The following is a 140,819-nucleotide window of genomic DNA, read 5'->3' on the forward strand; positions in this document are numbered from 1 at the left end:
ATGGAAATTGGGGCAAGGATGGAGAACTGGGGCCAGTTTTGTGATCATTCTGCCACAGAAGGAAAGTCCTGACTCAGGTCCAGCAATAAGCCCAGGTGACTGGTAAATGCTTGTTGTGTTACGCCAACTACTGAATTTGGGAGATGGTTTGTTACAGAGCAAAATCTGACCAATACACCTTCTCCGTCACATGGGGTCTATTTGGGGAGTGGCAGGAAGTTCCCTGTGGCTGCAGCATGGTAGGCTGTCAAGAGATGGGGAGAGACATAAGAATGGCTGGGTCTACACGCTTTCTCGTCTCCTGGACTGGCAGGATGGGGACAACAGGAGAGGGACCATTATTCCTTCATACAGGTGAGAAAGACTGGGGCCGAGAGAAGGCAGACATGCACCCAAAGCCACACAGCCAGTTTACCCAGGCAGGGATTGGAACCAGGGCTTTCCCTGCTGGGCCCAGAAAAGCCAGGGGAGGATGGGGAGCTCAAAGGTACTTTCTCCATCTCTTAAAAGCCAAAGGCCATGGGGCGCCTGGGTGGCTCAGTCGTTAAACGTCTGCTTTCAGCTCAGGTCATGATCCCGGGGTCCTGGGATCAAGCCCCACATCGGGCTCCCTGCTCGGCGGGAAGCCTGCTTCTCCCTCTCTCACTCCCCCCTGCTTGTGTTCCCTCTTTTGCTGTGTCTCTCTCTGTCAAATAAATAAAAAATAAAATCTTTAAAAAAAAAAAAAACCCAAAGGCCATCACATATCCATAAAAGAATGCTGGACACGAGTGGGTGCTGAAATCACCGAAACTCCCCTTGGCACCTACACTCCTGCAGGACTACACGTATTTATTCTTCCAATTTGAATGATTATTTTCTTTCCTCCAAAAATTCCCTGGGGCTCCCTCTATATCATTAGCAGCAAATGGATTTGCAGGTGTTTAATTAGGCTAGAAAATTATAGACAGCCAGGAGCCTTGACCAGGACTCTCGCCTCCTGGGGAGGCCCTCAGCCCAGGAAATCAGGCCAGTTCCAGGGAAAGGGCCTCCCTGTATGGGTCCCTGTAAAGCCACTCAGCTGCCACTGACCTTGTGGCTTTGGACTAACTGCTCCGCTCTCTGGGCCTCGAGCTCCTGGTCTGCACCCTGAAGGGCGGACAAGGTGAGAAGTGGTGTGGTGGGATCTGAGACAGCAAGGAGACAGTGTGAACAAACTGGCATTGCCCGTGGGCGGACCCACCATGGCTGTGCCGAGTGCATTACAGCCCCGGAGGTTGGGAGGTGGCCGTGAGGAGCAGGCAGGACCCACGCAGCAGGGCGGACATGGGAGGGGCTCTATCCTCTCTTAGAAAGGGCAGATGATCTGGTTGACCAGCAATCCTACTCGTGCCCGATGGCCCATAGTCAGCACTGACTCACTTCTGCTTCTCGGCACTCCTGGGGGGAACGTCTGCTAGCCCCCCTTCCCCCATTCACAGCAGGTGTGAGGCATGGGCAGTCGGACCCAGGCCTCCAGGCTCTTTCCACAAACCTGCTGAATGTTGGTGGCAGGCCTCCCACCTACAACCACCCAGGACTGGACGTTCTGCATTTGCCCCTGCTCTCTGCTCCAGCCGCCGCATCCCTGGGGTGCCCTCGCCCTCTGGCTTTTGGCTGGTTCCTTGGGTGGGAAGCCGCAGCAGTTGCTGGGAGGGTGGGAGGAGAGAGAGACTGGGGATTTATTGCTGGGTTCCCTTCCTGTTGGACCAGCTTGCTTCCTCCAGCAAAGCTGGCTGATCAAACTGGTTCCCGGCAAAGCCGTTTCCCACCCATCGGTCTCTGCAAATCTCTAGAGCCAGCATCTAGCATTTTCCTTTAATTTTCTGTAAAACCTTGCTTTAAAAAAAATTGAATTTGGCTTTTTAAAAATAAAATTTTTATTTTAGAACAGTTTTAGATTTACAGAAATCTTGTGAAGGTACATCAGAGATCAACTCACTTCTTAAACTTCATTTTAAAGGGAAACTTTTCATTATTCCTGCAAACGGAAAACCAGCACGACTTGCCTCACATTGACTTTAATCTTAAAAATGAACACTGAAAACAAAACAATGTTATTAAATTTTAAAAATTGAAATAAAAAATTAACAGCGCCAGAGGAGTACTAATAAATCTGATTGATTTATTAAAATGCGTTCTGTGCAGAATTGGCCGGGATCTCTGCGCGTGTGTAGACAAAAGAGGAAGCAGGCTATGAAGCCCTTCACAGTGCAAGACCATGGCCAGGCGTCAGGTGGTTTTCCACCCTGACCCACATCAACGGCCCTGCTGAGAGTTCTGGGAGGAATGAGCCAGCCATAGCACAGCCAGCATTGATGAAGCACCTGCCTCTGGGGCGGACGGGTGGGGGGGTGGGGGGGGGGGGGGGGGGGGGGGCGGTGGTGGGGCTAACGCTCTGAGGACTTGCATCTATCAGCTCATCAGAGCCTCAAGACAACCTGATGAGGCGTTAGGTACTACTATTATCCCACTTTTTAGATGGAGAGATTAAGGCTGGTCGAAGAGCTGGTTCAAGGCCACAGGCAGAAGCCATGCTGTGGCAGGGGTGGGGGGTGGGGGAGAGGCAAGCTCGCACTTGCAACCCCTGTGCTCTGTTCCTGAGAGCAGAAAAAGCAGGGACTGTCTTTAAAAGGGGATTCCAGGAGGATCTCCTCAGTTTTATTTCCACCCCACCAACTTTGTACTCTGAAATTCCTCGATTACATAGAAAAGGTGAAAGCCTAGAAATGAACATCCTATATCCTTCTCCAAGATTCAACAATTATTAACATTCTCTGTATCCATGTATGTATTTTTCCATTTTGAATTGAAAGAAACAAAGCTTCTCCGCCATGTGTCCTTGGCAATAATACCAGGTTTGATGTGCTTGTTGTTTTTTTTCTAAGTACATTCAAGAATAAATACATTACTGTGAAAATGAGGAGATATTTGCCCATGCATCTCCTAAAGGCATCCTGCACTCCTACAGGTATGACTGCCATATCCTGGGAAAATTGGGCCTTGAAATAGGAGGGATCTCCATGGATCTCCGTGGTTATTTTCAACAAGGATGCCACCCAAGCCCACCCACTCCCTCCAGTGACGGTGCTGGGGACTGCGTGGGGAGGGTAGTGTGGGGTCTGGGCGGGAAAGGCGGGGGGCTGGGGATGTGAGCAGTGCAGACGTTCCCTGTGCGTGCACACTCTTCCTGTGTATGTGCAGACGCCCTCCCTCCCTTTAATCGGGAGCCTGCCCGCTTGTCCCTCTCAGAGAGGCCAGCCACAGTGCCCTCACCCTGCCTCACCTGCTTCAAACCGTGACACTATTTTCTATGCTAGGCTGACAGCTCCACACAGGCAGGGACACGTGCCTCTTTACTCAGCACTGCACGGCCGTGCCTGGCGCAGACCTGACACCAGCATGGGTTAAATAAACGATTGCTGGAGGAACAGACGAATGAAGGAATCCATAGCCTGGGGTTCAGATTCAGACTCGAGGCCTGGTGCCAACCCCAGGGGCCATTTAGCCCTTGTCTGCAGAACCTCTGCGTTGGGGAGCTCAGTCCCTACATTCCTGAAAGGTGACCACATTTGAGGGTTTCTTTCTAGACTTTTTTCCATAGATATGATTTTTTATGCCCCTTCAAAAGCTGAGACTTAGGTTTGTTTCACACAGGAATGAAATTCCCTGAGGAAAAGAGAGGGAGCTTTTGCCCAGCACAGGGAGCCTGCCAGGGACTCGGGGAGGGCAAGGACCCTCTGCTTTCTCCTGACCCCCATTAGGCATATTTCTGAGCAGCAGTCCAGTTTCCCAGCAGGCTCGAGGTCCGAGGGCTCCTCATGCCCCCCACAGTTTGCTCTTCCTCACCACATTTCTCTACTGGTGAGGAGATGGGAACATCCTTCTCGGCTTGGGAGGCCTTGTTGACAAAATCACGAGCTGGATGAGGCAGTGGAAAGTGCTCCAGCTGAGACACAGCCGTCCCGGGTTCTCTGCCGCTGGGATTCACTGTGTAACCTTGGGCCTTGCCTTCCATATCTGTAAAATGGGGACAGTGAGCTTGTTCTGAGCCCAGGGATAAGGAAACATTCTAGGTCAGATTTCCAAGCCCCAGGGGCTGTCTGCAAATAGCAGCTGAACCACCCCATCCCCAAAGGCCTCAGGCACAGATCCGCAACAGAGAAACACCACAGCCTATTTCGCCTGAGCACGGACAGAATTCTGGCAGAGGAGCCAGGCGAGGGGCCCCACAGCAGCCTAATTCTGAGCCATCGATGTGATGCATAGAATAAATTAAGTTCATAAAGTCAGAGTGGGCTGTGGCAACTTGGCCGCAAACCACTCTCCTTGGCCACCTTAGCTGGGGGCTAGCAGGGCTGCCCCTTGAGAGGCCCAACCCAGTGTCCGCCATGTCCACCTGACCTTCCCACGGGCCACGCAGAGTCTGGGCACCAGGCTTTTGCTTAGGCTGTTCTCCTGCCTGACATTCTTTCCCTGAGTGGTTCAGCCCCACAGTTTCTAATCCAGGAGAATGGGGTCTGGGTGGGAGTGGAGGCATTCTTGGGGGTGAGGTGCCCAAGCCAGTCATCTGGATTCAAGGCCCAAACTTGGGGTGAGAGCTGTCCCTGACATCCAAAAGGTCAGGAGAGAATTAATTCCCAGGCTCCATCAAGAATCTCTCCTGTTGGAACCCTCACAACTGCATAATAACCACCCATCCTTCAAGGTCAGTATCAGGACACGTCTTCCAGGAAGCCCTGCTGGAATGGCCGAGATTCAGCCACCTGATTCCCCCAAGATCTTCAGTGGTCACCCTGTGTGAAATTCTGGCATCCCGCTTGCCTCAGCACTTTTGTTTTGGAGCACAGTCCTTATTGCCATCTGCTGTGCTTTAGGTTTGCTTATTTGTTTATTTTCTGGCTCTCCTGCAAATGCAAGCTCTGTGAGGGGAGGGGCTTTGTCCCTTTTGTTTGCTTTTGTATCTCTGTGCCTAAACAGCACCTAGGAGCAGTAGCCTCAAATATTAAACAAAGAATGGATTGAAGGAAGGCACATGGCATACACAAAGCCTTGGAGGTGTGAAGGGGCGGGGAAGAAAGAAGGTGCTCCGGAGTGGAGTGTAAGATTGCAAAAGTGAGATCCTCAAGAGGCAAGGGGGGGCACGGTTGTAAGACCTGAACTGAGAAGGGTCCTGAATGCCAGACCCACGGTTGGGGTGGGGGCATGGCAGGGTGTTAGCTGGGAGGGCAACAGGTCCTCTCCGGGTTTGGAAAGACTTTTCTGGCTGGGTGGGAGGAAAGACTATGGGGGAGAAGAGTGGAAGTGGACAGAACAGTGAGGAGGCCGTGGAATTAGCCAGGTGAAGGAAGGTGGGCACCTAGCCCAGAGTGGGCAACATGGGGGGAGAGTCGTGGTGGAATCAGGAGAGTGAAGAGGAGGCTCAGACCAGGCTGGGGACTGATCAGCGGACAGTCTGTCAGACTGGGCTTTGCCTGGCAAGCCTCACCCCAAAGGGCTGCCCCACGGGACACAGGGAGCTGAAGGCTCCAGCCTGGACTCCAGGGATGCACAGCACCTTCTGTTAATGGCAAGAAACAGGACCCACCGTTGCCTACCTAGTGTCTGCCATGTTGAGCGTGGAATGGGCAAGTTAAACCAGTGAGGGGAGCTTGGCTGACACAGCAGGCCATGCGAGGGACAAATGAGACCATGGAAGAACCTTACTCTGCACAGGGCCGGGCGCCTGGTCAGTGCTGCATACACTTACTGTTGTTATTATTACTCCCAGAACCTTAAAGTTTGTTTTATTATTTTTTTAAGATTTATTTATTTGAGAGAGAGAGCGTGCGAGCAAAGAGAGGGGCAGAGGGAGAGAATCCGAGTGAGGAGCGGATGCGAGGCTCCATCCCAGGACTCTGAGATCATGACCTGAGCCGAAATCAGGAGTCGGCCGCTCACCCGACGACGGGGCCACCCAGGCGCCCCCCAGAACTCAAAGTTTACAAAATATTAAGCCCCTCCTCATGCTCCTCACAGGGCCCTATGAGGTGGGGCCTCTTCTGTCCTGGGGAGGAGGGGTTACAGGAAACCGTAAGCCACTTACAGGGCTGGTGGGAGGATTAACTGAAAGCAGGTAACGTGCTGGAAAAGAGCCTGGCGCCCAGCAGGTGCTCGGTAAGTGCTAGTGATCAACACACAAGTCAGACACTTTTACCAGCAATGAGCTCCTGCGGTGAAAAATGAGCCCACCGAAGCCTGGAGAGATTGAGACTTGCCCAAGGTCACAGGGCAATTGGCTTGCAGAGGATTCTTGAGATGGGAAACAGGTGACTTCCCGTGGCCGGGGCAATGCCAGAAAGTAGGTTCTGATGAGGGGGCTGGCTTCAGGAGAGGGTCTCTGGGGAGGGGCAGCGAGACAGCAAGACAGAGGGCTGGGGCCACAGTTTGGGCTTTGGCACTTTGGGCTTCCTCCACTCCTTCCCAGCTTTGCAGCCTGAACCCAGTGCCCTCCATCCGTGCTTACCCACCCAGCGGGCCCTCCCAGTCCAGCTCCTTGCCTTACAGACGGGGAAACCAAGGCCGGACAGGGTGGCAGGGTGGAGGTGCCTGGGTTCTAGTCAGACCCACCACGTTCTCATCCCAGCCCTGCCACTTACTAGCTCTGTGACCCTGGCCAAGCCTCTTACCTACTCTGATTCTCTCTTTCCTCATCTTCTATGATCCGTCAAAAGTGTTTACCCTGCACCAGGCACTGAGCTAAAGGCTTTGCATGTACCATTCCATCTATTCTTGACAACAGTCCCATTTCATGGGCTCCTAACACATAGCAACACGCTCAGAAACACGCAGCCACACAGAAATATACCACAGCTCTCTTCTCATGGGTATACTCAGGTACTAAACCCCAATTACCAAAGGCACATATGACCCCCTAACCAAGGCGTCTGTGTTCGCACTTACATTCAAGCAAGCAGCAAGATAACATCTGAGAACGGACACACACTCATGCACACCCACACGTACACACTCACAGCCTATGTCCAAGTGCATAGGGGTGCAGCTCCCCTCCCAGGATCGCGTATTTGCAGAAATCTCCTCTACGTTCTGCACTCTACACCCAAGCACACACGGCCATATACAGTCGTGCAGAAACACGCACCGCCACCCAGCAGTGGGATCACACACGGACGTGCCGAATCGCACACGTGCTGCAGTCATTCCCTGGGGTGGGCTGGTCGGCTCTGGCCTGAGGCTGGGAGGACATCTCCTCAGAGACAGGCTGGAGGCCCCCAGCAGGGCCTGGGAAAGCAGGCCACCACCTCCTGCTGGAGCTCAGGCCTAGAGGGGAAGAGAAATGATGTGTCTACTGGGCTCCTGGGTGGAGGGTCCTGGGTGGGAGAAGTCCTCTTAGGCTGATCCCCGGCTCCCATTTTCTTCTTGCCGCTATGCTTTCAGACCACCTGGCCCCCTGGGCCCCCCGGGCCAGGCCCCAGCCGTTGCTCCAGCTGCCCTTGGCAATCTTGTCCTTAAATACTAAGAACAAGCATTGACCAGCATCTGCTGAGCACGAGGCCAAACAGGGAGAACTCCAGGTCAGGGGCCTCCCCGGCTCTGGGAAGCCACCTCCTTGGCACGCCAGGATAAGGCCTCCAGTTCTGAAAGCTGTAGACATCAGTGGAATAGCTCGTCTCCCAGCCCCACTTCCAGGTCCTAACAGGCTGTGGCCCTGTTTCCATGTGGTCCAGGTGGAGGCGGCATCCCTGGCAGGTTCCTGGGGAACCCCAGGCTCCTAAAACCCCGGATCTGAAGGAGTCAAGTATCTCAGGCTATCCCAGGTCCCGCAAGACAATGGTTGGAACTGGTGCCAAGGGTTTAAGAGATTACAGCAGAAAAAACTTTAAAAACTCAGAAACCTCCACACCAGGCCGATTGTCTTTAAGAATTCAGCACAACAGCCAAGAGCAGATAGAACACAGGTTGAAAAGTATGAAACTGTGCCAGGCCTGGGCCCTGGGGTGTCCCCTCAGGGCTCCGGGACCACTTCTCCTGGGACTCTCAGAGGAGGTTGGACAAATCCTGCTCATCTCTGGGCCTCAGCCTCCCCGGCTGCTGGACACGAGTGGAGATTTTCAGACTATGTTCCCCATTTTGGGAGGGGGCTTGGGTGGAGGAATGCCAGCTACGTGGAGCCCTAGGATTCCTCTTCGCCCTGCAACAGAAGCCCTCAGGGTGACCACGGGCTGGCCAGCCTTATTTCTTCTTCGGGGGCGCACAGGAAGACTGAATTTCTTACCTAACTTGCCACCGTGACAAAAGCCGGTAAGTGGGATTTTTGGAAGGGGTGTTGGCAGAAGGAGCGTACGCTGCTCCCAGGCCCAACTTTAAGGCCCCTGGTGTGACACTCTGCTCTTTCCCCGGCCCCCCCACAGCAGCAGTGGTGAGGTTACATTATAGACAGTGGCATTCTAAGATGGAAGGAACTTGGGTCCCTGAGTCGTCACGTGGAAAAGAGATGCTCAGGAGAGCCACTGACCCACATTGTATTTGTGTAAGCAAGAAATAAACTTTTATGGTGTTACCCCTCAGAGATTTCGGGGTTTGTTACCTTAGCAGAGCCCAGACTGGCATGACTAACATATTCCTCTTGGAGAGATTTCACATCTCGAGGCTTCACGCAGATTTTTATTTTTTAATTTTTATCTTATTTTGTTTTTTTTCTAAGTAGGCTCTATGCCCAACGTGGGGCTCAAACTCACCACCCCGCGATCAAGAGTTGCATGCTTTACCGACTGAGCCATCCAGGCACCCCCAGATTTTTACTGAGGAGAGAACTCTGTGACTAAAACCCCACATCCAAGATGTCCCCTCTCAAGGTCTCCCAGCTCTGATGTTTTGAGAGTCTATATTCAGAGAGCTGTGCGGCAGTGGGAGCCAGGAGTCTTGAGCTTGGTCATGTATCCTGGCTGTGTGGCCTTGGGCAGGTGTCATACTTCTCTGAGCCTCAGTGTCCTCATCTGTAAATTACAGTAGAGGCGGTGATACTTCACCCACAGGGGTGTGGTGAGGATCCAAAAGGAACTGTAAACTGTAAAGGTGGGAGATGGTGCTTCCGGGGATGCACTTTACCTCATTATGCACATTCCATCCCCCAGCCCCCACTCAAGGCTAGGACAGAGAGAGACTGTAGGGCTTTATTTCTAAGTGGCGTACCTGGGAGTCCTGAAATTTCCTTCATCTGGTCACCGAATGAGTCACTGCTCTAGCTGCAGAGTCCAGCAGCAACACACGGAAGTCCTTGCATCTGGGTGTGTACACCGGCAGGAACACATCCTGCTCTGTGCTGAGCCCTGGGCCACAGGCTAGTGTCTGCTCCCATTCCCCTGCCTTCCCTACAGAAGTAACTACCATCTAGAATTTTGTGTGAATTATTTCCTCAGTTAAGGAAAAAAACAAACTTGTATTACAGATCACATGTGTATGAAAACCTAAACAATATAGTTCATTTTTGCTTGTTTTGGGGCCTTGCAAATGTTGGATCATGTTGTATGCAGTCTTCTGCAACAAGCTTTTCTCACTCAGTATTATGTTTCTAAGATTCCTTCACATAGTTGGCTGCGGCCATGCTTGATTCATTTCCATGGCTGTGTAGGATTTCATTATATGGACATGGCATATAATTTATTAATTTATTAATTCACTTTCCTGCTAAGGATATTAGCTTGGTTGCTAAGTTTTTGCCATTCTAAGCAGCACTACTGCGAATGTCCCTGTGCCGTTCTCCTGGTGCTCAGGTGCATGAGTTTCTCTAGGGTTTACACTCCGTAATGAAATCACAGGTTCCAAAATGGTTGCAGTTTTCACTGCATTAGGAGCATAGACGAATCCCTGTTGCTTCACACCTTCACCAATACTTGTCACTGTGACTACTTACTCTTCTGTAGAAAATCTCATTGCAGTATTAATTTGCATTTTCCCGAGGATTACAATGTTGAACATCTTTCCTTCAGGCTTATGTTCCATTCATATTTCCTGTTGTGAAATGCTTGTATGTATCTTTTTCGTTAAAAAAAAAAAAATTGAGCTGTTTCAGGACACCTGGGTGGCTCAGTCGGTTAAGTGTCTGCCTTCGGCTCAGGTCATGATCCCACGGTCCTGGTATTGAGCCTGCTTGTCCCTCTCCTTCTGCTGCTCCCCCTGCTTGTGCTCTCTCTCTCTCAAATAAATAAATTAAATCTTTTTTAAAAATTGAGTTGTTTGTCTTCTCTTATTAAATTATAAGAATTCTTTATGTATTCTGAGTAGTAATGCTTTGTTTGTTATGTGTGCTGCCATATATCCTCCCAATTTCTAACTAGTCTTTTCAATATTCAGAAAAAAGTTAAGTTGGAGGAAGCAGAGACTATGCATGGTGATAAACACCTTAACCAAAACAATAACAACAAACACTGTTAATATTAACATCCTCAAAGAAATAAGAAAAAATATTGCATCCAAAAAAAAAAACACAAACCCAACAAGATACTATAAAGAAGGAGTGGTCAGAGAACAAATAAGGAGCTCTTGGAATTATAAGGAAAAAAAAGCTACTCTGTAGGGGGTTGAAGAAATTTTTTCAGAATGGAGAACAAAAAGAGGTGGAAAAAATATAAAGAATGTAGAGGGGCTCCTGGCTGGCTCAGTCAGCAGAGCCTGCAACTCTTGATCTCAGGGTTGTGAGTTCAAGTCCCACATTGGGCGTAGAGATCACTTAAAAAATAAAAAATAAAAAATAAAGAATGCAGAAGACCAGTCCAAGAGGACCAATATTGAAATAATTTAGGAGAGTCAGAAAGAGAAGAGAAACCAACAACAATAACAGAGAAAATGGAGCTGAGGAGATCATTATAGAGGTAGTTCCAGGAAATTATCTCCAAATTGAAGATGAGTTTTCAGAATGAGAAGGCCCACTGCATGCCCAGCACAATGGATGGAAATGGATTTACTCCAAGACGTTTTGAGGATACAGGAGGCTAAAAGCTCCCAGAGAGAAAGAACAGGGTTCCTATAAAAGATTAGGAAACAGAATGACATTGATGGGCGCCTGGGTGGCTCGGTTGGTTAAGCAACTGCCTTTGGCTCAGGTCACGATCCTGGAGCGCCAGGATCAAGTCCCGTGTCAGGGTCCCTGCTCAGCGGGGAGTCTGCTTCTCCCTCTCACCCTTCCCCCTCTCATGCTCTCTCTCTCTCTCTCTCAAATAAATAAATACAATCTTAAAAAAAACAGTAAAAATATTTAAAAACATAGGAAACAGAATGACATTGAAATTTTCAACAGACACTAGAAGACAATAGAGCAAGTCTTCAAAATTCAGAAGGAAAATTATTTCCAACTTAGAATTCTATACCTAGTCAAACTATCAATTAAATGTGAGGCACTGTTAGAAATGCAAGGTCTCCAAAAATATACCTCAAATACTTCCTTCTAGAAGCTATGATGTTCCTCCAAATCTAATGGTGAGTATAAAAAGAGGAACACGTGGGATCTGGGAAGCAAGAGATTTGACATAAGAGAAAAGTGCAGGGAATCCTCTAGGTGACAATGAAGGGACAGTCCAGGATGAGAGCTGAGCAGCTGGCCTTGCCATCCACCTGTCCGGGCAGAGCAGTCAGAGATCTGCAGGGATTTCTTCCACACGAGTAAGTCAGTAAATAGTTAATGTGGGTGATCGTATTTAGAGAAGATTTACAAAAACTGAAGGAGAGTTTGGGGACAAATAGGGATGAATACATAGAAAATGAAGCAAAGAATAAAACAATAAAACAAAAAAAAAATCTATTAATTCCAGGAAAGACACAAAGTTGTGCAGGAAAAAAATTCATCACGGAACACTGGGAATAGCATTTGTTCTGTTATGATCACATCAAAATCCTTCCAGGCTATGCCACCAAAAGCACAGGCAACAAAGAAAACATGGAGAAATTGGGCTATATCAAAAATAAAAACTCAACAGAGTGAATAAGCTACCCATGGAAGGGGAGAAAATATTCACAAGTCATATATACAATAAGGGGCTAATATCCAGAGTATATACACAAACAACTTGATTTAAAAAATGGGCAAAGGACTTGAATAGACATTTTTCCTAAGAAAATATACAAATAGCTAATAAGCACATAAAATGATGTTCAACATCACTAATCATCAAGGAAATGCAAATCAGAACCACAATGAGATACCACTGCTTACCCATCAGAATGGCTACTATCAAAAAAAGTAGGGGCACCTGGGTGGCTCAGTCGTTAAGCGCCTTCGGCTCAGGTCATGATCCCAGGGTCCTGGGATTGAGCCCTGCATCAGGCTCCCTGCTCCACGGGGAGCCTGCTTCTCCCTCTCCCACTCCCCCTGCTTGTGTTCCCTCTATCGCTGTGTCTCTCTCCGTCAAATAAATAAAATCTTTAAAAAAAAAAAAGTAAAAACAAAAGCAGAAAAGAGCAAGTGTTGGGGAGGATGTGGAGAAATCGGAACCCCCGTGCACTGTTGGTGAGAATATAAAATAGTGCAGTCACTGTGAAAAACAGCGTGGCAGTTCCTTAAAAAAATTAAAAGTAGAATCATTATATGATCCAGCAAGTCCACTTTTGGGTATATACCCTAAATTAACTGAAAAACGGGGACTGGAAGAGATACTTGTACACCCATGTTCATAGCAGAATTATTCACCAGAGCCAAGAAATGGAAGCCACCCAAGTGTCCATCAGTGGATGAATAGATAAACAAAATATGGAATACGCACACAGTGGAATATTATTCAGCCTTATAAAGGAAGGAAATTCTGCAATATGCTACAACACGGATGAACACTGAAGACATTATGCCAAGTGAAATAAGCCAATCGTAAAAGAGCAAATACTAGGGGCCCCTGGCTGGCTCATTGGGTGGAGCGGGAGACTCTTGATCTCAGGGTCGTGAGTTTGAGCCCCATGGTGGGTGTAGAGATTATTAAAATAATAATAATTATAGTAATAAACTTTAAAAAAAGAACAAATATTGTATAATTCCGCTTACATGAGGTACCTGGAGTTGTCAAATTCGTAGAGACAGAAAGTAGAGTGTGGTTGTCAGGGGCTGGAGAGAAAGGGGGATGGGGAGCCACTGTTTCATGGGTACAGAGCTTCAGTTTTGCAAGATGCAAAGAGCTCTGGATGGACGGTGATGATGGTGCACAACAGTGTGAGTGTACTTCATGCCACTTAATGAACTGTACACTTAAAAACAGTTAAGAGTACACATTTTGCATTATGTATATTTTACCACAATTAGAAGTAATTTACAAATTAAAAAAATTTTAAATCACATAATCACAATGATATTGGAAGGATGAGTGGGGGTTGACTCAGTGAGTGCGTGGGTGTCTGTATGGCTATGTGTTTGGGGGTGCTGGTGTGTGTGAGAGAGCTAAATCCTCACCTCCATGGTGGGGAAGTCAAAGAGAATGCCTCAAGCTGAAAGATCAAGGCATAGAAATGAGTGAGTTATTTAAAGATAGGAGGTAAATAGCAAACAAATCAGCTGGAAGAGCTGTGTTTGCCCCTGGGGAGAAGGAAAAGGAGGTGGGGAGTGAACGACATAAGTCTTTGCACAGTAAGTCTTGCAAAACTATTTGATTCTTGAAACTATGGGAAGTAAAACTTTGATAAGAAAAAATGAAGTAAAGACAAAACCCAAACAAAAGCACATGGAAAATTGCTGAGCCTCCCCTAGAAAGCCCTTTGACTCAGGCAGTGGGCACCCAGGTCCTGGGAGGCCTCCAGGTCACCTTGAGGAACTCATTGTCATGGATGGAGCTGTCAGGGCTCCTGCCCTCCATCCTTTTCCCCCACATTAAATGAAGGACACAGAGCTGGGGACCCTTAGAGAAGCAAGACCCATCTGGATGGATGGACAGAAGAGCACTATTTATTGGAGTAGCCATGAGGTTCTTTAATGTGTATTGGAAAAATACAATTAGTATCTCAAACCTGTGATTTCGTGGAGATTATTGCTTAGGATGAAGCTAAGTTTATTAAGTGAAAGGATTTAAAGGAAAATCAAGGCTGACAGGAGAGGAAGTAAGTAAAAAGGGAGGAAGTCATTCAGGGAGGGTGAGAAGAACTGGTCATGGACAATACTGACCTAGTCCAACCCCTCATGAGAGGGACAGGGACACCAAGCCCAGAGAGGGAAAGGTAACGTCTCAGTGTCCAACAGCAAGGCAGTGAAAGAGGGAGATGTGACTCCAACTCTCCTGAGAGCACATGGCCAAGAGGCAAGAAACCCAGGCTGGACTGGTCCTGCACTGCCTGTGGTCTGCTGTGAAACCCTGGAACGCCTTCATCCTCTCCGGTCCTGGGTGTCTTCATCTGCGTAATGAAGGGGTTCTGCAGCTAGGAGCAATGATGTTCCTGGTAATTGTAGATAATCATTATGCAGTGCGTACTCCGTACTCTTACAGAAACAAAAACAACAATAGCAAAGACTCATACAGGGTGTGCTATGTACTGAAAATTCTTCCAAGAACTTTATATATGCTTAGTTCATCCTCACTAATTCTGTGAGATAGTGTGGCAACCCGTCTCCAAGAGTCCCACGGTGATTTTTGTCTTCTGGCTGTCATGCTCCTGTATGGACCTTTTCCACATGGATGAGAGCTCACCTGGGTAACCAGTAGGATATTGCAGAAATGATGTAGTGCAACTTCCATAGTTAGATCATAAAAAGACATTGTGACTTCCTCCTTGCTTTCTCTGTCTCTCTCTTGAATCAGTAACTATGGGGGAAGCCAGCAGCCATGCTGTAAGAACACTCAAGCAGCCCCATGGACAAATTTGAGTGGTGAAAAACGGAGTCATCCTGCCAACAGCCAACATGAACTTGCCAACCATGTGAGTGAGACAACCCAGACCCTCCAGCCTCAGTTAAACCTTCAGAAGACCACAGTCCTGCTAACATTGTGACCCAACTGAGCTCCTCCCAGATATCTGACCCACAGACACTGTGAGAGATAATAAATATCTATTGTTGTTTTAAGTTGCTAATTTTTGGTGTATTTTGTTATGTAGTCATAGATAATTAATACTGTTAGGTAACATTGTCATCCCCATTTTATAGATAAGGACGTTGAGGCACAGAGGATTCAGACACCTTGACCCAGATCATACAGTTAGCAAGTGATTTAAACTCTAGCAGTTTGGATCTATGTAAAGTTCACGTAATGAATTAGAATCCCTTTTTTCACAGGAATGAAGATACTCTGTCTAGTCAGAAAGAGAGAGAAAGAGAAAGAAATACAGAGAAACAGTGGCAAAGATAAATGGGCGATTGGCTCAGTGCAGCATGAAGGACTTGGGCTAGACTTCTGGAAAGTGAAGGTCATGGACAGTGGGAGAGCTCTGCTGCCCTTACAGCTCAGCTGTGATTAGCTCAGGCCGCAGGTCTGTTACCCTAGCTGGGTGGGTGACATAGCCTTGGGTACCTGGGTGTGGGAATCTGACATCCTGAGCAGCCCCACCTGAGGTTCTTATTACCCTGCACACTCACTGTCTGGCCCCAGATCAGAGATCCTCAAAGGCAAGGACGTAGTCTTGCTTATCCATGCCCCTCACCTGGCATAAGGCCAGTCAAGGGAGTCTGGGGAAGTGTATACAGAAGGTCTTCTGGAAAGCCCTGGCTGCGACCTCTCTACAGGAGACTGGAAGGCTTCCCAGAGGAGGAGGCATTTGAGCTTAGGCCCAAAGGATGAAATAGAAGTCAGCCAGTGCACGAGTGTTCTAGGCAGAGGGTACAGACTCGCAAAAGCCTAAAGCTCCAGTTCTTGGGGGGCCAGGGTGAGGGAGTGGAGTGTGCATAGACTGGGCCCCTGGCATTTCTGGAAGCAGAACATGGAGGCTTGGGAGGGGCACAGTGCCATGCTGACAGCAGGTGGAAGGTCACCTGTTTCTGTCTCGTGGGGAATCCACTGCACTTGCAGTTGGGTTTGGGGATTTTCTTTGGAAACCCAGAAATGGGCAACAAGGCCTATATGCTTGAGTCAGCCCAGAATGGAGAGAGAGTACAGGTGGGGACAAGGCACCCAGGCAGCAGAAGTTATACCTCACTCTCCCTTTGGTGTCTGGCATCTGCCAAGAGCTGCGCTTTCTCCATTTGCCCCTCATTGGAATTAACCAATTTATGTGCCCTGAAAAATTCCCCGTTCTGCCACCTGGGTTCAAATGTTAGCTCTGCCATTTACTAGCTGTGTGACCTCCCCATTCCTTAGTGTGCTCATCCGTAAAATGGGATAAACATATGACCTGCCTCATAAGGACTAAATGGGTTAAAGCATTTAAAACACTTAGATGGGGTGCCTGCATGGCTCAGTCGTTAAGCCTCTGCCTTTGGCTCAGGTCGTGATCTCAGGCTCCCTGCTCAGAGGGGAGTCTGCTTCTCCCTCTCCCTCTGCCCCTCTCCCCACACTCCCTGCTTGTGCTCTCTGCTCTCTCTCAAATAAATAAAAGCCTTAAAAAAAAAATAAAGCACTTAACTGGTGCCTGACCCCCAGCAAGTGTGCAGTGAGAAGTAGCTATTATTATTACTTGATATGGTTTACCTTTTAACTTTTTCCAGTATTTAGTCATCATTTATCTAATGCTTGTTATGTGCCAGGCCTTGTACTTATCCTCTGAAAATAAGGATGACATAGTCCTCCCAGGGGTACAGAACCTTCAGGAAGGCAGAAACAAATATTGGTCAAATGTGTCCCATGACAGAGACCCAGAAATGCAGGACAGTGGCTTCCTGTCCTCAGGGAGGTCACAGGCTGACTAGGGAGAGATGGAAGTGGCCCCACATTGGCTGGGGACTGAGAGGAGCCTGGAGAACCTCTGATGAGGGGCTGTTGAGAAACGAGGAGTTGCCCATCTTGGCAACTGGATCTGCGGGAGACCATATGAGCAAAGGTCCCTCTTTGGAAGGGGAGGTCAATGAACGCCTGCACTCAATCTTTATTCTTTGAGTGTTGGGAAGTCACCAGGGGTTTTTGAACAGGGAATTCTGTTTGAATAATAGAACATAACTAAGTTATTATGTACCACCTGTATGCTTCATGGTGCACAGACGTAATCTCATCTACTATAATCCTCACTGCCCTGTGAGATGAGTTCTGTCATCATTCCCGTTTTAGATGAAGAAACTGAACCAGAGCTGGGAACCAGTTTTTTTAGATGAAGAAACTGAACCAGTGATGGGAAATAACCTGTTAAGGTTAACCTTAACCTCATATCACCCTGTTTTATTTTTTCTCATAGCAGTTATGGTGATCTGAAATTATCTATTTGTTTTCTTGCTTTTGTGTCTGTCTCTCCCAAGTAAGTTGTAAGCTGCAGGAGAACAAAGAGGGACCTCCTATATTTCTACACTGTATCCCTCGGCCTCAGATAATGCTGGCCACGAAGTAGGTGCTCCATAAGTTTTTGTTGAAAGCGTGCATGTAGTTCATTGCCTGTGTGTGGATGGTCTGTCTTCCCACCAGTCAGGGACTTCACCAGGACTGGTACCTTGTCTGATTCACCTTGGCACCCCTAGGCCCAGGAAGGGTTGGCACAGAGCAGGGCTGTTATATATACTTGTTAAATGACTGAATGAACAAAGGCTAGAAGGGCTTATGGCACGAATGCCTACTGGGCTCTCTGGGGTCTGCACCCCTCTCCTATGAGGTGGCCACAGCCATTGCCAAGGGGCTGCCCTTTGTGGGAAGGAACAGGGCTCAGTAACAGGGCTGCTGATAGACAGTGGCTTCCAGGCTTGGGACTAACAGCTCCCAAAACTCCTTCTTCTGCCCCTCTGCCATGGAGGTAAAGTGGCAGGAGGAGATGGGAGGGTAGACCTACACTGGGCCCAGACACCTGCGAGTCTGTCTCTTTTAGTGGCCGATGCCCTCGAACCTCATTCTCCAAAGAAGGTTGTGCCGGATCAGCCTCACTTACCAGCAGCCAGGGAAAACCTAGTCCCCAGTCTGCTCCCCACGCCCTGCCATGGGCGAGGTGGGCCTGTGACCTTCCAGAGAAGGGGACTTCTCCTTTATACAAAGAGTAGACAGAGGTCCTGGGTGTGCGTTCCCTATAGGCAGGGATAACACATCGTTTTTGTGGAGCCCCCCCAGCCCTCCCTTCTCTATCACAGCAAAGACTAGGTGTTGTCCTGCAGGTGCCCCTGATCGCCCCTTTGCCTGATGGAGAATGCTGACGAGGATGAATGTATAAAGTCTGTGTGCCAGGCCCGAGCCACCTGCCTCACATCCTCAGCCACGGTCACGTGACCATGTAACATGCACAGAGGCACATGGGCACATTAACCAGCTACACGCATGCATTGTATCTGGGTGGTAGCGGATGAGGGGTGCAGAGGTCCAGTGCAGCTCCCCGAGCTTCTACCTGATCTCACACGTCCCGGTATGCTGACCCTTATCCACCACCACCACCTCTGCCCCATGTGCACATCGCGCAGACCTGTGCACCAGGGAACATCTCCCCTCCCACCCAGGTTTACTCCTACGCACCCCTCAGCCTTCTATCAGCCTGTCACCTCCTCCAGGCACCCAGTGCTGCTTCCCCTGGCCTGTCTGCTACCTCTGGGGCAGGGACCTCGCCCGGCTCATCTCAGCATCTGCAGCGCCCAGCCCGCAAGCGGGTCCTCCGCTGGGTCACCGCGCGCCAGCTGAGGGAGGAGTGGACCAAGGACAAGAGGGAGGAGGGAGAGGCGGCAGCGGCGGGAGGAGCGTGGGGGCGGAGGCGGCGGCGGGAGGGGGCGCGCGCGCCGGCGGCGGCCGCCCAGGGCCGGGGCCGCGCGCCCAGCCTGAGCCCGCCCCGCCGCCGAGCGTCACGGAACCTGCTTGAAATGCAGCCGAGGAGCCGGGGCGGGCGGCAGCGGTGGCGGCGGCGGCGGGGGCAGCGGCAGCCCCGGCGCCGCGGCAAGGACTCGGCGGGCTGAGGCGCGGCGGCGGCAGCCGCACGGGGTGCGCGGGGCGCGGCGGCCGGAGCCCGGGGCCCGCCATGGGCCGCCCCGAGCGGGGCGCGCTCCGGCCGCTGGCGCCGCTGCTGCTGCTGCTGCTGCTGTTGCGGCTCCAACATCTCGCGGCGGCGGCGGCGGCGGCGGATCCACAGCGCGGCGGCCAAGGTGCGTGAGGCTGGTCCCCCGCCCGGCTCTGCGCCGCCGGAGCCTCCAACAAAGCGCGGCCCGGCGACCGGGTTGCGGGGTGCGCTGGGGTCCCCGAGCCCGGGCTTGGGTGGGATAGGCTTCTCGGGACCCAGCTCTCCTTTAATTTGCCCTCGACCCCCGCCCCCACGGCTCCCGGTGTCGTTGGCTCTGCCTTCTGGCACCTGCTCCTGGGGGATGGGCCCAGTGAGGGCCAGGCGGGCCGGGAACTTTGTGAGGGGTGGGTGGGGGGTGGTCATTGATGGTTTCGGGTGGGCTGCGTGATTCTAGCCAGCGGGATTTATTTGACACGCGCGCTCCGCGGCGGCGGTGAGCTGAACCGGGCGACTTCCCCGCCTGACAATGCGTTTCCGGCAACCCCTGCGCGCGGCGGAGAAAGAGGGGCTGCGTGCGAGGGGGTTATGCCCGCAGCGCCCAGTGCGTGTGTCGCGGCGTGTTCGGGGGCTCCTTGTGGGGCTGCGTCTGCGTAGATCTCTGACTATGGGCCGTGAGTGCGGGTGAGTGTTCTAAATGGGGGTGTACCCAAGTGGTGTGACACCGACTGTGTCTGGCCTCTAGTGCTACGGAGCAGCCCGCCATCCCATTACCATTCTGCCCTCCTTCCGGATCGAGGGCGCCCGAGGCCGCCGAGGTCGTTGGCTCCATCATCGCCTCCTTTCCTTCACCCCAGTAGAGCCCTCCCCGCGGCCAGGACTGCACTGTCCGCGGCTCCGGCTCACGCCCCTCTCTCCCGCGAGCAGGGCCGGTCAAAGAGTGCGAAGAGGACCAATTCCGGTGCCGGAATGAGCGCTGCATCCCCTCCGTGTGGAGATGCGACGAGGACGACGACTGCTCGGACAACAGCGACGAGGACGACTGCCGTGAGTGGCCGGCTGGGGAAGAAGGGAACGGGCGGGGAGGGGGGTGGTGCCGGCCACCTGCTTGGACCTCACTGCCGGGAAGCTGCCCTGGCGCCTTCTTCCTCAGGGTTGGGTGGCTCTTAGCGACCCAGCGTGAGCTGGGCGGCCAGCGTGTCCTATTGGGGTCCGGGGCGGAGCCCGGGGCTGGTGTGGCCCAGGCGGAGGGCGCGGTACGCCCGGGTTGCCGGGCCGGAACTGTGGGCAGGGACGCAATCGTCCCTGCAAGCGTCTAGCTTCCTGCGTTTAGCCCTCCTGGACTCCTGCGTCGGCCCCACGGAACGCGCCGGTGTTTCAAAGTTCTAGGCAATTCCGGGCCTCGCCTTGCTGGGTTGTTTTTTTATTTTTGTGAATGAATGGGCTCCCCGGGGCCCCTGATTGGCCAAGCGAGGACCACCCCATAGGCCCCCGTGGCCAGAGCGGCCAATCGTGGAGCGGGCGGGTGTGCAGTTTTCGGGCGCCGGGCATATAAGGACCCGGCCCCGGCCCCGCCCCGGCCACACCCCCGCGCGCTTCTCCAGGGAAGTAAGTGCCTGTGAGGCCCGGGCGCTGGCTGGCTTCCTCTGCTTTTCTGCCTAGTCACCGTGTAGTTTTTTGTGCCACCCTGGTGAGCGGACCACGCTCTCCTGCTGGCCCGGCGCGGGCATGAGTCATGGGGCAGACCAGGAAGCAGGGGTCCAGGAGAAAGAGTTTGCTTCCTGGAGAGGGCCCAAGGATTCCGAGGCTGCACATGAGCCCTCAGTTGGTGACGGTGTGCACGTGGCAGGCCTCCTTTGCCTAGTGTGGTGCCGCTTGTACACCCGGGCCCTACAGCTTTGCAAGTTCTTTCTTGCGGTGCTTGTGGTTTCAGATGTTTGTGGGGGCAGAAGTGAGTGAGTAGGCAGTTGCTGTGAAGGAGTGTAGCTCCAGGAACAGAAAAACAGGACACTTTAGAAACAGACGCGGGTGGTCGTACTCATGGTTATTGAGTGCCCGCTCAGTGCCAGGCCTGGGGTACTTTGGAGAAGGAGCCCACCCCACAGGCCAGGGAGCCCCAGGTCTGCAGGAGGGCAACAGGTGGACAGATCCACAGCACCACACAGTGGCAGGAGGGGTAGAGGGACACCTGGACAGGCATTGTTGAGTCCTTGAGGTTGTCTATGGGCTTGCCAGTCAGCCTCCGGATTCATTCTCAGACGCAGTCCAGAGTTGGCTCTGTGTCTTGGGCGCATCTTGCCCTCCTGTCTTCATTTACTCACCTGACCACTTGGGCTCATGATTCTTGGCTTGTTTTTGAGGACCAGTTCTAGTAATGTCATTGGAAGTCAATGCCACTCACACGTGCTGTTTGCCGTGTGCCAGTCCCGCGGTGAGCACTTATCTCACATAAACTCCTCCACTCTTCTCAGCAGGCCGATTTCACAGGCTAAAGAAACTGAGGCGCTGAGAGATTAAGCTACTTGCTGCACAGTTACTGACCTGCTAAGTAGAAGCCTAATCATAACCTCATCATTGATTTCCTGGTGCTGTTGCAATGATGAAAATGGCAGTGCTGGGGTAAAATATTATAGCGAGTCTCACCCCTGGGAGTTGTTCTGTGATCCTCTTACAGCGGGAGTGCTGAGGATGAGGTGGGGAAATAGAAACTGCAATTCTGGGTTGGTTTCAGCTTATCTCCCTGGCTCTGTATAACAACAGTCTTGTGAGGGTTTTTTCTTGTCATCCCCGTTTGTAGGTAGGGATGCTGTCTCAGAGACGTTGGGTGATTTGCCCAAGGTCACACAGCTGACAGTGACAGAACTTGGTCAGGATGTCCACATGCCTCTTAGACACAGACAGTGGGGAGTGTGACGTGGAAGGACCCAAGAGCGTGATCCAGGAGCTAGAAAGCCATGCTCTGCATGTCGGGCCTGTTGCTTCTCATCTCCATGTGAGCCCTCCATGGAGGAATGAAGTAGTGGGTGTCCGGGTGACCCCTGATGGGACCAGGGGAGCTCTCATGGCCAATCGGGGCTCCTGCTTTCCTTCTGAGATGGAGGGCTAGAGTCACAGGCGCAGAGTTAGTGAACAAAAGCAAATGAGGTTGAGGGCTTGGAGTGGAAAGGGTGGGAGCTCTGGTTCGTACCAGTCCTACATGGCTTAATTTTTCTGAGCTGGTTTCCTCATCTGTCAAATGGGGCAGCTGTCCCTCCATGATAGGTTGTATGTGTGGGAAGTCTTCAGACAGGGTTGGTGAAGAGAAGGGAATGGATGAGCCCAGGAGCCACAAAGAGAAATCTTGAAGAATGCGGGTGGGGGTTTTGGGTGGCTATGTTGGGCTATGTGTTTGAAAGTGGTCTTTCATCATCCCCTCCTTCCCCATGTGGGGAGCTCCCTCCCCCCCACCCCCGCCCCATGCTGGGCTGCCTGCCTAAACTGCATTTCCTTGAACTACCCTCTCCTCAAGTCTGTTGTCTCCTCCCTGAGCAGCCTCTCTGCCTTATATCTGATACCCTCCTTTGGCACTCCAACCCTTCTACCCTATGAGAGAGCCTGAACCACCCACCTCTGTACCTCTCTGGGCCTGCAAAATGGGCACTGCAATTTGTAAGTGAAGTCTGGGTGAGGCAAAATGAGTGCAAGCTCCCAAAGGGGCCAGAATGCAGCCTAAGAATACCAAATGCTGATGGAGGCTAGAGGGAGGAGGTTTTTATGTTGAGGAAGCCAAGGAAGACTTCCTGAAGGAGGAGACAGCTAAGCCAGCCAGGCCTTGAAAGATGATAACTAATATCATTCCCACAAGGCTTACTATTTAAAAATAGTTGGTGCAGTCCCCGTAGTATGGAGTGGGAAACAGGAGTTCACAGAGGTGAAATGACTCCCCCCAAAGTCACATAGGTCCCCAGGGTTGGAGCAAGAACTCAAACGAAGGGCCGTTAAGCCCTAATCTTTATCCACAGTGGGTGGGACTTGGCACTTACGGGAGACACCGATAGAGGTGGGAGGATGGGGAAGTGAAATGCTTGTGGGGCTTCAGTTCCAGGTTCAAAAGACCTTCAAAGTGGAGGAAAAGGTTGGAAGCCTGAGGGCCAGGCTCAAGGAAGCCTAAGGGCAGCCCAGCCAGGCAAAGTGGGGTGGGATCCCCGGCTGTGGACCTGGTCACGTAGGCCAGTTGGCGCCTTGGCCTGTTTCCTGTTGCTCCTTAGTGTCTGGGGGGCAGAGACAGGGTTCTGGTCTCTGGCCAGCCCTTTGCTCCCAGAGTAACAACAACAACGAACACTTACTGAGTAATTGCATTGGCCCAGGCGTACTCAGATTCTACCCGCGTCACCTCGAGCTCCTGGCTTCTGTAAAATGGAGCAGGTCTCTGAAATACCCGCATTAGCACCATTTTACAAAGGGACAGAGCAGTTTAGTAACTAGCCCAAGGGTATATGATTTTTAAGTGAAATTGCTGGGGTGTGAACGCGGGCGCCCAACTATGGCACCTGTGCCGTCTCCAGCAAGTCCTTGCAGACCTCCATTTCTCCCTCTTGAGATGACATCAAGCCTCCCCCCATGCCCCCCCGCCCCCCCCCCCCCCCCCCCAGCTCTGGAAAGAACTCCGTGCTTCTCTTTATGGCCAGGCTGGGGATACAGGTAGACTGGTTTTGTGCTCAAATTCCTCCACCTTGTTCAGGCTTCTTTAGGTTGCCCTTGTTCTCCCAGCCCCCATCAGCCCTCCATGCCAGGTTTAATACAGAGTGGGCGCAGCACAGTCTCCCATGGCCGAGAGTTCATTAGCTGGGCAATGCCGGGCTGCAGGAGCACCAAAGCTTGCTGGGAAGCAGCCTTGTAAATATTAAAGCTCGGCCACAGCTCCCAGCTGGGGCTTGCAGCCGGCATCTGGCCTTCAGAGTGCTGCCTGGCCTCAGCCCCCGTTCTCACACTCCTGACCCCAGGCCCAGCCTCATCTCCTTTTTGGATGGAGGCGTGGGACCACAGTATTACTCCTCTCTGAACTGTGATTTCCTATCTGACCAGGCAACTCCACCATTCAGAGTCTTCCTGAGCCTCCCACATACCCACAGGATAAAGGCAACTTAGACTTCTCTGCATTTAGCACTCTGTGACCGGCTCCTATTGCCACTCCCCTCCAGCCTCTTCCTCTGAGCCTGAAACACCGAACTGTAGCTTCTGTCTCACTCTGGCCTTCCTACTGCTTCACACCTGCAGGCCTTTGCACGTGTCACTCCATCTGCCTAGGACACTCCTTCTGTTCCCTCCGCTGGCAACCTTCTTATTGCCATCTTAGGAGATTCAGTGCAGGTGTCACCTCCTCTAGGAAGCCCTCCCTGCTACCCTCTATCCCCAGGGCCAAGATACAGGAGTTGAGAGAGAGAAGGGACTTAGGGAGCTTTGTTGAAATCATAACTCAATGGGGCCCTGAACAGACACACAAGGTTTTCTCTCCCAGCTGTGACCTTTTGTTGATAGGTCTTTGGGGCGATAATAGTCTCTCCCTCCCAAAGATACTATGAAGATTAAAGGAAATAATGTGCCTGGTGAGCCGCAGGTATTCAATGAATGGTAATAAGTGTGATTGCTCTCGGAGGGAGGAGCTTCACTGAGGTCTCTAGGTACCTGATTGTCGGGGGGGGGGGGGGGCCTCTGCAGGCCACCCAAGAGCCCCCTGCTTCCCTTGACCCCATTTGCTTAGCCAGATGTCTGAAGGTCCCGGCAGCTGGTTGCCCAGCCATGGTGGATATGGTCCCAAGGCCATTCAGAGGGACCTGGAAGTGGCAGAGAGGTGCCCAGGGAGGGGCTGAGAGAAGAAATGAATCAAACAGGCCTAACTGGTCTCAGTGGATGAGTGGCCTGGGGCCCTGAGAGAGACAGAGGATGGCTTCCCTCAGGCCCTGTGTTGGTCCCGAGGCTGGTTTCTGTCCTGTCTGGCTGGTGTGGCTGTGCCTGGGAAGGGAAGGAAGCCCTATAGCCCCCAGGGCTCTGCCCAGCAGGCCCCAGGCTTCCCTCTCTTCTAGGTCCAGGGCTGGCCCCCCGGGGCTGGCGCCTGCATGCCTTGCGAGTGTTTGCTGTAGACTCTTGAAGACTCTCCCATGGGTCTTCCCACGGGCGCTCCTGGGACAGAGTTCTGCTCCATGAGCTCCTTGGCTTTCTCAGGCCTGCAGGGATCTCGAGTGCGATAGGCCTTAGGGTGGGTTGGCCCCATCCTCCCTAGGTATCAGCAGGCAGCTGGCTTGACAGCTTTTCCCTCTTTGGGGAAATAGCGGCAGCAGGTGAAGCAGAGAGATGCCCGCCTGGGGCGAGGGTAAGGAGCAGGAGAGTGTGTGGACCTCAAGGGATGTAACCAAGTAGAAGCTCTTCTGGCCCCAGGGTTAGTAGTCAGAGCCCTGGGCCAGCTCTGTCCCTAGGAAGCCAGACCTGGGGCCCCACAGATCTTGCATATCCGATCACCCAGTCTTTGACGGCCTGGTGGAGATGCCCCCCTCCCTCCGATTGCCTTCCCTGACCCCTTGTCCTCCAGCTCCCTGTTCCCTGAGCTCCCACAACTTGTCCTTGGGCTTCCCTCAGTCTCAGATCCTCCTCCACATGGTCTGCTCTGCCAACCCAGCCAAATCCCCCTGGGCACTGGGGATTCTAAAAGAAGTAGTTCCCTGGAGGGAATGACTCATAACAGATATCGGCTACTTAACCCATGCCTGGCACCGCGTTGCAAATTTGCATTCATTAGCTTTGCTACTCACAACCCTGGGAGAGCTGTTTTCTTATTATTCCCATTTTAAAGATGATGAAACTGAGGCTCACAGAGAAGTGACTTGGCAATGTCTGAGGCTTAAGTGGTAGAGCCAGGATTTGATTCAACTCTGTTTGTTCTGGAGCCTGGACTCTTCCTCAGACTCTTCCTCTCTGAGCACTCGTCTACTCTGTTGGGGTCAGAGGGCCTGGGGCTCAAAGGATATAGAGAAAGTGGGTAAGTGGCAGCGATGTCCAGCAGTACCTCCCCGGGCTACAGGTTTCTGGCCTGGGAAGGATTCTCCTCTCTGCGGACCCTGTGGAGGACCAACATAAGGTGCCCTATGTGCAACCTTCCATGGGTATGACCCTCCACAATTTCCAAGGCCTCTCTTGGCCATTGCCTATGAGGTGAGGATTACTGTTCCACCAATACAGATAGGGAAACTGAGGACCTGGCAAATTGTTGCTGATATAGGTGAGTCGCTCTAGGAGTAGAAGGATGCTTCCTCCAGGAAAGTTCAAGAGCCCGAGTCATCAGGACCATCCACTGAGACCACCAAGGTGTGGTCTTCATTTCTCTGAACCTCCCATGTGTGTCCCTGATTCTGGGTCTTTGCACTTACTGATTACTACCCATCCTTCAACGCCTAGCTCATTGCCACCTCCACGGAGCCTTCCCTAGCTTTCTAACCTCTTCGGAGACCAGATGCCCATGGCTTTGTGCACCCATGTCATAGCCCATCATAGGAACCCCAGGTTGTTGGGGGAGTGTCTGAGCAATTTGCAGTGAACCACAAGGCCTGTCACAGAGGAGGTGTTTGAGGAATGGCATGTGAATGAATAAACATGACTGAGGAAATGTCACCCACTTTTGAGGGTGAGAAGCTGATATTGGTCATATGGGGGGCCCTTGAGGCCCAAGAAGGGAGCTGCATATCCTGTAGGGACCTTAGTCAGGCTCCGTCTTGTGAGCTGCGTCCCTTGAAACCCGGAGCTCCAGAGGCTTATTGGCAGCCACACAGGGCCCGGGCTGCCTCCTTGCATGTGCATGTGGGCTTCCCCGTGCTCACCCTGTAAACTTGGGGGCTTTTCCAGATCAGGCTTCAGAAAGCTGCAACCAAGGCCCTGGTGTCCAGAAATCGGCCCCATATTCATCAGGTACCCATCCTCAGAAGCAGAGTGTCCTCAGTCCCTGGGCTAGACTGAGTTGGGACAGTACGCTCTCCCCTCTCCCCTGCCACTCCTGCCTCTCTCTTCCTGCTGGCTCAGGGAACAAGGTGTTGTCAGGATGAGGGCTGGGCACAGGCTCCTGCACAGGAAGGGCCTTGGGGCCCCCACACTAGGCCCTGCCTGCCCCTGGATTGCTGGGGACTCCTCTAAAATCCTCATGTTCAGGGCGCCTGGGTGGCTCAGTTGGTTAAGCGACTGCCTTCGGCTCAGGTCATGATCCTGGAGTCCCGGGATCGAGTCCCGCTTCGGGCTCCCTGCTCGGCAGGGAGTCTGCTTCTCTCTCTGACCCTCCCCCCTCTCATGTGCTCTCTCTCATTCTCTCTCAAATAAATAAATAAAATCTTGAAAAAAAATAAAATAAAATAAAATAAAATCCTGATGTTCATTATAATAGGAGTTAGTGAGTGTGCTTGCCGCCGAGGACTTTCTCAGGCAAGACCTCCTCAGCCAGGACAGGGAAGGATCACTGGGGCACTTCACAAAGGAAAGAGGTGAGGTCACTTGCTCCGGGTCGCCCGGCTGGTCAGTGACAGGACTGGGCTACGCCTGTTGGGCCACAGTCTGTCACAAGTGAAAGGAAGTGAGAGGCGCTTACACACCCTAGTCACAACAGCGAGAGTGACCCGAGGGGCCTTGCTTCCTCTCCAAGCACCCCAAGCATCCCTCTTGCCGGCCCCTGAGCAGCTCTGGCCCCTGGGTGCCCTCAAGCATGAGCTGGGGCCCTGAGCAGTAGTTTTAACCCCCGGCCGTGCTTGTCCAGTTCCTCCCACGAGACCCCAGGAATCGCCCCATAGCTTGAGTGGCGTTCAGGAAGGGGCCCTGGCTGTGAGCTCCCCGTCTGCTGTACCTGGTCTGACCTCTGTGTCCCTGGCAGGGCCCAGCCTAGACGCCTACAAGCTGGCCGCTTTAGGGGCGCAGAACTCAGCATACCATCAGGCCCCTCCGAATGCCCCCTGGTGACTGCAAGACTCACCCAGAGAGGCAGGGCCGTGAGGCTCCTGGTTCCCAAGATCCCTCACATCCTCCACACACCTGCCCCTCGGAACATGGCAGGACAGACAGCCCAAAGCCTCTCTGGGGGACTGCCAGTCTAGGTCCATGGGAGTGGTCGTGCGGCCAAGATCCCCTGGTCACTGGCCGTGAGGTGCCACAAGGAACTTTATCCCAGCTGCTATGGAGACAATTTCAGCGCCAGTCCTCTCAGCCTATGAGAACCACACAGTATGGCCTTTTTTAGTTTGTGCCTCATGGCTATCCTTGGAAGAAGATGGTGCAGGAGTTAATTATCATCCCCATTTTCCTGATGAGGAAACTGAAGCTTACGGAAGGCCCAAGGGCCACACAGCTAGTTGCTGGCAGTGCTGAAGCTGAAACCCACCTCAATTGATTTTATTTTTCCAATGGAAATAACTTTGATTATGGGGGCACCTGGGTGGCTCAGTCGGTTAAGCGCCTGCCTTCGGCTCAGGTCATGATCTCAGAGTTCTGGGATGGAGCCCCCTTGTCGGGCTCCCTGCTCAGCGGGGAGTCTGCTTCTCCCTCTGCCTCTGCCCCTCCCCCACCACTTGTGCGTGCTCTCTCTCTCAAATAAATAAATAAAATCTTAAAAAAAATAAAAAAAGAAATAACTTTGATTATGTAAAAGTAATTTTATACCTGGAATTTTAAGAAAAACACCAGCAATACAGAAAAGCAAAAAGAGGAAGGTACCATCCCCCCTCGGCTCTACCATTGTGGAAGCGGCATCTCCTCCCAGAGGTGTTTCTCTGCATGTGAGCTGGTGTGCATGAGCACATGTATTTTTTTTCTTTTAACAAAATGAGGCGTGTTAATGCTAATTGTTTTCTCCCCATGCCAAACATGGCTTTCTTTGTCAATTACAGCAGCGTCCCATCATCGTTTTCAAGGGCTAGAGAGTCATCCATTGCAGGAATCTTCCATAACTTAAACGACACAGTCCCCTATTGATGGACATGTGTTTAGTTGCTTCTGTTTTTTCCTCCTGCTCTACACAGTGTTGGGATATGCATCCTCGAACTATTTACCTTCGTACATTCGTTCTTAGGATGGATTCCTAAGAAAGATACTGCTGAGCATGTCCATTTTCATCCTTGCCATATTGCTCTCTCAGGGTGATGCTTCCCCACCTCACTACCATACCCCTAACTCCCCACGGCTCTTCCCACCAGGCAGGCAGCCCGTAGGACCTCCCTCTTCCTTGAGCACAGGGCCCCCTCATCTTGGCCCCACAGGGCAGACAAAGTAGCCATATCCAGGCCACACAAAGCAAAGCAAGGAGAAAGGACAACTGTGTTCTGGCCCCAAGGACTCCTCACCCCCACCAAAGAAAACAAAAGGGAACAAAACCAGTCTTCATTCTTCTGCAAATATTTGTAGAATCCATCCCTGTAGCATTGTAATAGTTGTTCTGTCTCCGGTCTGTAACTTGCTGAGTGACCCTGGGCAAATGTCTCTCCCTCTCTGAACTTTATTTCCCTTTTACCCATTGGTCCTTGCTCCTCCTGCACTGTAACGAGCACTCTGAGCAGACTTCTTCTCCCTGGCGTTGGCTCAGGGCCAGTTGTGGCCTGGGAGTGGGGGACCTATGGCCCTCGAGCTCCTTACTGTCTGATAAGGGTTAGTGGAAGTGTAGCTGGCTCAGTGGGTGGATTCTGGGCAGGCAGATGGAGGGTAGCTGGATTTTTTTAGGACCTACTTCCAGAGCTCAGCCCCAAGGCTCAGGTTCCTTGGGCCACTTTCCCTTCTGCCTTCTTCCTGCGCCCATGATTGGGTTGGATGCACTGGAGTAATGGACAGAAACAGGCTCCCCAGCCCCATGACTAGCTGGGGTTCCTGGTCTTATACTCTTGAGCTTTAGATCCTTGGTCTGTGAAGTGGGGATAATAAGCCCACCTCTCAGACGTGTGCAGGCTGATATTCTGCCCAGAACCTGGCCCTGAAAATGAGCTTCCCTGTTCCCCTTCCCGAGCCTGTGATGCCTGTGCAGGGAACGGCCCAGCCGAAGGGACTGTCAGCAGCTTCCCTTCTCCTCCACCAAGGACGCAAGAGGGGCAGCTACTCAAATGGCAGCAGGAGAGATGTAGGTCAACTGGCCAGTCAGACTGGCCAGGCAGCTTCATGGCCTGGGAGGGTCTGTAAGAGTCCTCTCACTCTGCTCCCGTCTGCTTTGGGGGCCCCAGGTGACTGCTTCCCGGGTGGCCTGGGGGTGCTGGCTGAGCACAAGAGGCCAAGGAGAACTGGTTCGCTGCTGGCCTGGGGGCCTGGCACGTTAGTTATCCAGAAAGGGCCCTACTCTGCCAACGAGTCCAGGTTCACATCAGAGAGCTGGCAGCCGATGAGAGGCAGGAAGGCCCCATGAGGGCCAGGTTAAGCTGCTGGAGTGAATAGCTGGAGGCCAAGGGTGGGCTTTCCTGGTGGCATGAAGCCAGGGACATTCAGGCCAGCGCTCGGCCTTCCGTCTTCTACTTCCTGGACCCCAGGCTGAGGCCTCTCTTAGCCATGTGCACCAGCACACGTGTGTGTGCGTGGGGTATGTGTGCTCCACGACCGGGGGTGTATCAGGAGGCAGGTGACTGTTCTGGACACACGAAAGCTGCAGGGTCAAGGTGACGTTCTTCCTCCCACTCCCGCCAAGGCAGCCGAGCCCAGCCAAAGCCAAAGCCCCCCACTGGGTGTTTGTGGCAGGGAGTTCTTTGTAGCTGGAGAGGGGCCAGCAGCCTCTGTTCCCAGCCTGCCCCCTGCCCCGCCACAGCAGCCTCTCCCCCCTAAGCCCCAGCCTGCAGCCCTGCATCCCTGCAACACCCCCCCCCAGAGGGCTGAGGTCGATATAAACCCCACGACCCAGATGATGGGCCTACCTCTGCCCCGCCCCAGCTTCCATTTTGCCGAGTGACCGTGGCAGGTCCCTGCCTCTCTTGGGGTCTCTGCTCACTGGGAGTAGGGCATCCCTCTCAGACCCAGTTCTCTGGGTATCTTCTGTTTTCCCTTCAGAGCCAGAGTGTTCACAGGAGCTGGAGTCTACCATGGCCAGGCCCAAGGCGTGCGGGGTACGGGAGCTGCCCCTGCTCCCTGAGGCCAGGAATTCCAGAGCAGGGCCTGTGAAATCCAACCTCTCCCACAGGGCGTGTGGCCTAAGCCATATACACAAAGCCAGAGCCAACTTCAGCAGACCCTACATCCCCTTGGGGGTTTCTGCCGGTTTATTTTCTTGCTGAGTCTGACTGGGCTGATTCTTGAATGCCCGTGAACTAGGCAGAGCCGACTTTGTAACCGTGGCATGGGTGATAGCCTCATGTCCCCGGCCCCTGCCTTCCACAACTGCCTACTTCTCAAGGGTGCAGGAATAAGCGTGCCGCCCGCCCCCCGCCCCCCGAGCCCCCCAGACCTGGGTTTCACCTGTAGTTCTTCCACATCCTAGTTGGGGCCCTGGGACCAGTCCCTAAAAGCTGAACCTCAGACTTCCGTGCAGTGAGTAGTAATTCCTGACCTTTGCACTGTGCCTGAAGCCTCATGGGTCCCACAGAGCCAGGAACTGGGCCGCACCAGGGCACAGAGGTCTGCCAGCCTGTGTGGTTGCAGCCCCTGTGCTTTGCCGCTTCCTCTCCCAACCCCTCGCCCTCCCCCTCCCTGGCCTTTGGTCTCCCCCACACTTGCAGATTCTATGCTGGGAGCAGAGGGCTCTGTTGCTTAACTGAACCCTATTGAGAGCCAGTCCCCCCAGGCTCTCAGTGCCACCACACTAGGAACCAGGCGGCCTCTCCTTGTCACCGACTTGCTGAGTGATGGGGGGAGGTCTCTGCCCTCCCTGGGCCTCAGTCTCCCCATCTGTGCTGGGAGGGAGTTAGGGCTGGATCTGGAGTTTGAGTCCCTTTGGGCAGCTTTTGAAATTCAGATTCCCTGGCTAGGTCCGGGCCTGACTCCAGACCTTTCCTGGCTGTGCAGATAGGGGGGAGCCACAGAGGTGAAGACCCCTCAGGCCCTCCTACCTCTGACCGCCCCTGCGAGCATTGCGTCATCTGTGAGAGGCTCCCCTATGACACGGATGACAGCAGAGCCTTGAGCCAGGTGGCCTGCGGGCAAGTCCATACTTCACCTCTTTCTTGCTGGGGGGCCTTAGGCAAGTTACTTCACCTCTCTGAGCCCTTGTTTCATTTGTGAAATGGAGGCATCAATACCTCCCCGACGAGGTGGTTGGAGGACCGTGTGAGATAACTTAGGAAGAGCACAAAGAGCAGTGCCTGGCCATGGTCAGTGTTCCGTTCAGGATTTGCTAGGTTTGTGTTGACCTCCTTCTCTGAGCCTCCATCTCCCGTTGGTCCTTCAGGAATCCCCTCCTGGCCCAGGCTGCTGCCCTGCCACGTGGAATGGGAGGAGTCAGGGAGCCCCCCAAAAAGGCTCCTTTGTCCCTGCTTCTTCCCTGTGGCCCCAGGCCAGAACTTACTGTCCTAGTTTAATTAGGAAGAGTTCTTCCAGGGACTTCATTAGGAAATGAGTCCAGAGCCTCAGGGACCTCTGGGAGGGGTGGGGCGCAGGAGGAGGCTGCATTGTGTCCGACCCTGCCCAGCCCTTGTTCCTGTGCTCCGGATGTGCCCAGGAAGATGAGGGTGCTGGGTCCGTTAGAGGGGAGGATGCAGGCCTGTGACGTGGGGTGCGGGCAGCCAGGGCCTCCATCTTCTGTCCCCTGCCCAGCTCACCAGCCCCTGCTCCAGATGGGGGTGGGGAAGGTTGAGAGAGGAGGTTTCTCTGGTTCTGCTCCACCCTCTTCTGGTGCCCGCTGTCCCCAGCCCGGCACAGAGCAGGCCTTGGTGGATATGTGTTCAGTGAATGAATGAGTGAGCTGTGGCTCCTGGGGCTGGAGCTGCAGCCTCGTTTGGCCAAAGGAGCCTTCCCACCCCATCCCAATGCAGCCTTGCAGGTTAGAGTAGGTGATGTCCAACTTCTGCTTGAATACCTCCAGGGACAGGGAGCTCAGTAATTGACCAGAGGGCTTCTTCTGTTCCTAGATAGCTCTTTCTGTTAGAAAAGATATCTTCCTGGAAGACCAGGCCTGCGTCCTGTGACCCGCTCTGTTTCTGGGGCCTCTGCTCAGAGAGACTGCCTCCCACTTTCACCCCCCAAACCTGCTCAGCATCCCTTCCCAGCTATGACACTGACATCCTATGAGGCCTTGGGTAAGGCCCAGTCCCCTCTTGGGCCACTGCTGCTTGGGGCCTGGCAGGCTGCACACTCTCAGTCTCTATAAGCCGCCTCCTGTAACTGTGACCTGCTTCCCAGCAAAGTGCAGAGTGAAGACAGATGTGCCATGCCTAGAGGTCAAGTGACAGCTCTGCAGACATCTTGGTCTTGCAGTTAGCAGGGCAGCAGTTCCCAGACCCTACAGTGACCTGCGGCCCAGCACATAAGCACTCGGGGCTGTGGATGGGCCTCTTCTGCCCCTGAGACCAGTTCACAGCATAGCATGGGCACCGCTCCAGCCCTGGTTAGGAACCTGAGAGTCGTCGCTACCCGTCTCCCTCACTTGTAGGGGTTGCTAAGTCCTTAGATTCCTCCCCTGCCACCTGCCAATCCAGACCCTTTCCCTATCCCACTGTGGCCTCCGTGGACCACTGTAGCAGTGCCAACCTCATCTCTATTCTTCCCCTCCAGTCTGTTCTGTGCTCTGCAGCCAAATGCTGTCAAGCATGCAGAACTTTGTCCTGTCCTTGCTCAGCATCCTACAGGGACATCTACCACTCAGACGATCGAGTTTGCTTGACTGACATTCAGGGCCCTTCAAGACCTAACATGCACCTAGCATCTCTCCAGCCCCAGACCTCACCACCTACTTGCCCCCCCCCCCCAAACACCTTGACTGTATTCTCTAGCAGGACCCAAAACGAGGAGTAATGTCACAGGGGCATCATACTCTTACATGTGGTTCCCTGTGCTTGGAAGGTTCTTCCTCTGCTTGTCCAATAGTTCTTTATCTCAAGAGTCACCATTTCCAGGGAGCTTTTCCCTCCAGCTCCAGGTGGGTCCGGGCCTCCTCTGGGCTGTCCGTCCCTGTGTGTCTCTCTGTCCTTGCCACTCTGGACTGGGGTGGTCCGCTGAAGAGTCTGGTTCACACCAGACCACAGGCCTCAGGGGTTGGGGCCCAGGGCCTGAGGAGGGGAGGAAGGGAGGAAGCCGGGGCAGGGGGGCTCTGTCTGGCTCTGCATGTGCCCAGTGCCCCTCCCACCCTGTTTCCACTCCTCACGCTGCACAGGCCAGGCCGGGGTGTTTCTGTGAGTCCCAGGGAAGTGCCTGGTATGGATCCTTTGAGTCCAAGCTCCAGCGTTCGGTGAAGGCCTCTCTGTGCCCGTGCCCTGCCAGGACCTGGAGAGGATCTGTAGACAGAAAGTAGGCCCTGTCTTCTGAATGTTGGCCGACTAACCCAATGTGTGACCTCGAATGATCGGCATGCCTTCTCGGAACCTCGTGTTACCTTGGCTGTGAAAGGGGTGGAGGTTCCCAAGACACTTCCCCTTTCCCTTGGGCATATCTGTGCTGTGTCTGGGGTCAGACAGGGCCCTGCAGGGCCCTGAAACTTCGGCGAGACAAGAACTTCCTTTCCATCTGGTTTCTGGGGCCGTGGGCCAAGCCACTCGGGGCAGGAGTGAGCACAGGGTTTGCTCTCTTTTCAGGGGAAATGCCTACGCCCACATTTGCCCAGCAGTTTCGTGTTGCCAAGTGCCTACTCCCCCCCAGCGTGACCAGCTCGTCCCAGTGTGCTCACAACTGTCCTGGTTTTCCAGCTGAAAGTCCTAGCCTCCCTGCATCCTGCAAACTCCCTCCAGGTCTGCGGTGGGACTGTGCCCGTACTTGTGGGTTCTGCTGCCCCACTTGGGCAGGGCTCACTTGAGAATAAGGAAAAAGCTGATCCTTCCCCACATTCTGGAGATTTCAAGGAGACACAGAGCCCCTTTGGAAGGTGTGGAGGAGCTAGGAGCATCCTGGCCGGGGCGCCTGGCCATTGTTCTGATCCTGCCTCTAACACAGCTTTGTGACTGTTGTCTCTGGGCCTCGGTCTCCCCAGCTCTTCCCTGCTCCCCTCACAGTAATATGGTGAGGATCATTACCTTGATGACCCTGCCTTGCCTTCCTGCTGCCATTTATATTCTTCAAGGCATTTTTCTGTTTGTTTATGTCTCATTCTGGCCTTGCTACTCCCAAGAGGAGTGTTCCCACATTAAATAGGAAGGAGCTGAGGACACAAGTTTCTACAGTTTACAAGGCCCTTCCCATGTGTTGCCTCGGGGCTCCTGGTATCCCCTGGGAGGTGGGCCTGGCAGGATTTACTGCACCGGTTGCACGGAGGGAGACACTGAGCCCAGAGGCCTACAGGATGGAGGGATGAAAGCAAATGGGTGGCCGAGCTGGAGCCATGGTGTGTGGTGGTGACAAGTAAGTGGGGGTCACTGGCTGGATGGCCCTCTTCCCTCCCCATTCACACTTCGTCAATGTCTTCATCAGTAGGAAAAGATGGAGACAGATGGAAGGGAAAGGAAGACACAGGGAGGAGGGGGGAAACGAAAGGACGGAGGTGGGGAAGGGGGGTAGGGAGAGAGCGCTGGGGAGGCAGGGGGAGGGGAGGGGTCCAAACAGAGCCGCTACTTCCTCTTATGGTTCTCACAGTCTGTCTGCACCAATTCCTGACAGATGGAGGGAAGGGGAGAGCTGGTGCCAAGAGGCTGTCACCGCAGGCGGGCAGAGCTGGGGTGGGGGGAGGGTGCTTTGCGGCCAGGGTTTGCATGGGGAGGGGGCAGCAGCTGGTGGTCTGGCTGCTGGGCTTCCTTGGAGCCAGCTCCCCAGGAACTGCGGCGGTAGAGGGGCATGGATGCTGCTGGGCAGGAAAATGGGCAAGGGGTGAGCCCATCACCTGCCTAGGAATGGCCATGCCTTTGCCCCTGCCCAAGCACAGATGGCCACTCCTCCCTTTTCCATACCCTGTGTCAGCAGGGCCCTCCCCCAAAGAATACCACTTACCCAGCCCTCACTGGGTGTGGGCTGGGCAGGTGCTGGGGGCGTGCCTGGGGCTGAGCTGTGGTCAAGGTCGATGAGGACAAGAGGGCATGGGCACCTGGAGGCCCTTGGGATCATGGGGCCATGGGGGGGCGCTCAGAGCAGGTGGGGCCCAGTCTCACGTCTGCAGGGCCAGAACTCACCCCCTCTTTGAGCTTCCCAGAGGTTTCCCAAGGCCTCTTGATTTTTCTCTAGGCTCTGACGGGTGGTGGGCAGGCCTGCTCCAGGTTTGGTTTAGGACCTTCAGCATCCCTTTATTTAGAGTGTGGGTTTCTCCAGGCACGGTTGGGTTTCATGCTGTCTTTTCTAGCACCCCCCGTGCCCCAGGCAGGGCTCAGCACAAAGGAAGGGGTCCAGTGAATGCCTGTTGAATAAATGAGTGGATCCTCTGCTTGCATACCTCCTGGGGTGGAGGAGACCTCACTTCCTCATATGGTAGCTCTTTCTATTTCCAGAAACAAAGTTCTTTCAGATTCTATGCTGAGAGGCCCCATGGGTCCTAGGCCTATTACAGGGCTATACAGAGCCCCTTGCTGATCCTGCTGCCTTAGAGCAGTCTTGTAGACCAGAGACACCCCCAAGCCCACCTCGATCCTCCATGGCATCTGACAGGGCTGGGTCTCCACTGCATTTATCTCTGGGTTATCAGTAATCACAGCTGATGTCCGAGTCAGGAGGTAAGGGGTGGCTGGATGGGCCAGGAAGGCCTCCAGGGGCAGGGTGCTGTGGCAGAGTTTGGGGGTATGTGGGGCTTGGCAGGGCTGAGGACGGGTGGGGATTACACTCTAGAGGTAGATCCCAGGTAGACCCCTGTCCCAGCCTCTGCCCCTGCCTTCCTCCCCACACTATTCCCAGGCAGATCCTTGACACTAAGACTTCAACTGGGCAGTCCTTCAGGGGAGACCTGGGAACCTGAGGCCCAGAGCCCATCCTCACCTGGAGACCAGGCTGGAGCCCAAGGATCTTACCATGGCCCATCCTGGTCAGTGCCCTGAGACGTGTGTGGGGTAATGACTAGGGCCCGAGCTGTCAGGTAGCTGGGTGGGAGCTGGGCCTCTTGCTACTCCCTAAAGTTGGTCCTGGTCAGAATTATCCTCCCCGCTAATATTAATAATGGCGATCATTAATGATAAATTATGGTGCATCCACCTTGTGCCAGACCTCAGCTGGGTGCCCTGGGGAAAAGCCAAGAGTAGACGGTGGTACCAATCCTGAGAGCAGGACATGCACCTTTCACTGCATTTCTCTCTTCCCCAGAGCCTGTCACAGGCTGGGCACATGGGGGGCAGCTTAATAAGTCGTAGCAGTTGAGAAACAGGTTCCCGGGCCCCTCTGGGGGACACACTTCTCCCCTTTCTCCATCATTCATAGATTGATTCCACAAACATTACTGCCAGGCCTTGTGGCCACCCCAGCATGGCCCTACTTCCTGAGCTTTCCCCTCACCACGGCTCTCTGGATCCCCACTGGCTCTCCAGTGAGTGTAGTGGGTAGTTGTGGTCGCCTCGAGTCCTTCATCTGTACAATGGGGGGGGGGGGGGTGGTAACAGCAGTCCATTCCTCAAAGGACCGTGGAAGCCTATTAGAGGAGGTGATGACCACAGGACCCAGTCATCACTCAGGAGGAAGTAGCAGAAATGAAGATCCCAGAACATCTCTGTTCTCTTTGTGTGACCTCGTGAATCCCCTGACACCCCTGTCCCTCTGCTAACGGGGATGGCGAGGCATAGAGGGGTGGGGTGACTCAGCATGTGAGTGGCAGGTTCGAGCCTGGGCCGCTAAGACTCTGAGGTCCATGTGTTTGCCCCTGCACCAGGCGGGGATGAAGGACTTAACCCGAAAGCTCCTTTGGAATTGGAATTGCAGAGGCTCCTGGCTTCCCGTGCTGATCTCCTGCAAGCCTCCAGCCCCCAGATCCCAAATCCCTCCTAATCCTAGGAAAGAGGCAGCCCCCCACCCCCATCACATCCATCAGCAGCTCCCAGAGCCCTCCGTGGGCCTGTCACCTCCCACAGGAACCCCGAAGCGGCAGGCAAGGGCCTGGGCTGCAAGGATGGGGGATTTCCGAGTAGGGTTGAGATCTGTCACAACATTAATGTTAATTAAGCCTCGTTAATTCAGTCCTCTGCTTACGCAGAGCTCCTGACAGCAAATTACTCATAAGTGAGGCGGTAAATTTATTGCTGCGTTTTCCCAAACACTCAGCAGCAAAGCACGTGCCCCTGGGAAAGTCAGAGGAAAGGCCTGGGGATGAGTGCTGCACGATCCCCGCCAGCCTGACCTACCTGGGCCCTGTGGCCCAGAGAAGAGCCGGGGCTCACCGGGAAACCCCGGAGAGGACGGACTCTGGGCCAATCAGAGCAGGCTGCTGGGAGATGTGGTGAGCTCCCCCTCCCTGGAGGGACGTAAGCGGGAGGGCAGGGAGCATTGCAAGTCCCTGCGGACCCGCCTATCATCTTTCCACCTCATCCATCTCACACCCCAAACTGCGGTGGCTCTGCGCTTTGCGTCCTCCCATAGTGCCCTGAAGTCACACAGTGGGGTCCCTAAAGAGTGAGTGTAGATCTGGATGTGAGCCCCAGAACTGCAGTGCAGTTTGACAGGAGCCCAGTGGCCTCCACAGGGACCAAGCTCCTGGTCTACTGAGGCTGGACAGCCCTGCCAGGGATGCCGTGAAGGGGTCTGTCCCTGTCCTGGGTCATGGGGCACTCTTGGAACCAGGGCCAGGCCCACATCTGAGCAGATGGCTCCTGAGCCCGGCCTCCCTTGCCAGGCTAGGTATCAGTCCTCCAGGTAAGGGTACCGTGTCTCCTGAGTTCGGTGGGAGCCCCTCCCCCTTGGACCTGCTTCCCTCCTTGGCTTTGAGCTGTGCCATGCCTGAGACATTTGGAACAAACCCAGGCTCTGGGTACCTAGAATTTTTTTTAATTAATTAGAGCATTAAATGGTAGCCCTCTGGGAGAATCCCACCATCTGGCTGTCACAAGAGAAGCAGGAAAATCTATGCATATTTGTCTGTAGCGTGTGAATGTCCTCTGAAGCCCCCTGTGCGTGCGTGGCTGTGTCGGCCGGGTGCTGTGGCATGTGCACAGCGTGGCACGCGTGTCTGAGTGTGTTTGGTATGCGGCGCGCATCTGAGTGTGCAGGTGGGCGGTGTGTGTCTTTCTGTATGCACATGTGCTCACATGCAAGGACACATTCTGTGCGCATGCCCCGGAGGGTCTGCACGCCTGTCTGAGCACACTTCGGGCCTCGCTGCTAGGGGGCAGCAAGTCAAGCTGGGCTGTGCGCCGAGAAGGGGCAACCTCTCCACTCCTCCTGGCTGAGGTGGTGATCACAGACCCGGGCAGGGGCGGGGGCGGCATGCACAGATGGGCTAAGTGTGGCTCTGGCAAGTATGCACATGGCCTGCAGGGGGCGGGCGGCTTGGGATTCTTGTCCCCCGTTTGACAGATGGGGAAACCCAGGCCTGCCCAAGCACAGAGCCAAAGTGGAGGGGCCAGGACTGGAGCTCAGGCTCTGGGACTCCCTGTGCTGTGTTCTTTCCGCTGCGCCGGCCAGCATTTTCTTGCCTTTGGCATCTTTTATGCTGTCTAATTTTCATGGTGACTCAGAGATGTTCCCGAGAGAGTACCGACCCCATTTCAGGGTTGCTCGGCAGGGCAGGGCAAGGTCAGGACTCTCACCACAGACCCTGTGTTCTTCCCATTTTGTGGAGGAGGCGGCTAGCCACTGGGCTGGCCTCGGGTGGTGGCGTCAGGGCGGACTACTGGGCAGATAGAAAGCTGTTTGGCCTTGGCCCAGCCTGTTCCTCTCTGAGCCTCACAGGGTGGTTGTAAGAACTAAATGAGGAGGTGTATGCAAAGAGCTTTGTAAGCCCCAACGTGCCGTGGAAAGATGAGGGTCTGGACCAGCAGTGGCCATCACACTAAGATGAGGGCCACATGTCCCCAGGGTTCCCTGAGGAGAAGACCAGGAGGCGGTGTCCTGGATGGAGGCCGGTGCCCTCCCTAGCCTTGCAGATTGTGAACCTTTCCCCAGAACCATCTGCCTGGGTGCTAGCACTGTCCTCCAGCTCCAGCCTCCCACATGTGGCCCATAACAATGAACTAGAGCAAGAACGGGGCTCAGAGAGCAGTGGGACTCACCGCTTACCCAACAGGTGGTGACACGAAGGCCCGGGGAGGGTGAGTGGCCTTGCTCAAGGCTGCACGGCCCTTCGGCTGCGACCAGAACCCAGGCCTCCTGGCCCCCGGCTCTGTGTCTTCAGAAAGGGAGAAAGTGGACACAAAGGAGTTTTTTGTAGCCGGGGTAAGGATGTAGGTGTGCCAACCAACTGGAGAGAACTTGGGATCCCCTGAAGCCCTAGGTCATTATGCAAGAATGAAGGACTTTTAAAGCAAAGGTTTAATGATTATTGTCTTGACTGCGTATGCAGAATCTGTATGGTGAATATGGTTTGATTCTTGGCCTGTAAATTCCACATAGAAAAGACCGAGCCTCGAGATTGCACGTGCTCATTCACTCACTCGGTCATCCCGCACACATTCCCTAAGTGTCCCCTTGGTGCTCACCATGTAGACCTATCCTGCCTCCAGTGAGTTGCGAGTCTGGTGGGGAAAGATAGTCGAGTGACAACAATACAGCGTGACGAGTCTGTGACCGAAAGAGGCCTTGGATCCCACATGGGGACGTGGAAGAAGACTCCACGGTAGAGTGGGGGAACTTCCAAAGAATGAGGAAGATGTGCCTGTGTGACCCCCTGGCCTCCCAGCCTCCCGTGGGCTCGACCTCGGACAGGCTCATCATTCACCCAGAAAGGGGCAATGGAGCACCTTCCAGCTGCCCTCCCCTAGGCAGCTCTCCAAGGACCAGCCTTTCTACTTACACGTGGAAAAACCAAGTGAGGAAGAACCGGGAGGCCCAGGATGACAGAGGCCAGGCCTCCTGATGCCCCTTAATAACTGTAACAAGAACTTCCTGAGGGTCTACTGTGTACAAAGCCTGGGAGTGGGGGAGCAGCTGAGAAAAGTTGGAAGTTCCATCACTGAACATTTTCTAATATTTCCATTTTCTGAAATATTAGAATATTCTGAATGTCTTCAAAGTGCCAGGCCCTATGTCAACTGACAGACGTATCTCACAACCAACTACCCTGCAAGTCAGGATTCACCATCACAATTTTAGATGAGGAAGACGCAGGCTCTGAGAGGTCAAGTAACCTGCCGGTGGTCACCCAGCTACTCGGGGGTGGGGGCAAGCTAGGATTTGAGCCCCAGTTCCTTAACCTGCTCCTGGTGGGAAGGGGCCTGTAGTGGGCAGCAGACCCGCATCTGCCAAACCTCTGTGCTCGGAAAAACTGTCTACTTGAAGAAAAGGCAGAGGTGGGTGGAAATCCCGGGGCCATGGGCATGCTCAGAACACAGACTATTCCAGAAGTGGCTTCCCTTCCACTCAGGCTGTGTTGGGACCTGTCTTGTTGGGGATACTGTGCTGGCTCAGAACCTCAGGGTGAGGGGTTTTGAGAAGTGGCAGAGGCGGCCAAGGTCTGGGCCAGGGCGCCACTGGGATGTAAGGATCTGCTGGCCACCTGTCCCACTCCATCTCTCCACTTGCCTCCCATAGCCCTGTCTGTCTCCTTCTGCCCAGACCTGGCCCAGAGGCCTCACAGCTGTCCTGCTGGGCCCCTGGCTGGAGGCACTGAGCTGTGGCCCATGGCTGTTAACTCTGCCCACACTGCGTGCCCCATGGCTGGCCTCAGATAGGTGGGTGGTCTCAGCCAGAGCCCTGAGCCCCAGCTCTGCAGGACCAGCACCCCGAGACATGGCCAACTCCGAAGGTCTTACCAAACTGCAGGGCTTGCCAGCAGCTAGCAGGACACCTGGTACACAGTAGGCCCCCTGCTTGATTCTTTTGGCTTCTAGCAGCAGAGATCTAAGAGTTTCCAGTTAGAGTGGGGGGTCATCAGACCCTCCCTTGATCCCTCCCAGGACACAGGACTAAGGGTGTGTGATGGACACGGGGAGGCCCTGGGGGCCCTTGCACCAAGCTCTCCCCGAAGGGCGCCTGGGGACCCCCTCTGCCCTGAGCTTTTTGCCAAGCAGTCCAGTGGCAACGCGTGGGCCTGCCTTTCCTCCCCAACTCTGGCACAGCCGTCTCCCAGGAAACGAGGAATTTTCCTTCATTCCCATCATTAGGGTGCCAGGGCAAACAAACAGCCTAATCCAGATGAGCCCTGGGCCACAATCACATTCTCTTTTGGGGTTTTCTCTTTTTTTCTAGCAATTTTGAGAAGACTGAAGTAATTGGTATTCCGTACAGGTTAATAGAATTGCTGCCTTCTTGGTATTATGCCTTAATTTCCTTTATCACATAGCAAGTTGGAATTAATCGCCCCTCTCCTTCCTTTTTTCCCACCGAAACACATTACCAGCCTGTCTGGTGGTTAAAGTCATTTTGTGGCAGCTCTTGGCTCCTTTCCACTTCCCTAGGAATCTTTCCGACCAGAGCCAAAGAACAAGGAGGGGTGAAAAACCCATTTGTACAAAGTGGGGATCTCCTGTTGAGAACTTATTTCCCTCTCTGTTCAAGAGGAAGGAACGCGTCCAGCCTCCAGCCGGCACAGCTGACTGAGTCCCCTGTCGCTGAGAGCATTCAAGAGGGCAGAATGGCCATATGTCAGCGCTGGGAACAGAGGATTCCTGTACGGGCTGGGGGAAGGGGCAGGCCTTTGCCACTCCTGGCACCTGGATTAGAACCTTCTAGGGTTCTGCTCTCTGTCTGGGAGTTTAAGATTCTCTCTGTTGGACAGATTCTGTGTACCCACGGTCCTAATATGGGGTCATTTGAGTTTAAGTACTTTTAGATTGTGTGTGTTAAGATTCTAAGGTCCTCTCCTGGAATTGAAGATTCTATTCGGTGATTCTAAGGCTATTTTATGACTCTCTGAGCCGCTGAGGCTGCCTTGGGAGTGTGATCGCCAGGTAGCCTAGGCCTGCTCTGGCCTCAGTTTCCCCAGTTACGAAGTGTAAGGATCGGACCACACGGCTTCTAGGGCCTGACTTCCGGGTATGTTCTGCCTTGTAGTCCTTGTTGGTTCCTTCTGAGCCTAACCCCCCCCCCCCACTCCCCATTGCTCCATCTGCACTGGCCACCTCCCAGCACCTCAGGGGACCCAGAATGTTCTCCCGTCTGAACCAAGCCCCTTGTCTACTTGCCCCTTCCAGCAGGAAGGCAACCCAAGCTCTCCTCCAAAGTCCCAGCAGGAAAATCAGTGGAGGAGATGGCAAGAAACAAGACAATCATTGACAAGAGCTCTGTTGCCGTTGTGGCCTGTTCTGTTCACCATATAATTTCAGCATCTACAGTGTCCCATGATGTGTGCCCCCCAGGGGGTGTAGTTATTGTTAGCCGCATTTCATAGGTGAGGGAACTGAGGCTCGGAGGTTAAGTAACTCACCCATAGTCACACCGCTGGTTCCGGGACACCGAGTGACCTGCTGTTGGTGCAGCCTCAGGCCGCCCGCCAGCTAAAGCTGAACGGGATACCAGCAGCCCGAGGTGGGCATTGTGATGAGGGAGCTTGGGGACCCAGGGGCCATGTCCCCCAGGAAGCTGCTGGGCAGGGTTGTGGCTTGCACATTCCCCCTTCCCGCTAGACTCGACCCCTGGGATGTTGAAGGGCTTCAGAGAGTGGACCCCATTTCCTTCCAAATGCACCAAGAAGCCAAAAAAGAAACCTCCTTCTCCATCTGCTTTTAGAATCTACCTTTTACTTCTGGATCAAACAAGATTTCTCAGGGTGGGCTTCCCCAGCCCCCACTGCTGCCAGCCGAAATCACCCCTTCTTGGAGGTCCAGCTGTGCCCTCTGCCCTGCCATCAGTCCCCACGCGCAGAGAGGGGAGGTGCTGGTGAGGGCTGAGACCCCCAAGTTCAGTGTCCTTGTGTTCAGCTGGGGCACTGAGACTCAGCAAGGGGGGATGGCTGTCTGAGGCCACACAACAACCTCACCTCCCTCGATTTCCTTGTAGAACATTAGGGATAAAATGGTTGGGTTCTGGTCCTGCTCAAGCCCTCTGACCTTAGGACATTCTTTCAAGGGTTTTGCTGCCTCATCTCTCAAAGGAAGTGATGCCCTGCCACCCTTTGCCCACCTTATAGCACTGCTATGGAGAGCCAGGCCCAGGAGAGAGCTGGGGGCAGGGGGCAGGGGTCGTGAACGTGCCCTCAGCACCACATCCGTTCAGGATCTTAGTGCCGCAGATTCCCTTTGGACTCTGCTGAGTTTCCAACCAGGAAAGCAGGTGCTGACTGCGCTCGGCCCTGCCCCAGGCCTGGAGAGCCCTTCATCTGTCCCTCCCACTCTGGGCCTGGTGAGGTGCCTAAGGCAGGCCCATGAATGACACACATGGAAAACCTGACTCCCTTCTCCTCCCATGTCTAGATGAGACTGAGATGCCGGGAGGGTCAGGGATTCCTCCAAGGTCACTACGGGGGAAGCCTGCACTAGTGTGTCCAGGGCTCTAAGGCCCAGGCCACTCAGGAGCTCCTCCCCACACCCCCAGCCCAGGCCTGGGTTTGTGGAACTCCTCCCCCAGGGAAGCCCTGGGAAGCGCCTTCCTATAGCCAAGGGCCCAGCTGCGATGAGGCCCGAAGGGTCTGCTTCTCCCTGAGGCTGGCTTCATGGTAGCTGAGCCCTGTACTGCTGACTGACCGAGTCATTGGGACGACTTAGTGAGCTCACTCTGCTCCGGTCTAGTGGAGGGGAGCCTCTCCGGGCCATCAGCAGGGAGATGAATGCTGTCCAGCAAGGCTGCCCATCACTTCGTTGCTGACAGCCAGGGTGGGTGTAGCCTGGAGGGGCTTGCCACGGGCGCTGCCCACATCTAGCCTGCCAAAAGTATGGCAGCAAAATAAGCAGCCCGTGGGAAGGGAGTGTGTGAATGCTTCTCCTTTAGTGCTCTGGGCCGAGCGAGCCCCGGGCTGGGCCTCCACTCCTTTCTGCCTTATTGGGGGTGGAGGGCATTGTCAGATGCCATCAATAGCAGATGCCTGGGGGGCTCAGTCTGTTGAGCATCCGACCCTTGATTTCGGCTCGGGTCATGATCTCAGGGTCCACCCTCGGCTTGGAGTCAGCTTGAGATTCTCCCTCTCTGCTCCTCCCCCTGCTTGTGCTCTCTGTCTCTCAAATAAATAATCTTTAAAAAAAAAATAGTAGGTGCTGGAGCTGGTCCTGGGGGCTGGGGAGAGTTTGCCTGGTGGAGCTGATGGGAAAGGCCACAGTCTGCCCGTGCCCTCTGAGCGGACGTGGGAGCCCACGGGAGCTGGGTCGGGCCAGAGCAGGTAGCAGAGGAGCTTGAGGTCCTCGTGAGGATTGTGCTGAGACACTTGGTCGTCTTCTAGAGGAGATGGGAGCCTGGCAGGGTGAGGAGAGATGGCTTTCTGGCTAGGAGGAGGACGCCAGCGGAGCAGTGGCTGCTGGCTCTGGGTCACAGCCCCCCACCTGAGCCACACAGTGGGCGGAGAGCCCCTGGGACAGAGCCGTGGTTCCCGCCCTCCAGCAACCTCGCTCAGGACCTTGTGGTCGGTAATCCCATTCCTCTGAAAGAAAGGCACGCTGAGATCCTCTTACCCAATCCCGCCGTGCCCTGGAGGAAGGGAGAAGGCACTGAGGACACAGGACTTCTGCCAGGACTCCCAGGCCAGAGATGGGAGATACGCTGCCCGTCGGCCACCAGGATGGCCCAGTCCTGGCAGCCTAATCGGTGAAAGCATTCGCATTTTCCACTTAGCCAGGGCCACTGCCAGGTAGGTAGAGGGTGCTGCATCAACATGACCGAGGGGGCCCGGGCCCTGACTGCCTCCCTCCCGGATAGGCTAGGGTCATAACTCCATCATTCACTCCCTGACCACCAGCAAGCCCAAGTCAGGCTGTCGCCCCAGGCAGCACCGGCCCATTCTGTGTTCTTGGACCCCTCTGCCTTGGCTTTCTTGCCGCTGGCTGCAGAGTTCTGCCCAGGGAGCCCTGGGTTTCCGACTTGATCGGTGTGGGTAGACGTAACAGAGCCCAGAGCAGTCTGTTGGGTGTCACCAAGCATGTTGGTGGCAGAGCCTGGCTGGAGTGGGATCTGGAGTCTTTTCTTCAACTGCAGGGAAGAGGCAGAGCAGTGGCCCCTTCTTCCATCGGTGGCTGGTGGTAGGAGAACAGGGCCTGGAAGGTGGGAGGCCTTGGCAGGCTCCAAGGTTGGCCCAAGGAAGGCGGAGCCATGGACCCCCAGCTCAGGTGGCCTGGCAGGGGCTAGACTGGAAAGTCCCCTCTGAGAGGAGGCTGAGTCCCCACTGGGGCCAGCTATCTGCTCTCCACTTGAGTGGAGGGGCAGTGTGCAGCTGGAAACCAGACTGGACTCTCTTGGAGGTCAGAGGGGGTTTCCCAGCCGCGCCTCCTACCCTCTACAGGCTTCTACTCTGAGGGGACCATGAGCTTCCCTCTAGCTATTTCCTTGGCCCTGAACTCTCAGTGCCAAGTGGGCGGCCCAAATCCAGGGTGGGAGCAGCCTGAGCTGTGTGCCACCTTATCATCAAAGCAGCACCCTTCTTGTGATGTTTGGTCCTTTTGCAGACACCAGCCAGGGACCCCTGCGGATCCCATTCACCTCTCCCCAACACCCATCTTCCCCCACCCCCGACAGCTGTCGCTGGCTCAATACCTCCTGTGTCCACAAATCACTGTGACAGTTAGACCCCTTTGTCGTCTGTCCCTCGGAGACGCTCATCTTTCCCGTGGCGACAGGGAGTCCCACATACCCCAGCAAGGGCTTGGACCTCCCTTGGTGACAGTGGGGCTGGGGCCGGCAGTGTCTGAGAGCAGCTATGATGTGCTGGGGCCCAGAGGAGGGACCGGGCTGTGGGAAGCCCCAGGTGACCCTTTTGGAGGGACAGCAACACCTCTGTCATAGAGCCACAGACCCAGGCTTTCAGCTGGAGGGTGTCCTTAAAGATTGGTTCACACGAGGAAACTGAGGCACAGGGTGGGAAGAGGTCACACGGCCCATCAGAGGAGCGGGGCCGTAGATATTCTCTGAGCACTCACTTGGCATCAGACCCTAGGTGAGGGGGACACTGGGATGAAGGAAATGATGGGCATAATGGGGAAGCACTGGTGTGCAGCCAGGTGAACACCCAGGCTGAGGACATTGAGGAAAGAGCCCTGGACCAGGGGAGACCGGGCTAGGGTTCAAGTCTGGCCAGGAAGTCTTGCTCAAGCCCCTCCCCCTGTCTGGAGCCCTCTCTTCATCCTCACCTAGTGGATGGCACGTCCCTCCCAGGACCCGCAGCAGAGGGTCGTACGGAAACCCCGTCTCTTCATTTAGAACAAGGTGGTGTGGGCAGCTCATGAGCAACATCTGTGTCCTCTGCCACCACTGACCCTGGGATACTGCGCTGACCCTGACACTCCCTGGGCCATCCCTCCACTGCCCCTCCTCCAGCTGGGGAGTCTGGCCTAGCTCCAGTACCACTTCCTCCAGGAGGACCTCTCTGGGGCGGCCTCCCATCCAGTCTCCCCTCCAACCTCCCAACCTTCCAAACCTCACTGCCACACCTTGTTTTTTTTTTGGTCTTACGATCTGGACAGGTTAAAAAATGTAGCTCCTTAGTGTTGGAAGAAGAGGAGAGAACCTGGAAAATTTTGACGGAAACTGCCCAATTTAAAAAGCAAAGATGCCCTCACCAAAGAGTGGTCCTCCCAGGCTCTCTGCTTCGTCCTCTTTCATCTTCTCCCTCAGACCCTTGCTGTGTCCGCCCCTCCGCCTCCCAACCGCCACCCCCAGCACCTGCTGCTGCTTCATTTCCTCTTTCTCCCCAGGTGGGATGAGAGGGTGGGGGAGAAAGCCACTCAGATGTCACCTGCTGATGGATGGTGGTGGCCTGAGGCCCCGGAGCCTGCTGGGCGACACAAAGCCAGCAGCCAAGCCCCGCCCACCACGCTTCGTGGGTGTTGGGACACTGTGGGAACCATTTGCCTTTCCTGCACCGCCAAGAGCCTTGAGTCTGCTTGTCAGCATGTGGGGATGCTTGGATTCAGAGATACAGTGCTTTGCCGGGATGGAATCGGAGGCCATCTCCAAGCTTACGGACTTGTGCGACTCGTGCAAGACTATCCTGGAGTCCCGTCTCGGGGCCAAGGGTGAGCAGATCAGAGTGTGCTTGGAACCTTGGCTTCTTAGAGAGTTAGAATCTTAAATCCTCGGAAGCTGTTCTAAATGTTAGATCAGACCCACGGGATCTTTATTTTTTTTTATTTTTTTAAGATTTTATTTTTAAGTAATCTCTACATCCAGCATGGGCCTTGAACTCATAACCCCGAGATCAAGAATTCTGTGCTCTACAGACTGAGCCCACCAGGCGCCTAGGCCCACAGGAATCTTTAAACAGAGGATTCTTAGGAACATCACACATCTGGGGAGGGGTCAGGGCTTGAACCCAGTGCTGCTGGGCCCCAAAGCTGCTGGGGATGGGTTTTGAGCCCAGGGTCCCCCCCACACACACACCAATGGGCTCTCCCCTCACGCTGTTTCCGATAAGTAGTGCAGCTTCATGTTTGCCTGTTTTATATGTCGGGGTTTCACTTGGAGAAAGGGCTGCTCTGCTTAAAAATAGAGAAGAAAGTTTTCCAGGCCCTGCGCTGCCTGCAGCTCTCGTGCCAGGGCCCGCCACAGCCTGAGAGGGTGGCTCTGGCCAGTGGGTGACCAGGCAGGCAGACAGGGGCCTCCCGGGAGGGGGTGCAGCTTGCTCCGGGCCACAGTCTCCTCCCCCTCTCACTCCTGCTGCGTTGTTGCTGCAGCTAGAGAACACTCGGGGGTCTGTCGTCCCGTTGACTGGGCTGACAGTTTAATAGTAGCTTCCTGGGCTGTCATTTAAATCTGCCTGCCAGGTTAGTAGGCCAGGGGCGGGCTGGCACGCCCCCTGCCCCCACCCCGGATCTTCGTTCTGCCGGGAGCGGTTGTCTTGGCAATGCCAGGGCCTGGCCAGCTCTGCAGTAGGGTAACTGGGGGGAGCAGCCCTTTCATCTCCCCGACCCGGGTACAAGTGGCCCAGCTGCCTTAGGGCTGGGCTGCAGGGCCAGAGCCAGGCCAGCCGATGCTGGTCCAGGCTTGGGAGAGGAAGTGGGAACAGACTAGTCCCTCCATGCCCTGGGAGGGGAAGGGACCTACCCAGGTGCCTCAGCAACCATGTTGAACCAGAATCCACCTTGCCTATGGGTCTCTGCTCTGCCCTCAGAGAATATGCCCTGGAGCCCCCTGACCTGTCCGCAGAAACCCAAGGGCCTGCATTCCTGACATCTCTCCCATCTCCCTGTCCCAAGTGGTCTGATACCAGTCTCCCCTCCCCTGCTCTTCTCTGCACGAGTCCCTGCTCTGAGGCCTGTGGTCTCCCCTTAGCTTTACTCTGGGCCAAGTGCCCTGTGAATACCTTCTCCTATTTTTCATGGCTTGGTGGAGGGAGCTGGCCCAGAGACAGAAGACTAGGTACCAGCTTCGGCTGTGTGATCACAGGCCAGTCTTTCCCTTCCCTGGGCCTCATCTTCTTACCTGCAGGATGAGGGACTTACACGACAATGTATTTCCTCAGATGTGGTTCATTGGCCCACTTGTTTCTTGGGAAATTAATAGACATGGCATCTAAAAAGGAAGTTTCGTGGCTAAACAGGTTTGGGAAGTGCTGGAAGAAACAAAGTCAGTCTGGTATCTGCAGGCCTTCTCAGGACCTTTTGTAAACCAATGGGCATCATGAATCTACAAAGGAGGAAAATAGCAAGACTTACCTGAAACCTCTGCGTGGATGGCTACCCCTGCTCTCTGTCCTACCCTTTGCCTCTCTCTTTCTCTGCTAGGGGCCAATCATCCATCTCACACAGTCTCACCAAATCCTGAAGAAAGCCCAGGCAGCAGAGGCTGGGTGAGCTCAGGGAAAGGGGGCCTCCCAGGGGCAGCTTGGTACCAGGCAAGGTCAGTTGGCCGCCAGCCCAGTGGAGCTCCCAGGTCCCTTGCCACTTGCTTCCTCTCCAGCCCCAAATTGCCATTCTACTGGCTCCTCCACACCCCAGGCCATGTTATCCCTTCTCGGAATGCCCTTTGTCGCTCTCGTCCCTCCCACGGTTTGGCTGACTCCTCTTCCTTGAATATGGTCCCCTCCTTCAGGAAGCCTTCCTTGATTCCTGGGCTGGGTCAGGTACCCTCCCCTGGCTTCGTGGCCACACAGTGGGACTGAGTCAGAATATCAGGGCACAAGGGGCAGCCCTCCCACAGATATGTGCTGGGAATGAATAGCCGTTCTCTCTGGCCCCTGGTTCTCTGGCTGGCAGAGTGGGAGAGCTGCCTAGGGACCTTCAAGCCCCTGGGCTCTGACATGAGAGAGCTCTGATTGCCAAGAGGAATCCACACCAGGCAGCTCCACCTGGCAGACCTGACTGATCTTTGTTTTGAAGCCCCCTGTCTGCACTGGGGCTGCTGGATGAGCGTGGGTGGGGAAAGAGCAGCACGAAGGATGCGTATTGTCTCAGGGAAGGAGGCCTCTGGGGGTGGAGAAGCTGGGAGGTGCTGAGTGATCATAATAATTTCACGAGATCATAGACTCTGGGTGTTGAGCGGGACTTAAGATTCAGTCGGCACCACACCTCCATCTCCAAATGAGGAGGGAGGCCCTATGTGACGGGTGGGCCCAAGGTCACACGCACAGCGGCTGGGGCTGCTGACTTCACACGCCTCAAACTTGCACTTTTATGCTTTTCAGTTTATAAAGCCCCGACACAATCCTTAGCCCATTCGCTTCCCACAACCTTGTGTGTTTGGCAAAGCAGCGATATGATCTCTGAATGTAGGTGAAGAAAGTGAGGCTCGGAGAAGTTGTGTAACTTGCAAAAGGTCACACAGCCCATATGTGGCAGAGCAGAGTTTGACTGACCATGGAGTATCTGATGCTTTCCTCTGCCGGTGTTCTTAAGTGGCAACGCCTACCTCCTTTGTCCGGGATTTCCCTTTCTCCCCAACTCTGCCCAGGGGTAGGCTCCTCCCCACTGCCCTCTGGAATCCCAAATCCTTCGTGGCAGCCCATCTGTTGCCATGGTACCAGATTATGATGTCGCAGACCCTGGATGACTATGCACAGCTCCTGGGCTGTGGAGTACAGGGGCTCACAGAGGTGGGCATTGTCCAAGGGGCAGACTGGCATGGAAGGAAATAAATCCCTGGAAACAGGGGGCCACGGCCTCGAGCCCAGCTAGGGAATCACCCTGGGAGTTGGAGCCAAGGCCAGGAATGGGGTCTGGCATGGCTGGCTCTGACGGGCTTGAAAGACTGCTCAGCCCTCATGCCTTGGCGGGGCTGATGTAGCCTCATGCCTCTGTCAGGCTCATTACACTGACCGACTCAACACGGGGATGCTCACTGGGATCCCTTGCGAGAGCCCTTTTGCCTTTTGTCCTTGCACTGGCGCTGAAAGTCACCATCCCCGCTTGCCCAGAGAGGGAAGGAACTTGCCCAAGGTCACCCAGAGAGGAGGTGGCTGTGCCAGCATTCAGTCTCACCTCTTGCTCCAGATCTTTCCATGGGGTTACATTCTCAGACATGGCCCACTAAGGTGATTGAGTCATGGTCCCCAACCTGAAAATGAGCATGCTGCCTCAGTTTCCCCAGAGTGGTCCATTAGCAGAGACAGGTTGTCACAGGCCCATGTTTATTCTGGCGCACACTTCCGGGCACATTCCAGGGGAATACTTTATGTGGTACTTCTGAGCGATGTGGCTGATCTGCCCCATCGCCTTGTCCTGTGGCCGCGGGGACCTGAGAGCTATTTCACTGGTCATACTGCATTTGCTTTTCTGGGGTCGTCTTAGCCTGATAATATGGAAGTGGCTGAGGGCCTTAGTGGGAAGAGCCCAAGCTTTGGCAGCTGCCACATGGAATTAAAATCCCACTTCTGCCACCTACCCCCTCAGTTTCCTCTTCTGTAAGATTGCCGATGTGAGGAGTCGCTGGGATACTGGGTGAAAGGTGCCAGGCCAGAGCCAGGGTGGAAAATGTCCAAACCGGTCACGACAGGAAGCAAATCTCTTCTCCAGAACACTGCATGGGACATCCATCGCTGAGGCGGCCCTTCAGGACTGCGATGGTGCTTTTGGCTGCCCTGGCCTCCTTGCCTGGTGCCTACAGGGCTTGGCCCACTGGGGGAGGCCAAGCTCACTCCCAGGCTGCCAGAATGCCAGGGAGAAAAGGTTCTTTCGATAGTGTCTGGCTGGCTGAGACCAGGGACAGAGCCCCTTCATCACCTTCTTCGTCAGGCTTCCCTTGCTCTTCTGGGTTCTGCCTGTTCAGCACTCACCCTGAGTTCCTGGGGAACAGGTTGGGCTGATTGCTCTTCCGTGTGCTCAGTGCAGAGCCGGGCACAGATGCAAGCTCACTGAATGCTGAAACAAAGCTCCTGCGGGATTTTCCCACCTCATTCGAGGCTTTTCTTCCACATCTGATGCTGCTGAATGTTTTATCTGGGGAGCTGTGGGGGGGGGACAGAGGGATCTGACTGTGATGTCACATTGTGGCCCTGCTCCCACCCACGTGACCTTGGACACGTACTTAACACTTTTGGGCTGGGATTTCCTCGTGTGTCAAGTGGGGACATACGTGGCCCTTTGTCATGGCACACAGAATGTGCTTGGAGAAAGTTAGAACAGGATAAAGAAGACATTAGGATATACATTTTCTCTTTTCTATGGACGCCGAGCTTCTTGTGGAAGGGATGCTCTGGTCCTCATGTTAGAAAATGCCCCAGGTGCTGTGGTTTATAACTGTACTTACTTTCAGACGATTACAGGCGGTGACTTACCGAAAGGCGGTATTGGTATCTATTACCCACGCCAGCTCCTGGGTGTGGAGCTCAGGGAGGGCTGCTTGGGGGCCTGGGCTGAGAGGCAGGAGAAGTTGTTCTGATCCCTGCCTTGCTGTGTTTCCCTGGGCCAGCCCTGTTCCCTCTCTGGGCCTCAGAGCCCCCCATCCCCCACCAAATCTATAGGTAGACGGATTCCTCTCATTTCTTCTAACCCTGCACAGGCAGAGGTATTCTTCTAAAGAAAGTGTGAAGAAAGCTCATCTTAGAACACAGATGTCCTGCAAGGATTCCACTGAAAGGCAGAAATATAATGGATTCAGGAGACCCAGTGTCTGTCCTCAAATCCCGGCCAGGCTGTTCAGGCCAGGGGGAGCAGTCACATGGCCCCAGAGGCAGCCAGAAGGCCTGTGGGAGGAGTTACATAATCCAAGGCTGGCTATCGGGAAGAAGCTTCCCTGGGAGAAGGTGAGCCCAGCCCTGGAGGTGTGGTAACAGAGGCTGGGCAGCCATGCCCCCATTTGGTCCAGTGTCCCCACTGAGATCCACCCTGAGTTGGGCCCTGTGCCGAATCTGACAGAGTCCCTACCCGGAGGAGCATCAGGCCAGTGGAGGGACGTGGAGAAAGGCAAGCCATGTTGGCCCCTGCCCTGTTACCCCAGTTTTGTTACCAGCTGTGAGATCTCAGTCTGCTATATATGTGCCCTGTTTCCTTTGCTTCTAACTAAGGCTCAAACCATAAAAACAGCAGTAGCTCTTGCTGACTGCATCTTCGGTGCCAGGACCTCTTTCCATGTTCTTTGTATACTGTGACTTGTTATTCCTCCTCAGCACCCTTGTTTTCTTCTTCCCATTATATAGATAAGAAAACAGAGGCTCGGTGGTTAAGTAACACCCCCATGGTCACGCAGATCGAGAGAGGCAGAGCTGGGATTCAGAGCCCCTCGAGGAGCCTCCCTTCTGGGGTGTAAGTGCCTCGAAAGCACTTTCTCTCAGGAGACTGATTGGGTGTCTCACCCAGCAGATGGTCTTTTCATCACTCCAAACAGAACATACCTCATTAATCTTGTCTCAGAGTAATCATTTGCTTTTAGGATTCATTAGCAGCAGCTCCCTGGTGCTTCCAGAAGGGCCTGGTTAGGAGGAGCAGGACAGGCCAGTAAAGGGGCTGAGAACTGGCCAGAGGGGCTAAAGGAACTGCCGTAGGTGATCAGGGAAGGCTTCCTGGGGGCAGTGGCAGTGGAACTGGACTCGGGGAAGAGGAGTAAGACAGGAGAACAGGCAGTCCCTTGGAGCATGGATCCTGGTACCCTTGTTGGACCTGAGCTCCTGACCTTGGAGGCAGGGCCGGGTGTCACTCTCTCCAGCCGATGCTCAGCAGACGCCTGAGGAATGAATAAGGGAGTCTCTCCTGTCCTCTCTTGGTTGGCGAGGCCCTCTGTGGCCCATTGGGGTGGGGGGAGGTCATGTGGTCCTACTTTCAGACAGCGCACATCCTGGTCACCCCAGAGCCACCTGACCGTATCCCAGAAAAGCCTCCTGGGCCCACCAAGCCCCCTCACACTCTTCTCCTTGCCCCACAGCCAAGAAGACCTGTTCAGACAGCGACTTCACCTGTGGCAACGGCCACTGCATCCCAGAGCGGTGGAAGTGTGACGGCGAGGAGGAGTGTCCTGATGGCTCTGATGAGTCCGAGACCACGTGCAGTGAGTCCTGGCGCTAGGGCTGGTGGGGTGGGGGGGAGGGGGCGGGCGCTCAGCTTCCTCGGCAGATCCTCCTTGTTGGGAGGATGGGAGGCTCAGTGGAGTTGATCTGTCAGACACGGCTCCAGACCTGCCTTGTGCCGCACCGTCGGGGGCTCCCAGCCAATGGCCAGGCAGGCGTATTAGCCGCTACTGCTTTCTGCTGACTCCCTCACAGGCCTCTTGCAGCTCAGGCCCTGCTCCTGGGGTACCAGGAGCTAGAAACAGGCCTTCTAACCAGAAGCAGCCAGAGCATATCCTCCGGGTCTCCCCACAGCCTCCCCCACTATTTTTCTGGAGGACTCTGATCATAATTCTAGGAGTACCGCTAACAGTGAGTGCCTATTAAGTGTTTGCCGTGGGCCAGACACAGTGCTAGGCTCTTTGCGTGCACTAATTCATCTTCCCAAGGCAGCCTTATGAGGGTTCACTTTCTGAATTTTGCAAAGGAGGACACTGAGGCTCAGAGAGGTTGAGTGACTTGCCCAAGACCATCCAGCCAGGACTCTGAGGCCTCTGCCCCAAGCCAGCTGAGCCCAGGAGCCCCAGCATCCACGGCAGGATGGATGGCAACAGAGGCAGCCTGGGGTGAGGCCCAGGGCCCGAGCCAGAGCCCCAGGCCCGCCTCCCACACTCGGGCTTTGTCTCTCCTTGATTTCTTTTCCAGGCCCTAATCCTCAAAGCAAACTTACACCCGGCAGGTCATTCTGTGACATTTGTTAAATTAAAAAGGAGATGAGAAGGGGGCGGGGAAGGCCCCAGCAGTCCTGAGGCAGAGCCTCAGCTGAGTGAGACTGAGACAAAAGGTTGGTGGGGAGCACGTGGAGGATGGGAGGGCTGGTGCGGACCACGAGTCACAATCCCCGTCCTCGTTAGGGGTCACATTCGCCCCAGAGGCAGAGGCGGGGACAATGGAGGCCCGCAGCCCATCTAGGGCTGTGGCTGGTGATAACTGGGTTTCTTTGTCTCCTAGCAACAGAGCTACCAGTCTCCCCGTGAGAGAGAGAAAGGGGGAGAGAAAGGGAGAGCAAGAGCGACCCTGGCCCGAGACAGGAGGCCCCCTTGTCTCCTTGCACAGCTGCCTCTGCCTCTCCTGGCCAGGCCACAGGCCCTGTCCTTTTCTTACCCCCCAGGCAGCCAACCTGTCCTGGGGCTGGTCCGGAGCTTTGTTGTGAGCTGCAGAAGGCACAAAGCCCAGCCACGCCCACTGTGCTTCTCATCTTCAGGGCCAGCTTGGATCCCTGTTTAAAGAGAAGGAAACTGAGGCCAGGATGGGTTTGGCCACTTGCCCGAGGCTGCCCGGCTAAGGAGGGGCAGAGCCGTGTACAGCCAGGAGTGTGTGTTTGGGGAGGGGGCTACGGCCACCAGGGGCTGTGCTGGGAGCACTGCAGTCAGCCAGCTGGGCTATCCCAGCCCCACTCCAGCCCTGGACACTGGGGGCAACAGGGGAACGAGGGGAGCCTCAGCACAGTTATTACTGGGGTCTGTCCTGCTGCCTGAGAGCTGGACTCCCCCTTCTCCCCATGTGTCTGTCTCATTGTGTCAATGTCCCTTTTTATCTTCCCTGCCCCAGATCCAGGGCCCTGCCCACCCTGCTCTCTTAGACAGCCCGCCCCCCTGCCTGCCCCCCTGCCCAGCCTCCCTCTTGCCATCCCTCTCCTCCATGCCCTGCCCCATGGTTCCCTCTGTCTTTCTTCCTCTTGCTTGTCCTAGCAGTTGCTGCCTTCCCATCCCCTGGCGAGTGCAGGTGCCCTCCAGCCTCACGCCTCCTGCCTCCCAGGCCTGCTTTGTACCCTCTGTAAGGCACTGTTATTTGACGGTTGAATGACTGGAGAAGTTGAGGGTCTTGCTTCCAAGACACACAGGTGGTTTGTGGCTGGTCGGCCTTCTGTGATAAAAGACGGGCTGGTCAGGCTCTCTCTGAGGCTTGACGGAGTGCCCGTGGGAACAGGACTCAAGGCTGCACCCTGGGAGTCAGGAGGCCCAGCCCTCCTCTGGGCTGTCCCAGTGAATTTGCTGTGAGATCCTGCACACTTTCCCATCCCTGTCTGGGTCCCAGTTTCTAACATCTCAGAATTCCAAAGACCATGATCTAAGATTCCTGGGCTCTTAGGACCCTCTTTCTCCCAGCTGGGGCACAAGGCTCAGGATCCCACTTCCTGTGCAAAGTTATATTGGTCAGAGGTGGGCATGGCCTGTGGGTAGGCCTGGAGGAAGCGGGCCAGAGTGGGACCTCAAGGGTCAGGCAGAATTTGGGGTAGCAGGACCTGGCGGCAGGCTGGCTCACTGCTTCCCCACCAAATGGGAACCTGCTAGCCAACCCACTGCCCATTTAACTGGCGTTGCCGTAGCAACCCCCACAGTCTACCAGGTTCACCTCTATAGCCTACCAGGTTCCTAGAGACTATGCCAGCTCGAAGAAAGATTACAGGCAGTAGTAAAGTGTAGTGGATTGGGTGTGTGATATATTTGGGTCCAGGTCCTGTGAGACCTCAGGTTGGTTGCCCAGTCTCCCTGAGCCTCAGTTTGCTCATCTGTAAAATAGAGTGATGGCACCTGCCCTATGGGGGTTACGACGATGAAATGGAAAAAATGTGGCAAAGTGTCGGTGCTGGAGTAAATGGCTGTGTTACTCTTATTACTGTGTTTTGATTCCAGGCCCTCTCTCCCACATACAGCAATTTAACATTTTATTTTATTTATTATTATTATTCTTTTTTTTAAAGATTTTATTTATTTATTTGAGAGAGAGATAGCAAGAGCAGGAGCACAAGCAGGGGGAGTAGGAGAGGGAGAAGCAGGCTCCCGCCGAGCAGGGAGCCCGATGCGGGGCTCGATCCCAGGACCCTGGGATCATGACCTGAGCCAAAGGCAGATGCTCAACGACTGAGCCACCCAGGCACCCCTACAGTTTAACATTTTAGAATAAGGAAGGCGGTCTGCATAGAGAGGGAAAGGGATTTGGGAGCACGTCCCCATTTTTGTGCTCCCCCACTGTGTCTCTGCCCCTAGCTAGCTGCGGTTTCTCCAGGCTCTCTTTCCTTCTGGTTCTGGGATTTGTGTCTCTCAAATACGGCTGGGAGTCACGGTAGGAAAGCCTGGGACATTTGCCTATTCAAAGTGGCATTTCAGTTCTAATTATAGCTCACTTGATTGGGGATGGCTTCTGACCCACCTTCAGGCATCCTGTGGGAGGGGTACGGTGTGGGGAAGGGGAGGTTGGTTCAAGGTGCGTGAGTGGCAACTTTAGGTACTGCTTATTGAAAATGGGAATTTATTCATCATTTTAGAACCTTTCCACTGGAAGGGGGACCTTACGGATGAACCAAGTGAAGTGCCCCTTCCTACTGTAGATAAGGAAGTGGAGGCCCAGAGGTTTTCTGAGGCCCAGAGGCAAGCTAGAGGCTGACCAGCTAGGAGTACTTCACCTGAGCCCATGGGAAGGAGCTGGGCGTGACTGCCCCCTGACATGATGGGGTGGCCCCATGCCATGCTTCCTGGGCAGCAGCCGGACACGAGGAGCCCCACCGCCTGAGGCTCTGGCCCTCCTGGAGCTGGCCGTCCCCATCTGGAGGTCGTCTGCCCTTAAGCATCACATGTCCTGACACGGCAGATGTCCTCGCTCACTAAGCAGCCATCAGACACTTTCATTCTTTTACTCGACAGACATTTTTCTTTTTATTAATTTGTGAACTCATAAATTAGAGAACGCCAGTGGATTGGATTTCTGGGGCAGGATTCTCTGGGAGTTGATAATGCCTACAGCCACTCCGGCATGCCATTCCAGGCCCTTGCCGACTCTGGAGGATTCCTGGTGTCTGAGAGACGGTAGGCTTCTTCACGCCTGCCTCTCAGGACCTCGGGGATACTTGTTGGCCAGGGCATTCCTCGGGGCGTCTTTCTTGGAGAGAGGCTCCATCATGGTGGGCCCTGTGGACTGTGATCCCGTGCACCCCCGGGGGACGAGACCAGGGCCCTGCCAGCCCCTTACATTAGCATTTCGTGAGATGAAACAGCGGCAACTGGTTTCTGAGTGTGTTCCAGGCTCTGAGTGTCAAGCTTTCCATGTTTCCTCATTTAAACAAGCTACCAACTCTACGAGATTACGTAGCCCCATTTTCAGATGGAGCCTTGGTGCAGAGAGATTGACTGGCCGAAGGACCTGCATCTTAGTAGATGGGTTTGGACCCACGTGTGCCCAGCTCCAAAACTCATTCATGCTCTTTCTCCTGCATCGTGCTGCCTGGGGGCCTTTGGCTTCAGTTGTCCTGAATGTGGACATCAGGCAGCCATGTGGCAGACCCTACCTGAGTAAAGGCCCAGTGAGCCTCCTTCCTCTGGCGAACCCTCTCCAGCCCGGAGGTGCCGGGGGCACCAACAGGGCCTGCTTTTCTCATGGGCAGTGGTTACGTGTGGTAAGTTAGGCTGTGTGTTTGGACATAAGAGACCTGGGCTAGAAGTCCAGCTTGGCCTCTCTCCACAAGACTTTGAGCAAACACCTTACCCTCTCTGGGCTTGGCTCGCCTCATCTGTAAAATGGAGGTAGTCACAGCACTCCCCTCCCTCATGAGGAGATCCTGCATATCAGTGCTTACCCAGACCAGCTCCCCAGGACTAGGCAGTGAGGAGGCCTGACCCTGGAGCCTGCAAAGTGAGGTTCCCATTCTAGCTTCGGGGAAGAGCCGTATGACAGCAGAGATGGTCAGGTTCTAGGAGAGAGGGGTGGTTGGGACACCTGGCATCCAGTAGCCTAGGCGGTCCCTTCCCCTCTTTGGACCTCTGTCTCCTGTCACTATAGTGGGTGCTCCTCGATGTGACCTCTTGTGTCCTCACCTTCCAGGATGGTGCCTTGGCTCTTTGAGGGTAGGAAGGCTGGTGTCAGGCATTGCTGAATCCTCCAGAGCCTGTAATTAGAGCTGTCTATTTAAGGACATGGCAAATGTCTTATTAATTATAAAGAAAGGAAGCAGACGGATTGTTTAATCATTGTCCTTGCTGAAAGGTTATGCAATTAACTATATAAATATTCATTAACAGTTCAAGCGGCTGCCTGCTGTGCTGGGGTCTGCAGAACCAGGCCCCAAGAGGTGGGGAGGACGGTCAAGGGCCATTTCAGTCACCTGGGCTTTTGGGTGTAGAGTTTGGGGCTGGTTCAGGCTACTTCTCTACCCCCAGGAGCATGCAGGGCAGGTTCAGTCAGAGGAACCTGGACTCTGCCTCTCACTTGCTGTGCATCTTTGGACCAGTTCCTTGGCCTCTCTGAGCCTGTTTCCTCCTCTGTCAAATGCAGTGCTCACCTGAAGGACTGCTGCCCTGCTCTGCTCCGGGGTACTGCTGTGATGATCTCTGGAGTTGGCACGTGTAGCCTGGGAGGTTGCAGGCCGCGTGGGAAATGGAGTGGCCTGACACACTGTGGGTGCTCAGTAATATGGCTTCCTCCCAACTCCCCCGTGAAGTTCCGTTTCCTGAGGCCTGGCTCAAGGATAGATGATCACCTTGTCCCTCTGTCTCATTGCTCTCAGGAGCTTGAAGGCATACAGAAGACCTCTATCACTCTTATGGAAGTGAATTTGAAAGAGATGAAATACTCTGTATCTTTTAGACTTGCAGAATGTTAACCCAGTGATTCTCAGATGGGGTGTGCGGGAATCACCCAGGGGTTGAGGGGAGTTACTGAAATGCAGGTTCCTGGGCTGTGCCCTCAAAGTCTGGATGCAGTCTACTATGAGCCAGGCCCAGGAACCTGCATTCCAGCAGCCCCCATAGCCCACCCTGCAGTCAGGAGTCTGGGAAACACTAGTTGGCTTCAGCATCCTCATGTGCTTCCGGGGGTCCTGCAGTGTGCGGGTGATAGAGGGGCTCTGGAAGGGCCCCACCTCCCAGCAGCCAGACCTCCTTCACCACCCTGCACTACGGCCCCAAGGCTGCCTGATGTCCACATTCAGGACAACTAAAGCCTCAAAAGATCTTGGAGAGTCCGCACTCTCATGGGCTCTATGCAACAGTTATTTGTGAAGGGGAATGTCTAAAAAATGAATCCCATGAATCCTGTATTCCCAGTGGGTTGCCTCCTGTTTCACGAAATGTATTCCTAGGGAGAACTCTGGGGTCCCAGGTACTTCTCTCCCTTGGCATAGTAGTGTCTTGGGGGCCCTGCCTCCAACACCTGCCCCCTGCCCCATCTTACCCCTTTTCTCCATCTCTTGTGCCCTGGCATCCCATCTATGAAAGTCAGAGAAGGGGAAACTGGTCTGAGATGAGGGGGCAAAATTGAGGGGGAGGCATGAGTGACCCCCCCCCCCACTGGCAGGTGCATCAGACTGAGCCACCTGCCTGTGTGTGGCGTCAGACACAGCGGACTTTGAGTCCTCACTCGGTTCTTAGTGGCTGTGTGACTAGCACCCAGTGCTTACCGCCGGGTCTCGTACCCGGCAGCACTCAGTAGATACTCACTGAGTGAATAAACAAATCCTCATCTGTTCATTTGGAGAATTACAGTGGATAGTGAGCACTGGGCTGGGCGTTCTTCTAAAGGCCTTCCAGACATTAACTTAGGGAATAGTATCATTCCCACTCTGTTGGCACCAAGATGAGGACTGTTGACTAAGGTCACATAGCCAGTGAGTGACCAAATCCATGCCCAGGAAGCCAGGTTCTAGAGCCCCTGCCCTCGACCTCCAAGCTGGAGGCCTCGACATAATCCTCATCCTGCCGGGCAGTTGTGCAGATTAAGTATCTAGCTCTGTGCCTGGCACATCTGAGCGACGACTGAGTTTACACCCTGGAAGGTAGCAGGGAGCCAGCCGCAGAGGTCTGAAATGTGTCTGTCACGGCTGGGTCTGTCACGTGGGTCATCCTGGGCCGCTCAGGATGAGAGCTGTCCCCAGCCCTGATCAGGGATCTCATTCTTTCTTCCAAATTGAGAATCAGCCCTGGGGCTCCAGGCCCCTGATTGAGTCAGCCTCTGATTGCCACTGCAGTAATTATAGCTGTGTGGTCCCGCTGGGCCCTGCTGCACGCACAGCACCGCTCTCTACAGTGGACTCGGCACCATCGCTGGGGGCGGGGACAGCAAGGGGCGGGGCATACCTGGGCAGCTGCTGCGGCCTTGGTGAGCCCTCCACATCCATACGTTCAGATCATGGAGTCACTGATGTGCCAAACTGAGGCCCGACTGTGGCGTATTTCACCCCAGGGCACACGGCGGAGAAATGGCAGAGAAGCATGCAGGGCATGGCAATTTTGTGTTGCTGGAGCTCAAAGGGGATGTTTGGAGGGCGGGAGGTGGGGCTGGTGAGGCAGACAGGGCGGACTGGATCGAGGAGGAGCTTGAGTGCCAGGGACCAAGGGCCCATGAAAGGGCGTTAGGCAGGGAGTGGTGAGAATGTAGGATTCCGAGGGTCTTAGGGGCAGACAGAGGCTGCTTCTCAGATGAAGAAACTGGGACCCGGGGCAGGGAGGCCCTGACGGATTCCCAGGGCCTCAGGCCGGGTGGCTGGAGTCCAGCGGGATGACTGGTTGGCGCCATGCCCCGTGTCCTCCTTGGCTAAGCCATGCGCGTGTGTCTGTCTCCGCAGCCAAGCAGGTGTGTCCTGCAGAGAAGCTGAGCTGTGGACCTGCCAGCCACAAGTGTGTGCCCGCCTCGTGGCGCTGCGACGGGGAGAAGGACTGCGAAAGTGGAGCGGACGAGGCCGGCTGTGCCACCTGTGAGTCGGGTTAGGTCCCAGGGTCTGCAGGGTGGTCAGGCAGCCTCGGGGAGCAGTAGCCCCTTCCGGGAGGGGCCTTCTCTCGGGGCTCGGGGGGTGGAGAGCAAAGGGTAACGATCAGGACACTAGTAACGGCCAGGCGCTCTGGAGAGACATTTCCTGCTTTCATCCTCACAACCACCGCACGAGCAGCCATTCTCATCCCCATTTTATGGGTGAGGAAACTGAGGCTCAGACAAGCGAGGAAAAGCGCCCAAGGCTGAGTGGTGGAACTGAGATTCAAACCCGGCTCTGGACAGCCAAGCCCAGGAGTATTTTTACCATATCTGACATCTGCTCATCCATCCCATCCGTCTCCACCGACCCCCGAGCAAGGGCAGGGGGCCAGGGCCGGGCCTTGGGGAGTAATGGGGGCCTCCCTGGCCAGGGTGCTGGAGGTGCTGGGGGTGGGGGAGGGGCAGACTCCTGAAGTGTGAAGGACGTCTGATGCTGAAATCTCAGACTCGAGCATGAAAGTCACAGGGCGGGAAGACCCCCAGCAGCCTCAGCAGGAACAGATGGAACTGGTCACTGGGGCAGTTCCACATCACTGAGCTTCAAACACAGGATTATCTCCTTCTCCGGGAGCAGGCCAGCAGGTCCGGGGCCAGTGGGGCTATGCAATTGGATGGACACCTACTGTGTGCCAGGCCTGGAGCCAGGCTCTGGAAGGGATGATGAGGTGAATCCTGCACGCTCCTTCCTCTGGGAGCTCATGATTAATAGGAGAGACAGACTGGCTGTCGATAACTAGGCTGCAAGGCTGGGCTGAGATATGGGTGGTTTGGGGTATTATGGGGTATTGTGTGGGCTTTTGCCAGGCACTCACCCACCACTGCCTCCCACCGCACTCCCTCCTCCAGCCTCTATATTTACATCCTATCCATCCTCCCTGGCCCAGGGGAAATGCCATCTCTCCGGAGGCTTCTGAGTCACACAGCACTCTAGATTCCAAGTCTGGAGTTCTGATGTGTCTGAAGCAGGAAGCATCTGGGTATGGGGGGAGATCCTGGCCGGCAGTTTCAAAGCCCTAGTGATGGCACTGGCTTGTTTCCTCAGCTGTGATAATTTTGCGGGGCTTCGATGGCCAATGAGAATCCTCTTCCCTCCTTACTCCCCCCCCCCACACCCCATAATCAGATGCTTCCTCAGCTCTAAGGGCCATCAGCCGCTATTGCATGGGGTGGGAGTATCTCTAACTAGGCCATGTGGTGGCAGGCATGTTCCTCATTAATTATGCGAGACAGGGGAGGGTGGTTCGAAGGTCTTACTGGACGTCTCTGCTACAGCTCCCAACCACCTGGGCAGAGGAGAAAGAATTCTTCCTTCTCTCCCTCCCCAGAGCTGCTTCCAGTTGGGAGTGCTGGGAGTGGGGTCTCTGGATGCAGGTCTGAGAATATGGCTCTTGAAGCTATTGTCAACTTTAAAGCCTCAGGGAGAGCTCAGTATAAGGAAGTGACTTAGTGAGTCCTTCCCCCCAGACACATGCAAGCTGAGTCTGGCAGGAAAGTGAGGAGCTAATCTAGGCATCTGTGTGATCTTGAGGGGCAGACATCACAAGGTAGTGTGTGCTTTCCCCACCAGTGCCCCAACATCCCAAAAGCCCAGAAGGGGGGAAAATGCAGCTGTCAGAAACTTGATAGAGCTGTCAGCAACACATGATGAGCTGCCTACATTGTGAAACTGAAGACATCATTCTATTTTATGTTCAATAACAATGAAAAATGACATTTTTCTATCAGAAAATAAAAACAGACTCTTGGCGCCCCCACATGGAAAGATCTGGTGCTGCCGCCACCATGTTAACCCAAGGCTGCAGCCCCCAGGCCTATCCATGGCCTTGGTGTAAGGAATGAAGAAGGGAGGAGATGAGGAGGTCACTGCTCTGCTCTGATAACTGCCTACACTCCAGGAAAGGAGGAGCAAACCAGAAAGCTGAGAGGGGTCAGAGTAGGAGGGAAGAGCCCCAAACCTGGGTTCTGGTTCTGTGTGACTCTGGGCAAGTTGCTCCTCTCTGGGCCTCAGTTTCCCCATCTATAAACTAGCAGTTGGGCTGGTGGTCTCCAAAGCCCTCCCAGCCTCTGAGCTGAGTTGCTCACTAGAGAGAGGAAACCCAGGGCCCCAGGAAGGGCCACTGACCTGTGCCCTTAACTACTGCACATGCACACCCCCGCTGGCCCTGCACCCATTCACTCCACGCCCGCCCCCTGCAGGGACCTCTGTGCCAGGCCCTCCGGTCGAAGCTGGGTCTCAGAGCCGGTCCCCATGCAGTAGTCGTGAGGGAGACAGGACATGAGACCCAGACACTTGAGCATGCTGTGAAGGGCACACAGAAGGAGAACAGAGGGAGAGGGAGGCTTCCCAAGTAGGAGCACGTACAGTGTGTTATAAAAGAGGTGGACCTCGGGCCCCTGAAGGATGAGAACTCGTCACTGCGAAATGCAGAGACAGTGGTGGGCAGGAAGAGACAGGAGGTGGGCAGAGGGGAAGAGCTTGGGTGAAGGCCTGGAGGTGAGGAGGTGGGCGAATGGTCTAGTACGGGTGAAGCCAGGGTGTGCGCGGCCGAGGTGTTCGGGTAGGGCAGTGGCTCCGTGCCAGTGGCCTTGGACGCCAGACCAGGGGACTGAGCCGGGATGGTGTGGGCACATGGGGGTGGGGCAGGGCCAGAGCCGTGCCCTCAGGAAACAGCCCCAGACGTCGTGCCTTGGGGAAGGGTCGGTGTCCCGGCTGGTATCATTTCCTGGGATCATCACAAGGCCCTTGGAGACAGGCAGCTCCCCGCCGCAATGCTGGCCGCCGCGGGGCGGGAATGCTCGCTCCCAGTGAGGCTGCGAGGCTCAGGGAGGGGCAGGCGCGTCGCCCAGGTCCCCCTGCATGGCCCCGGATCGGAAGTCCCCCGCCCCCCGCAGGGCGCCTGCGGCCCGAGGGCGAGGCTCAGGGCCCCCGCAGCAGGGCCGACCGGCTCTCTGTCCCGCGCAGTGTGCGCCCCGCACGAGTTCCAGTGCAGCAACCGCTCCTGCCTGGCCGCCGTGTTCGTGTGCGACGGCGACGACGACTGCGGCGACGGCAGCGACGAGCGCGGCTGCGCCGACCCGGCCTGCGGGCCCCGCGAGTTCCGCTGCGGCGGCGGCGGCGCCTGCATCCCCGAGCGCTGGGTCTGCGACCGCCAGTTCGACTGCGAGGACCGCTCGGACGAGGCGGCCGAGCTGTGCGGCCGCGCGGGCCCCGGGGCCACCGCCGCGCCCGCCGCCTGCGCCGCCGCCGCCCAGTTCGCCTGCCGCAGCGGCGAGTGCGTGCACCTGGGCTGGCGCTGCGACGGCGACCGCGACTGCAAGGACAAGTCGGACGAGGCCGACTGCCGTAAGCCCCCGCCGCCCTGTGCACCCCATGCCGCGCGGCCCCGCCGTCCTGGTTACCTGGGTTACGGTGGGACGCGGGCTTGGGGAAGGTGGAGCCCTCGGTTGGAGGTCCCCAGGCTCCTAAGTTGCGCAGCTCAGGTCTGAACCCAGAGGCCCAGGGTCTTCTCCGGTCCCGCCCTCCCTGTCCTGCCTCCCACCCCCTGCTCTTGCCCATTTCAGGCATTCACCTGCTAGCCCCAGTGCCAGAGACCTAGGTAGGCTCAGGAGTTGCCCCTGCCCTTCATACCTGCTGGGCCTGCTTGTCCTTCATGGCCTCAATCCTCCCAGCTGGGCTGGGTCTCTCCCCCTGGGCTACCCTGAGCCACCCTCTCCTACAGCACAGCCTATGCTGTGATGTCATCTGTTCATTCCTCAACCTCCCTTGGGCCCCTTGAGCTCCTAGAGGATGGGGAGCCTCCCAGTAGTTTCTGGGTTCTCCACGTCCCACATAGTGCCCGGCATGCAGACGGTGCTCAGGAAGGGTTTGCTGAAGGGATGAAGTCGTTAAGTAATGAGCACCAACACTCAAAAGAAGGCCATGGGTCTGTTGTGGGCAGGTGGCCCTGGGGAGAGGCGGTGGATGAGAAAACAGGAGACCTGAGTTTCAGTCCTGGCTCTGCCAGCCAGAGTGCTGTGTGATCCTGGGTGAGGCCTTCCCCCTCTCTGAGCTTCAGTCTCCCTATCTGTACACTGGAAGTGCCTTGGCCAGGTGTCCTCTGAGGACTCCCAAGCTCAGCCACTGGTTCTGTTCTTGCTGAGGGTGGATATGGGCTGGGGCTGGGGAGTGCGCGAGGAGAGCTGTCCCAACACCACATTGGTCATGACCCTCCCTCTTTGCCCTCTCCTGGCAGCTCTGGGGACCTGCCGTGGGGACGAGTTCCAGTGTGGGGATGGGACTTGTGTCCCTACGATCAAGCGCTGCAACCAGGAACAGGACTGTCCGGACGGGAGTGACGAAGCTGGCTGCCTGCAGGGTGCGTGGGGTTGGAGGCAGAGGGGCGACACCCTCCCTGAGAGAGCCCTGAGCTCTCCCGGCTCCAGGGAGAGCAGAGTTCGGAGAGGTCTCCCCTTGGTCCCTAGGATGTGTCTTCCCCCAGAGCATCACTTGCCCCTAAATTACCCAGATTTACTCCCTGCGGTCCTCCTGGCCCCAGAACAGGATTTTAAAGGACTTTGCAAAAGCTAAAAGAGGCCTAGGGGGACATGAAAAGGCACTGCAGGAAGTCCATCCCCACCATTTGTCCACGCCCAAGCCTCCGAGTGGCTTCCTTCCCAGCGTAAGCTGAGCCTCCGTCCCCAGGGAACCCCCTTCATTCTCAGATGACTCTCTGGTCATCACTCCCCACCTGCAGGAGCCAGGACCCTGACCATAGGTCATCTGGGGAAATGGATAAAAGGTTGGGCAGTGAGGTGGCCTCCCCTATGCAGGGCCTCTAGGGCACAGGTGCCCCTCAGATGGTCAGTCCAGTCCCCGGGGTCTCTGTAGGGCTCCTGTTTTTCTCTCTCAGGGCCCAGTACTGCCAGATCAGGCACAGACCACTCCCACCCCCCGCCTCGCCCAGCTAGATGATGCTTGGGTATCCTGATTATCCCTGGGGTCCTGCCCTTCTGAGAGCAGAGCTCCCACCAGCCCTGTATTCACCTGTCTGTCCTGGGTCCTCTAGAGACTAGTGGGGACTGGGGCTGGAGCTCGGCTCGCCTCCCATGGACCTAGACCAGCCTAGCCCTCCCTGCCCAAGGTCTCACAGGTCCTGTCCATTCTCTTGTCCGGCCCGACAGAGTCAACATGTGAGGGTCCCCGCAGATTTCAGTGTAAGAGTGGCGAGTGCGTGGACGGCGGGAAAGTGTGTGACGCTCAGAGAGACTGCCGGGACTGGTCGGATGAGCCTCTGAAAGAGTGTGGTACAGTACCTGTCTCCTTCTGGCTGCTGGACTGACCCCCCCCCCCAGCCCCCTCCTGGCATCTGGGCCGAGGCCCATGCCTGCCCCTCTGCACACATTCTGCTCTGACCCTCTCTCTGGACTCGTGCGCTGTCCTGTGGCCTCAGGCGGGACTCTGCCTCTGGGGCCTCATTCTGCATCTCTACAAATTGAGCTGCCTTTCCTTTCCAACCCAGACGCTCAATTATGCTTCCTCTCACAAACTCGGCCTCTCCTCCTCACTCCTTCCACATTCAGACCTCTGAGTGTGTGCTCCCTCTGAAACTTTCCTCCTCAGTGATTTCTGCCTTGCTGACCTAGCCAGGGCCCTGGCCTCTGAGGCTTCCAGCCCCCTGCAGGAATCCCTGCAGAGGGAGAGGTAGGGGACAGCAGGCAGGTAGCCAAGTGAGGTACATCCCAAGGTCTGCCTTACCCTCACTCAGGCCTGGCCTGAGCCAGGTGGCCTTGGGATGCATCTCACTTGGCTACCTGCCTGCTACCCTCTATCCCCAAGGAGCTTGGACTTTCTGGGAGACAAGACTTATAGGCTGGGCACGAGTAAGGGGTGGAATGAGTCAGCTATCCTAATGGCTAGAGCTGTCAGGGTGGGTTCCAGGCTAAAAAGAACGGGAGAGTCTGGGCTGTGGGTGAGGTGGGCATCCCACAGAACATGCTGGAAACCCAGTGTGGGCTCCAGGAAGGTTCATTTCTGAGCTCAGGGGTTTGGACAGAGAATTCCTGGGAGGACAGAGCCTAGATCAAACCCTACCTTCCTGACAGACCCGTTTTCACTCAGCACCTCCCCTCCTGGGCACTCCAGGGAGTTTCATTCTCTAGAACTCCCCAGAAGCAGCATGTCTCCACCCCTGCTGGAGATTTTAAAATTGATTTTAAAAGGAAGAGTGGTTGGGTGAAGGTCACTCAGGCTGCACCTGAGCTGGCAGGACAGACACTCCTCTTGGGCCCTCCTGCTCTCTCAGAGGCCCTGCCGGGAAGAGTCCCAGAGGAAGGAACCCGGGCAAAAGAGGATAGGGAAGTGGGAGCAACTGAGCCTAGCCCCCCACCCCACCCAGATTTGGAGTTAGCCAGGGACTGCTAACCTACTAAATCTCTTCTTTTTGGTCTTTTGCACAACACACCTAAGAGCAGTATGTGTGCATGTATTTGTGTCTCTGTGTGGGGGAGAGGCCAAAGTCTGTGTCCATGGCTCCTCCTCTGAGTAAGGCAAGGGAACCTCTAGTCATGTCTCTGTGGGTCCCTGCATCCGTGTGAACGTGTCTGTGGAGTCCACGGGCCTGCCGCTGCCTCCGCACATCTGCTGGTGTGTGTGAGCATGCATGCAGGGACGCGCATGTGCTGGGGAGAGTGACTCTGCCCCTTCCTTCCATGGCAGCCTCTGGACCACCAGCCCCCTCCTCCCCTGCAAGCACCCAGCAGAATCACCTCCAGGCTAGATGAATTGGGAAGGCCCAGGGGATCCCCTCCGGCCTCTGCCTTGGTGCTGGCCTTCCAGAGCAGGGTCAACAAGGTCCGGACCCACTCTCATTCTCTCGCCCGGACTTACCTCCGCACTAGAGGACTCTGTGCTTTTCTCTTTCAGAGAAACCTGAGCCACTTCGAGCTCTCCCTTTTCCCTTTTCAGAGCCATCCTACATGTGCTAGTCTGTCAAGTGCTCAGTAAATACAGCTGTTGAGTTGCTGCTACCTACAGGGGGTGGGGGGTGGCAGTGAGTGGTGCATGAATGAGGCGGTGAGTGAGTGGTGAGCAGGTGGATGGATGGCACTGAGGGAATAATGCAGTAAGGAGAGGTCAGGGAAGGCATGGAGTGACAGAAGATTCCTGGAGGTGGTGCCCCACAGAGAGCCCTTCAAAGCTGCCGTGGCTCAGCCCATCCCAGGGGACTCTGGGCTGAGTCCCCCCCCCCCCCCCCGCCAGACCCTCCAGTCATGGGGTTGCTGTGATCTTGTTCTTTCAGTTCCACCAGCATCCCGGGGAAACAGGAGGAGGCCCAGGGGTAAAGGGGAATCATCCTTCTGCATGGCTCAGGCTGTAGGTGGGGCACCCACAGCTGTGCATGGCCTGGGGTGGGCCGCTCAGACCAGCTGTGTGCATGGCCACAGCTTGCTTAGCTCAGCTCTGCTTGGCTTGTCTGGAGTGGCGGTGCATGAGCCCGGTGGGTAGAAGGGTGGCAGGGCACCTTCTCTTGGCTTGCAGAATTAACCTGTGATTCCAAAGCCCAGAAGATGCTGTGAGAACATGGTGAGCCTTGGTGCTGGCCTCCATAACCTCCCCTAGGACTCTGCCAGAGGGGGCGAGGGAGCGGAGGATGGGGAGACCAGATGAGCTCCTGGCGTCCCTTCAGCCCCTGCAGCAGTTGGTACTCCCAGGACCAGGCCTGTGACTGAGTGTAGGAAGAGGGACAGGTGCTGAGAGGGGAGAAGGTGGAAATAATCCATCATATTCCGTGGTAGGAGAGAACTGACTGAGCAGCAGCTCTGTGTAGAAAAAGGCTGGGGTCTTAGATAACCACAAGCTCAGTGGGGACAGCCTTTGTTGTTCAGACTCCCTCTGGGCAACAGCAGACTAGCCCTGGGCCCTGTCCAGGGAGGGACATGTGTCCAGAGGAAGGCACTTGAATGGCAGGGCACCAGAAATCAGCACCTTAAGGAGATTCTGAGGGAGCCATCAGACTCTGGCCAACCCCACCCAGCAGAGAAGAGGGAGCAGAAGCTTTAGGAAGGCCAGTCTAGTGAGGAAAGCTCTCCTAAGAAGGAAGGGGGCTCCTAGAGGCTGTAGATGTTTAAGCAAGGGCATTTCAGAAGGGTTTCTTAACGTATCCTGAGGGTTGGGGGTGGTCCCCGCACGATGAGGTCACGAGGAAGGAGGAGGTGAGACCCGTGTTTGTGAAAGGAGAGACCTTAGGCGGCCTAACTGTCTCCAGCCTCCAGGTAGACAGAGCCCTGACCTGGGAGACAAAGGACCTGAGTTCCACTCTGTCCCTGTCTTTGTGTCCGGCCTGGAGCCTCCTCTTGCCCAGTCACCTGGTTACTGACGCCGCGGCTCAGCATCCTGGCTCTGTGGGGGTCCTGCTGCCCTGAGTCTCTGCTTCAGCTCTAGGCCCAACCCCTGTCCTGCCCCCACCCTGGCCCGGGCTCCTGGACCCTCAGGAGCCTGTGTCCCTCCCCAGGGCTGAACGAGTGTCTGCACAACAATGGTGGCTGCTCCCACATCTGCACAGACCTCAAGATCGGCTTTGAGTGCACATGCCCAGCAGGCTACCAGCTCCTAGACCAGAAGACCTGCGGCGGTGAGACCCTCCCCTCACTGCCCCCCACACCCCCCAAACAGAGGCGGAGCGCCCTGCCGGTTCTGACCTGTGTTCCGCCCCCCACAGACATTGACGAGTGTGAGGACCCCGATGCCTGCAGCCAGATCTGTGTCAACTACAAGGGCTACTTTAAGTGCGAGTGCCACCCTGGCTACGAGATGGACACGCTGACCAAGAACTGCAAGGCTGTTGGTATGGGCACCCCAAGGTGGGGGGCACGGGGGCAGCCCCGAGGGGACACAGAAAGCAGCCTGCTGCCACCTATGTGCGGAGCAGATGGGTATACGGGTGCACGCGCGCGCACACACACACGAAGCACTCAGACTCTAAGTATACCTCATACACACAGCACATTGCACACGAATGCCCGCACAGACCCTGCCCAGAGCCACCCGGGATTGCAGAGATGGCACATGCAGCACGCGCAGCGTACAGACGCACACTGGCCCGTGCAGACGACGCACACAGCACAGGTAGTCCCCGTGGAGCGCGTGACGTGCGCAGGCCGACACGTTGTTGTAGGCACGGGGCATTCGGCAGTAAGCAAAGCAGACACGGATCCCTGTGTGCCCTCACGGGACTTACATCCTGGTGGATGGGACAGACAAGAAATCTGATCAATAAGTAAAATAGAGAGCATGGCAGATGGTGGTCATGGTTAAGGAGGAATACAACGTGGGGAAGGGGAGAGGGAAGTCTGGGGCGCAGGGTGGCAGGCAGGGCCACGGTTTTAGATGGAGCAGTCAAGGAATGACCTTCATGAGAGGAGGTGAAGGAAGGAGCCGTGCAGTTATCTGCAAGAGCCACATTTCAGGCCAAAGGGACAGCAAGTGCAAAGGCCCTACAGCCAGAGCGTGTGTGGTGTGTTCGGATGACAGCGTGGAAGCCGGCGTAGCTGGGGCAAGGAGCATAGGAGATGAAGTCAGTGAGGTGACTCCAGGCCGATCACAGGGCCTTCTAGACCGTTGTAAGGGCTGACTCTCGATTTCACCCCAAGTCAGGGGGAAGCCTTGGAGGGTTTTGAGTAGGGGAGGGGTGTGCTGTGCCTTCCATTTCCACAGGCTTCCTATGGCTGCTGTGCTGGGAGGAGGCTGTAGGGGGCACGGCAGGGAGCAGGGAAACCATTGAAGAGGTTTTGGGCCATAACCCAGAAGAGATGGTGGCTTGGACCAGGGTGTTGCAGTGCGAACAGTGCGAAGCAGACAGACTGGACATACTCTGAAGCTCAAGACTTATTCTGAAGCAACGGGATTCACATACCAATTGAATGTGGGATGTGAGAGTTAAAAAAAAAAAAATCAAAGATGACTGCAAGGTTTTTGGCCAAACCACTGGGGAAACAGGATTGCTATTTATGGAGCTGGGAAAGATGGTGCGAGAAGCAGGGTTGGGAGAACAGTACATTGATTTGGGCATGCTGAGTTTCCAAGAAAGCTGTTCTGACATCCGAGCGGAGGTAGTGAGGAGGCAGCTGGACGTACGAGTCTGGAGCTCAGATGCACACATACGATGCGCAGTGTGCGGATTGTAACAGGACAGCGGCCGCAGTAAGGGACACGAAGCCTGCAAACCCCAAAACATACCCCAACTGCGCCAGACGCAACACGTTAGCGCCTCACGCGCCACATGCAGCCTGTTCTCGCCGCCCCCCACTCCCCCACGTGGGGCGCGTGTCATCCACACGCAGATTATGTACGTGCAGTGGAGACAACCCACAACTGCCCTGTAATCGCAAGGCCCGCAGAGGAACATCTAAAGTGCAGTCACACAAAAATCCCAACCATCCGCACACTGGGTTCCAATCACAGACCTCTCTCAGTAGAAACGGCCTCAAGATACCCTGTAACCCAGCTCCTGGCTTCCGGAGGATAGTGTCGCTGCTCTCGTTTTGGGATGAGGAAAATGGCACAGTCAGGGGCAGGGCTTTGAAGTCGGCTCTCCTTTCTCCTTCCTGCACCCGGAGTTCTGTTTCTCTGGACTCTCTGAGGGTATCACGTCCTCCCCTCCCCCCCCGACCCATCACCACACACAGGGCACAGGCCATCACCTACCCGGCCCCCAGGGAACTCATTAGCCTGGCATAGATGCACAGTGACAGGGACCAGGTGGCCTGCTGAAGTGTCAGCTGGAAAACGGGGAAAAGGCCCATGCGGCTCCAGGTACGGGTATTGGTACCTGAGGGTAGCCCCGTACATCTAACACCAGGCTGGAGGAGTGAAACCGGAGTTAAGTGCTGGTCCCTCACAGGCCTCTGGGGTAGTGACCCTCATACTGAGTAGCCAGGAATGTCTCGGTCACTAGTGATCTCCTAAAATATCCTCCTAAGTCTAAAAACGACTTGTGTGTGCATGGGTAGTCGTGTGTTGTCTCCATTGTGCGTATATAATCTGTGCTGTATATCGCACATATCCCATCCCTGCCACTGTTTCAGAGTCAAGGGCAAACTCTGCACCCAGCTCCCAGGACCCTTCCTGATCCCTGCCAGCCTCTGAAGCTTCATCTGTTGTCATGTCCCCAAACACATTCCGCATAAACTAAAGCCTCAGTCTTCAGGGAGAGGAGTCTGAGCCTGCGTCTCCTCTTTTAAACCTCACCCTAGTTCTGATGTTCGTCCTCGCACTCCAACCTCAGTCCCCTTTCTAAAACACTTAATGCTCACACGGCCCCTTCGTGAACTATTGCAGTGGAGCCCTAAGCAGGGGAGTTGGGGAGCAGTGCATTCTAGGTAGAGGGGACCACTTGAGCAAAGGCCTGAGGCAGCCAGGCCCCGCCGTGGCTAGGTCATAATAGGTGGTCTGGTGGCTGGAGTCAAGGTGTGTTAGGGGTGAGTGGTGAGGCTAGGCAGGGAGCTTGGGGTCACACCACAGAACGCCTTCAGTGTAAGCCTAGGAGGAAATAGGGGGAGTGTGTGTCTAGTAAAAAGAATACAGATCCTTCCATTATATATGGTACTTTGCATCTTAAGCCCCGCCTTTTGCACTGACCCGTTCTCTCAACTTTCCCGCGTGCTAGCTGGCAGAAGCCCGTCGCTGATCTTCACCAACCGGCATGAAGTGCGGAGGATAGACCTGGTGAAGCGGGACTACTCGCGCCTCATCCCCATGCTCAAGAACGTCGTGGCACTGGATGTCGAAGTTGCCACCAATCGCATCTACTGGTGTGACCTCTCCTACCGCAAGATCTACAGGTGAGCAGTGGTAGGTGTCCCGCGGCCAGGCCTGGGCGGGGGCGGGGGCCTGAGGGGGGGCCCTCTGGGCCCCCTCCACCTCCAGGATCCCCAGGGCACAGATGGGGACTTGCGAAAGGACGCAGGATCACAGGGGATATGGAACTGCCAGGCCTTCTCCTACCCCGGGGCTGGCCGAGGCCCAGAGCTCTGTGGGGAGAGCAGCTTTGAGCCCACACCCCTGGGCTCTGACTGACCTCTGGCGGCCTGGCAGGGCGGTGCAAGACACAGGAACCGTTCCCCCAGGCCAGGAAGGAAGAAGCTCTGGCTTCGGTGAGGACATTTGAAGCAGCCCATGTATCTGTGTGTTGGATCCTGGGGATGACTCAGTCAAAGATGACTCAGACCTGTCACTCGTAACATAGTGACATCTATTATGCTGATCCTGAGAGAAAAGTACAGAGGGGGCCTCCTACCCAATCTGGGGTGTCAGGGAGCTCTTCCTGGATGGCACTGTCCCCGGTCCAGCCCTTTACTTTGTCTGACACCATAGGCAGTGGACTTTGGCTCTCCAGAAGGTCCCTCACACACACAAGGAGGTCCTCCCATAGGTCTTTCTCAAATCCCACAAGCCTGCCTCCCTATCCGGGCCCCTTTTTGGACGTCATGTCCTTTCTTTGTCCTGAGATCCATGTGGCAGGACTGCCAATGACCAGGCATGGGGTAGACTGTTAAAAGAATGATGGGATGGATGAGTGGATGGATGGATGGATGGATGGTTGGAGACAGATACACCAAGTGCTACTCCCTGACAGCTAGAAGCATACCACACCCCCAACGCACAGACACGTACTCAGTTTGCACTCACATGCAGAAGCAGCTAGAGCCATATCTGCCCCACTGTTATGCCTGGAAGAGGCAGGATTTGATGACAGACTGGGTATGGGGCCGAAGGAGGTGCATTCTGGGAGTTTCAGATTTCCGGCTTGGGAGACTGTGTGGCTGGTGCTGCCATTCTGTGAGTTGGGAGCAGTGGATCGGGTGGGGTGTTGGCCATTCGGGCTGGCTGAGGGGAGGGGAATGGGGGTGGGCAGTTTGGGACACGTTGAGTTCAAGGTGTCTATGGGACATCCAAGGGTGCCAGTTAGCTTTACAGTCTGGAGCTTAAGAGAGTGGTCAGGATGGGAGAGTCAGAGTTATGGGTGGCAGTGGGCACTGTGGATCTCATCAACCAGAGGGAGGACGTGGGGGAGGAGAGAGCCTTGGGAAAAACAGCATTTGGGAGACAGAAAGTCCTGGTAGTATTACCTCCTGAGTGTCCGCTGTGTTCTCAGCCCCTTCTCTCCGTTCTCACTGACACAGCCTTTCTGCAGACACTCTTCATCCCTCGCCCAGCTGCTGTAATGACCCCCGAGCCAGTCTCCCTGCCCCCATTCCTCCCCTTCCAGTGCATCAGTGCCACAGTGATCCAGCATGCCTTTCTGACCATGACCTGTCACCTGCTCAGTCACTCCCTCCAGAATAAAATCCTGACTGCCTAGCATGGCCTGCGGCCCCTGCCTACACTTACTTCCAGTCTGTATCCCACATACTCAGTTCTGCCCCCACCGAATGCCTCACTGTTCCAGAACACACACCTCTGGACACTCGCACATGCCATTCCTTCTGCTTTCTGTTCCTTGTGCTCCTGGTGAGCTAGCCTTTTCCGGACCCAACTACAGAGCCTCCTCCAGCCCTCCAGGATAATGGAGTCTCCGTTTCTTGGCTGCTAGAGTCTCTGATGCTTTCCGTAATCACGTTGTACTGTGATTCCCTGGCTATAAATCCCTGTCCCCCACTAAACTGAGCTCCTCCAGTCCAGGGGCTGTGGCAGATTCAAGCCTGTATGCTTGCCCCTGGTGGCCCAGGAACTAGCCAAGTTCCTCTAAAATCCACTGCCATGGCCTAGAAGGGAGGGGGCGCTGGGAGAAGGATGCCCAGGCAGGTCCAGATGGACCCATGGGTAGAACACCTGCCCCATGGCCAACTCTGGTTGCTCCTAGCGCCTACATGGACAAGGCCAGTGACCCGGCAGAGCAGGAGGTCCTCATGGATGAGCAGCTGCACTCTCCGGAGGGCCTGGCGGTGGACTGGGTCCACAAGCACATCTACTGGACTGACTCAGGCAACAAGACCATCTCTGTGGCCACAATTGATGGCGGCCGCCGCTGCACTCTCTTCAGCCGTGACCTCAGTGAACCCCGGGCCATCGCAGTCGACCCCCTGAGAGGGTGAGTGTCCCCACCCAAACTTCCCATTCTCCCTGAGTAGGCACTCAGTCCTCCTGTGTCTGTCATAAGAGCTATCTTGAGGACTTTGGAAGGCCCTGGGCCACTCAGACGGCCCAAGGGAAGAAAGTCTGTGTGGGCCCCTCAGACTGTTAACCCCTGACCAAGGGCTCTTTGGGCACTGGTCACCAGGGTTCTCCTGGACTCTGCCACTCACTCATCATATCATAGAATCAGTGCATCACAGAGCAGAGTCAGGCTCTCGAGATTGCCTAGTAAAAGCTCCTGGGGCTGGACAGGGAGCTCGTTATTTCCCACACAGGCCATTTCATTTCAGGGCAGCTCTGTCTATTAGAGAGTGTTCAGGATTTTTTTTTTTCTCAGATCCCCAAATCTGCCTAACTTTGACTTTCTCCACTGGCCTCTGGAGTTACATCAAATATGTCTACTCCCTGCCCCGCAGGACAGCCAGCAAGATAATGAGGACCAAGAGGGACCGGGTCTGCTCTGCTCCAGGCTGCCCACCCCTGGGCCCTCAGTCTCTGGGCCCCTCACCACCCAGGCTGCCCGGCTCTGGCCACACCTCCATTTTAGGGGTAGTGATTCTGAACAGAGCAGGCCCCCTCCCTCCCTTCCTCAGGAGGGATGTCCCAGGAAGGCATGGTTTTTCAGCAGCTGTAGTCATATTAAGTTTACCAGGATCACTAGCTTCTTCCTATTACTGTTTCTTTCATTGTAAACGGGGATAAGAAAACCTTCTTCTTCCAGTGAGGGCGGCCGGGGGCCACGGTGGCACCTGACAGAACGCGTGAGGCCTTGGGCAGGGACTGACAGCTGCGCTTTAATGAGCCCGCACAGGAGTGCCCAGCATGGGACCAGGCACCCTACTGATGCTGAGTCGTCTCACTTAACCCCCACTTCAGCCCTGCTCCCTGTGTGTCCCCCCACACGTGGTTTCACCCAGCCCATCTCCAGCCCAGTGGATCTGTCCGAGTCCCAGCAGGAAACCCACTGCACACCCTAATTCAGATCATTTGAGGAGGGCTCACAAGGGGACTGTTTACAGAGGAGTGGGTGAGGTCTGATGCACTGTCCCTACCAGTGTGCCCTTAGCAGCCCTAGGCCTGAGGGGCAGGAGCAGCGAGGGGTACCCGGGTTGGGAAGGAAGGAGGAGCATCTTCAGAGCAGTAGCCAGCCGGAGGCAACTTTGTAGAGAGGAGTCTGGAACAACCCTGACCTCAGTCTCTCCTTCCTCCTGCTGAGACATTTTGCTGAATGCAACGGAAAGTCAGAAGGCTAGGGAGCCAAGCCCGTTGATGTGGTTCACACATGGGTCAGGTATTTGGTGTACAGAGCAGAATGGGGATGGGTGGAGAGCAAGTCCACGGCTGCTAACAGAACCACTCAGCCCCCCAGCCCCAGGTCAGCCTTGGCCTGACAGCAGGTCTCAGCAGAGGCAGTTTTAGAGAGAATGAAGCCTCCAGGCTTTAGAGTTCAGCTTGCATTTGTATATAAATTTGAAGGTTGGCCCCACTACTTATTAACAGCGTGATCTGAGGGAAGTCAACCCCTCTGAGCCACAATTTACTCATCTATAAAATAGAACTAATTACACTCTCCAGGGGCTGTGGTAGGGCTAGAATGAAAACATTATTTTGTCCAACAAATACTAAATAAGAACCTGTTCTGGGCCACAAATGAGCTACCTGCCAGGTACACAATGAGGAAACAAGACAGACAGCCTGCCCTCAGTGGAGCTTACAGACTAGTGGGGACAATAGATAGTAAAATACACCACACCACCCAAATGCACACAGAAATAACTGATTGTATAAGTGGTAGGAAGGCAAGAACGGGTGCTTTCAGAGATGATAACAGGGCGAACCTACTTATAGAGAAAGATTCTGTACAGCAAGGACATTCACACAGAAGGAGCCCGGGGATGGGTAGAGGCCCGAGGCTCTGTGAAGGCCTGTCCGATAAAGGCTTGGTGCCCTGGAGCCCCATGGGGCATGTGTGGGGTTTGGAAGGGTAGGGTGGTGGTGGGAGAGACAACCAAAGAGGCAGGTAGAGCTCTGTCAGCTGTGGGAAGGATTTGGGATTTTGTTTTAAGGGCAACAAGAGAAACCACCATAAAGTTTAGAAACTAGAGAGTGACAACTGATTTCCATTTCTGAGAGGTCATTTGCCTGCTCTAGAGGGACGGGAGTAGAGGGGCAGTGACGGCTGCATTTGTAAGTACAGGAGGTGAAACCTCTCAGCTCATTGCATAGCACACAGTAGGTACTCAATAAACGTTCGAGAAAGAAGAGAGAGAAACCCTGGGCCGAGTTCCAGCTGTGAGACCCCTGGTAAGCTGCCCACTTTCTCCTCTATGGACCAGGAAAGTAAGAGAGGGTTGACGAGGGCCTTTCCTGCTCTGGCCTCTAGGGCTCCAGTTAGAGCTGCCAGAGTGGGAGAAAGGGGCTCAGATGCTGTTCAGCTGAGGCTGGGTGGACTCTCGGGGAATATAGGCTCCCCCAGGCTCTCAGATGAGGGGAAGCTAACACAACTGCTAACTCTTAGATTCGATGGTTCCAATGAATTTCAGAGGCCTTCCCAGTCCCCACTGAGCATAATCTTCAACATTCAATGGGTCATTGAGCCCTGTGACCCAGACCGCCCTAACCCCACCCCCTGACTAAAATTCCAATTGAGTTCTTCTCTCTTTTAGGTTCATGTATTGGTCTGACTGGGGGTACCAGGCCAAGATCGAGAAGTCTGGGCTCAATGGTGTGGACCGGCAAACACTGGTATCAGACAACATTGAATGGCCCAATGGAATCACCCTGGGTGAGCCCTGCCTCCGCCTGGATTGGGGGCCTGTCCCACTACCTGGTGCTGACTACCATCTGGAGCTCCATGGGTCTTGTGTTTATATCCCCTTATAGTGCCCGTGCCTGTATTTCTGGATGGTTGCCCCAGGCTGGCCTCCATGGGAGGCGTGGCCTGGAAATATGGGTAGGGAAGTGGGCACAGAGGAGCAGAGATCCTGGTTGGGATCCCAACTCAAGACCCGATCCCCTGTCCTTTTTCCTCCCCAAGATTTGCTGAACCAGCGCTTATACTGGGTGGACTCTAAGCTTCACCAACTATCCAGCATTGACCTCAGTGGAGGCAACAGGAAGATGCTGATTTCCTCCCCTGACTTCCTGAGCCATCCTTTCGGGATAGCTGTGTTTGAGGTGAGCCCCGGGAGGGGAGACATGGCCCTATCAGGAAGCTGAAGCCTAGAAAAGGCTTTTCAAATAGGATGGCTCTCTGAGACTTGTCCAAATGGAAACAAAGGCACAGGGAATCCAGCTGACTTGTGTGTACACAGTGTGTGAGCTGCCTGCACACAGAGGCCTGGCAGCCTGTTGTCCTGTGCTTCCTTCCCAAGACCCCTTTCAGAGCGCTTGTCACAGGTACGTTGCTAGACCACGTGTGTTTCCTCTCTGTACCCTCAGCACCTGGCACTGTACCCCCACATACAGAAGGTACCCAATAAAGGGAGGGAGGGAAGGAGGAATATACATTTCCTTAGAATTTACTGTTGGAAATAGCCTGAGAGAGGCTATTCAATTCAGTACCCTCCCACTGACCTTCGCTGGACTCTGGGGTCCGAGAAGTGAATCAGACATCATCTCCGTCCTCACGAAGTTCCCCAGAGGGTGAAGCGTCCAACCCCTTCCGTGCCTGTGTTCTGACCCTAACAACCTTTCTCCTTGGGGAATGAGGAAGCCAGAACCAACCAAGGTCTCACCACATCGATCTCTTCCCCTACACTAACTCGGCCACCAAGGGGAGGGAAAGCAAGGGGACGGTGGTCTATGGTGGGCATTGGCCATATTTGCTTAGAGTGACATCACTCAGCACTGCTCTGAAATTGTGGGCAAAGCCCCGCCTCCAAGTCCAGCCCCTGCTTCGAAAGACAGGTGTGTTCAGACACACGTGTGTGTGCTCGTGCGTATGAGTGGCAGGTACGTGTAAAGTATATATGCATGTGTGTACATAAATGCATCCATTTACAAGCATGCATTTCTGTGTGTGCTGGTGCTTGTGAATATGTAAATACTTATAGCAAGACTTAGTTAAGTGTCTGTTTTGGTACAAGTGTGCTTTTGTGGGTACATGTCCAGATCTGTGCATGAAACTGCATGGCTGTACCTGTAATTGTGGATTTGCCTGCAGATGCACCTGTAGGCTTATATGGACGAAGCGTTGGATGCATATTTACACGTGTACCCGGAGGCTGTAGGAGGACCTATTAGGGAATAGTCCTCAGTAGCTCATACATCCCCTCCAATCTTAGTCCCAGGCCCCGGCAATGGTAACAGTCATCGAGACCCAACTTTGGGTTTCTCCTAGGCTCCAGGAAGCAGGCCTAGCTCAGCATTAATGAGCAGTCTTCAGGACAAAGTGCAGAACCAACAAATAACGCTCTGTGACAGAAAGAACCAGAGTATATGCCACAGATTAGAAGCTGAGAGCCCACCCCTTCACCCCCCATGAATGTGTGGACAGGAGAGCTCAGGGGAGATGCAAGGGCAGTTCTTGTGACAATGGTTTGGGGCCAAGCCCTCAGACTGAGGTCATGCCTTTAGGCTCTAGACCTCCCATCCTCTGCATCTGTACCCCCACAGGACAAGGTGTTCTGGACAGACCTGGAGAATGAGGCCATTTTCAGTGCAAATCGGCTCAATGGCCTGGAAATCTCCATCCTTGCTGAGAACCTGAATAACCCACATGACATTGTCATCTTCCATGAGCTGAAGCAGCCAAGAGGTGAGCCTTGCCTGGCCCCGGGTCCCCTGCCCACGCCCCCTCCCTGCACTAGTCAGGCTGCATGCACGTTCACGGAACACAACGTCCCAGCGCCCCCAGGACACATGGCAGCAGCCCCTCTCGTTGGGACAGTGCTTTGCTGTCACACATTTTACCTCATTTCCTTCAGCTCTTGGTGAAATAAGACTGGGTGTAAAAACCATGTAAAGTCCTATTTGTGCCTACAAAGAGTGGGTATTACTTTTCTCATTTAGGAAGCTGGGGCTCAGAAAGGTAAAATGACAGAACTAAAACCCAAACTCAGGTCAGTCTGATTCCAAGAGCTCTTTCTGCCATGAGGGAGCATGTCGCCTCTCTTTTATGATGGGTACCCATTTTGCAGCTGTATAAGCTAATGTATCCTAGGGCCATGGAGCAATCTGGCTTGTTGGTTAGGACCAGAAGCCGGGAATCCTGCTCCTCGGGCGCCCCGGGCTCTATTGCTAGGATATATGCTCAGTCTACCTGTAACTCAGCTGTGGCCGCAGGGTGATGGTGGGAAGGCACAGGGGAGAGAGGAGATAAACTTGGTGCCTGATTCTAGACCTGGAAGGTTAAATAAGAAGGAGACATGGCATGTGGCATAGTGGGGGAAACACAGACTTTGGAATCCAACAGACCTCGGTTTAAATTCCGGCTGTAAAATTGCTAGAGTTATAACTTGGACCAGTTTGTGCTCTTTGAGCCTAGGCGTCTGGTATCTGTCATTCCGGGGCATGCACCCACCTCTCAGAGTTGTCGTCAGGACTGAAGGAAAGTGGTGGGGGTGGGGCGGGGGTTGGGGAGGAACGCCAGGTACAAGGCTGGGAGGTGCCCAATAAAAGTAGGCGAGAAGGCTTTTGGAGCAAGCCGAGTGGGAAGGACCTCATCCTCGGGAGAAGGGAGGACTTGGCATGTCTTGTCTTTGCTCCAACGCTCTCCCTCTCTCCCTCTCTCTCTGTGCCATTAGCTGCAGATGCCTGCGAGCTGAGTGCCCAGCCCAACGGTGGCTGTGAGTACCTGTGCCTTCCTGCTCCTCAGATCTCCAGCCCCTCTCCCAAGTACACGTGTGCCTGTCCTGACACCATGTGGCTGGGCCCAGACATGAAGAGGTGCTACCGAGGTAGGCAGACCTACCAGGACGCTGGCCCCTGGCAATGTGAGACCCCTCCTGCTAAACTCCTCCCTTGGCTTCTGGAACGCCATATGGTCCCAGTTTTTGTCTGTCTTTTCTGGCTGCTTGTTGCCTCCTTTACTTTTCTTGAATGCTGGTGTCTCCCAGGGTCCTTCTAAGGCTTTCTCTTCTCACTTCAAGAAAAAAATGCACGTATACATACAACATTTTAAATTCAATTTCATGGGGTTTCTGGAGTCTCTTGAAGACCTGAAATTAAGAACCCTTATCCCTATGGCTTCGGTTACTATTTCTATGCAGGTGACTGTGAGCTTGCCTATTCCTCGCCTAGACCTGAACACAAGACATAGAAGCCCTTTCGTGGTATGACTGGGACTAATAGTTAATACTTCAACCGTATAAGTTTATATTCAGTGTCCAGTCTTGATACAGGGCCAAGGGCTTTGGTTTGAGCACAGATCTGCTATATCAGATTTATGTATTGTGATTTCCAGGTTCAGTTGTTTAAAGTGGATTGAGAATTTAAATCTAGCAGTGTAGCAATATGCATGTAAAAACCCTTTTAGACTTACATGATTTCCCCCTCTCCCAGTCTAACGGTGGTCTTGCCCACGCCTAATTCTATAGCCTTGTTTTAATGACTTGTCTTAATCAAATCAATGTGCGGTATGAACACAAAGTGCTTGGGATTCAACTAAAGAAAAGGTCAGAGCCCCTTCAGGAGGTTTAGGGAAGGCTTGGCATTTGAGCTGAGCCTTGAGGATAACTTCGTGTATAATTCGTAGAGGCAGTAAGTGAGGCATAAAGCAAGAGATTTCTCTGTCCGAGTGACCTCCATGGCATTTCCCCTCCAGCACCTCAATCTACCTCAACTACGACGTTAGCTCCGACCACAACGAGGACACTAGCCGACACCACGAGAACCCCTGGGACCACTGTCCACAGCCTCACCTACCAGAACCGCAGCACAGAGACACCAAGCCTGGCAGCTGTGGTCCCAAGCTCAGTTGGTGTCCCCAGGGCTCCCAGCACCAAGCCATCTACCCCAAGCCCTGCAACCAGCAACCACTCCCAGCACTGTAAGGAAATGAGTTCTGCGTTCTTTCCTGACATGAGAGGGGCCTTCGGGAAGCCAGGATCTGGGGGGGGGCGGGATATGTGGAAGAAGAGATCATACCAGAGCAGAAACTTGGACCTCTCTGAGGAAGCAGGTAGAGGTGCCCACCTATGATTTAGGAGTCTCAGGTGCCCCTAACTTGTAGAGGGTCCTGTGAGATGCCACCTCCCTATCTCTGAGCCTCAGTTTCTTCACCTACAAAGTGGGAATGATAATTGCCCTTCCCCCTCCTGCTTCACGAGATTGCCTGGAGAGACAGAGGAGGTGGTGTAAACAGAAGGGCTCGCATGCAGAGCCTCTGCTGTCCCTGGGCGTGTGCCTGGCTTCACGTGGTACTGACCTGTGGATGTGGGGGTGTCCCTCTGGTCTGGAAACCTCAGAAGCTCTGGTCTCTCTTCTTAGCCCCCTCAGCCAGTTCCCCAGATAGTAATACCGTCACTATGGTCTGCTTGTGCCTCTTTCCAAACCCTGGCATGAAAATAATTACATTCAGCACTTACGAAATCATCGGGAGCAGTAACTGTCACGGCCAGAAATGTTCTGTCTCATTAGCCAGCAAATACCTTTTTAATTGAGTCACCTGCCAGGGCGAGTTCACTTAAGAAGATAAACCATCTTTAAAACTTTTTCCCACATGTGGCCCAGAAACCAAGCAGCTTGGTAGCACCTTTCTCATCAGGCCCATCCTGCTGGCAGAAGGGGGCTTTGCAGAGTTGAGCGCTCACCCTGAAGTTCAGAGAGGCAGGTGGCGTGAGTTCCAGGCCCTCTCGGGTGGGGCAGAGCTTCGGGAGCTCAGGGTCTCCCCTCCGGCTTCCTGCTGCTCTGGGCCTGACCCTCGCCGTCCGGGGCTTGCTCATGCGCAGTGAGCGGGCGGCACTGTTGCCCCAGGCTTCCCAGGCAGGCCCCCCGCTGTGAAGCAGGCAAGGCTGTGCCAGGCACCGGGCGCAGGAAGCACTCTACGTGAATTATCTCATTTGACCTTCAGTGTCCCCAGGAGGTAGGTAACTTGCCCACACGAGCAGGAGCGCTGGGATTTGAACCCAGGATGTCTGACCCCAGGAGCCTGTGCTGTTGGTGCATCCCATTTAATTACTTATTGAAAATAAGCTGATAATGCAGACGGACAGACAGACCGCCCAAGCAACAGAGACAAAGCAATAGATATGGGCTGGAAAAGACCGTTGCCTCGGTCAGTCAGCAACATAGAGACCTAAGTGTTTAGTCCGCCAAGCACCACCCGCACACACAGCTTCCTGGCGCGTGGTACTGTGGGAAGGGTAAGGGACTCGGGGCACATGTCCTGGGTTTGGGTTCCAGCTCTGCAGCTTCTCTGTGAGTCCCCAGAACCCCAGTAAGACTCTGTTTCCCCGTGTGTGAAATGAAGATAACCTCTGTCCGAGTTTTGATAGGATCTGGAAAGACTGAATTGTTAGGCCTTAGCCAGGATCCTCACCTTGGAATGAGGGCAAGAAGCAGCTGGGTAGTTCTTACAGCTTGAAGTCAGCAAGGACTTGGGCTCACGGTGATGGAGCATCATTCTGCACGTTTGTGTTTTGCAGATGGGAATGAAGGCGGCAAGATGGGCTCAACAGTCACTGCTGCGGTCATTGGGATCCTCGTGCCCATGGGTGAGTGTGGCCCCAAGTCTCTAGGGAGACGAGAAAAACCGAGCTCAGGCTCTGGGGAAAAGCACTAGCACGGAACACTTAGCACACTACCTGTCCCATTGAGGAAACTGTGGCTCAGACTTTTTCTGCCCCGGCAGCCTTCTTGCCCACTTCCCAGTGCTGTCATTTGGTTTCTTAGCTTGGCACATAAGGCCCTTCTGGACCTGGCCCCAGGCAACCGTCCCAATGCCTCCCTATTCCCCAGCGTTCACACTCCGCATGCCGGCCATGTGAAGGTGAACTGCTGGCTCCGTGGGCACAGGGCTGGCGCCTCTCTTGCTCGCCCCTCTCCCCAGCTCCTAGCAGTGGCTGGCACATGGTAGGAAATAAAATATTTGTTGAATTAATGAGGAGCGCTGCTTGCCATTCCTTTAGTAAATTGTGCTGTCTTGCTTCCTTTCTGTTTGGTTTTCAACAAACATTTATCAAGCAGCTGCAATGTAGCAGACTGTGATAAGTGGAGAAAAGGTGGTTAAAAATGAATAAGACACGGTTCCTGTCCTCCAGAAGTTTAGTCTTGTTGGAGAGACACGCATAACAGATAATTAATTGGACGATGACATGGGAAGTCTAAAATTAAGCCACAGGCAGTCCAGTGGAAGCGCTGAGGAAGTACTTAACTTGGAATCAGAAGAGAAGGGAAGTGGGCAGGGAAGGTTTCCGAGTGGAAATGACGGGTAATGACTCACGCCGAGTCAGCCCAATGAAGAAGAACCCAGAGCAATCCAAGCAGTGAAAACAGCAGGAAGCAAAGCCAGGAAGGGGAAATAGCATGGGAGAGTGGGGTGCGGGTGGGTTTGGAACTAGAAGTTTGATATGGCCAAAATACAACATTTGGTTAAAGCTCACAGAGAACCACAGAGGCTGATTTATTCTCTTCCACCCCGCTGTTCACATAGTGTCCTGAATATGCTGTCTCTTGGACCAGTCTCATCTCTTGGTGGGGTCTTCGAATTGCCACTGCCCATTCATAGGTTGATCTCCTTTGCTTGCCCACGGGCACCTCAGGGACGAGGACTTTGCCCATTTATCTTGGAAATCCCCAGTGTAGTGGTGAGCTAGTGAGTGAATGTTTTCAAAACTTCTGCACTGTGCAGGGGACTCTGCTGAGTGCCAAGGATCCAGGGAAGAAGAAGAAGAAGAGCCTTCAGTCTTTAATCAGACTTGGTCCTCAAAAGTGATGCAGGAGTGGTGTTAATGTGTATTACACCATGCTGTAAGAGCAGCGTGATGCCCTGCGGAGGAGAGGGAGTGGTACTTCCCGAGAAGATGCCATTTGAATTGGCCTTGAAAGGCTTTAACAGGAAAGATGATGGAGAGACTGTGGCGGGCTGATTTTGAGTAGAGTAAGCGGAAAATACCCTGAACATTGTTTAATGAAAGAGAAGCCCTTTCCTGCCATCCTCTACTCAATAGAAGGGCTTGTGTACTCTGTTTCCCTGATAGAACCCCCTCCGATATAATTAACAGTTTTAATTTCTGCTCTTCTGAGGGGTGAAAGATGAGTATTCCTTCCCTGGCATTTCCCTATGAGGTAGAGTATCTTTTCATAAGCTTAATGGCCATTTACATTTCCTCCTTAATGCATTGCTTATTCCTAGTATTGTCTGGTTTTTCTGTTGGTTCTTGATCTTATTCTTATTTGTAGAAATATTTATACATAATGAATATTAAACCTTTGTAATATAGGGGTGCCTGGGTGGCTCAGTTGTTAAGCGTCTACCTTCGGCTCAGGTCATGATCCCAGGGTCCTGGGTTCGAGCCCCACATCGGGCTCCCTGCTCAGCAGGAGGCCTGCTTCTGCCTCTCCCACTCCCCTTGCTTGTGTTCCCTCTCTCGCTGTGTCTCTCTCTGTCAAATAAATAAATAAAATCTTTAAATAAATAAATAAATAAACCTTTGTAATATACGTTACAGATATTCTCTTCCATACTCCCACTTGATTTTTAAATATATTTGTGCTTCTTTTTGCCACACATAAATTTAAAAATTTTAAGTATCCGATCTGTTCATCTTTCGTGTTACGATTTTTGGGTTTCGTGTTTTGCTTAGGAAGGTCTGCGTCACTGTAAATTATTAAAATATCTCCCCACATATTTTTCTACTAAATATTATTTTATATTTAGACAGCAACCCATTTGGAATTTATTTTAGAGTATGCTGTGACGTAGAGATTTAACTATTTTTTTTCTACCGGCCTCTTTCATTTTCCCAAGACCATTATTGAATAATCCCTTCCTCTGATTTGAATCGTCATCTTTATTATAAACTACATGCCTATCCATACTTTGATCTGCTTCTGGGCTGTTCATTGTCCTTCACCAATTATCTGTCTGTTCCTATATACTGCAAGAACAACTTCACGCTAGATTTTAATATCTAATAGAGCATTATTGTTCTTGCAATATTTTCTTAGATTTTTTTTTTCAACTTCTCTTCTAGATAAACTTTAGAATCATCTTAATGATGGAATCTTAGTCTTTGGATATATAAGTTGATGTGGGGAGAATTCACATTTTTACAATATCGAAGCTTCCCATCCAGGAACATGACACTTCTCCCAATTTACTTGAGCCTTCTTTTATATCCTTCTGTAAAATTGTATAGATCAAATAGGACTTGCACAATTCTTGTTAGGTTATTCCAGGTATTTTATAGTTTTTTGTTAAGCTACTGTGAATGTGTTCTCATCCCATTCCATTTTCTAATTGGTTATTGCTGATTAATAAGAAAGCTATTGCCTTTTTGTTAATTCTTGATGAACTGAAGTTATTTCTAAGAGTTTTTCATCTGCTTTTCCAAGATTTTCTGAACATACGGAACTGCTAATACTAACACTTTGGTTTCTTCCTCTCCCCGTGTGTCTTCTTCCATTCCTGATCTGGTCTCACGCCAGAGCTAGGTCTCTGGAACAATAAACAGTAGTGGTGGTGACAGATGTCCTGGCCTTGTTCCTGTCTTTAATGAGTATCAATGATCACAGTCTTACCAAAGTAAAAAAGTCCCTCTCGAGCAGCCTGGATAGCTGTCATCAGCCTCCACTTGAAAGCTCACGGTGATCCCCTACTATCTCGTGAAGCTGCTTGCCCCATTTTTGCCCAGCTGTGTTAGAGAATGTCCTCCTTTACTCATTCATATGTTCATCAGTTGCACGTCAGAGCTGGTGTCTCCCTGCTGTGTTCCCTTCTACAGATGCTCCTCTTCTTGCAGAGCCCCAGCCCACCATCCACCCTCCATCTGGGGAGAGAATGGTTTTCTCAGAGAATTCTAAGGAAGCCGCAGTGTTAGGATGAAGGTGTGGTGAAGAAATTCACTCATTCACTCAGTACACATTACTGAGCGAGGCAGAGTGATGAAGACACAGTCTGTGCCCACAAAGAGCTCAGTCTGGTTGGGGGTACACATATAAAGTACAGTACCGTGGGCTGCGGGCACACAGGAGGGAGCAGCTGACTGTTCCTCTAGAAGCAGAGGAGACTTTGCGTTTGAGCTGGGTCTTGAAAGATGGGCAGTTAATAAAGGAAGATACAGGAGCAGGGCTTCCAAGCAGCAGAAAAAGGACACGCAGAACCACCTGAGGAACAAGGGGCAGGAAAGTTGGAGAGGGGGCGAGAAATGCCCTGACATCTGAGCGATGGGCTAGAGCCTACTGGAAGTTCAGCGTGCTGTGTCCCTTTCTCCAGCGGTAATAGCCCTGCTGTGCATGAGTGGCTACCTGATCTGGAGAAACTGGAAGCGGAAGAACACCAAAAGCATGAATTTCGACAACCCGGTGTACAGGAAAACAACGGAAGAGGAGGACGAAGATGAGCTCCACATAGGGAGGACTGCTCAGATTGGCCATGTCTATCCTGCAGTAAGTATCCCTTGCTGGAAGAATTCCTTCCTTCCCCCTTCCTTCCTTCCTTCCTTCCTTCCTTCCTTCCTTCCTTCCTTCCTTCCTTCCTCCCTCCCTCCCTCCCTCCCTCCCTACCTCCTTCCTTCCAACATTTATCAAGAACCTACCATGCGCCAGACACTATTCTAGGCCCTGGGGACACAGAAACGCTGGGGCAGGTGGTTGGGGTGGAAATGTATCAGGACCACCTCATAGCTAGAGGCTGTTCCTAGGGTAAAGAAACCAAACATCTTTCTTTCTGCTGAGTACGTTTTCAGAACCTTTGGCCTGGAAGGGTAACTGTGGCCATGCGATTGAGATGTGTTCATTTCACACAAACACTGTGTGCTGGCTGCAAGCCCAGCGCTGTCCCGGATATGCGCTGTGCACAAGGAAGGAAGCAACGTACCCGCTTCCGAGGAGCTGGGGGGGGTGAGAGTCACTTACTGTCGGACAGCTGTGTGCGTAGTGCGTTGGCGGAGCTCAGGAGTCTCTCTTCCAGGAAGCTTTCCCTGGTTTCTCTGTTCTTCCACAGCCTCTCTCCGTCCCAGCACCTGTCACACTGTAGTCAACTTGTCTTTTTGCTCATTGGTCTCCCCACTAGACCGTGAACTCCTTGAGGCCAGGATCGTTGAATTCATCTGTTTCCCTGGGGCCCAGCACAGCATAGCGTACCAGTACATATTTGCTGAGCAAACGCTGAGGGACTATCAACAAGGGAGCTGTTAATTCTGTTTGGGAAACCAGGCAGGGAATGTCTCCCAGAGGCTGTGATAGATGAACTGTATCCTTGAGAGGTTAATAGCAGTTTTTCAGCAAGAGAAGGAGGAAAATGGCATTCCAGAAAGAAGCAGGTGCAAAGGCTGAGGGGTACAATAGGGCCTGGCTTGTTGGGGGAGCGAGGACCGCCAAGTGTCTGGAGCGGATGTTGTGGTTGTATAGCAGAGTCAGGGGGCTGAGTGTGACCTCCTAGGTCATCCAGTCCATCCCCCTGTCAGGCAATCAGCAGCTTTGATCACCCACTGTGGGCAGAGCCCTGTCTTGGGGAGACCAGAGAACTGGAAGACCCAGCCCCTGCCCTCAAGGAGCTTTTTGTCTTGCCGGGGGAACCAAGGTCACAGCCGCACCAACTCCCGAAGAACCCTCTTTCCGAGCTGCCTGTCGTCAAGTGCAAGGTAGGGCAGCGCCACTCCGAGTCTGAGGGGCTGGTGAGTGAGGGCGTGAGCCTAGGCAGGTGCGGCCCATCCTAGAAGGCGTTCTGGTCCTGGAAGGCTGCAAATTGTAAGCTGGGTGTTGGGGCAAAGAGGAAAGAGGAGTTCACTGTAGACCGAGGAAGTGGCCCGAGGAAGAAATGATCGCGTATGGGGCAGAGCAGACTGCCTTGCCGTGGAAGCACATTATTCATGAAGGGGAGGCATGGGAAATGAAGTTGAGCAAGTGAGGAGGGCTGGCAGATGGCCTTGAGACTTAACCTCGGCCAATCACTCAAATAGGTGCTTGACCAAGTTTTACAGATTGGGGGTGGGGGGCAGTGGAAGAAGCGTTGAGCTTAGCCCGAGGAGGTGGCTCCCAGTTTCACTGCTCCATAGCCTTGTGGCCTTAGTCACTTCTCTCTGCTCACTTCTATTTGTAAAGTAAGAATGATAACCCCCATTCTATCTGCTTCCTAAATTCATAGCGTTCAGGTGAGACAGCACCCGTGCGAGAGCTTTTGTGAGTTACAAAGCACTCTACACGTGTCAAGTGGCGCTGTGTCCCAAGGAGCAAATAACGCCTCTGGAGGAGCGATTCCTGAGGCATCTAAGGCCTGAGGAATAAGCTCCTGCCGGCTGCAGAGAAATAGAGTAGGAAAGGGAGGAAATGGACATTTAGTGGGAACCTCCTGTGTGTCAGACACTGCTCGGTGTTTGATGTACATTTCCTTGTGTAGTCTTCACAGCAACTTTATAAAGTTGATATGATTAGCCCCATTTTGCAGATGAGGAAACTGAGACTAGAGAATTTGAGTAACTTGCCTAGGGTCACAACTAAGAAGTGGCAGAACCAGGACAAAAACTCCAGTCTGTATGTACACAAAAGTCCATGCTCTTTCCACTTACATCATGGGGTAAATAGCCTGGGAGCTCTGAGAATCAGTATCCTCAACAACCTGTTCTCCCCCCTGTCCTTTTCTCACGTAGCTCCACCATCACTGCCTTTGGTCTAGAGATCTGTCTTGGAGAGAGAGGGAGGGTAACCGGACTAGAAGAAGAGAGTCTCAAGTGTCTATGCTAGTAGAGCAAGGCCATGGCATTCACGCAAAACCACAAATAACCCAAACATGATTTGAAAGGTAGTGGGGTCACTTTTTATTGTCTATAGACTGTCCACAGATGGGAAATGCTAGTCTGGTTCTATTTTATTATGCTGGTCAGGTTGATCTAGAATACTCTGGACCCCACGTGTGTTAAGCACTCTACAGAGATGCTCTCGTTTGGTTCCTCAACAACTCTATGTGGTAGGTCCTGTTCTTACTCCCATCTGACAGATGGTAAAACCAAGGCTCAGAGAGGTAAAGTGGTTAGCCCAAATTCACTTAGCTAGGAGGAAAATATTGAAACACCGGGGTCTGCCCAAAGGAGTGTACCCAGGAAATGGAAAAGTGGGAAACAGGATTACAACAGACCCAGTTGGGGAAAGCTAGATGTGTAGCCTGGAGGAGAAAACACTCAGAAGGAAAGGAAGGGAACTCAAGACACTGTCTGCAGATTTCAAGGGTTGTCTGTACAGAACTCTCTTGAGGCTAAGAGAACCGGGGAACATCAGAATATTTAGAGAAAGAGATTTCTTGTCAGTAGAGGAAAGAGGTTAAGTCCACTGTCCACTCTTCCAATGGAATAGACCAGCTCAGGGGTTAATGGGCTCAGCCCACTAATGGTCAGCCACTTGTGACAGGGGAAGTCTAGCATCTAATGACTAAAAAGTAGGGTTGAGGGAAAGAGGGATTGAATTTAATTGACCTGTATTGCCTTCCGATTCTGTATAATCAGTTAAGAGGGTTGCGGCAGATCGCCTGCCTAATTGTGACTCACAAGCTAGAGACAAGTAGCTAATGGCCTGGTATTAAACATTTGCCAGAGCTAACCCACTAATGTTGAAAAAACCTAAAATCCTCTAAGGAAGGACTGAGAAACTTGAGATCTCCCCAGCACTCCTTAACAACGAGGCAGAAGAGAATGATGGAGAGAGCGACAGCTCTGGGTTCACACGGGTCTGGGTTCAAATTTTAGTTCACCCACTTGCTATGTGATCCAGGACAAATGTTAAAGCTCATTGAGTCTCCGTTTCCTCATCTGTAAAATAAATATGACAAACCTGTCTCTTGGGGTAGTATGAAGATTATGGGAGCTAATGCCTATAAAGTCATAGAATGTCTGCTGCCTGGTGGGGACTCAGTAAATCGCTCCTGTGGGTCTAATGGTGATTTCTTTGCTCTGTCTCCCCAGCGAGTGGCATTAAGCCTTGAAGATGATGGACTGCCCTGAGGATGGGACCACTCCCTTCGTGCCTCATGGAATTCAGTCCCATGCACTACACTCTCTGGATGGTGTATGCCTGGATGAAGGGGTTTCTGTGTATGGGTCTGTGTGTGTGTGTGTGTGTGTGTGTGTGTGAGATTTCTTTTTAATTTATGTTGCGGAAAGGTAACCACAAAGTTATGATGAACTGCAAACATCCAAAGGATGTGAGAGTTTTTATATGTATAATGTTTTATACACTTTTTAACTGGTTGCACTACCCATGAGGATTTCATGGAATGGCTACTGCTGAGTGACTAACATGATGTACATAACCAAATGGGGCTGATGGTACAGTAGCTTACTCATCATTTTAAAACTATATTTACAGAGAGTATTTGGTTTGGGGGGAGCTTTTTTAGATTTTGCAGTTTTGGGTTTGATTTTTTTTTTTTTTTTTAGTATATAAAATGATTATGCTTTGTGGCTATCCATCAACATAAGTGAAAAAAAGGAGAAAACACTTCAACTCCCTCCCCCACTTAGATTATTTATTAACATATTTCAAAAAATAAGATTAGTTCTATAAATAATTTAGAGACACAAGAGTATTTATTTTTGGTATGATTGGCCCACCATGCAGACTCTGTGTGCGTTTACGTTTCTATGTGTATGTGTGTGAGAGAGACAGATCTGTAGAGAAGAGGCGCACCTGGGGCTGTTCGAATCCATACAGAGAAAAACATGGGGAAACAGTCCACGGAGGGGTATCTGTAGTTTTCAGAGAAGCCTTTGGAAATTTGGCTCAAAAAAATGGGTGCCGTGGTTTGTGTAAACACGTAGTGGAAGAGGCAGATCTTTTCCACCTCTGGCAACTCCTGGGGTCCTAGTCCATCAGGCATAGGCTTTCAGTTACCCTATGGCTGCTGGGACTCCCGCTCGGGCTTTCTCTTCTGTGGCTGAGGCCAGTGCACAGACTTCACACGGTGCCAGAAGTTCTTGTGAGCTCAGGCGAGAACACGCCCGAACCTCAGCTCCTTGTTTTAAAGTTTGGCATTTCAAGTAACTTCATTTTCCTTCAGGATGCTTGGGTTGAATTCATTATGTTTCCTCTGAAGCACTCCTAGGGTGCCATCCTTACTCATGGAGAGCTAAGTGGAGACATTGCTAGAACAGCCCAAGTTTCCTGTAGAGACTGGCTCAGGCACTGAACCTCTGAGATACGCAGTGGGTGAGGATAAGGACAGTGGAATAGGTTCTGTTATATCTCTATTTCTCCCTTTCCCTTTCCCTTCCTCTCTGCCATTTCCTGTAAGTGGGGGAAACAACATAGGCTTGCTACCATCGTGTGTTCATTTAGATGAAAGTAGCTTTTGGCTGAAGTCAGAAAAAGTGGCCAAACTTGAAGTCCTACAAGGGGGAAATGGCATATACAACATTATCGTATATTGGATATATATGTTCACACAGGGATTTGGTTTACTACTTTGTAAATAAAAGGAAAAACTCTGGGTATATGTATAGATTTTTTTTTCATTATGGACACTTTTCTTTGTTTTTCCTGGGCGTTGGGAGAGGTGGGAGAAGTGCTCTTTTCTCTTTGTGGGGTCTGCCATTGAAAACATAATCCTACCGTCCCAGAAGGAATTCTGTCCCCACCAGCTCTCTCTTCCAAGATCTGATCTTTTCTTAACTCTGCTGTTCTGCCACTTCACTCCCACCAGACAGCCAGGGACAAGACATGTGAACAAATTGAACAAATTCTGACACCCCTCCCCTCAGCAGCCCCCAACTCAGTGAAGCTTGGATATCTCACCAGCTTGATACCCTTCGCATTTCCAGGCAGGCATTCGGGAGTTCTATAACCCTGCTCCTAGAACCTTTCTTCACGTCACTCATGATCTCCTCACTTCTGAGAAAAACAACTGTGTTCTGGAGCCTTGGCCCTATGCTCTGCATAAACAAGCAATTTCCTCACGATATGCATGTGTTGTAGTCCTGAAACATTCATTGAGAGGCAATTGACCTAAAGACCAATACCAAATAGGATTTTAAGAACAGGTGGCCAACTCCTATGGAGCTTAATCACTTACTACTATTCTTTCAAGAATGGAAAGTAAAATTATTTTTGACTGGAGAAAAATGACAAAAACATTGAGATTTACACGAAACAAGCAACTTTTTCTATGACCCGTCTCCAAAGAAATAGAATTCCCTGGGGAAATGAGAACGGTGACTAATGTGTAGTTTCTAAACTGTCAGTCAGATCCTGGCCTTCCCAGAAAAAAACAAAACAAAACAAAAAAATGGAGTCAGGATGGTTCAGCCTGAGATCTCAAAAGGATGATGAAACACAACTTTCTCAGAGACATCCATGTTTCCTGAACATGCTACAGCTGCAGTTTGGAAGAGGCGGCTACGGAAGCAAGCTACGGAAGACAAACTGCAGAGTCCTCACGTGTCCGATGGTAGTCAATAAGATGAAATCTGAGGAGGTCAGGTCCATCCTCCCTCTCTAGTCTTGGAGGCTTCTGAACCTCATTTTGAGGTATAATTGCATTTCTGTTGCCTTTTGCCCCTGTGCTGTCATGTACCTACAGCCAATAACAGATCATAGAGTCATCGGACTGTAGAGCCAGAGGGAAACCTAGACATAAGGCCAGGAGGGTAGAAGATTTATCAGACATTTTTTTTCTCTGTTTAAAAGAAACTGGTCCTAGACCTTTTCTTTCCTTTCCTTCTCTAGGAGACTACTTTGGGCTGCCTGAACATTGTACCAAACCTGCTATCTACTGGCCTATCTTTCCAGTGGAATTATGAAGACGCTGGTAGAGATAGCCTCCCAGAAACAGAAAGCTGAAATTTTACTTATTTACTCTTGATAGCCTGATTATTTATAAAATAGGTTGAGGTAACCTTTAACCTCAAGATGAGATCGGAATTAAATTTATGGCAATAAGTACTATGATCCTTCCAATTTTCTCTGTGATTGCAGTATATCCATTCACTGAAACCATTTGCCAGGTACCAACTAAGTGCCGGGCACTGCAGATGGACGGGTCACTCAAGTGTTTTCTGTCCTTACGGAGTTCACTAACAGTAGAGGAAGACCTGTGGAAACAAAAAAGGAATAGATTCTTTTCAGAGTACTCTTAAGGCACAAAGGAGAGAGAGGTCATTTCTACATAAGGAGATAAGGGATGGGGTCAAGAAAGGCATTGTGGAAGTGACCTTATACTAAGTCTTGAAAACTAAGTCGGGGTGTCCGGGCTGCCCCAGGCAGAGGAGGACACAGAGACATGAAACAGCATGGGGACTGGAAGGAACTGCATGTAATTCATTGTCATGAGCAAAAGGCTCAAGGGGGACTTAGCAAGAAATGAGGCTGAATGGAAAGACAGGTTCAATGTAAGCACTTTATAGAATACTTATGTTTAATTTCTGATTCAATTATGCAAACATTTCTTAGTCATTTATTGTGTACGAGGCACCAAGGGCATCATGGAGAGTTCAGCAGGATGCATCGCCAGCACTTTGCAGACATGACAGTCTTTAGCCTCCAGCTTTCCAGTGGCCAAAGGGAAATAGTGACTGTGTTTCATATGTTTGAGTTGACCCTTTTTTTGAATATAAGGGTAATGGGATTTTCACAGAAGCACTCCATGTTGTCAAGAGCCTCTGAGATTTTCTCAACACCGAGAAAACGAAATTTTGGAGATGGGTAGTCTGCAGAGGGAACCCCAAGCACTGTCTAGTCTGGTGCCGGTGGGAGTCGGGAGAGAGCACAGGAATGTGAGCCTCACTCCTCTCCCTAACTCCAGCCGTACTATTTCACAGAATAGAAATGAGTTAGGAATTAAAACATTCAGAGTAAATAACTTCCTTTCCCATCAATGCATGAAGATAGAGTATCGGAGTCTTCTCACACTGTATTTTTAAGGTATTGGGGATTTTCAGGATACAGAGAACTTAGAGGTGGAGGAAGTACAGCTTCAAATTTTCAGTTAATATAAGAAATCAGGAAGCTCTGTTCATTCAGGCTATGCACCATGTGCATAGTCAAGAATGAGCAGAAACCCTCTGCATTTGCAAACACTTTGTGCTATAAAAAGTAATTTTAAAAAAGCCACCTGTATATGTATATATATATATTTAAAAACATGAAGGTTTTGATACTTTTTTACAAAAACTACAAGAGAAAACATACCTGTATGAACCATGTGTTTTAAAGTAGCATTTTGTTCTCTACAGCTGTTGTTCATTTGGGGGTGAAGTACTGGTTTGCAGACTCCATCACATTGTACCCAAATGAATTTTCCTTGTTTGTCTTCCCCCCAACACCCTCAAATGACCATATTTGATGTAACAGGCATGTTAGAATGTTGGGTCACACTAACGATTTCTGCTCTTTTTGTCTTGTCATTCCGAGTTTCATTAGCTTCTGTACTCAGTGCCCTTTGCAGTCTGGTTTTTGTTCCAGAAGCAGAGGGTGGCGTGCTGCATCTCATTAGCTATACTGACATCATCTTGGTGAACGAAAAACCAAATGTGAACATTTGTAAAATCAGTGCACTGTTTCTAGAGAGAGATTAAATTCATTTCTTAAAATCTGAAGTGTTGTTTCATTGTGATGCTTTAATGAGGGGTGGGGGGGGGGGTAAGCTATCATTGATTGAGCTCCTAACGTGTACCCAGTATTCAACATAAATTATTTTAGCCTTCAACAATCCTATGAAATAAATACTATCAATAATATTGTTCCTATTCTGTAGATGAGGAAATGGGTGAAGGAACTACCCAAAGTCTCATGGTTACATTTAGCATCCCCAAAGTACCTTCAGCGCATGCTACATGCGGCATTCTCTGCCTCTTCATCAGGCTAACTCCTGCTTGTCCTTGCTACTCCGCTTAAGACTCTTCCTCCACAAATCCTCCATTCTCAGACTCACACCTAACTCCTAGGGTTAGGTAGTTTCTGCTTCCACAACAAATTTTGCCTATTTGCATACCAATACTTCTGTCCTGCCTCCGCTTCCAGGCCACTGAGGTTGCTTTTACCAAAGACCTCCTTGATTATAAATCTTATAAATATTTTCAGTCTTTATCTTCCTTGACCTGGAAGAAGTATTTAACATTGTTGGCACTCTTTCTTGGAATACTCTTATTTTGGTTCACATGACACCATATTCCTGGTTTTTTCCTACCTCTCTGGCTACATCTTAATCTCCTTCGCCATCCCTTACATTATGGTGTCTTGTCTCAAATCCATCCACATTTATCATCTCCATTGCCACTACCTGAGTACAGGTTACCATTATCTTGGACGATCATCATCATAGATTAGCAACTACATATCTGAACTTCATACTTTTTTTTTTTAAGATTTTATTTATTTACTTGACAGAGACACAGCGAGAGAGGGAAAACAAGCAGGGGGAGGGGGAGAGAGAGAGGCAGGCTTCCTGCGGAGCAGGGAGCCCGATTTGGGGCTCCATCCAAGGACCCTGGGATCATGACCTGAGCCGAAAGCAGACGCTTAACAACTGAACCACCCAGGTGCCCCCTGAACTTCATACTTTTAATCTTTCCATTTTCCAATCTATTCTACAATATTGCAACCAGAGTGATTTTTTCTAGAATGCAATAGGTCATGTCACCACCATCCTTTCTACTTTCCTGCTTAAAGCTCTTCATCTGTTTCCCTTGCATTAAAATCCAATACCTTTGGGTTTTAGCCCACACTCCTTAATATGGCTTGTAAGCCATTTGGCTTCTGCCCGTTCTCCAACCTCATTACTATATGCACAACCTCATTCTGTATTCTAACCACACGGTCTGGGCCCTCTATTTGGAACATTTCCTTCAGGAAGACTTCCCTTAGGCCCCTCGATTGGATTAGGAACCATCCTGTGTGTTTCCATAGTATTCTGTGTTTCCCCTATTTGTAACCTTTATCTCTACATTATAATTCTTGTATGCTCCTTAATTGCCTCCTCTGCAAGTTCTGTAAAGGTCTGTCTTGCTCACCATCGTATTCCCAGCACATAGCACAGTAAATGCGCAGTAAATCATGCTGAATTCAGGCACATCAAATACACAGACCGTGGGGCGCCTGGGTGGCTCAGTCGTTAAGCGTCTGCCTTCGGCTCAGGTCATGATCCCAGGGTCCTGGGATCGAGCCCCGCATCAGGCTCCCTGCTCCGTGGGAAGCCTGCTTCTCCCTCTCCCACTCGCCCTGCTTGTGTTCCCTCTCTCGCTGTGTCTCTCTGTGTCAAATAAATAAAATCTTTAAAAAAAAAAAAAAATACACAGACTGTGTTCTTTCAGCTATACCATGTTATCTCATGCCTCCAAACCTGGATCACTTTACAGCCTGACTGGAGTCCAGTGTCCTTTAAATTTTCTCAAAACTTTTGTTATTTGCCACATCTGCAGATGCTCAGATTCAGCAGTCACCTTATAATTTTTATAATTTTACTCTTGGACAATAACTTCGTGGTAATTACCTGATGAATCTATATACTTAATTGCAATTACCACTTCAAGATTGTTGTGAGGATTCAAAGAACAAACATTTGTAAATGGATTCACATTTATTAGGTGCTTAATACCTGGTGGTTCCCTTCTCTTTTTTATACAATTCCCTTGTTACCACCCATATCCAGTGTTCTCTTTTTTAAGATTTATTCATTTATTAGAGAGTGAGAGAGAGTGAGGGGGCGGAGCAAAGAGAGAGGGAGAGGATTCCAAGCAGACTCCCCCTGAGCACAGAGCCCCATTCAGGGCTTGATCCCAGGACCCCGAGATCATGACCTGAGCCAAAATCAAGAGTCCAATGTTCAACTGACTGAGCCACTCAGGTATCCCCCATTTTTTTAATAAAATGCCTTACGGTTTTGTAACAGTTTATAGTTCGCAAAGTATTTTTCCTATTTCCAAGATATTGTTTCCTATCTTTACAACAGTCCTGCCAGATGTATAACATTATTTTTCTCATTTTAAAGATAAACTTGAGGTCCAAAATGTTAATCAGTTCACCTTCAGTCACAGTGAATCAAGTCGCACAAGGATTATTTTAACATAAGCTTCCAGTGATTTTCCCCTCTCACACCCACTCTACACTCTGCTACCAATTATTTGGGGGGGGGGGGGATAAAAGGAGTAATGGTAAGACTGGGAGTGAGAATCAAGAGACCACTGACCTCAATACAGAACAGTATACAGTTAGCAGCCAGGCCCCAAGAATGATGCCATCTCAGCACTGTCTCTAGAACTGATTTCATTCCCCCCTCTGGCTGGAACTTTGATGAGCTAAAGCAGTCTTCTAATAATTAGGATTTTGATTGTCCTTTGCCTACTCAAGGAGGAAAATTTTTCCACAGCCAGAAAGACTTCACAGAGGTCAACCACTTTGGCCTGAAAAGACAAGGGCCTCTTGGGCATCAGTCCTCAATCGCAGCACATCTGGGGTGCTTTGCAAAAACATACCAACGCCTAGGTTCACCGCAAGAGAACCTGATTAATTGGTTTGGGGTGGGGCCCAAGCATCAGTATTTTTAAGATGCTCCCAAATGATGCCATTGTGCAGCCAGGACTGAGAATCACTGCTGGGTAAGCAGTGCATAGAAAACGAGAATGGGAAATTAAATATTCAGTTTAACTTCTACTCACAGCACCTACTCTAGAGACCAGTGAAGCAGAAAGGGAAAAGTAGAAATAAAAAAAAATAAAAATTAAAAGGGCTAAAATGGGAGATAAATTAGTTCCAGGGAAATGACAATCTCCACCGTGGATTCGGGAAAAGCGTCTCTGGGAACAGTTTCCTTGAACTGGTCCGTAAACAGCAAAGTTCAGTTGCAGCCAACTTCTGAAACATCGTGTGCTGAGCCCCGTGGGGTCAGGTCACTTAACCTTTTTTTTTTTTTCCTGTGAGGTCAGCTCATTTAACCCCATTTTATTATCGAGACCTAGGTCCAGGGACGGTTATCAGCTTTGCCCGACGCACACAAGTCAGGTGTACTTAAATGGACGTCCAGCCTGAAAGGGCGCAGCACTCGGCGTGCTCAGCGGGAAGTCTCGAAGCAAGGTCTCCAGACCCGCCGCCCGAACCCAGGGGTCCTCCAGTCGCCTTCGGCCTCCAGCTTGCGAGAACCCCGGGTGGCGAGCCTCAGCCTCGCTCCCGCCTCCGGCCGACGGGGCACGGCTCCACTGGCCCCGCCCTCGGGAGAAAGGAGCCTTGTTTCCGCCGGGGAATGGGCCAGACTTGCCCCCACTTCCGGGAATGGGGGAGACCGGGGCCGCCTCGCCACGGCCGACGGCCTTGCCTTGACGTCACTTCCGCGCGCCCAGGTAAACGTCAGTGGTGGGCGCAAACAGCGGCGGTGGGGCTTGCTGGTAAAGTTTGGGCTTGGTACCCTCCTCGTGAACCATGGAGAGTGACTTTTATCTGCGTTACTACGTGGGTCATAAGGGCAAATTTGGCCATGAGTTCCTGGAGTTTGAGTTCCGACCCGACGGTAAGAGCGGCCTCTGGCCCCCTGGGAGCGAGGACTGGGCCTGGGGTCGGGCGAGTGGGGAGGCCGGGGTTCCGGAATGTGCGAGGAGCTAGAAGAGGAAGGTATTGATGACTGCGGCGCGGATCTGAAACGATCACTCCTGTGACCGCTCCACTGGTTCTTTCCATGCGCAGGGACTTCTGTTTGGTGACATTTTTTACTAGAATGCCTCACTCAGCAAACATTGATTGCCTACCTTGTGCCAGGCTCTCTTTCACAATCTGGGATACGGGAGTGAACGACAGACAAGCTTCCTCTCATGGAACGTATATTCTGGTGCTGGGAGAGATGCAAACAACAACAACAAAAAAGACTCCAGATAGTGACCAGTGGTCAGAACATAAAACAAAATGATGGATTAAGTGCTGGTGGGCTGCTCTTAAGCAGGGTGGCCACTGGCGCGCTCTCTGAAAAAGTAGTATTCGAACTGAACCCTGATTGACAAGAAGGAGTCAGCCTTGTGAGGCTCAGGAAGAAGAGCATTCTGGACAGAGGGAGTAACAAGGGCTAAGGCTGTAGGGCATGAATGAGCTAGGAGGCATGTTTCGGGTAGCCAGGACGGCTGAGGAAGTAGTGAGCTCCGAGGAGAATAGTAGGAGACGATGTCAGATAAGTAGGCAGGGGCATGACCATGGATGTCTTTATAGGCCATGGCAAAGAGTTTGGATTTTATTCTAAATGCAGCAGGAAGGGGCGCCTGGGTGGCTCAGTCGTTAAGCGTCTGCCTTCGGCTCAGGTCATGATCCCGGGGTCCTGGGATCGAGCCCCGCATCAGGCTCCCTGCTGAGTGGGCAGCTTGTTTCTCCCTCTCCCACTCTCCCTGCTTATGCTCTCTCTCTCTCTCTCTCTGTCAAATAAATAAAATCTTAAAATAAATAAATGCAGCAGGAAGCAATTGGAAAGTTTTAAGGAGAGAAAGATGTGATCTCTAATCATTGGGTGCAAAATGGGCAAGACTGGAGACAGGGCTGCTTATTAAGAGACAGTTACAGTTGTCAAGACAAAAAGGATGTTGATTGGGCCTAGGGTGCTAGTAAAAGCGGATAGGATTTAGGATACTATTGGAGGCAGAACCAATAGGACTTTGCTGTTTGATAAGATCTGGGAGAAGGGCCACTGTGGTGAAGGAAAAGGAATCAGAGATGACAGAAAACTCCCACTAAATGGGGGCACAAAGATGAATCTGACAAACCCCAGTTATAAACAATGACAAGATACTGTGTTTGGTAGTGTGACAAGATAGCGTGTTTACATGTGTGCCTTCTATTCCAAGGGTAAAAACTCATGTGTTTCCTTCTATCTTTTCCTTCATACCCAGCATATACCCAGATTACCCTTTTGGATGCACATATACACAAAGGGCCTTATATACCAAATACGCTTAATAATAAAACCACAACTTTTCCATCACAGGAATAGATCAGAATGTTGCATGGTCACATGAATAGTATCTAAACAGCATTTTACAGTTTCCAAATTGTTTTCAGGACTCATTTGAGCCTCAGGAGGCCCTGTGTGCAAGTAAGTTACCATCACTCTCCCTGTTTTCACCTGAGGACATTAACCTGCAGAGAGATGATTTGCCAGAGTCACAAAAGAGTCTGCTTGTGTTCTTTTATCACACCTGAGCTGCCTTTTGCAAGAATTATAATTCAATGTCAGCAGTATTTTTGGCTTTGAGGCTATTTAATAGCCTAAAGTGAAGAACTGACAAGACTGCCATTGTTGGAACACCAGAAGTACAGGTAGTGAATCTGGTAGACACTGAAGGGAAAACTAGGATACATTTTAAGCAACACCTGATAGTCTTGGTGAGCTAATGATACTTTACTCATATGTTTTTAATATACACTGAATTTGTTTTTTGTTCCTCACAGGGAAATTGAGATATGCCAACAACAGCAATTACAAAAATGATGTCATGATCAGAAAAGAGGTAATGAGCCTTCTGAGAGCCTTTCTTTCACTAAAATTTAGCCTTTTGTCTTGTTTTTGTTCTTTCTGGGAGTAGTATTGGAAAAGAGAAGTATAGACATATCTATGGACACCTTCTAAATTTTTTCTCCCATCTTTTAGTTTATATTTTTTCACAGTGCTTAATCACTTACTGGTAATCATTTAAAGTCTTGCAAATCTTGCTTTAAACCCTGAATCTGCTACTTACTTGTGCCCCTGGGCAAATTCCCTGTTCTTTGTCTGCAGAAACAAATAATAAAACCTACCCCCCACTCTCCAGTGCTATCATAGAATTAAATACCTTATACTTAAAGTGTTTGGTATATTCCCTGGTGCATAGCTTTCAGTAGCGCTCTTTAATTTGCATTTGAATGGGGAACAGGGGCATGGGAAAGCAGTTCACATCATTGAATGCACGTTAGATGCCAGGCGTGGCACTTGGTATTTTATACACATAACGATTTTATTTAACCCTGATTATAAGCCTATTTGATGGGCGGTATTATATACCCTTTACAGTGAAGGCCCAGATATTAATTATGGGGCTTGTTCAAAGTCACCTCACCCTGGCCAGCAAGAGATGGCTGTGCCCGCCTCTGTCCAGTCCATGCGCTCCATGTTGTATAACTTCTGCCGCGCTCTTGAGGCTTCATCAAAGCTTCTCTTTCCTTTTAACCACTTTGTCACATTTGAAAATGTCTTGTCAGTATATTTTCATACTATTATGTTTAACTAGCATTCAGGTTTATGTTTACCCACACGTCAGCCTCCTTATATTTAATGGGGACTAATACGCAAAATGTATTTTTAAAGACATGTCTCTGCTCTTCATAAGCATGTCATCTAGTTAGGAATAACCAGGGTTATTTACAGATCTTTGGTTCTGGGTTCAGGTGTGAGTTGGGTGTGTAAGCAAGGAGAAGGTCCAAGTGGACAGGATGTGCCGAGAAGTGGAAACAAGTAGATGGGGTCTGAGATGTAGTCATTGGGCACTTCTGGCCCAGCCTGCTTCACACCTGAATGCCATCCCCCTTACAGAGGTGCCAGAAACTAGTTTGTAGGAGCAGGCTTTTTTTGTTTTTGTTTTTATCTTTCATCACTATCTATCTGAGTGAGAACACTTGCTTAGGGGTGCAACTTAAATCCCATTTTTTAATTTGCTTTCAGGCTTATGTACATAAAAGTGTAATGGAGGAACTGAAGAGAATAATTGATGACAGTGAAATTACCAAAGAGGATGATGCATTGTGGCCTCCCCCTGACCGAGTGGGCCGGCAGGTGAGTGTTTTAGTAACTGTCCTATAGTGCAGAAGTCTTACAAGTAAGATGAGTTTTACTGCCATGCATATGACATTGAATCCGTGTGTGTGTGTGTGTGTGTGTGTGTGTGTGTGTGTGTGTGCGCGTGCGCGCGCGCCCTGTACAAAGCAGATTACAGCACCTTTATCTAAGGAAGCAGTAATCCCACAGGGAGGAACAGAGAGAGCCAGTGGTACTTCCAACCACCTAGAGCCTAGCCCTGGATTTCCTCATGTGACTCTCCCCCCAGCCCTTCTCAGAGGTTTTGCTGCCCACCTCACATACTGAGTAACTACTATGGACAAAGCATTGTGAACATACAAAGAGAAATCGAACATGGTTATTTCAGCAATCTAATAGAAGGAAAATCATGCAAGCAGCTAGGTATATGTGTTTAAATTCATGGCATATATATATATATTCTGAAGACCATTATGGTAATGAAAATAAAGGCCACTGTCATTTTTTTTTTTTTTAAGATTTTATTTATTTGACAGAGAGCACAAGCAAGGGGAGGGGCAGAGGGTGAGGGAGAAACAGGATTCCCACTGAGCAGGGAACCAGATGCAGGACTCGATCCCAGGACCCTGGGATCATGAGCTGAGCCGAAGGCAGACGCTTAATGGACAGCCACCCAGGTGCCCCGCACTGTCATATTCGAGTGTGTTAACAGGGAAGCTATTTCTCTCCACCTCAACTGCTACCTTCCTAATCTAGACTTGTAATTGATTTCCTTTTTTCTTTTGTCCTGCACAGCCTGTTTTTCCATCCTGAAACCAGACTAATCTTTTAAAATGAAATGTATTCCACTGATTTTAAGTTCTCCACTGCCTTCCCACTACATTTAAAATAAAATCCAGGACAACTGGGTGGCTCAGTCGGCTAAGAGTCTGCCTTTGGCTCAGGTCATGATCCCAGGGTCCTGGGATTGAGTCCTGCATCGGGCTCCTTGCTTGGCGGAGAGCCTGCTTCTCCCTCTGCCTGCTGCTCCTCCTACTTGTGCTCTCCCTCTCTGACAAATAAATAAATAAAATCTTAAAAATAAATAAATAAGTAAAATCCGAACTCCCACCTTATCTTCTACCATTTTCACAATCTTTTACTGTGTTCAGACCTCACTGACCTCATTTCTGTTCCTCAGACACACCTAGGTTGTTCTTAGTTTAGGACATTTGCATTTGCTGCATCCTGCCTGGAATAGTCTATCCAATATTGTCTTTATTATTGCAGGTTTCAAACATCACTTCCTCAGTGATGTCTTGCCTATCCATCCAATCTAAAATGTCCTTTCCCATTTTCTTTTCTTTTTTTAAATAAGATGTTTTATTTTCTTTGTAGCATTTATTATTGTCTGAAATTGTCTTGTTTGCTTTTCTTTATATATCCCTTTTCCTCCCCCCACTGCAACAGATTTGCATATACCCCTGCAAGCTCCTTCAGTACAAGGATTTTACCTATTTTTTTCAGTGCTAAATCTCTAGTGACTAAAATAGTACCAGTGTGTAGTAAAAGCTCAATAATAATTATATTTATTAATATAAAAACCCATATAAGTTAATTCCTAATTCACCTCAAAATGGTGGACCAACTTTTTTTTTTTTGTAATCTAAATCCAACTTAGTTAACATACAGTGTTTTATTAGTTTCAGGAGTAGAATTTAGTAATTCATCTGATGCATATAACACCCAGTGCTCATTAAATCAAGTGCCCTCCTTAATGCCCATCACCTAGTTACTCCATCCCCCCACCCACCTCCCCTCCAGCAACCCTGTTTGTTCCTTTTTTTTTTTTTAAGATTTTATTTATTTATTTGACAGAGAGAGAGAGATCACAAATAGGCAACCAGGCAGGCAGAGGGAGAGGGAGAAGCAGGCTCCCCGCTGAGCATGGAGCCCGATGTGGGGCTCGATCCCAGGATGCTGGGATCATGACCTGAGCCGAAGGCAGACGCTTAACCAACTGAGCCACCCAGGCACCCCCTGTCTGTTCCTTATAGTTAAGAGTCTCTTAATGGTTTATCTTCCTGTTTTTATCTTCTTTTATTTTTCCTTCCCTTCCCCTATGTTCATCTGTTTTGTTTCTTGAATTTCACATATGAGTGAAATCATACGGTATTTGTCTTTCTCTGACTTATTTTGCTTAGCATAATACTTTCTAGCTCCATCTACATCATTGCAAATGGCAAGATTTCATTCTTTTTGATGGCTAATATTCTGTTGTATATATATATATATATATATATATATATATATATACACACACCACATTTTCTTTATCCATTCATCTGTAGATCGACATCTGGGCTCTTTCCATAGTTTGGCTATTGTGGACATTGCTGCTGTAAACATTGGGGTGCATGTGCCCCTTTGAATCACTATTTTTGTATCCTTTGGATAAATACCTAGTCTAACTCTTGAGAAAGAGTGAAAAGAAAATCCCATCCTGAGTACTTTCTAAAGTTGACTTTTTAATTTATGTCCACGGATTCTCAGTAAAATCATGTATATGTATTTTGCTTTACCATTAATTTTCAGCTCTAGTAACTCATTCAGCAATCACAGTAGTCCTGTGAAGAGAACAGGGCATACTCCTATACACTAGCAACAGCCTGTTGGATAAGGTAATTACAACAAAATTCCATTCATCATAGCAACAAAAGCTATAAAGAACTTGGGAGTAAATTTAATAAGATGTATAAAACTTAAAAGGGCTTTGGGGCGCCTGGGTGGCTTAGTCGTTAGGCGTCTGCCTTCGGCTCAGGTCATGATCCCAGGGTTCTGGGATTGAGCCCCACATTGGGCTCCCTGCTCAGCAGGAAGCCTGCTTCTCCCTCTCCCATTCCACCTGCTTTTCTTTATATATCCCTTTTCCTCTCTCACTGTGTCTCTCTCTGTCAAATAAATAAATAAAATCTTTAAAAAAAAAACTTAAAAGGGCTTTATAGAAGAAAATAAAAATATGTATCATTTTTATGGATGGAACAACTCAATTATTATATCAATTTTATTAAAATAATTGATAAATTCATTCCAATTCAAATCAAAATCACAACAGGATTTTTCCTAAAGCCTAAGAGAGCACTAAATTCATGGAAGATCAAAGGGACAAGAGTAACCAAGATAATTTTGAAGATTTCTTGAAAAGGTTCAGTCATCTGTACTGTGATATTGCCTCAGAATTGACCAGTAAACAATGGAGCAGAACAGAGAGCCCAGAAACAAACCCATGAATATATGGGAACTCAGAGCAGGGTATGACAGAGGTGAACTTTCAAATTAATAGAAAAAGGATGGATTGTTTAACAAATTGTATCAGTTGGCAGTGTGTTTATAGAATATTTTTCAGTTAGACCATTTGTAGAAATAACACAAGATTTTAAAACAAAATATAGACTATCTTTTATTATTTTGGGTAGAGAAGGAATATTTTAAATTCCTCAAGGGAAAAGATTGATAAATGTGACTTCTTTAAAGTTAAAACTTCTGTTTAGCTAAAGACATCATGATAAAGTTGAAAGATAAGCCACAGACTGAAGGAAGATCTTTGCAAAACATACCTGGCAAAGGGTTTATATCTAGAATATATCAGGAACTGCAAATTAATAATAAAAAGATAACTGGGGGGAAAAAAAAGATAACCCGGTGGCAGAATGTGTAAAGGTTCTGAACAGGCAATTTATGAACTGGAAAAACAAATGGCCAATAAATATATGAAAATACCTATATTTGGAAAGTGAAAATTAGGAAAATAATGAGATACCATTTCAGACCCATTAGAATAGCAAAAAGTGAGGGTGGAGGGCATCAAGTTTTAAAAAGGATATGAGAGGGGCGCCTGGGTGGCTCAGTCATTAAGCGTCTGCCTTCGGCTCGGGTCATGATCCCAGGGTCCTGGGGTCAAGCCCCACATCAGGCTCCCTGCTCGGCGGGAAGCCTGCTTCTCCCTCACCCATTCCCCCTGCTTGTGTTCCTGCTCTCACTATCTCTGTCTCTGTCAAATAAATAAATAAAATCTTTAAAAAAATAAAAAAGATATGAGAAAGAAAAAGGGGATCTTATATACTAGTGGGAATAACATCAGTACAACCATTTTAGGAAATAACTTGGTAATAACTGGCAAAATTGAAAAAAACTTACACTTTCTAGGAATATTCGTAGAGACATTTTCACATGCATACAAGGAGATGCATAGAAGAATATTCTCACATTGTTTATAGTACAATAAATTGGGAACTTAAGTGTGCTTCAATAAGGATATGAATGGAATATTCTAAAGCATTTAAAACTAATGAACTAGATCATATACAAAAACAGTGTTGAATGAAAAAAGCAGAAGGATGCATATAGTATGATCATTTATGTAAAAATTTAAAAACATACTACCAAATCTAAAAACATGAGTGGAAGGAATACACCTCAACTTCTGGGATGCAGGAGGGAGAATGGAATGGGAGGTGGGCCTAAACTTTGTATGTGTAATGTTTTATTTCTTTAAAAAATCTGACACAAGTATGACAGCCTATTAACATTGTCACATCTGGGTGTTAAGAACATTGGTTTCATAGTTTTCTATATTTTCTGTTAGAATTCTTTTCATAATTGAAAACTATAAATCAAAAAGAAGTAGGACTCACTAGATTGGCAGTTCCACAAGGGCACAGACCTTTGGTGTTGCTGATCTGTCCCACGCACAAGAACAATAGCAGGCACACGGTGAGCACTCCCGCAGAAATTTTTTAAAGATTTGTGCTACTTGTGTCACTGTAGAAATTGAGACCCAAGAGCATTCAGCTGATAGTGACAAGGCTGGGATCAAACACAAGGTCTAGACTTCTCGTCCCATGTTGCCCAGAAAGGTTAGATTCTTGGTATTTTAAAACATAAGATTTATACATGTTACTCCATTTTCTTAGCAATGAAAACTCCTATATAAAACTTGTAAATTCTTCCAAATCCCAGAAATGGTAGAGCCTCACAAACACATCTTCCTCTAAGAGTATGAGCTACTCAAGGACTAAACCAGTATCTAATTTCTCTCTTTGTTTCTAGACCCAGTACATGTTAGTGCTCAGAGTGAACCAGTCTTGTTTATGTTGTAGAGTTTGTGTGATTTGACAGATGATAGATCCTCTGTGTGGTTGATGGAAAATCCAACTTGGCTTGACTTAGTTTTTTTAAATGTTTCTAGGAGCTTGAAATTGTCATTGGAGATGAACACATTTCTTTCACAACATCAAAAATTGGTTCTCTTATTGATGTCAATCAATCCAAGTAAGTGTATATGACCCTTATAGCCAGACGTGTCAGTTTTGAAGCTGACTGATATGAAACCCTTAACCAGATTGGGACCGTTATGGCAAGACAGAAGGGGTCAGGGCACCTGGGTGGCTGTTGGTTAAGCGTCCGACTCTTGGTTTCAGCTCAGGTTGTGATCTCAGGGTCATGAGATCAAGCCGCACGTCAGGCTCCACATTCAGTGCAGAGTCTGCTTAAGACTCTCTCTCCCTCTGCCCCCCACCCCCCGCCCTGGTCTCTCTCACTCACTCAGTCTCTCTAAAATGAATAAATCTTAAAAAAAAAAAAAAAAAAAAAAGAAGGGGCCAGCTTTGTTCTCATCATGAGAGAGTTCAAATTATTCTCAAGGGCATTCTCCTGTTGCTTTTGATGTTTTATTCAGTCAGTGTTACACAGAGCTTCTCAGTGACACACACACACACAGTAATGTCATAGGAGCAGCCAGAGTAAGAATCTGGCCAGAACAGAAAATGAAATATGCCAAAGCAGGTGCTTGAGGTAAACTGTAGAGTCACTGGGTTGAGCTGAACACCTTTTCAGTGTTGGCCATTCAGACTAGCACATCTTATAGTCTGACAATGGTGAAACTTGAAATTATTTAGAATACAAACTTAAAAATTCATGTTGTCAGTAGGGCAGATTATAAAGCTGAGACATGAGTCTGTATGCTACAAAGAGTCCTTAGAATTTGACAGCCTCTGGGGGCGCCTAGATGACTCAATCGGTTAAGGGTCTGACTCTTGATCTCTCAGCTCAGCTCTTGAGTTCAAGCCCCACGTTGGGCTCCATGCTGGGCATGGAGCCTACCTAAAAAAAAAAAATTTGGCAACATCCAGCTCCTGTGTTTTGAGGATTTGGAATTAGATATGGCTCCCTTTTATTTTTATTTTTTAAAGATTTTATATATTTATGTGAGAGAGAGAGAGCATGAGCCGGGGAGAAGGAAAAGCAGGGAGCCTGACACAGGGCTCAATCCCAGGAGCCTGACATCACGAGCTGAGCCAAGGCAGACGCTTAACTGACTGAGCCACCCATGCCCCAGTGGCTCACTTGTAGTCCATGCTGGGTGTAATTGTCTTCCTTTGGACAATCTCCTTGTTCTTAGCCAGTTGTGCCGTAGTAATCTTTAGCCTCTTGGTCCTGCTTAGTACTTCTTTTTAAAAAAAGTTTTCCTAGGGACGCCTGGGTGGCTCAGTCAGTTAAGTGGCTGCCTTCGGCTCAGGTCATGATACTAGGGTCCTGGGATCGAGTTCCGCGTCGGGCTCTCTGTTCAGCGGGGAGCCTGCTTCTCCCTCTGCTTGTGCTCTTTCTCTCTCCGTCAAATAAATAAATAAAATCTTTTTAAAAAATGAATAAAAAATAAAACAAGTTTTACTAATTCTGAAAGTAATACACGCTCAGTATAGAAAATGCAGAAAAATAAAAGGGGGAAAATCACCTACAAACTTATCAGTTAGACAACCATTAACATCTTGAAGTATTTCTGATCTATTTCGCATGCATTAAAAACTATTTAACTTTTAAAAAGCACAAAAAATATAATTGAGATCAGCAATCTGTTATTTTAATAATGATTTTTTCATTTAATAGTAACTATTTCCCCATTAAAAACTAACATTTAAAATGATCTCGTTTAATATATAGCACATAGCCTTTTCCTTCTTTATGGACACTTGGTTGTTTTTAAAGTTTTAATTCTGTAAATGCCTTTATGTAAATAATCTGGGTTATTAAATGTTTTGTTTTTGGTGTTTTGCCAGTTTTTTCCAGCTTTTTAAACATGTTTTTCCTCTTGCATTATAGGGATCCAGAAGGCTTACGAGTATTTTATTATCTTGTCCAGGACCTGAAGTGTTTGGTCTTCAGTCTTATTGGATTACACTTCAAGATTAAGCCAATCTAGATTGAAAATTGATGTGGACACAAGGGGGGGTTGGGAGTACCTGTTTTTAATTACCATTATCAGGACATTTTTGTGTATATCAGGACAATATTTTTTTTATAAACTATAAATGACTGTCTTTAATAAATACATAGCAAAATGCAGTTTTTTGTAAAGACCTGAACATGTGAACTCTCCTCAGTTATTTTTTAAAACAGCCTATGTGAAGTATTGCCAAAAATCTATTAATCAGCTATAGATATAACTACCAATTTACAGGAATAAGAGAATAGAAAAGTTAGAAAATACAATAGATTAAAAAAAAGAAGAAGAAAATACGATAGAAATCCAACCAATATCCAAAGGAAACTCCAGGGCAGAGGATCTGGCTTCTTCAATAAACACATTGCAAACATAAAATAGAGATGGTGTGGGAACTGGTAGATTAAAGAAGATTTAAGAAACACATAATCGGTACAGTTTGGACCCTATTTGGATCATGATTCAAAAAACAAAATTGACATCATTAAGGAAATTTGAACACTGGGTATTTTATATTAATAAAGTATTTTCTAAAATTTTAGGTGTGAAATGGGTTTTTCCCCCTCTGGCTTTATTGAGATATAATTGAGGGGGTTTTTTAAATCCTCTTTTATAGATACATCTGTAGGTATTTCAGTATGGAGGAAAACATTTTGGTTTAGTACAATATAAGGGATAATGCCTGGTCGCAGAGAAGTTTTCTAATCATTTTAAAATCAATACCAACAGTCGTTAGGTATGGACAGTGTGGGAATCTGTTCAGTACGTAGATCTGTAAGGACTTTTCCTTGCTGCTAAATTGCACTGCTTCCTTAGGCAAATTGCTGGTTGACCAGATTGTGGGTGCTGAAAGGAACTGGGCTTGATAAATCTCATTTGTGGAGAGGTGATTAGGATAAGCTCATCCCACAAGACAGGCCAGCTTGGGACATGTCCCAAGTCTTTGGCCAGTGTTCCCTGCACCCCCGCCCCCCGCACCCCCAATACACACAATCTGCCTCCTTCAAAGATAGCAGCAACTTAGGTCCAGATCTGGGACCAGAGATGTCAGGGTTCCTAACTCCAGTGCATCCCTCTCTATAGAAGGGTACCTGGGGCAATGAAGTAAGTTGATTAGGTAAAGTAGACAAGAATAGTAACTCCAAATTTTAAATGACCGTGAGAACCTCAAAGGCTGTTTAAGTGTCGCACACCCACACCCATAGCTTCCATGTGGTCTCAGATGTGCCCTGGACAAAAGGACAGATGAAACAAGGTTCAGGTAATACACAAGGATAAACCAGGAGCCCAGAGAAGAGCCCCCCCTGCAAGGAAGTGTCCAGTGTTGGGGACTGCAGCGAGAGACGTGTACACGGGGCAACCCTCTGAAAGGTCTCCTGGGGGAAAGAGGAAGGAGCAGTTTAGAGAAGAAGGGCCCCAATCCCGCAGATCTGCGAAGCTGGCCTAGGGCAGGTGGAACCGACGCAATCTAAGAAGCCTCAGAAGGCAAGCACGGACCGAGCGGTTGTCGGGTGAGAGAAGACCGAGTAGTGAAGAGGGGCACGAAGAAGCCCTGGCAGAGGTTTCGCGCAGGGACTGTCGTGTTTGCTACGGTATCCCTCGAACTAGCATAGTGCCGGCACGAGATCGGCGTTCAGCAAATATCTGGAAATAGGTTTCGGCGGGTCCGAGCTCCGGCTAATTGCGGACTCATGACACCTGCCCAGGTCCACTTAATCTTACAGAAAAGGCAGCCCAGCGCGCGCGGTAAGCAGCAGCGCGTGAAGGCCCCGCCTTCCGCCCCGCCCGACGCACGCCGGAGGTCTGCACCCGGTGCGCTGGCGGCGCCCACCGTTTACGACAGGCCGGAAAGTAGCGGCCGCAGCTGTCGCCGGGCCGGGTCGTGCCGAACCAAGCCACTATGGGGGTGAGGCGGAGGCAAACTGCCGCCGGGGCAGGGACGGGGAGGTGGCGAGGACTTGGGAGGCGGCAGTTCGTGCCAGGAGGGAATGAGAGAAGTGGGCTCGCGCTGAGAAGGAGCGGGGGAGGCAGAGCGCGAATCCAGGAGGGGCGGGGCCGGGGCTCGGTAGGGCTGCGCAGGCGCGGTTGATGCACTTGCTGAGGCCCTCCCTCTCTACAGAAAATTGCGTTGCAGTTCAAAGCCACGCTGGAGAATGTCACCAACCTCCGCCCCTTGGGTGAGGACTTCCGGTGGTACCTCAAGGTGCGGCTGGAGGGGCGGGACCCTAGGCGGGAGAAGGGAGGAGCATCGGAGGGGCTGTAGGTGCCGCGAGGTTCCGGGTGGGGGAGCGACTCCGGAAGCGGGGTGGGCGGCGGGGGCCGGGCCCCGGTCCCGTGCTAAAGTCAGTTTCCGAGGGGAGCTTTGTCTCCAGCAAGATTGGAAATGTATAGCCATTAAATGTTATTTTCCTGAATAGAATTTGTTCGCTTTTCTAAATGAATTGGTTAATTCTTAACTGGTAATGTCTCGCAATTCCTTTTTTAATTTTTCCTCCGTGAAATATTTCATGTTTTGTAAACACTAAACGAAAGACGACTTGAAGGGGTCTTGGGATTGTTTAGTAAGGAGGGGAATTTCAGCTTCTGTTTTATTTGTTGATTAAGCTTTATTTATCGTGAAATCGTTTTAATTTTGATCGTGGCTTCCTCCATCCCTCCCCACCCCATACTGGTGAATCTGGTACTCTGGTGGCTTGGTCTACAGAGTCCCCCCTCTTACCTGAGCAGTGTGAGGCCCTTCACTCTCCCAGATCTCAGAGCTTCTGCTCTATTTCCTTCCTCGTCAAAACCCCAGCATCCCTCAGAACTTGGCAAAAGCTCTATCCCTTTTAGGAAGCTTTTTCTAGCCACCTTTACTACCAAATATTTTGAAGCTCGAATACGAGGGCTTATTTGAGGAATTGATGTTTTTCCACTTCAAAAAGCACAGAGTCTAGCAGAGGAGACAGAGAAATGGAGTAACAACAGCGATAAGTACTTTTACTAGGAACCTGCAAGGCCTGTGAGAACACAAGGGAAGCTCCAGACCCAACAAGGGTGCCATTTCTGCACTCAAGGAGCCTTGAATTTCTAGCCAGACTGGGTACTTCTTAGAGGGCGGGCGGGCACGCCAGCAGGAGAAACACTTCACCTGTTCTTTGCCCAGAGAGAAATTTCGGTTATGTCCTTGGTGGGGCTGGTTGTAAAGATGAGGTGAAATTGTGGACAGGAAGGTAGGTTGAGCCTGCCTACGTCACACTTTTCTTGCCCTTCCCATCTGCCCAGCTGAGCCAACTACTTTACTAATCCTCTTTTTCCTCCCCCAAGATGAAATGTGGCAACTGTGGTGAGATTTCAGAGAAGTGGCAGTATATTCGGCTGATGGTAACTACTCCCCCTACCACCATACCCATACACAAACACACACAGGCCTCTGGGCAGGGATTTGGGGAGGGAACCTGTGGCCCTAATCTCTCAGGTCTTTGGACCCTGCTTTTTGTGGTTTGGAAGGGCAGCCATTAGTATGGTCAACACTGGGAAGAACAGGCTTCTTTGGAATGTAAGGCAGAGTTCAAAATCAAGGGGAGTCCCTTTCTTAGTCTCAAGAAGCTCCCCAGGATTCTTGTCCTAGCAGATGGCGCTCCCTGTTTGTCTTGGTCTCTTCACCTGTCTAATAAGTGGTAGACGGGATCATGTCTTCACCTGTCTAATAAGTGGTAGACGGGATCATGTCTTCACCTAACAAGTGGTAGACGGGATCATGTCTAATTAATGTGTGACTAGAGATTCTGTTTACCCTTGCCAGGACAGTGTGGCACTGAAGGGAGGTCGTGGCAGCGCCTCCATGGTCCAGAAGTGCAAGCTGTGTGCGAGGGAAAACTCCATCGGTAGGTCAGGCCACGAATCCTGAGTTCTGCCAACTGGGGCTACATCTTCCTGGTACCAGAGCAAAAGCAGGCTCATGTTGCTGTGGGTGGACCCAGGCCTGAGGTGCCCAGGCTGTGGCAGCCGACACTTTTTCCCAGAGCCACGTTTGGGCACAGGGATGGGGGCAGAGTGTGGACTCAAGTCAACTTTGTCTTCTCTTTTACATTTCAGAGATTTTGAGCAGCACCATCAAATCTTACAATGTAAGTTTCCTGCTGTGGTGGCAGGTTTGGTGGGATTAAATCTAAGCTGGGAGCTAGGAGGCCTGGGTTCTAGAGTTTGCACCAGCGTGACTTGCTTTGGGACATTCATATACTCACTTGTTCACTCATTCACTCACTCAATCAGTCACTTATTCACCATACACTGGCTGAGTGCCTGGTAGGCAGAAGATTCATAAACAGGCTGTTACAGTGTCTTTTCTAATAAGCACTGGGCTGTGGGAGCTCAGGGAACCTCTGGCCCAACCTGTCCACTCAGTTTCCATCACTGGGAGCCCTTGCCTTGTCTACACTGGGGGACTCCTGAGCTTTCTCTGGCACCCTTGATGTTGACATTAGCTAGTTATACATTACCGTGTAACAAATTAGTCCAAACGGTGGGGGAGGGAATGTGTACTTTGAGTCTCTTTGTTTAAAGGGTAGTTACTTGTATTCACCCATTCCTTACTTAGTATTTTTTTTTTAAAGATTTTATTTATTTATTTGAGAGTGAGCACGAGCAGGGGGTGTGGTAAAGGGAGGGGGAGAGGGAGAAGCAGACTCCCCGCTGAGCACGCACCCTAACGCAGGGCTCAGTCCCAGGACCCCAAGATCATGACCTGAGCTGAAGTCAGACACTTGACTGAGCCACCCAGGCACCCCCCTTACTTAGTATTTTTGAAACATGTCTGATTTATACCAAATTCTCACCTTTGTTCTGAAGTTAAAGGGAGAAGTCGCGAGGACTTGTTTTCAAGTAAATGATACATCGTAAATAAGACACACCAGCAAACAAAAAGCAGACCAGGGCCAACAGAGTGCCTCATCCCTGCCAGGCACGTGACTGGTGTGAGGGACAGAATGATAGTGTGTGGGTGCGGTGCTTGGCATCTCTGAGCCCATGGGTCAGGTCGGCATGAATGTCCTCGTTACACCAGTCCCCTCAGAAGTGCCTCTTCCACATGAAAACCCCATCTCAAAGGCTTTTAAGTCCGCCTCCTGCCTCACAGCATGGCAGAGGTTTAGCAAAAGGCCGCAGTTAAGCATCCTGGGCCGTTGGGAAAATCTGGAGACTTTATAGCCTAACATTCTTGTTCATATTTCTTATTTCGATAATTTAATCTGCTGTTTATTGAGCACAGTGTCAGGTAGTACGGCTGGGCACCTGACACGTAGGTCAGACCTTCACAGCAAGCCTGTGGGGGTGTCCTCAGCCCCATCTGACAGTCTTAGGCCCAGCTGGGAGGAGAGGTCAAGCCGTCTGAGCTCATATCCAGGCAGGCCGACTCCGGAACTCAGTCTGTCTTCTGCAGCAGCTGTGTCCATGAAGGTCTCCCGAGGAGCAGGTGCCCAATGCAGGCTTCTTCCAGAGGAGGAGGAATTGCTCCTGAGTCCCATTCTGGGCTCCCAGGGGTAGTGGGGCCCACTCGGCAGGAAGGGCAGGGGCAGTGAGATCTTCCCAAGGGCCCAGTTGGGCCTGCCTCCTCAACACACTTCTTTCCTAGGCTGAAGACAATGAGAAGTTCAAGACAATCGTAGAATTTGAATGCCGAGGCCTTGAACCAGTTGATTTCCAGCCCCAGGTGCGTAACCTGTATCTTTGGGGGGTGCATATAGGAAGTCACAACAGAACTTGGCTTCATCCAGAGACCAGGGACTGGGACTTCACCTCTCCTACTAAGTGCCTGCTGTATGTTGGGCATTGTGCTGCTCACGTTTACATATTACTTCATTTAAGCCTCACAGTAACCCTGTGAAGTTATTCATCCTGTTTTTCAGACAAGGAAAGAACTTGAGATTTTGCAACTTGCCCAGGGTGACAGTAAGCACTGAACGGTCATTTGAACCCAGGTCTATCTGATTTCAGAGCCAGCGCTCATCCCACTTTATTTATGCAGCTTTTCCACCTCACGACAAATCTATGAGGCAGGGAGACAAAACAGCATTCTCATCCCCGTATCCTAAACAAGAAAACTAAGGTCCAGAGAGGGGAATGACATGCCCAGGGGCTTTCAGGAGCTCAGGGGTAGTGGAAAGGTTTACCCCACCCCCCTGCCTCTGGCCCAGGCCTTTAGAGGAACGACCGTAGGCCTGGGAAAGCTTCCAGGCCCAGGAAGTGCATTCCAGAACAGGTGCTCACACTGCATCTCTGTCCTCCCATCCCAAAGGTGGTATGAAAAGAGCCAGTTCCCTGGCCAGGCCTCAGCGGCCAGACCAGTACCTCCTTTCCCCCAGACTAACCGCTGCCTTCCTGTCACCTCCAGGCTGGGTTTGCTGCTGAGGGTGTGGAATCGGGAACAGTCTTCAGTGATATTAATCTGCAGGAGAAGGTACAGGACTTGGGGGCCTTGCGGGGTGCTGTAGGGTACCTGGTGGGAATTACCCTTTCGGTGAACAAAGATCAATAGAAAGATGATTCCACTTTTTTTTAATTTTTGTTGGTGATTTTGGTGTTTAAATGGCCCCTAGTGTTAAAGTGCTCCCTAGTGTTCCACAAGCAGGAAGGCTGCGATATACCTAATGGAGAAAATGCATGTTAGATAAGCTTTGTGTAGGCATGAGTTCTAGTGCTGTTGGCTGGGAGTTCAATATTAATGAATCAACTATATATAAGGTATTTTTAAATGGAAACCTACCCAAAACAAGGTTGTATATTGATTGGTTGAAGAAAATGTGATCCAAGGTTTCCAAGAACCTAACCCTGTATTTCCCCTGGGAGCAGTGGTTTGCTATTTACTAATTCAGTGTTTGTGGTGATTCTGTAGAATATAACTACCATGAATAATGAAAATCAGTTGTATTACTGAACATGTTACTACCTTACATAAGCCTTGTAGTCAGGCTCAAAAAGAGGACAGAAACCTCCTTCAATTTGCATAGCACCTAATAACAACAATACCTGGAATTTACTGAGCTCTTACATGTGCCTGACACTATGCTGAGTACTTTTACCTGTGTTTCCTCATTTGCTTCTTTGAACATTCAACATGAAGTCTGTTACTATTCCTTTTTTTAATAGAGGACAGAACTGAGGCTCTGAGATGTTAAGTGACTTGCCCAGAATGCACTCTAGCTCTGTTCCAGGTCCTACATATTCATGAATATCTCAGTAAGAGCCTGAACTGGCCCTTTAAAGTCCCAGAGTGCCATTGTCCCCACCGTCTTACGCCATCTCATGAGGTTGACAGGGCCATTTTTTTCCCTACAGGACTGGACTGACTATGACGAAAAGGCTCAGGAATCTGTGGGAATCTACGAGGTCACCCACCAGTTTGTGAAGTGCTGAACCTTCTTCATGCACACTTGCCTCTAAGAACTGAGAAGGGACAAAGGGACAACGTGCCCCGAGCAGCAGAGCCCACTGAGGCGCGTCCCCTCATCCCTTGTCTCCTGGAAGCTATCCAAGCCCTCACCGCCTGCATGCTGGGCTCTGTCACAGCTTCCCAAGCCCCACCAATAAAGCCCCTGTTTGTGCTGCCCTGGTACATGGAGGCAGAGTCAGGTAACAGCAGCTCCCTCCACAGACAAGAAGTCGTGTTGGAAGTCTCTCATTGCTTCCTGGCACACTGCCACAGTATAGGATCCAATTTGTAAAATATGCAGGAGCACATAGCTTATAAGGGCTCTCCAGCTCTTGGGGAGCAGGTAGGTCAACTCAAGGGACCTAAGGTGTCAAGGCCAATGGTACAAAGGGCAGCTGGGCCTGTGGAATGATGCCATGAGCCCCATGGTCCTGAGCCAAAACACTACATTTACCACCTTGGCTCTTAAGTAAACCCAGGCATTTCTCGCTGGTGTCACTTCATATTCCAGGGCTAGCAGGGACTTTTTAGAGGCAGCAGTCCAGTCCTGGCATGAATCTGCTCTGTGAAATTCCTGCTGGACGGTCATCAAGTCTTTGTCCATTTGCTGTGATGAGGCAATCCTCTCCCATCAGGGGAGTCAATATGAAAGTTCTTCCTTCTGCTAAGTCAGCCTCTCTGCTCCCTGGAGCTCCTGCTGGTCCTGGTTTGTCACCTTTGTGGTCATGGCCCTGTAAGTCTCATGGGCCTGGTTCCCTGGTTCTGAAGATCCCCTGCAGGGTAGAGAGAGTTATTCGGTGCACAGTTAGATCATGAGGGCACACTCAGCGTTCACACTGGTGAGTCCACCATTTGGAAAACCTGTTGTGAGAGACCTTACTTCTCCAGTGTTCTGCTGGAGCCAGAATTCTTTGGAAGTAAAAATGATTACCTTCATTTTCTGAGAGGCCCACTGGGAAAAAGTCTGCCCACTTCCAGACTGGTTGTGGGGGGGCACTAGGAAGGGGCACTCCTACCTCAGATTTCAGGTAAAGCTGGCTGTGTCCAAGGGTGATAAAGCGATCCCTCCCTTGTCCGTTCTCCAGTCTGGCATCTACATCATGTTTCCTCTAGGTTCCCTGTGTTCCTGTGCCCGGACCTGCTCTTTTCTGCATCTGACAGAGCAGAGCTTCTTTGGCCCGCCCTCAGCCAGCAGGTCTATCCAGTCTGTCACCCCCAGGGTCCAGTCCACTGCCCAGCCTGAAAGCAAATATGTGGAAGCAGCCTGAGTAAGCAGCCTTTCTGGGTTTTAGTCTGTTATGTAATAGCCAGTGTGTGTGAAGCTCACGAAGACAGACAATAAAAGGATCTCAAGGTTTTCTTTATATTTCAGATTATTTTCTCATTTTTCAGGAGGTAGAAGAACCCAAATAATTAACAGATTAAAGGAAAATTAGATGATGTCAACAGATGCAGAAAAAGTGTTCAGTAAAATTTAATACCCATTCAACGACAAAAACAACAAACTATAGAAACTCTTAGCAGACTGGGAATAGAAAGGAACTACCCTCACCTCATGAAGTAGATCTACACAAAACGTAGAGCAAATGAAATGTGTGAACTATTCCATTCAAGGTCAGGGTGAGCTGAGGATACCCTTGATAACTGCTACTCTTCCTTGTGTGGTCCCACCCAGTGCACTAATACAACATAAGGAAAGTAAAGGGAAAGTATAGAAAAGGAAGAAACAACTCATTTTCACGGATTGTGATTTTCCACTTACAAAATACAAAAGCATTAATAGGTGCTGGATTTAAGATCAACATACAGAAATCAAATTCCATTTCAGTACGCTGATGACATGCAAAATGTAAATCAAGAAAAAACTACCATTTATAATAGTAACAAGAAAAAATACCTCTAAAAGTAAGGAGGAGTTAAATCTATCAAAAATATTCATGACCTTAGTGTGAGAAAATTATTAAACTTCACTGAAAGGTGTTAAAGCCTAAATAAATGGAGACCTATACTATTATTGGTAGATAGGAAGACTTGCTATTATAATCCTTCTCAACAAATGTATTTATAAAGTTCTTGTCCAGATCGCAGCTATTTTTTAACAGAACCTAAGTTGACTCAAATCTGATGCGACACAGGTGGGAGACCCCCCCCACCAGATGCCACAATGTAGTGACAGAGCAATGGCAATGAAGCCAGCGCCGTACTGGCACCGTGAGAGACAGACCAGTGGGACAGCAGACAGACCACTGCATGTGTGAAAACTGGTTTAGGATAGGTGCTGTTGCAGATCAGTGGGGAAATCTTTTAACTCACCAATAAATGGTGCTGGGGCAATTATTTAAATGTGTGCAGTAAATGATACTGGGACCCTGTTTCCCCTGCATAGAAAAGTCTATTCTAGGGGCGCCTGGGTGGCTCAGTTGGTTAAGCGTCTACCTTCGGCTCAGGTCATGATTCCAGGGTCCTGGGATCGAGCCCCACGTCGGGCTCCCTGCTCAGCAGGAAGCCTGCTTCTCCCTGTCACTATCTCTATCCCTATCTGTGTCGCTCTCTCTCAAATAAATAAATAAAATCTAAAAAAAAAAAAAAAAGTCTATTCCAAGGTTAGTTATCTTGGGGGCTTTGGTGCAGCAGCATGTTGGGGTACAAGAACCCAGGGCTCAGTGTCTGGCTCCCTGTAAACGCTGGGCAAGTACGGTCCCTCTCAGGACCCCATTTTCTCCATCAAAAAAAGGGCACTTTCAGCTCTGACATTATGTTACTGGATAAAAATTAGTCAAAATGGTGGTGGCATGTCTGAGGCCTGCCCCTCATCACCAGGAAAGTTAGTTCCCTGCCCCACACTCCAGGACTGGCCTCCTGTCCAAGTAGTGAAGTTAAAGCTGCTAGATGCAGGGACAAGTGGAAGATGAGACCATCTGAGTCCTAAGTTCCCTGCCGTCTTGTTTGGACATTCCGCAAAGATCCTCAGTATGCCCTTCTAACATTATCCTTGAACAGCTGTTTAAAAGGTACCATCTTTATCCAATAGCATTTTTTGAAGCTTGGCTTTTGGTGAATAACAATGAGTTGAAGGTTGGGTAAGATTAAGCTGCATTCTCGTGGACAACAGTCATTTCTGTTGTTTCCCAGGAAGGGCAGAGGCCCCCAGGATCTCTGCCTGGCCAGGCAGCCTTATCATCTCACAATGCTGTCCCCATTCCTCTGTGAGCCAAGTCACCCTGGGCTGAGCCCTTTCCCTGGTTAGCTATCAGACCCCCAGAGAAAGCTGCATGCCTGGTCTTCAGAAAGCTCAGGACTCACAACACCGACGATCTTCACTCTCCTGACACTGTGCATCTGAACTTTGATTCAGCCATCTTCCCTGGGGGCTTCTGCTGCAGCAAGCTCTACAGGGCGGAAGGTGAATGAGACCTAAGCTGTGCTGTTCAAGAGCCAAGCAACTATAAAAGTTACTCCCAAACAGGTGCACTGGATCCTGGGAAAACTTTTGAAAAAGACATTTCCTGGCCCCACTTCATTCCTATTGAATTAGAATCTCTGGGCTAAGACCTGAGATTTTCTTTTATTTAAAAGCATTCCTGAATGAATCTGATGTATCCAGACCACCAGAGCACACCCGGATTTCACAGCAGGGTGTGCTCTGGGCTGCTGCAGGGACTAAAGGAGATAATGAAGGCAACATGTTCAGCACAATGTCGGGGGCACTGTACGGCAGGGAATGGAAGCAATGACGACTTGGTTAGAAATGCAGACAGTCTGGGCTGTTCTCTAATGACCGACTAATCACATGTTGCTGCTTCCTAAACTGGGAATCAGCAGTGAATAACGGTGCCCTAATTCCCCAAGTATGGCTGTTACAGCTCCCTCTTCTGAGCCTACTGCTTCCTATTGCGAAAGAATTGGTTTGGAACCAAAACATACAATCTAACGAGAGAGGACAAATGCCAGCTGTTGATTATAAAAGCCAATTACTTAGATTTATAGCAGACATGGATTGAGTTCATGTGAGAAAGACCTGTGGGCTTTGGGTTAGTCCATAATAAGCTCAACCTATGCCAACTGCAAACTGAATTAAAAGTGGTCATAGGCTAGAGCAAAAGAAATAATGGCAAGAGGTAGGGTGAGAGCAGCACCCTCCTCCCCATCGGTCAGTCCATGCTGTGGGGTTGTTTCACTGGTGCTCTGCACTTTAATGCAATTACAAACAAAACTCACTAGGCCTGGAGATGATTCCTGTGGGGTACACTGTGAGAACAGGAGAGGTTTATCCAGGAGAAAACACGAGGAAGCGTAAGGTGGGGCGGGGTGGGCAGACATGATCAGTCTTTATAGAGCTGAAGAATTCCCATACGGGAAAGGGCAAAGCCAGTTATACTCCATAGGGACAAACTAGCACCAAGTGTAGAGTTTCTGAAGCCTCTTTTCTTCAAGAAGAAAAGATTATAAGGATTCAGACCTCACATGTGACTTAGACCAGATTTATCACATCAGAATTCCGGTTTTGATACATCCAGGCAGGAATTACTGGTCTAGACAATCCAAGGAATTTTACAACCTTAAGAATCACTACTACTACAGACAAATATAGGGAGTTGAACTGTCAAAGACTAATCAGTGAGAAAACCAGAAACTTTTTTCTCCCTTTTGAAATATCCTAACAACAATGTTTTAACAATAACTAGAGAGGGAAATGAATTTGCAATCAATTCAATGAACTAGCTTGTCTGGAAGACCTGGGCTCTTGCCAGGTTGGTGCCACTCTTCCTACTCACCTAGCATTAATATGGAGAGGCCGCTTCAGTACATTCTACGTATTTAACTGTAAGCACTATTGTTCACTCTCTCTGCCCAACTCCAGAACCTCTAAGCAACAGTCCCCATCCTGCTGTTCCACGTACTACACGGCTCATGTGCCACGCACTACGTTGAACATGGGGATGCATGATATAGCCCTCAGCCCTCAAGACGCTTGCTGCGACAGATAAACAGACAATCCCACTACTGGGCTTCAGTCAGTTCCCAAAATTTAACAAGCTCTGGACCCATAACCAGTAACGAAATTGAAGCAGTAATGAAAAATCTCCCAACAAATAAGAGCCCAGGGCCAGATGGCTTCCCAGGGGAATTCTACCAAACATTTAAAGAAGAATTAATACCTATTCTTCTGAAATTGTTCCAAAAAATAGAAATGGAAGAAAAACTTCCAAACTCATTTTATGAGGCCAGCATTACCTTGATCCCAAAACCAGACAAAGACCCCATCGAAGAGGAGAATTACAGACCAATATCCCTGACAAACATGGATGCAAAAATTCTCACCAAAATACTAGCCAATAGGATCCAACAGTACATTAAAAGAATTATTCACCACAACCAAGTGGGATTTATTCCTGGGCTGCAAGGTTGGTTCAACATCCACAAATCAATCAATGCGATACAATACGTTAATAAAAGAACAAGAACCATATGAGCCTCTCAATAGATGCAGAAAAAGCATTTGACAAAGTACAGCATCCTTTCTTGGTTAAAACTCTTCAGAGTGTAGGGATAGAGGACACACACCTCAATATCATAAAAGCCATCTATGAAAAACCCACAGCGAATATCATTCTCAATGGGGAAAAACTGAGAACTTCCCCCCTAAGGTCAGGAACACGGCAGGGATGTCCACTATCACCACTGCTATTCAACATAGTACTAGAAGTCCTAGCCACAGCAATCAGACAACAAAAAGAAATAAAAGGCATCTGAATTGGCAAAGAAGAAGTCAAACTCTCACTCTTTGCAGATGATATGATACTTTATGTGGAAAACCCAAAAGACTCCACCCCAAACTGCTAGAACTCATACAGGAATTCAGTAAAGTGGCAGGATATAAAATCAATCCCAGAAATCAGTGGCATTTCTATACACCAACAACAAGACAGAAGAAAGAGAAATTAAGGAGTCGATCCCATTTACAATCATACCCCAAACCTTAAGATACCTAGGAAAGTATCTTAGGCAAAGAATCTGTACTCAGAAAACTAGAATACTCATGAAAGAAGTTGAGGAAGACACAAAGAAATGGAAAAACGTTCCCTGCTCATGGATTGGAAGAACAAATATTGTGAAGATGTCAATGCTACCTAGAGCAATCTACACATTCAATGCAATCCCCATCAAAATACCATCCACTTTTTTCAAAGAAATGGAACAAATAATCCTAAAATTTGTATGGAACCAGAAAAGACCCCGAATAGCCAGAGGAATGTTGAAAAAGAACCGCAAAGCTGGCGGCATCACAATTCCGGACTTCAAGCTCTATTACAAAGCTGTAATCATCAAGATTGTATGGTACTGGCACAAAAACAGACATAGATCAATGGAACAGAATAGAGAGCCCAGAAATGGACCCTCAACTCTATGGTCAACTAATCTTTGACAAAGCAGGAAAGAATGTCCAATGGAAAAAAGACAGTCTCTTCAACAAATGGTGTTGGGAAAATTGGACAGCCACATGCAGAAGAATGAAACTGGACCATTTCCTTACACCACACACAAAAATAGACTCAAAATGGATGAAAGACCTAAATGTGAGACAGGAATCCATCAAAATAGAGAACACAGGCAGCAACCTCTTCTCCCTCAACTGCAGCAACTTCTTCCTAGACACATCGCCAAAGGCAAGGGAAGCAAGGGCAAAAATGAACTCTTGGGACTTCATCAAGATAAAAAGGTTCTGCACAGCAAAGGAAACAGTCAACAAAACCAAAAGACAACCGACAGAATGGGAGAAGATATTTGCAAATGATGTATCACGTAAAGGGCTAGTATCCAAAATCTATAAAGAACTTGTCAAACTCAACACCCAAAGAACAAATAATCCAATCAAGTAATGGGCAGAAGACATGAACAGACATTTCTGCGAAAAAGACATCCAAATGGCCAACAGACACACGAAAAAGTGCTCAACATCACTCGGCATCAGGGAAATCCAAATCAAAACCTCAGTGAGATACCACCTCACACCAGTCAGAATGGCTAAAATTAACAAGTCAGGAAACGACAGATGTGGGCGAGGATGCGGAAAAAGGGAAACCCTCCTACATTGTTAGTGAGAATGCAAGCTGGTGCAGCCACTCTGGAAAACAGTATGGAGGTTCTTCAAAAAGTTGAAAATAGGGCGCCTGGGTGGCTCAGTTGGTTAAGCGACTGCCTTCGGCTCAGGTCATGATCCTGGAGTCCCTGGATCAAGTCCCGCATCGGGCTCCCTGCTCGGCAGGGAGTCTGCTTTGCCCTCTGGCCTTATCCCCTCTCATGTGTCTCTCATTCTCTCTCTCTCAAATAAATAAATAAAAATCAAAAAAAAAAAAAAAAAGTTGAAAATAGAGCTACCATACGATCCAGCAATTGCACTACTGGGTATTTACCCCAAAGATACAAATGTAGTGATCCGAAGGGGTACGTGCACCCCGATGTTTATAGCAGCAATGTCCACAATAGCCAAACTATGGAAAGAGCCAAGATGTCCATCAACAGATGAATGGATAAAGAAGATGTGGTCTATATATACAACGGAATATTATGCAGCATCAAAAACAAAACAAAACAAAACACGAAATCTTGCCATTTGCACCGATGTGGATGGAACTAGAGGGTATTATGCTAAGCGAAATAAGTCAGAGAAAGACAATATCATATGATCTCACAGATAAGAGGAATTTGAGAAACAAGACAGAGGATCATAGGGGAAGGGAGGAAAAAATGAAACAAGATGAAACCAGAGAGGGAGACAAACCATAAGAGACTCTTAATCTCAGGTAACAAACTGAGGGTTGCTGGAGTGGTGGAGAGTGGGAGGGATGGGGTGGCTGGGTGATGGACACTGGGGAGGGTATGTGCTATGGTGAGCACTATGAATTGTGTAAGACTGATGAATCACAGACCTATACCCCTGAAACAAATAATACATCATATGTTTAAAAAAAAAAAAAAAAAGATAGTAGGAAGGGAAAAATGAAGGGGGGAAATCGGAGGGGGAGACGAACCATGAGAGACTAGGACTCTGAGAAACAAACAGGGTTCTAGAGGGGAGGGGGGTGGGAGGATGGGCTAGCCCAGTGATGGGTATTAAGGAGGGCACATATTGCATGCAGAACTGGTGTTATACGCAAACAATGAATCATGGAACACTACATCAAAAACTATGGTGACTAACATAACATAATAAAATTAAATTTAAAAAAATAATAATAGCCAAAAGTAGAACCCAAATGACCATTAACTGGTGAATGAATAAATAAAATGTGGTATATCCACAGGCTGAAATAGTATTCAGCAATAAAAAGAAAATACTGATACATACTAGAACATGGATAAACCTTGCAAACATTATGCTAAGTGAAAGAAGTCAACCACAAAAGGCCTTATATATATAGTATATTTCCATTTATACGAAATGTCCAAAATAAAAAAATTACTATAGGGGGCGCCTGGGTGGCTCAGTTGGTTAAGCGACTGCCTTCGGCTCAGGTCATGATCCTGGAGTCCCTGGATCGAGTCCCACATCGGGCTCCCTGCTCGGCGAGGAGCCTGCTTCTCCCTCTGACCCTCCCCCCTCTCACGTACTCTCTCTCTCATTCTCGCTCTCTCAAATAAATAAATCTTTAAAAAAAAAAAAATTACTATAGGGACAAGAAGTAGATTAGTGTTTTTAGTGTTTGGGGGAGCGGGGGGAGTTGAGGGAAAAGGGGAATGACTGCTAATGGGTAGAGAGTTTCTTTTGGGGATGAAAATGTTCTAAAATTCATTGTAGTGATGGTTGCATAACTGTGGATATGCTAAAATGATTGACACATTTTAAATAAGTGGAATATATAGTATGTGATGTATATCTCAATAAAGCTGTTTAAAAAAAATAAGCTACATGGTATCCACAAAACTCGCTTTGGGCGACCTTTGAACTTGCCTGTCGCCTTGTCAACCATTTCCTGAGCCCGCACAGGTGCACGAAGCCGCCAGCGCTGTTCGGGGACCGAGAGCACAAGGCGGGCACCACGAAGAGCCGAGAGCAGGAGGCAGGAAGTGCGGCGCCCCCGCAGCGGTACCGGCGGGGGGCGGGACCTCGGCCAGTGCTTCCGGTGGCGCACGCGCGCGCAGCCAGGCTGCGGTTCGGGCTTCATCAGGTTTTCTTGGTCGGGCTTCATAGATGGGAACAACGTGATGTTCACGTGCGCTTGGAGCTATCCGCTGTCCCTCTCTGGTTAAACCACGGAATACGGGGGACCTGGTACCTGTTGGGTAGTCACTAAATAGTGATTACTGAGTGAAGGACCGGTGGAGTCGACTAAGAAGAGGTGCAGGCATGTTTACGTGAACTGTAAGGAGAATTAAGTGAGATAATGCATTGGAAATGCTTTGTGACTGGCTCACACCAGAATTCAAATCCCAGCTGTGCAGTAAGTCCCTGGGAGATCCACACAAATGCAGCTAAAATTAAACACAAACAAAAACCCTTCCTTTTCAAAACACAAGACAGAACAGAACCAAACACCCTTCCTTTCATGTTACAGCAGCGTTCAACAACAGATTGTTAACAAAAATTCTGTGTTCACTCAAAACCAGAGATTTCAAACGTACCGAGCAGTCACGTGTACATTAGACCATAGATAGCATGAAAGATTCAACTGATTAAATACACACCAATTATAAATCTTCATTTGGCTGGAATAGTCAAATAGTACTCCCCAAATCCATAGGAATACCCTTTACTGCCGCAGGACTATCAGAATCAGGCACCAGCCCACTTTCCAGAAAAATGAAGAGGATTTTTAGAGAGGATGTCCCAGGAGAGAGAGAAGTTAAAAGGGAGGATGAAACAGCACTTCCCACCTCACCTGAAGAGCCAGGAGCCAGTGGGCTTACTGTTACCTGCACTTACAGAACTTAATGTTGGAAAGTTCTTTGCGGGGATTAGGAAATTAGGTTGAACAACAACTAAAAGGAACCACCTCCAAGCAACAGTTAAATTTTATTCCTGCTTCAGCAATAAATACACCTAAGTTATCCTTCCAAATCCCACCTCCTGATCAAATGCCCTTAAAATTGAAATCTCCCATTCTCTTTAGTTGTGATCTAGTCCCACTTCGCAATTATATATTTAGCTTTAAAACCATGACTTAAAAGGTCAAGCCTTGCAGCACTGACTGCTTAGGCACCTCATGATTAGCTTCCTTTGTATACAGAGTAGCACCTTTTGGCTACACAGGCCCCAATTTTCATGTCAATGAAGCGATGGAGCCTTTTCACCCACCCAGAAGCTAAGTTTTGAGGCATTTGCCTTCTATGGCATCAAATATGTCTTCTAGGGCCTTCTCTACACATTGGAGAAACTCCCGGGCATTGCGGCCTGGGTAGGAGGAGACGTTGCAGCCTATCCAGTTGTCATGAACAGCATACGCAATGCCAAAGCCATCAGGGACCACAGGGGCAAAGCCACCGATGTTCACTGCTGGGCTGGTCAGTGTGCTTGTGGACAGGATGTTGTGGTTTATCTGCCCATATGCAGGGTCCAGGTATAGCTCAGGCAGAACAATCCCCTTGGCTGCTGCCAGGTACCGCAGAGCAAATAAGTGTCGGTCAAAGCCCTGGCCTGTCAGAGACAAAACAGAAAACCAGAGTCTCAGAATCCCAGAACGGAAAGTGACCTTAGTAACCGTCCCCCCACCTGTAGTCGGAGTCCCCTTCACAGCATCTTTGAGAGTGGAAGAAGGCTCTGCCTGCTTATGCATGCACACCTCCAACTCACTAACCTCTGCAGCTGAGCCTAAAATGAAAGTATGATTTTAAAAAATTCTAAAACTGAATCAGTTTTTGACTCAAACAGTCAAAAACAAAAAACAAAAAACAAAAAAACAAAAAAAAGAAAACATGAAGAGAGCTATGGATTCAAAAACTAAAATAAAATTCAAAGTCTAAGTCTAGTGTAAAAGACAAGATTGAGTCACTGGAACAAAATGGAAAGGGTTTTGACCAGCGTTCTCATCTCAGCTTTACTGCTCATGTGTTGTGTAATGCTGAGCCAGTGGCCTCAGTTTCCTACCCCTAAAATGGAGATTGAGACCAGAATGTCTCAGAGATCTCTTTTACTTCCAGGACTTTTGGCTGCATGATGTGATCTTCCAGGTCCTTTCCAGGTCTTGAATTTTACCACAGAGAGGTAAAGGAAGGATGACACTTAGATTTGGGAAGAGCTTTTGAGATGGCTTATTTATAAGAAGCCAACACATTGCAAGTGAGGTGAAGTAGGAGGGGCTACAGGCTTAGAAATCCTGAACTGTCAAAAGTGAGTCAGATGACCAATAAATAAGAGAAAGAGAATCGTGTGTCACAGCTGAAAGTGACCTTAAGTGAGGACGAAGTTAGATCCATTTCTCTATCCCTGCATAGGAGGAAAGAACATTCTGATCCCTAATGGCTAATCTGGCTGTTTAGACTGCTAGCGTAGACAATAATCATCATCTGGGGATTGGCAGATGGACTGAACGGGTGAGCGGTGGAAATCAGACACGGAGGAGGATACGACTGAGGCTTACGCCAGAGCGGAGGGCAGGCTCCCCACCCCCACTCACCCATTGCTGCTTCTTTGGTCAGTTGGCCATGATACTTGGAGCACTCGGCCATCATCTGCTGAAGCTCTCCAGCACTATGTTGGGAGGGCTCCCTGACAAAGGCCTCGGAACACCTCTTCGTGAAGATGGAGGCTGGGCGAATGGTCTCCGTGCGGCCGTGCTTGAATGCTGCGGTGCTACAAGACTCGTAGGTGGCCACGGTCTGCCCGTACTGCCGCAGGAAGGCCATCTGGAAGGCCAGCTGAGCTACCGAGTCAGGACTCAACTTCTGCTTCTTCAAGAACTCTTTGCCCCCTCTGCGAAACTGGATGAAGCTGATGGTGAGGGTTTTCACGATGGCATCGAACTTTTCCTTGGCGGAGCTGATGCCAGTCTTCAAGGCATCGTTCAGCTTGAAGTTCAGTTTCTGCACGGCAGCAGGGGAATCGGTGCGGGCCGGCTGGCTCTGGGGGCTGACAGCAGGGGCCTGAATGCTATCTTTAAACATTTCGTTTAAAAGCCTGAGCACTGCCACCCCGTCGCCCCAAGCATGCTCAAAGTGGACGGCGGCAGTGCCATCCTTGGCTATAATGAGGTTAAAGGACTTATCACACCAGCGGTTGGTGCCGTCACCGTGCAGCATGTTGTGAGACAAGTGGACAAGGTCCTTCATGGGGAAGTCATCTAGGCAGAGACAGAACACGGCAGAGTCCACTTTCCTCAGGGTCTCCTCATTGCCACCACTCGCCAGCTTCTGCCTGAGCTCTGCCCAGACGTCTCGGTTCTCAGTGGTCAGATACGCCACGGGAAACGCGGGGGCCGGGCTGTCGTCTGAGAGAATGTACTTCAGATGAGCCTGGATTTCCGAGGCGCTCACAATGTTTCCATCTTGATCCAGGACATCAAAAACATAGAAATGTCCTTTTCTTAGGACGAGGAGGTGCCTAGCCTTCTCATCAGTAACAAGCTCATCCCGAATGGGTCTGGGTAAACGAGTTGAATTGAAAAGCCGAAAATACTGGGACATATCCAGGGGATATGCATTAACCAAGTAGGCACCATACCAGGACAGGGAGGAAGGCACAAAGCGTATGAGTTTCTTGAAGGTTTCAGTGTCACTTTTGGCAGGGTTCAAATGGAAAACCTCTGGCTCCAAAAGACCAGCCCGGAGTGTCTTCAGAAACCGGATGGCAGAAACAGTCATGTTGGTTGCCCTGGTGAGCTGGTCGTTATACTCAGACTTTGGGTCAGGATTGAATGCCATGAATGGATTAAAGTTCAAGACGATGGAGTCTCGTGCACTTAGGTACATATCAAACCAGGGGCCTAAAAGATAAAGTAAAAAAGAACATCATAAAAAGTTAATGCAGTCCCTAAAAATAAAATTTGAGAACGAAAAATAATCAAGCATATGCAGAAAAAATGACGTCAACCTCCAGAGGGTGAAATTTTCTAATTATTTTTTTGATCTACAATAATTTCATGGCATATAAATGGGACCACAGAATATGTGGTCTTTCACATCTGGCTTCTATCGTTTACTATGTTTTTGAGGTTCAGCCAGGTTGTAGCAGGTATCAGTTCTTCACTTTTTTGTATTGCTGAAAAATGTCCCATTACGTGGATACACCACATTTTGTTTATCCATCCATCTGTTGGTAGACCTTAGGTTGTTTCCACTTTTTGGTTATTATGAATAATGCTGGTATGTACAAGTTTTTGTGTGGATGGATGTTCTCAATTCTCTTGGGGAAACAGCTAGAAGTGGAATTGCTAGAACATGTCGTAAGTCTAAGTTTAACCTTTTGAGGAACTGCCAGGTTGTCTTCCAAAGTGGCTGCACCATTACCACCAGCAGTATATGAGGGTTCTAGTTTTGCCACGTCCTGGGCAACATTTATTATTGTTACTGTCTGTCTTTTTGACTAGAGCCATTCTGGTGGGTATATTATTGTGGTTTGGATTTGCATTTCCCTAGGTTTATTGCTTTTTCTTCCTCATTCCGTTTCCTTTCTTGACTCTTAAAGAAATACAGTAACACCTCACTTTCATTCATCTCCAACAGAACAGTTGTTAATTCTCACCCCATTTCCTTAGGTTTCTCTTGTTTCATCACTTTCAGGGACAACATTCACCATCATTCTATATACTCTGTACATTTGTGCACTTGCTCTTTTTTTTTTTTAAGATTTTATTTATTTATTTATTTATTTGACAGAGAGAGACACAGCGAGAGAGGGAACACAAGAAGGGGGAGTGGGAAAGGGAGAAGCAGGCTTCCCGCTGAGCAGGGAGCCCCATGCGGGGCTCGATCCCAGGACCCTGGGACCATGACCTGAGCCGAAGGCAGACGCTTAACGACTGAGCCACCCAGGCGCCCCTGCACTTGCTCTTTTAAGAAATGTTTGAAAAGCAATTAGAAATAACAATCAGTTCATGTGGATCATCCAAACTAGCCTTCTGCATTCCTGTGGATTCTTTACCTGTAAAAATTCCCGAAGCAATGTTTTATCAGAAAATGTGTCTTCCAGGGAAGTTCCTGTTGAGATTAGGAAGCATGGATAAAGTCTACAAATAAAAACCATCTCCCACTGGAGGAAATAATTTTCACATGTAAAGCACTGGGGAAGGGATTAATGGACACACATTTATCTGTTATTCATTTGTTGGTCCATTCATTCCATTTCATTCTTCAAGAACATGCTGTGCCAAGCCCTGCAGAGTCTGGGGGATAGAAAGAGGAATAGGACGTGCACTCTGATCTGGATGATGGATACCCTCTGGTGAAGGATACCAACAGAATTAAAACATGATGTAACACACTGAAATGGCAAGAGAAAAAGTACTGGGGTAAGATCCATTTGATGAAAGAAGACATGAATTTATGTCTCTGATCCCTCCAGTAAAAGAATTTTAAACAGATATAATCCAATACAGCAAAGAGAATGAAACAGGAGACAAGAGCAAATACTGGAAGTCCCAAAGCATTGAGACAACTGGTAATGACTAAGGCAGACTCGAGAACGCCAGCCCTGGGCCAGGAGATAACATGACATACACAGCAGAACCCCCAGAGTGCTCAGGAATTGGCAGCCTTGATATATCTGGTTGAAAGGCTATTTAATTAGACCCCAACTCCCACCCCCTCCCCCACTTCCCTTCCTGCGCCAATAGCAGACTGAAGTTTTCCTCTCTGGAGAAAGTATAACTGGGGGACAGAAGTCATAGCTGAGATCTCAAGCCTTCTTCCCTTACCCTACTCCTTCAACAGTAGTAGCAAGTGGCAGTTTAATGGAAAAGCCTTTCCTGGGAGTCTAACCCAGAGACATTAACATTAGGGGCCCCCCAAGGAAACGGTTTAGTCAGGTCACATTACAGTAAGGCTGTGATGGACCAGCTCCACCCTCCTCCACAGAGCTTCCAAAAGCTTTTTAATATCTCACTCAAATCTAAGACAACAGAGAAGGAATACAAAGGATCTGAACAAAGAAAAGAGGACAAAACAAATAGGAAAAAAAGCACTTTGGAGATAGACTATGAAGGAAGATGAGAGCGTAAAAAAACTTCCCCAATAAATTATTAAGCACAGAGAAAACTAAAGAAAGCATAAGATTATTATTAACTTCAGGGGAAAAATGTTCACACAAGAACAGGAAAAACAATTTCAATAGGCCCCACGGCTCAGCTGACAACAGTGTTTATATGGTCCTAATAGTATAAACACTAAGTATCGAGGGAACTAAAATAACAAGTGAGCACCGTGATAATCACGGAACGGGACGTGTGCATGCATGTGGTGGGGAGATGAGAGACTGCGCGATTCTGGTCTTCCACAGTGAGACGTCAGAGACCATGCCTCCAACTGAAAAAGTGAAAACGCAGTGGTAACAGGCATGTGATTTGGAGGATGGGGGTATAAGTCAGAAGAAGGAGTGGCTGAAATCGAGGAGCAGGAAACTAGGGGAGGGTCAGGAACTTGCTGTTTTTCCAAACCAGCCTGGTAGAACTATTTGATTCTTTAAACTATGTGCATGTATAACCTTATTAAAATATAAACTAAATGAAAAGAAGTGCTGTGGGGGGGCGCCTGGGTGGCTCAGTCGTTAAGCGTCTGCCTTCGGCTCAGGTCATGATCCCAGGGTCCTGGGATCGAGCCCCGCATCGGGCTCCCTGCTCGGCGGGAAGTTGTTCCGCTGTGTTCCCTCTCTCGCTGTGTCTCTCTCTGTCAAATAAATAAATAAAATCTTTAAAAAAAAAAAAAAAAAAAAGAAGTGCTGTGGGAACAGAGGCAGAAACAACCAGCTCTGGATGGAAAGGGAGGAAGACTGAAAGGTTTCCTGGAAAAATCATCCCACCTGAGTTTTTTATTTTTTTCTTTTCTTTTTAAAATAGAGATGTAACTGACATAAAACATGATATTACTTTCAGGTGTACAACCCAATGATTTGGTATCTGTATATATTGTACAATGATCAGCACAGTAGGTCTAGTTAACATCCATCACCACACACTGTCACAAAATTGTCTTTTCTTGTGATGACAGTTTTTAAGATTTATACTCTTAGCGGCTGTCAAATATACAATACAGTATTATTAACTACGGTCACACTGCTGTATGTTATACCCCATGACTTCTTTCTTTTATAACTGGAAGTTTGTACCTTTTGACCCCTTTCACCCAATTTGCCCACCACCACCTCCCACCCCCACCAGCATCGATGGCAACCACATACTTGGGTCTTAAAGAAAGAATTTATTAGGTTAAAAAATGGTAGTGAGAACAACATGGACAAAGGCACAGAAGAATGAAAGACTAAAGGGTTGAGGGAACAGTGAGTTGTCAAGTTTTGCTGAGGCAGGAGAGTGTCAGGGTAATACAAGTGATGAGGCTGGAGAGGGCAGTTATGCCAGAGTGTGAAGGATCTAGGACGACACACAGAGGGCATAGGACTTAATCCTGCAACCTTTTCACAGAACCAATGATTAGGCTCTGCCTGGATCCTACCTGCAGAGAAGGCAAGACATTGCTCTTCAGCACAAACTCCAGGTAAGATCTTAGTGGAGGAGGACCTCGCTCTGCCTTAAAGCTTACCTCAGAAAGAGTGGATGAGGCATTACGCTGGTGGGCTGGTCTCACCAAAAATATTTTGAAACCAAAAACCTTACTTTCCATTGTGGAGGGCTTGGGGGCTATCATGCCCACAGCCCAGCCCACCTACCTGAAATGTAGCTCGTATGTTTATTCTGCTTGTCCTGAGCAACCAGCTGCTCATGCAGCTCTTTTCCAATCCCATTTTCAAAACTCTTGCAAAACTGTTCTGTTTTCCTGAAATGTTCACGAAAAGACAGAATCAGTCCATGACAGGGAATACATGATTTCTAGACTCATGGCCAAGAACTCTTACACTGAGATTTGGGTCCCCAGTAGCATATCCCTCAAACCTAGGACTGAGATCAGAAAGTCCCTTTGATCAGAAGAACAGCAATCAATCCAAAGCAGACAAATTTAGGATATCTTCTTAAAATGACGGATCAGGAAGATCAATCATCATCTCATAAAGCAATCTGTAATCTAGGAGGTAGCTTGGCATGGAGAAAAGGAGATAGGCTTTAGAGTCCAGAAGAGCTGAGTTTTAATTCTAGCTTTGTCACTGTCAAACTACATGACCCTGGACACGTTACTTGATCTCTCTGAGTCTCGGTTTCTTTATGTGTAAACCAGAGATAATATACCACCTTACAAGGATAAAAAATGTTTTTAAAGCTAAGGATTCAGGATAATTTGAAACACGATACTTAGTAACTGGTAGCTATTAAATCATTACCATGTCAAGAGAAGCTTCAAGTAACTAATACAGAATATTTAAAAGCAGAGGACTAGATTATGAACAATTCATCTATATTTCCCACCACTCTCCAGGGAAGGACTCTGTGATTCCAATGACAATGCCAGTTATCTGCACAAAACCTTCCAATATGGAAAAAGTGAACTGCACTGGGATACAAGAGCTTAACGCAACCCACTTTTGACAATATCCAATATTACTGTCCAATTCCATGCTGAATTAGCTTCCTAGGACCGCCATAACATCCACAAACTGCATGGCTTCAAACAATAGAAATTTATGCTCTCATGGTTCTTTGAAGTACAAAATCAAGGTGTTGACAGGACCATATTCTCTCAAGACTCTAGGGGAGACTGTTCTCTTTGTTCCTGGTGTTACCAGCTATCCTTGGCATTCCTTGGTTTATTGATGCATTCCAATCTGCCTCCATCGTCAATGGCTGTGGCTCTGTCTCTTCTCCTCTTCTCACAAGGACACCAGTCATACGAGATTAAGGACCCACCCTACTCCAGTATGACCTCACCTTAATTAATTACACCTGCAAGCTTACCTCAGAAAGAGTCACATACTAAGGTTCCAAGAAGGGAATGAATCTGGGGGGCATACTATCTAACTCAGTACACATGCTCACCAAGCAGACTTCTGGCCTGCCATATGCTCTTGTCAATGAACTCCCTACCAAGAGCACATGCCCTCCACCAATGACCAGTGCCAGCTAGCCTCCAGGTCCACCTGACAAGATACAGTACAAATCTGGCATTCTGGCTTAGAAACCATTGCCTGTTGAGTCTGGTCAGAGAGAATCTCACTTCAGGGCTTGCTCAGTCGTTCCTGAGTGAAAATCTATTTCCTGAACTTGAAAATGTCAGGACTAGGTCCCAGGTCCCTGGAGACCCAACTAAATCACAGACACTCCCTGAAGCTTGGTCCGCTAGTACTTGCCAGCCTCTCTTGAACCACCCAACCAAGGTCATCTGGGGTTCTCAGCATTTACCTGAACTGGCCATCATCTAAGAGAGGTTTCTGCGCACGGAGGTATCTCTTAATGGTGTCTTCAAGCTTGGGAATAGGCAGCCTGGGAAAAAAATAAGTTAAGTGTAAGGGTGACAATATGTGGAAGAGATCAGTTAGCTTCATAACCCAAACTAATAAATAATTACTGGATCGTGAATTTCCTTCCCCAAAAAACCAATAATGGGAAGCCACAGGCCAATCAGAATAGAAGGATTTACTAATGCAAGTATCAATGGTAACTTTTTTTAAAGCAAAATAAGAACTTTTTAATGTCTTAATGATGAATTTTACAAGCAAAATAAATATTCAAATAATAGATTCAAAATGGGGAAGCAGAAGCTGCCCGAAGCATTCTTGTTTCCTACTCAAAATTACGATACCTCTGCTAACCCTGTATTGGCACCAATTTTAATCCTACCCTTAGTTTGAACAACTGCAGTTTTCTCCCCCAAGATGAAAAAAGAAAGTTCTATTTTTAAATTTTCTTGTGCATTTTATGACAGAGAATCATACAGAAATGAAACACAGGTCTGTCCAAGGGCCAGCCAAATACGGGATCGACCATTAAGCCATGCCCGCTCACCAAGAGTCCTATGGGAGAACCAGATCTTCCTGTTTGCTTCCGTACTCATCATTCTCTACCAGTGCGTTCCCAAAGACAGCGATGGTAATGGAGTTACTGGTCCACAGTGAAATGAAAACACATGGACAGCATAGTGAGGTGCACTTGCTTTTTCATGTCAGTAATTTAACTGAATGATATATCCTGTAGTACCAAAACTTACTCATAGTTTGCCAAGTTCGTGCTGCCAACCTAAAATTAATACTGATACATTCAATACATCTAAATACAGCAGCCATTTAGGAAAACTGGAAAGTTATCCATAAAACATAGCTTAAAACCCCACTATAAGATATACTGTGATTCTTCAGGTTATTTTTCAATGCATGTTTATAAAAAACAGGATGTCAAAATTAATCTGAATTATTTACAGTCATTATGGACTTAGGCTGTACTGAGTAACCACTCACAACACTTTAACATTGTGAGTACTGTCCTTATATTCATGGACTTACACAGAAATCCCAAATACTACCTCAGTTACCTCATAATTACAAAGTTACCTACTTACCCTTCTCAAGACTTTGTTTTAATAGGGACACTAACAAAAGTTCCTCTCTTTAAACAAAACTCTCAATTAGATGCAATGACAGTTTTATAAAAAACAGTCCTTATTGAAAGCTCGAGTGTTAACCCTAGCCTGAACTTACTTTAGTGGGGAAAAGCAAGTTTTCAGAATGACGATTTATTTTGGGGTTATTAATACAACAGAAACTGAATTTTCTCAGTGGAACTAAATTAAGGCAGTATGGATTAAAAAAATATAAACTTTTTATCATGGATACCAGTTTTCTGTAAATCACCTGTTTTCTGTATAAAAATTATTTTGAAGATTGTATTTATTTATTTGAGAGACAGTGAATGAGAGGGAGAGAGAATCTGAAGCAGACTCCCTACTGAGCACAGAGCCCCACGGCAGGGCTTGATCCCATAACCTCGAGATCATGACCTGAGCTGAAACCAAGAGTCAGACACTTAACCAAGTGAGCCACCTAGGCACCCCTCTATATAAAAAAATTTTTAAAAGATAATAAATATGCCAAATTTACCAGGTTTTCATTTTTGCCTTATATAAAATGGCTTCAGTGTAAATGCCAAATAGCAATACCGTCCACATCACTGGATTATCTAATACTTTGGCAGATGATGGCCATGGTTATGAAATTACTGGTTCACAGTGAAATGAAAAAACATGGAGAGTATAGTGAGCTTTTCACAAAGCTAAACGTGCTTCATTTAGAAGTCTGCCCTTAATTCTGAGATTGTCTCACTTTTTTTGGATGGGGGACGGGAGTCACTAAAGGTCCTTTCTTTTAAGAAATAATGTCAACAATATTTTCCCCCCATAATTTTAATGATCTGTGAAATGTAGAAGGGTAAGAACTACTGCCACAGTGGAAAGAGAATGAGATGGAGACCCAGGCGTGAGTCACAGCTCTGCCACTGCATTTCTAGTTATAGGGTGACAGGTGGCAAATTTCTTGATGTCCCAGGCAGGAGATGGAGAGAGGAACTGCCTCACAGAGAGATCTGAAATCCTATCTATCAAGTTCCAGCTCCATCTAGCATAGGTTTATCACCAACATGTCTAGTATATGGAGAGGTGAAGTTCACAGCCTTTGGAATCCCACAGATCTGGGTTTGCACCCAAACCGTCACTTACTATTCATGTGATCTCGGTCAAATTTCTTATCTCTTTGCCCCCCTCTTTTGCCATTTGTTAATAGCTCACTGGGCTACTATGAGGATCAAGTGAAGTAATATCAAGAACTTAGCAATGTATTATCTATTTCCTTCCATCAGCTCAGCAACATCCAGTTTGGCCCCGACTAGCTATTATTCTTCACTAGCCACTCCCACTAGGTCTTTTATGTATTTATTTTTTAAGTTTCTTTTTTAAAGATTTTATTTCTTTATTTGGGAGAGAGAGAGAGAGAACATGTGGTGGGGAGGGGCAGAAGGAGAGAGAGAGAAAGAGAAAGAAGCAGACTCCCTGCTAGGTAGGAAGCCTGATGTGGGGCTCGTTCCCAGGACCCAGAGATCATGACCTGAGCCGAAGGCAGGCAGACGCTTAACCGACTGAGCCACCCAGGCATCCCTGGAGCCATTTTAAAATGGAGTTGGAGCAGCCATTGTGGAGAAACCGCCTTACTTGCTTTTGTTTGAACTGGCCAAAACCTTCTGGACAAAACGGTAATTGTCTTAAGCAACTGAGAAGTCAACAGAAGAACAAACACCCTGATCAAAAGACTGATGGTTATGGACTTCCTGGGAAAAAAAAAAGTCAGCAGTTAACGTATAACCGGAGTAGTTTGGCTTGTAAACATGCATAGGAAACATTTTTCCCCCTTTTATTCAACTCATGTAATTGCCCCCTTCCTCTTCCTCATAAAAACCTGTTGCTTTCACCCTACAAGTAGGAATCCTATTTGGGTATTTACTTGAATTTGTGCTCCCCACACAGTGATTCTTTAATCCCAAATAAACGTTCATTTGCCTCTCACTGCAGCTCTTTATTTTCAGGATGACAATCATGAAATGCTGCTTCCCATTTATCACATTTTATCTTAACTATCTGTTTACCTGTCAAATCTTCCCCACTGTATGGTATGCTCCTCACCATGACTGATTGGTCTCCAAATCCATACCAATAAAT

General features: G+C 50.5%; 4 protein-coding genes across 9 annotated transcripts in view; 3 read left to right on the forward strand and 1 right to left on the reverse strand.

Annotated features, from left to right (window-relative positions):
* Positions 1-19,044: 19,044 nt before the first annotated feature.
* Positions 19,045-95,854, forward strand: LRP8 (LDL receptor related protein 8). 4 transcript variants are annotated; one of them, XM_032428642.1, is made up of 19 exons: positions 19,045-19,168; positions 19,948-20,067; positions 54,550-54,672; positions 62,286-62,414; positions 65,433-65,813; positions 66,703-66,825; positions 70,960-71,079; positions 71,167-71,292; positions 74,113-74,287; positions 76,309-76,536; positions 79,247-79,365; positions 79,618-79,757; positions 81,198-81,339; positions 82,328-82,480; positions 83,347-83,571; positions 85,169-85,237; positions 88,960-89,132; positions 90,152-90,328; positions 92,639-95,854. In XM_032428642.1, the coding sequence occupies exons 1-19, from the start codon at positions 19,045-19,047 to the stop codon at positions 92,675-92,677; spliced, it is 2,886 nt and encodes a 961-aa protein (XP_032284533.1). In that variant the 3' UTR covers positions 92,678-95,854. The 4 variants fall into 4 exon arrangements, with proteins under 4 accessions (XP_032284533.1, XP_032284543.1, XP_032284552.1 ...); XM_032428652.1 differs by lacking the exon at positions 90,152-90,328; XM_032428661.1 differs by lacking the exon at positions 65,433-65,813.
* A 5,126-nt stretch (positions 95,855-100,980) lies between these two features.
* On the forward strand, positions 100,981-112,178 carry MAGOH (mago homolog, exon junction complex subunit). The gene is made up of 5 exons (XM_032416771.1): positions 100,981-101,166; positions 103,083-103,141; positions 104,329-104,439; positions 109,649-109,731; positions 111,559-112,178. The coding sequence occupies exons 1-5, from the start codon at positions 101,079-101,081 to the stop codon at positions 111,656-111,658; spliced, it is 441 nt and encodes a 146-aa protein (XP_032272662.1). The 5' UTR covers positions 100,981-101,078; the 3' UTR covers positions 111,659-112,178.
* Positions 112,179-113,500: 1,322 nt separating this feature from the next.
* Positions 113,501-124,206, forward strand: CZIB (CXXC motif containing zinc binding protein). Of its 2 annotated transcripts, none has more exons than XM_032428705.1 (8): positions 113,501-113,585; positions 113,799-113,882; positions 114,986-115,042; positions 115,464-115,545; positions 115,757-115,788; positions 117,291-117,368; positions 118,050-118,115; positions 118,994-124,206. In XM_032428705.1, the coding sequence occupies exons 1-8, from the start codon at positions 113,580-113,582 to the stop codon at positions 119,069-119,071; spliced, it is 483 nt and encodes a 160-aa protein (XP_032284596.1). In that variant the 5' UTR covers positions 113,501-113,579; the 3' UTR covers positions 119,072-124,206. The 2 variants fall into 2 exon arrangements, with proteins under 2 accessions (XP_032284596.1, XP_032284605.1); XM_032428714.1 differs by having other exon boundaries at positions 113,507-113,585; positions 113,799-113,856.
* Positions 119,777-140,819, reverse strand: part of CPT2 (carnitine palmitoyltransferase 2) — a 24,357-nt gene continuing 3,314 nt past the window's right edge. The window contains exons 2-5 of one of the 2 annotated variants that reach the window (XM_032428691.1): positions 137,522-137,602; positions 135,901-136,007; positions 130,703-132,007; positions 119,777-119,860 (exon numbers count right to left, since the gene is read on the reverse strand). In XM_032428691.1, coding sequence (XP_032284582.1) covers positions 119,811-119,860; positions 130,703-132,007; positions 135,901-136,007; positions 137,522-137,602 — 1,543 coding nt within the window. In that variant the 3' untranslated portion in view covers positions 119,777-119,810. Of the gene's footprint in view, positions 119,861-127,721; positions 129,724-130,702; positions 132,008-135,900; positions 136,008-137,521; positions 137,603-140,819 lie in introns of those variants that run through there. The other variant, XM_032428682.1, reaches the window with a different exon arrangement.

Source organism: Phoca vitulina, unplaced genomic scaffold, assembly GCF_004348235.1.
Source record: "Phoca vitulina isolate PV1807 unplaced genomic scaffold, GSC_HSeal_1.0 scaffold2, whole genome shotgun sequence".
NCBI lineage: Eukaryota > Metazoa > Chordata > Mammalia > Carnivora > Phocidae > Phoca > Phoca vitulina.

Coding starts and splice junctions, on each gene's coding strand:
- LRP8 (XM_032428642.1), top strand. CDS start 19,045: ATGGGCCGCCCCGAGCGGGGCGCGCTCCGGCCGCTGGCGCCGCTGCTG. Junction 66,826..70,959: donor CGAAGCTGGCTGCCTGCAGG/GTGCGTGGGGTT, acceptor GTCCCTCCCCAG/GGCTGAACGAGTGTCTGCAC. Junction 90,329..92,638: donor TGCCTGTCGTCAAGTGCAAG/GTAGGGCAGCGC, acceptor CTGTCTCCCCAG/CGAGTGGCATTAAGCCTTGA.
- MAGOH (XM_032416771.1), top strand. CDS start 101,079: ATGGAGAGTGACTTTTATCTGCGTTACTACGTGGGTCATAAGGGCAAA. Junction 103,142..104,328: donor ATGTCATGATCAGAAAAGAG/GTAATGAGCCTT, acceptor ATTTGCTTTCAG/GCTTATGTACATAAAAGTGT. Junction 109,732..111,558: donor ATTGATGTCAATCAATCCAA/GTAAGTGTATAT, acceptor CTTGCATTATAG/GGATCCAGAAGGCTTACGAG.
- CZIB (XM_032428705.1), top strand. Junction 117,369..118,049: donor CAGTTGATTTCCAGCCCCAG/GTGCGTAACCTG, acceptor TGTCACCTCCAG/GCTGGGTTTGCTGCTGAGGG. Junction 118,116..118,993: donor ATATTAATCTGCAGGAGAAG/GTACAGGACTTG, acceptor TTTTCCCTACAG/GACTGGACTGACTATGACGA.